This window comes from Magallana gigas, chromosome 5, assembly GCF_963853765.1.
Source record: "Magallana gigas chromosome 5, xbMagGiga1.1, whole genome shotgun sequence".
Lineage (NCBI taxonomy): Eukaryota > Metazoa > Mollusca > Bivalvia > Ostreida > Ostreidae > Magallana > Magallana gigas.
The window spans coordinates 56,706,147-56,845,790 of NC_088857.1; the positions used below are offsets into that span (position 1 = coordinate 56,706,147).

Genomic DNA, 139,644 nt, shown 5'->3' on the forward strand with positions numbered 1-139,644 from the left:
GTTTCCGTAAGAAATAGAGGGAATAATACTTGGTGGATGTAAATATAAAAATGTAACGAACGCATCGGCACAAGGACACTAAATACATAATTACCCAACGAAAATCACGAAGCAGTACTCTGGTTACCATGGTTACTATGTTGAATCACAGATTTCGCAATGAATCAGATACAGACCACATAAAGTTGATGCACAATAGTTATACTTTATCGAATAAAAAAAACTACAAAGTTTAGAGTAATTTTATTCAATGTCTGTTTACATTATATCACAACACTGGTCACGTGATCAAGTATTGTATGTACACGTTTTGTAGTAGATACAGTAGCATTGAGGGTCACGCCGTTATAGCGGCTCCCAGATACCAACAATTCTTGTATTAAGTAGGGGTACAGTGTACAGATATGGCGGTACATTGACAGGTCAGTGGGTCATTTTCTGGAGAACAGTGTAGCAATCACATCTTTAACTAAGTGTGCTTAGATATGTAATACAGTTAGGTTAATCCTAAAGCTAATTTTGAAACTGTCCGAAATACAAGACCTGGTTCAGTTTTCTTATTTTTCCAATCCCTGCTCAACATCTTGGGTTCATGTTGCAAAACGATGGCATTATATAAATAGTGCCTGTTTGGGAGGGTAACAGTTGAAATTGACACCCCGAGAAAACCATTGTCAACCGACGCGAAGCGGAGGTTGACAATGGTTTTCGAGGGGTGTCAATTTCAACTGTTATCCTCCCAAACAGGCACTATTTATTTTGTTATACTGAATGTCTTTTTTAAAATTTTTAAGAAAATTTTACTGCTTTTATATAGGAATAACGTGAATTCTACAGCGAACCGTACGCGCATAATTTTCGCGCATGTAATATTTTTTAATGTTACCCGTTGCCTAGTGCGTTGCTAACGCTGAGGGTAATAGTAAATCTTATTAACTGCGTCTTAACCAATCAGATTTCAGTATTTAACATGAAAGTATAACAATAAGGGTTAATTTTGATATTTTTATGTATAGAATGTTTTGTAATTTTTAAATCTACATTGTAAGCATTTAATAAGAAAAAAGCTCTTCATTTTAATAAATAAATATAATACAAAAGATTTTAATGTAATATCAAATTTAGAAATAGTCTAAAACCACAATTTAGAGCAAAATGAATTGCTCCTCTGTGGTGTTCTCCCCTTAATAATATTAACGATTGCTTGACAGAAAAATAGAAAGTTTAGAAAATGAAACCAATTTCATTAATTACCATATGTAATAAATACATGATTATTCATTATGCAAAAGCACTTAATCTACATTTTACAAAGCATTTTATTATACAGTTATAAATTTTGTTGCACAGCATTTGTAGCCTAAGAATACAAGTTCTCATTAACAAGTAGAAAATGGTGGTGGATTTAACCAATATGACTGACTTTATCATTATGAGCTTATTCCAAAAACACTTTAATCCCTTATCAGTACTAGAATTCAAACATTATACTGAAAAAAATTAAGTGATTAAATGAACACTAAATCTTTGGCTTTTTTATGAACATACACTTAAGATTTCCTCTCCTTTTAAACAGACAATTTGAAGTGTTGTTTTCATACAATGAGCTCAACTCATGAATAAAAGTAAAACAATGAAATCCACGACTGGACAACTGTTAATGGACTCACAGTAGATGTAAAATGTCTGCCTGGAAACAGAGGAATTTATTGACAACTTATAATAAAGAACTTAGAATTGGTTAGTTTTTAAAAATTGCTACTTGGATAAGTTGTGTTTAAGTTTGAATATAAAGCGAATTTAATTGACACTCTGATGTTTCTATTCTAATTTGTTTATTCTCACAGAAAAAATTTCAATAAATGTTGAATAAATTCTAACCAAAGATATTTCTCAGGAATTGTGTGACTTTGAGTAGCCTTACGATGTATAACATAAAATTGATTACTGCGACACATACACATTGTCTAAAAGATACATAGTATCATAAAGAAATGACCATAAAAAACAAATACGGATGATTGGATACACAAAAATGAGGCCAGCTGTTTAAGTGAACTAGGTATTACACTACATTTATAAATACATAAAATAAAATAAAACAAAAAGTATAAAAACTAACAAAATAGCACATAGAACAAGTTATTATAATTGTAAAGAACAATATCACAACTGAACAGAATCCCTCTTGGAGCCAGTGACTTAAAAGATTACAACTTTTCACAGAGGACGTCAGACCTGCGTTTCCACACCTCTCTGTCTTCTAACTCCTCTTCTTGTTTATTTACTTCCTGTTTGTCTAGCTCCTGTTTCTGCGTTTTGACTCCGTCAAGGTCCTCGTACATGTGTCGCCTCAGCACCCGCTCCCTGACCGGATTGGTCTCCCCTTCTTTGACCTCCTCGTACACGTGAAGCCGTTTCTTCCGCTCCATCATGGCCTTCCTCTGTTCCTCCTGCTCCACTTCCTGGACTTTTGATTTGACTTCCTCCACGCTCTCGTAGTTGGGATCCCCCTCCACCTGTCTCTCTGGAATGCAGTCCCTGACCGTTGTGTAGTTGGGATCCAGGGAGACCCCCCCAGTGTCTTGGTCCCCGTCAAAGGCTGGGTTCACCATCCCTGTAGACATGGCCTCCGTAGAACCGGACGAGAACCGTGGACTTGCCGTGGCCCCTGGAGATTTTTGACCCTCTGCGAAGGATGATCGATTACTGCTGTCCGTGTCACCGGGCACACGGGGCTTACCCTCCGTCATCTGGTGTAGGATGTCCAGGGAAGGGGGGGCAGGCGCAGGCAATTGGTCCCCATCTACAGCAAAAGAAACACCGTACTACAGAGTAATGCCTTGATTAGATAATGAAACTTAAATGTTTGAGTGAAATGTATATAATCATTACAAGAGATTTTAAAAATTATGTATGTAGAGAACTAATGAGAATGGAAAATGTAAAAATATTCAAACATATGGTTTCCTTGAATGTTATGTATTAATTGAAAGCATTTTCTGTTTGAGTTGATAGTTAACTTCATAAATCCATCAGAGACAGATGTATTACAACATGTTTGATGATTTTTAAGTTTGTGTGGACCTACTAGGAATTTCCTCATACAGCTCCTGTCTGATTAATTGCTGGCTGTTCTGAGCTCCACCCCTGGAAGTCACTACGCCATCCCCTGATCCTCCCTCCACCTATGAAAAAAATTGACAAAATTAGAGTTGTCTTTCTTGACTTTTATATTTCCAATCTTACCTTCAGTTGGTAGATACTCCAATATACATTGTAATCTATACAAAGGGGTATAGCTACATGCAGTATTATGGATTTTTCACCTATCAAATTAAAATTATAAAGATAGCATTTAATATAAGGATAAAGAAGGTTGAAATCATATTGAAAATAAATATGTAACAAGTTATTTCCCAAATGATGTCATAATGTAGACTTAAGCAAAAAATGTATGTTTTCTGACTGAACTATGACAAAGGAACATCTAGCGCAGCTTGCTCAAGAACCATTGCAAGAATTGGCCCATTTAAGTGATGTCATAGATGATCAACTACTGATAACTAAGATTAAACTCATTACGAATGATATTTTCTGTTTTATAATGTTTTTTAAGATATAATTTTGATATGATACAATTTAAAAATTGGTAAAAAAGGGGGAAGATATCAAACCTTATTAAATGTAGTTCTTTTGGTAATTTTAATAAATAAATATACTTTTCGCAATGTATTCCTTAAATTTCCACTCACCGTTGCATACATATTCTCTCTGTCCGTCACTTCTTCGTACGTGTTCAGTGCTCGCCTGGCATTGATGCTTGCCATGGATTCCCGCGCCGTCAGTTTAAGGTATGGAGGTTCTTTATGCTTCAGGGTTTGTGTCACTAAAATCAAACACAAAAAAATTGGATTAAATACTACCTAAATAGGCTGAAATTTTTTTCTTCATTCTAATATTTTGCTCCTAGAGGAAAGCAGCTACCTTTGTTCCAATAAAAAAATAGGAGATGTTGTAGATAAAGAGAAACAAGGAGACATTGGTGCCATATTGATGCTGTTACCTGCCGTGCTGCCTATGTTATTTGTAGTAGTTGGTGCCACCTCACTGTGAGTTACTTCTGTCCCTCCTGTGGCTCCCGCTCCCATCACAGTTGTGGTGCCATTTGTAGAATGAGACACAGAGGATTGGTGGTTCCCTTCATTGTAATCCTCTTGGTACCGCCGAGGTGGCTCTGGAGGCAATTGATATGAATCGGGATCCGATCTCCTGTTTGTCTGGCTGGCTGAAGGCAGTGGGAGGGGCCTGTTTATGTTCGCCTCAGTGTCTTTATTCTTCATCACTTGAGCATACTCCCCCACCACACTGAATCCACCCTCCCGTAACTCCTGGTTGACCTTGCTCACAGTGGAGTACTGATACGATGTGGGACGACCTTGACTTTGACCTTCACCTTCCTCTGCTGCTCCCTCATCTTCTTCTACACTGTTGTAGGGATCTTCTGGCTCATCCTCTGTAACCTTGTTGTAGGGGTCATCACCTTTGACCCCTGTGTATGGATCATCTTTAACCTTGTTATAAGGGTCATCCCCTTTGACCTTAGCTAAAGATTCAGCACCTTTGACCTTGTTGTAAGGGTCATCATCTTTGACCTTGTTGTATGGGTCATCCACTACCCTATTATATGGATCATCAATATCATCAACAGATGTTTCATTGTCAATAGCATCTTTGACCTTTGAATAGGGGTCATCTTTACCATTCCCCCTGGGAGTTCTTTCTTCTTTCACAGTAGAGTATGGGTCAATGTCTTTAAATGTTCCTCCACTCGAATCATCCTTGTCGTCTTTCACTCGTGAGTACGGATCAAAAGGTTTGGATCTGAAGGATCCTGAGTTAGAATCACTGTCTTTTACTCTGGAATATGGGTCGTACTCTTTTGTTTTCACAAGTGAACCATCACTAACATTCTTATCAGCGTCCACGTTCTTCTTGGGAGTCTCGTCTCCTACTTTCACTTTTGAGTATGGATCAAAGGTTTTCTGTTGTTGTTTCTGAACCTCAGAATCCTCCTCCACCTCCTCTTCATCATTTACACTGGAATATGGATCATACAGTCTCTTTACTGGGGCTGCTGTAACTGGAACGCTAGCCTTAGGCTCTGGCTCAGGCTGCTTATCTTTCACACCTTCATAAATGTTTTCTCTCTCAACTTCAGCGTAGTCATTCTCTGGCTGTTCCTCTGTGGGGGGATCGGGCTTCCTAGCCTGTACATGGAACTGACCATCGTCCCCCAGTTGTATGTGGTCGTAGTTGGAGCGCCGGAGGTTGTTCTTTGGGAAGCCCTGCCGCATCAGATGGTCATAGTCGTCCTGATCCTCCGTCAATATGACCTCTCCCACGGTGTTCCTCTTGTTGCTGGCCTCACCCTTGAATGGATTGGTCTTCCCCCCGATGGTGTTTCTGCTGGCAGTGGGAGGTTGGGGTAACTCTCGGTGATTGGTCCCCGGGGGGTGAGGGGAGGAGCCACCCTTAGGACTGCCCCCACTGTTTCTGCTATAAAACATATATAAAATAGACAGATCTTAACTTCTACAATATTCTTGTGATAAAAGCAATATTGAATTAAAAGCATTTCTAGGTAGAAAAAACTATAAGATCTAATGAATAAAAGAGGAGAACTGACCTGATATTTCCATTAGTTGCTGGGGCTCTGAGGACAGTAAGACTCTCATCAATGTTCACAGCGATGGTATTTGCCTATATATGAAAAATATAACATCATTAGTTCCAAAATATGAAAGGATTTCTTTTTCTCTTCTTTTTTTCTTGCAGAGTAAAACTATCAACATTTTGACAAATCTGCCATAAGCAGGAATTTGCATTTCATTGGTTTATTCCATTGTCAGTAGGTTATGTGAAGATAAGTGTCTTTCAGTGGAAACACCAGTCTTACAGATGCTTCCACTGATATCTAAAGGGTTACACTGGATCAATATTGATGTACAGTACATGAAGATCAAAAAGTGCCACTAAATCAACTATTTACCCAAAAATAATGAGGCATTCATTACTTGTTGGATATTTTAGTACCTTCATACTGAAAATCTTTTTTATTACACGGTAACTTTAAATTATCATTTACAAATAATTCACTGGTTCACCGAGACTAATCTTTGTGTCGGAGATGAACATTAACATTTACAAGAACCATTAGAGAAACTTGTTCACAGTAATAAATACTTATAATCTGAATGCTCTTTTTGCAAAGTTTTCTCACACATCATTGCAATTTGATTTACAGTAATCATTTTTGATCAGTGTAAGAGGTACCACCTTAAGAAAATTTTAGCTGCGTGTAAAAAAATTTTGATTCAACTAAGATAGTCCACTCAAAATCACAGACTAGCTACCAGTAATCCTTACTATAGAACAATATTACTTGAACTTCTTAATTGACAAATCAAACATACTTGTGGCTCTGTACCATTCTTCAGGTGAGTGGTTTCTTCCAAATTTTCTTTCTTTTCTTTGCTAAAAAAATCCCCGAAAAATTCACACATGAAAAGAAGCTTCAAAAAATAAAGTAAAAAAAATAAAACTATATATGCATGTATTTTTGAATATGTTTGTAATAAAATCACACTGAAATCTAAGAGACCGGCATCATCTTACTAGCTAAATATCCCTGATACCTGTATCATTACAAATTACTTTATTTTGAAATTATGTGTATCAAAACAATTTCCTTATTTCTTGCATTGAAACTGCATCTGAATTGACTGAATTGAGTTTTGATTCATATAGTTTCCACATACAAGTTTACAAACTTTTAAAAACAAGAATTAGTATAGATAACTTAAAAAAACATATTCCCAGTGAAATATATCTTTTCTTAACTTACCATTAGATACAGGTAAATATTTATAAAAAAGTAAAAGCCCAATTTAAATTTCCCTTTTTGACATCAAAATCTAGTTTATGAAAGAAACCAGGTTTATGAATTAACTAAGCTGTATATGAGCTTATATTTTAGGTAAGGTAAACACAGTGAAAGATTGTGTTTGAAACTGTCTTTTTCAATAAAATATGAAGTAAATCAATTTCAAATCTTGGGGTTTTTTTTCTACATCTGAAGAATGAAATACAAGCAGAATTCCTACAGTTTCTTTGAAAATGGTATTTAATAAATTTTAAAATAATAATAAATTGAATATAAGTATGTTTATTACTTTTCATGTGTTTCAAATAGAATGTCATTAAAATGTTTTATTTTCTATACCTTAAAAACAATAATATGGGAAAAGTAAACCATTTACTACTTTTCTGATATTGATGTATACTGCAAAATACCTTGTATTTCAACTGAACATTGGTGATAAAAATACTTAAAATAGGTAATTATGTAAAATGAAGCTTTACCTTTTGGCACAGACACAGAGCACAAGTAGATAAAGGGAGAGAATCAGCCCCAGCCCCGAGACTGCCACAACAGGAAGGAAGTGGGGCTGTGAGCTGGTCTCCTCAAGCATTGTACTTCCTCATTCTCCAGCCATTCTACCGACCAGGAAGTTTGTTCTGGCAATGAAAGTTATAAATAGATCACCATTCAAAACCTCCTGGAATACATGTGTACCCATAAACATGATATACACTTTTAAATTCTCTGGAAATTTCTGTTATTGTTATGTGTACATTACATGTATCATTACAATCATAAATGTGACCGAACTTAAATGAGTCAGTAACATTGAAAGGTAGAATGAAACTGAATAATCAAACATAACAACATAGCACAAAAACATATAAACATAAAAGAATAAATAACAAAGCGATATAGCACCCTTCTCACCTGTGTTTCTTACCTATATATATGGATGGGGTCCACTCTCAACAACTTCTACATGTTTTATAAGATATCGAGTTACAACTTCATTCTTTAGTCTGTAGCAGGTTTATCTGAGAAGAGATTAAAACTCCGTCAATGGTTATAAATCATGGGAAGGGAAGAGGAAATCAGTTTAAACCATTATCTTAGATAAAAACTGTGGAATAACAGTGCAGGAAGTCACTGCTAGTGTTTGTGACAAGGCTCTGCTATAAAACTTTGTTAATTGAACAATCTAGAGCATAAATAAATATGGAGGCATAAAACACAAACTTAACGAGGCCGGGTCTAATTTGTTCTGCCCTAGATTTTTGAATGAAATTTTTTATATGAATTTCTACTGATATAATTATTATTTTAAGATTAAAAAATAAGACATTTACCACCCCATTTGTTTAAGGGGTCATCTCAAAGTTTGTTAATTTTTAACATAGGACCCTATGGGATTTTGCTTGAAATGTATCAATTTTGCACATTTTTTTTTACATTTTTTTAAAACTTCTGCCCTAGGGATTTCTTTTTCAACTTATTGCTAAAAGGCATCAAATGGTCAAATAAAAAAAACCTTTTACCTCCTGATTTGTTCCAGGGGTCTTATCAAAGTTGTTTTTTGTATGCCCAATTTCCCAGATCTGTCGGATTATGGCTATTTTTTATTTGACAAAGGCGGAAATGGTGATCTTTATAGTATTATTAAAACATTCAGACATATTTAAGTAATAAATAACATCACATATTAAGGGTCATTAATATAAAATATATGGTTACTGTCTTGAAATATATGAATTAATCTATATTTAGGCGGGTTAAGAAATGTGACAGAGGGCTAGGCTTGCTGAACCTTCTTCACGTTTTCGACCCGAGCCCAAATATAGCTTATACTTCGAGACATTTATGTTTATTCCACAAAATAATTTCAATTTTATGCATCAAACGAGCTATTTTCAACAAATTTCGCTGAATATCTGCAGTTGAAACTATCACGCCATGGCGTCAACAAAGCAAAAAGATGACGTCACAATACAAATGAAACGCTGCGCGAAAGCGTGCGTACTCGTTCTGTACTCGTCTTCGTTAAGGTGGTAAAGACATCTGTTGATATTAATGTGGATAAAAGTACACTATAACCAAATTACTTTCACCGTTTTAGAATTGTAAAATATTTGACCAAAAAATTTGTTAAAAAAATTTAAAGAAAGGGAAATTTTATAAAAGGCCTAGCTGGATTTGAACTTATGACTTACAAATTCATAGCTAATACTCAACCAGTTGTACTAAGCTGTTTGATAATGATTTAAATTTGGTGGTCAACAATTATTTCAGAAATGAATTCAATATTTATTTGTTTTACATGATATAAAATGGTTTGGGGCAGTTCACGCTTTATAAACCGCAATTTATATAAAAAAGCGTATTTTGTTTCAAACCATTTTATATCATACAAAACTTATAAATATTGAATTCATTGCTTATCATTTTTTTTTACTCTTAATTGCATATAAAAATCGTCATTTGACCTTTAATATGATGTTAAATTGTACAAAATTCAAATGTAACATCAGGCGAATTGATACATTTTTGAATTTAGATACATGTAAGATGAAGGCAACATTCTTTATACAATACATGTATTAAATATTTTTTTATCCAATCAGAAGGCGTGTTATAACCAGAATTAAATTATAAAAAAATATACTTGATTTTATTTTTTCAAAAGGAAGTACGTCACGATTTGCAGGTGTACCAATACCACCTGAACGCTTCCTCCCTACAATGTCTATATTTCCCAATGTCTTGATCAAGTTTCTTATAATAAACTCTGAAATATTCATACTTCCCAACCTCTTGTACAAGTTCACTCAAACATTCCCTAAAATATTTATACTAATAAATTTTCTTATTCATAAAAAACATGCAATTTAATATATTGTGAAATAGTTTTTAAATTGTACATTTATAAATGTTGAAAGCTTTTCGGGGCCCCTTGATTGGTAAATAAAATACAAAATTAATGTATCTTGTATACATGTATAGCCCGTCCTGTACAACATTTCCATTAAAACCCTACCGTAACATTATCAATGTTTTCAAGGGTCCTACTGCTAATGTAAAAAACACTTATCGGTAAGTCTTATGTGTATTTTGCGATAGACATACATTTGACATTGGATGAAATATTCTTAATATGTTTTACGGTGCGACCGTTGGGGCGAGCACAGCATGTGATCAAACAATTAATTATAATAAATTAATAAAATAAAATTAACAACGTGAAATTTGAATGCCAAAAAATAAAACATACCTATTTTTCAGTAAATTTTCATTATTCATAGTTTATAAGATTTGTTATAATTTATTTATATGTAGAACAATAATTTAATCTCAGATACAATGTTGTTAAATAATAAAGATTTTAATATATAAATATTCATTGCACTGCATCTCCTCTTTTAAAGTGATTGTGATTATGATTGATTGATTGATTTCCCCCTTTTTTTTGCAGTAGACATTTTTTCTTAAACTTACATATAAAACTTGACTCATCATAGAGCTCCCCCCATGCTAAAATTTTTTTCATTTTTGTCAATTTATACATAGAAAATCGACTTACCATGGATTTGCCCCTCCACTTAAAAAAAAATAATTAATGTTTAATTTTATTTTTAATTTACGCTTAAAAATATTTGCTTATGTTAAAAGAACATGGTGTTGTCCCCCCCCCCCCCCCCCCCCCCCCCGCATGTAATAAATGGAAGTGAAAATAAAGAAACCATTGAACTGCTAAAGAGCTAAAGGATTAGAATTTTCATGATTTATATTTCTTTTTGCTTGCAAAGATTTTTTGGATGAGGCTGCCATCCACCCACCCACCCCCTTTAAAAAAAGGCGCTGCTACGTATAACGTTACGTTTCAGGAAATTACCGTAATTATAGTGAATAAAATATTTGTGAGCATTCATCCAAATTAGTGCAATTTACAACTGTTTCCTGTATCTGAAGAAATGTCCTTATTCGTCAGCTGTTCTTTATCTTAGCCTTTGCAAGATTTTAAGAGGATTTTGGTCATTTCAGCAGATTTACAATAACTTCAATTAGAGTAATTTCCCCTTATCAGTGCTTATTGTGACGTCAAAGCTGACGTTGGTTAAGTGTCGTCTTACTCTTTAAAACTCCCCTGAGAAATAAAAGTATGCGAAGCATACTGTTTTATTTACTTAAAAAGCATGATGTTCTTAAAATTACACATCTTATAAGCTTTTCAAAGGTTTTACTTTGATTCTCGGGAGAACGTGATGTTGGAACGTGAGGTTGGAAACCATTGGTACTATGAATTGTGGGTCAAAATTTACTGACTCCGAAAAAATATATCGGATCAATGTGTAAACGTTTGTGACGTCACACGATTATTTTTGATTGAAAGTGTACTGAGGTGAACTTTAGAGGTAACATTTACTGTATGTCGCTTACATCGTTATTGTTTTGTCTTGCTGATTCTCGTGAGAGTGTGAAGTGATAAAAATTGCCATGATTACAGGGAACTACTGGGACGATTAAAACGATGCATTACTGGTCCGATTTACTGACGCCAAAAAAATCCGTTGAATGAATGTGCAACTAGTCCGAATTTTCTATTCACACACGCCTTGCCGGTAGAGCTCGCTTCGCGCCGGCGCTGCGCGCCGGCGAGCTGCGCTCGCTATTAATTCAATCCATCATGGACCATATAAACTTTAGCTTGTTGGGGTACAATTGTCTAGCGCGCATCATGGAATATGCCAACAGAGCAATTGCTATTCATAACGCCATGTTCACTAAATAACGTTGTTTATTTCTTAAATATTACAACATAATGACAAGATCAACCCAAGGGCAGGTAAATAATGTTTAGTACAAGAATATATCAGGTTTTTTTGGTTGAAATTGTGTTATCAGTGTATAGACTGAATGCAACATGTGGTACCGGTAATTCTATACATAAATGCTTTAGCTTTTAAGCAAACTAACGACAAGTAACAATGTATTGATAAACCATAATAGTCCTCCCCCAACAACAACAAAATAGTATTATTCCTGAAAAAGAATGAAGAAGAATGTATAAATACATTCAAAATTCAATGTTACAGTACACCTTCTTAATCAGATTAACCAAAACAATGAAATCCAAATAGTTCCACAAGAGTCGGACATGCAGGGACTCCAAGTGTCCGACTGAAGCACAACTTGTCTGCTTGATCCAGTTTACTGGTAAGTGTTAAAATTGAAACCAAAAACTAAGGTAACCTCTACATCATGTACATAATGTACATGTATCGTAATTCTATAGAAGAGCTTCTGCATCATTAATTCTCAGTTTAATACAACTCTTAATTTAAATCCTTCAATCAAAATCAGAAACTGACAATTTTTTTTCTTCTTACCTACAGATCAAGTTCATCACGTAATTGGAGCATCTCTCAATTCAATTTATTAGTTTTTCCAATGTATACCACTTTGTAATGGTAATTATGACATAACACTTATAATAAGTTTCCTCTCAATGAAACCAGATAATGCCAATTGATGTGATTTCCTGGTGCCAATACTGTCCATCTCAATACAAGCTTTAATAGTCAATAGAAATCATGAATGGTACTCGTTTCACTTCCTGAACCTTTCCTGCATATACTTGAATATACACTAACAAAAAGAAGAATGAGACACAGAGATGAATTAATACCCCCCCCCCCTCCTTCTACCCTAATTGGAAATTAATGGTATGCTATATAGCTTAAGTATGAAAAAGAATAGCCCCTGTTTATTTTAAAACAAGCAGAAATGGTCTAATAATATGATGCAACTACATATGAATCTTTTAAACGGTTATTTACCTGGGTATGTCTATCTATCACCTGTATCTATTGTCAAGGACTGTCTCACTCCCCTCCACCAGTAGATCTATCCGTAATTATTCCAACTCACAGCTCTGACAACAAAGACAGCAACAACAAATTACAGGTAATCACAGGTAGACTGAAGCATTCCTGTCTCCCGTCAAAGCCCGTGTTTACACACAGATTGCTACTGTTCAGTCCCAGTTCTTCCCCTTCACCTCGCCTCCCCAGCAATGCGCAGGGATAAGAGACCGATTCTGTGTATGACTGCCGCACACATTTAAAACAACTCCACCTTTATCAAATGCTTGCTCTAAAAACGCATTTCAAATTCATATCTGTCCAGATAAAAATGTGCTGTAACACTGATTGTAGCTTATGTAATAAGATGCATATGATAGGGGACTGTTCTACACAGCTTGCTTAAAAATCCTTCACATAGATGTTCCCACTTTATAATACACGAGTCTGGAGCCTGAAGGGTACAATATGACTGTCACCAATCCCACATCACAAAGAGTCAATTACAACCAACCAAACAATATTTCCCTCTCTATAAACATAAACATAAAATCATATCCCGTTTCCTCAATTTGACGATGTTTCTACGTTGAATAGGGGTGCTTACATCACTTGCTCAATTACTTAGCACATCACCGACCCTATACAGAGCTGTACATACATCAATAAAAAATATATTTTATCAATGATTTGGCTGCAGCTGTTCTCATGTAACAAAGTGTTCATTAAAAGGCTCATTTAATCTGACTAACAAACAGACGGACAGTGACATCACACTGTGAGAACACACTGATGGCTGACCATCTGTCAGACCGCGCTTACCTGTGCCTTCCTTTGAGCCGGTGTTTACATACAAATGACTCACTCTGATCACTGAATTAATCTCCTACTGTGCATTTTAATTATAGGTGTCTCCCACCAGCCCATCGGTAAAAGAAATTCATTGGCCGTGAGTCATCACCAAAACTTACTATCAAATCAGGTTTTCTTTTTACTGCTGGCTCCCATCATTCAGATATATTTTATCAAAACGTTTAAATCACTTCAAATCACAGGAAATTCACTCCCTAGAAATAGCACAGTAACTCGACTCCATCAGCCTTCCAACAGTTGATTACATGACTCTTACATATCTACATAAATATCTGCATCAAAGCCTGACTTATCTCAATCATCTCAATCTAATCTCGGACTTACTCTGCACAGAATTAAGATCCAACAGTTCCTGATTCCCAAAGATATGACCCTTGGAAGCTACAGGCCTTCTGCATCACCTCAAGAAATTTTACCCTCAGGAGTCCTGGATATACTAGGAGATTCAGCCCTTACAAACTAGATAAATGGCTCTCAGAAGGTCAAGGTTGTTTGTGGACTCTAGGAAAATCCAACCTCAAAAACTTAAGGTCACTGAAAGATTTGTTCCTCAATAACTTAGCACCGTCTGTGGATATAATGGTAGGTTTGGCCCTCAGAATCTTTAGGTCATCAGTGGATACACTGAGAGATTTGGCCCTTTGAAACTAAGGTTGTCTGTAGATACACTGGAAGATTTGCTCCTCAGAATCTTTAGGTTGTCTGTGGATACACTAGGAGATTTGTTCCTCAGAATCTTTAGGTTGTCTTTGGATGCACTAGGAGATTTGTTCCTCAGAAACTGGTGGGTACACTGGGAGAATTGGCTCCAAAGAGCAAGAGGGGGTCTGTGGATGCACTAGGCAGTGTAGTCATCGAGGAATGTTACTATGTCATGTAGATCTCAGGGAGCTAATGCCCGGCCCATTGACAACCATAAAAACCAGATTTTATGAGACTTAATTAATTGCTTGACATTTGTGGGTCTTGTGCCCCAGGGTATTTATAGCAGCTCATCATAGACTTCAGATAGCACTGATTGCTTGTTGTACGTATGTAAAACTTAATTCATACAATGATAATTAGATTGACTGATAATGTTCAGCACTCTGTGTACACGTATACTTACACATCAAACACCTTCAGTGCGTGTATTGATACTGTTCCTATAGCCCACAGGCTTACAGCTCAATGTTTAATGAATAACTACATGGGATTTGTTTTAAAAAACATGTAATTTCCAGTTTTTAAAAAACCCTCTACATATCTGTATAGACTTTCAAAGCACCATAAAATTAATAATCTCACAAAAATTATCAACAAACCTGAGTCAATATGTTCTTTTTTTCTTTATGAAATATATGCCAATGGATTTATCCTTTCAATCATTTTACAAAATCTAGCATACCCGGTACTTTTTTCATTTACAACATCAATAATGCACAAGGAAAGAAAAAGATATCTGATTGCAGTTTTGTTAACTACTTCCTAACCCCCCTTCCCCTTCTCCAAACCTTACTCTCTAAATAAATACTTGGGCCAGGGTAAGAATAACAAAGGGTGAGGCTTAATATATTTCAAGACTATTAACATGTATTTTGTTGATCCTGCACACAAAATAACAATTTATGCCTCAATCACGCTATTTTTGACAAATTTTGGTGCATATCTGCAGTTGAAACTATGACCCCATGGTGTGAATAAAGCATGAAAGATGATGTCACAATGCATGTTTACGTATGATGGATGCACAAGGCTACATTGGGGCACTGACAGAATATAGCTTTGGTTTATTGGGTTTCCTTTATTTAGTCACTGCAGTGGGTAGTTGCAGGATAAATTGCATTCTCTAAATAAAAATATTTTACACTTTGTTCTCTGCTTAGTTTTTTAACCCCTGGAACTGTAGTTCAGGAGAGAAAATTTGGTGTGAACCGAACCTAGGTCCCATGCTTCAGCAGCCAGATGTTTTACCACGGAGCCCCCTGGGCCAATACACCCTCCACCTACATTCTCTCTGCGGAATAGCAAGTCAGAGACGTGACTGGACCCTCTATCACTCCATCTGACCACGCAAGCATTCGTCTTTGTTTAGGTGTATGAATCTCATCAAACATTTCACTACAATCAAAAGCTTAAACCGGTTTGACATTATCTAATTGCGGGTGGTATACCGCTGGGTACACCCGAGAAGCGTGACCTCACCCGAGCAATGTGAGGGAACAACGACCCTGATTCTACAGACTGGCTGCCAGGATTTTCATGGATAGTATTCTCTATTCAATATATGTAAAATCTGTCGAATTGTAACACAAAGAGCCGCTACAATTTCATAATATGCGTAAACAAACAACGAAACGACTTACCTTTGTTTTTACCGGAAGTGAATTAGGATTGATTACCTAAGAACGACAACCCCCAAAAATTCTAGAAACCCGATCCCGATCCGAAATATATTTAGCAATAGAACTGTAGAAGGGAATGCTGTGTACGGTGTTAACAAACTTTCTTCAATATGGTTCATTTCGTTTAAAATTTGACAGGCACTTAGACAGTTAGATTCAGGTGTGCGGAACAATCCCATGAATTTTCGCCAAGTTCTATGACCCCAATACAACATGATACAATGGTTTTAATTGGCTAGTAGTTCAAAGATTTAATCGACCCCAAAATAAGTAAATGTGGAAATAAATTGATATGGGATGAAAAACATTACTGAATTCAAAGACATCTACAATGACCAGTGAGCATGCATGTTGATTATATAGCAATGCTGCATGTACACAAATGATAGAAGCTTAAAGGCCCTGTCACATGCTGCGTCCCCACGGCGTGTTCACAGCGTTGTAAAATTCATGGAATCGCCGTAGGATCGCAAGGAAAATTCAGAAAAAATGTACAGTTTTATATGAAAATTTTACAAGTGGAGATGTCACGACGTCCGTACGGCGACCGATGCGTTCTTACGGAGTTCCCACGGCGTGTAACTGCGTTTCCACAGAGTTCTATTTGGCGATTGACTGCGCTCTCGCTGAGTCTCTGCCGAGCTCTCATGACGTGCTAGGAGTTTTTACCGCGCGTCCACGGCGTGCTCTGCGCGCTGACTGAGTACACAAGACGTTCTTTACTTCTTGGTAGGTTTAATATTAATTTGTACAATTGCATGGGAAACAAATAGAACCATTTTAACAAAAACTTGGACTTTTGGTTGGACGTAGCTATTTATTGCGACAAAACAAGTTAGAAATGACGCGGTTTTAAGCGAAACATGCACTGATTGCGTAGTCTTAGCTCAAAGCCAGACAAATCTTGTTGATTTCAAAGAGCCATGGCAGAGTGACCAACAATGAAAAAGGCAGGCCTACGTCACATTGCTTTTTACCTCAACTACCCCATGGTCCAAGCTCTTGTTAAAATGGTTCTAAGAATATACAACTAGTAATTAAATTATTAAAAATTGTTTTGTTTTTATGAAAAGGTACATTGTAATTGAAACGTAACTACTTCTAAACATTTTGTGAAGGACTAGGACCAAGCTCTTAGTAGTCAGGTCTAAAAAAGATCCGTTATTAGTTGTGAAAACATCAGAACCAAATGGCATGAATTCCATCTACGTCCATGCATTGATAGGTCTTGGAATATTAGCAAATGCTCTCAATGCTCATCCACAGCGTTTGAACAAGTTGTTTTTCATATGGCTGCGTTCACACAGCGACCCCAAAGAGCTGATGCTGCGTTCATCGCGCTCTCGTGACGTTTCTTCTGCGTTTATACTGCACTCCCACGGTGTTTTTAGTACGCTGTCATCACGAACAATGGCTGTTGTACAATAGCAAGCGATGTAGTAATTATTAAACTGGATGTAGATGAATATGTAATACAGGTATATACCTATATGAGCCACATGGCCTTTGGTCAATAAAGAAATTATCAAACATTTAGGGGTTATGAAATTATAGCCTTACTTAATTTTAATTTCTTCAGAGGATTGTTTCTGTTTGAAACTTTATATAATTTTGACACTTCCCTTCCTCTCCATCAAGACCCTCTTTACTCCAGGAAATTTCACAAAATAATCATTTACACTGTATAGCTTCCTTATACACGTGCTTAAAATTTTCTTCCCTATGTTTATATAAGCAAGGTAGACATCTCAATGGTCTCTTATTTATTACATATAAATTGCTCTCAGAACATCTTCTATATATCTAGCATATTCGCTAGTCATGTGTCCTATTAGTTTTTCTCATCTCATCTGTGAAAAAAAAATTATAAAGTCAAACCTATATAATGAAGTGACATATAGGTTAGGTCAGATAGGGCGGGTGTTTATTCGTTACGATATTATCAGGCACTTAGCATCATTGGAGGGGGGGGGGGGGGGGGCAAGAATCTACACATATAAAATTGAAAATATAGCCGAGTACCACCCCCACCCCAATAAAAAAAAAATACCTATAAGATTATAAGAATATAAAAATGGAGGATAAAATAAAGAAATCAAGAAAATTGAGAGCAAATGAATACTACATACTTTCTCTTCCCCCCCCCCTCCCCTTCAACAGAGTACGGTTTTCCAGAATATGGGATTAGAGAAATGTTTTATTTGATGTTTGTGTGTCAAGACTTTTTGGATGAGGTTACACCCCCACCCCCCACCCCCACTTTCAAAAACGAGGCTACGTCCCTGATTATATAAGATACATGGATGTATATATATACATAATGTACATGTCTCTGTAATTGTTTATGAAACACATGTCACCATAATAAATCATTTATTTACTTGCTTACTTACACTAACAGTGTTCGGTCAACTGAGAAAACCGTTTAATAGAACTTTCTTTCAACATTTAAACGTTTATAGAATGCAATTACTGCACAAACTACACGAGCGTGACTGCGTCTTTACACTGGGGCTTTGTATATAGCAGGTGCCCCCCGCCAGGAAAGACACCCAGCATTGTCCATTGTCTCTTTAAAATTCCAATAAAGAAATTCTGTGATAAAATATAAAACACGCAGAAAGCGGCATGGAATTGGTTTGGTTTGGTGATACTAAGGAACTGTGTATGTTCAACAAATGTATTGACGGATTCCGCCGCTTTCCCTTCGCTATAGTGTATGTATGTTCATTATGTTGATAAGACGGAGCATAGGTCTTTAGACCGTAGTTAATTTTGTGTGGACAAATATAACTAACAAAGGTTTAAACATTGATTGGGAAGGATCGAAACAAACGATGTCGTTGTTTCAGATATTATCTTTGTTTCCATAGACACAATGCCGCTCTGCTGGTCTAACGTTCAACATTAAGGTCCAGAAAGTGCATGTAGCCGAAAAAGTCGCAGACTAGTGTATGCTTGGTTTTCTAGTGTTGAAAGTTCTTGTTGGAGTAATGGTTATTTCAGTTCTGTGAGTTTTTATTTTTACACAGAAACTTACAGGAAGCTGCAAATCTATGGACGGATCTGTGAACTGATTTTGATTGTCTGCAGTCTTTATAACATCGTAGTGCCACATGACTGTATTAGAGATAAGTTTCCGCTGCCGGTCAAAGAACGCAATAAATGATCTAGTTATTATTTGCTTTGTTTGAATGATGAAACATGAGCTTCTTAAGTTGCATGTCCTCAAACACTGTTCCGATAGAACCGACAAAGGAGAGCCTGCACGAGACCTGTATCGCCGTGTTCAATTGTCGTCTGTCCAAGGAATCTGGGAGGCCATGGGTATCTGACGTCATATTTCTACCTCAAGGGACAGTTCTCCTCTTCGACAAATGGAACGAAAAGTTTAAGATCCTAGGCAATGAATTTATGTGCACAAAGTCCATTCCCTTCAAAGACGCTGATGCATTTGCTGTTGTGTCTGATGACGTCATAGCTGTCATGGCGTCGAACACTATTCTGCTGTATTCAATAAAAGGGGGTAAATTATCGGACATAACTATCAAAGAAACGAGTTTTGGAGGCAAAGGAATAGCATTAACTCACTACGATAACTATCTTATATTTTTGAGTGAAAATAGAGATGTTTATAGCAGTATATATATCAAGTTATATAATTATTCTCGTGGAGGATTAACATGTCACAAATCCTTGGAGATTGATATGAAGGCTGAACTGTCCCCTTATATTGCCATCAGTGAAAAAATGAAACAGATCTTCTTGGGAAATCTGGACAACAAATCAGTAATGTGTTTTTCTATAAGTGGCGCTTTACTTTGGGAAATCACCCTTTCGTCTTGGCCCAGAGGGATGGCGTTCGTGGGTGACAAGGTCCTCGTGGCGACCTTTTTTGACCACAAGATCCACTGTCTGAGCGGCCAGGGGGACTACCTCGGGGTTGTGTTCGATTCGTCCTGTGGAATCCGCTATCCTCTAGCGCTGTGCTTTCACAAACCTACTCAGCGCCTACTGGTGCAATGTGACCACTTTGGTGATTTTAAAGTGTATGATATTTCCTCCTTGGAAAGTTTAATAAATGTTGAAAATTGACGTCTTTTATTTTCCAGCGTTGTCCTTCGTTTCATTATCATATTTTCCTAAATAGTTACAGTCAAGATTCACATCTACCCTTTGACAAAGATTGTTTTCGTCAACAAGTGACGGTATACCGTCCTAGGGTAGGCCTACGGAAAGACAAAAGACGACTATTAAATAATGTTCTTGACATAAATAGAGATATGCACAGAATCTGCCGAGATTTTCTTCATGACGAGTTGCCATAAGCCATGTTCAGTATTCCGGGTTGTCACGGCGCTCTGTCTATACGGTTATATGCAGCATCCAGTTGGCCTTTTGAAGGCGCTAACCGTCAGAAATCATCCACAATTGACGATTCAAAGCTTGTCGTGGGCTCTCGATATTTTAATATTTTGGTATAACTCATTATAAAGTGCCGTTTGAAAAACGTTTGATTATTCTTGCCACCAATTCATCGTCCTTCATAAACTAATAAATATAAAGCACTATTAGTTTTTCTCATTTTTAAGTATTGAGTTGTAAACAATTCAATTACAGCATGAAATACAACTAAAGCACCTTTCGTTGATGTAAATGCCGTTCACGAAACAAATTATTTACCTTTGCAAACAAGTAAATTTTATTTGTTCCGTCCTCCGAAAAAAATCATGACTGTCGATTTCTCAATCAATACACATAAGAATGGAACGATTTCCTCCCGTATTTTGACCAATGGGCCGACAGGAAATGAGGCAGTGGGCGAGCGCTCTGCGCCGACCACTCAATATGGCACCTTTGTTCCATAGCGCTATAAATAAATGACCAACACTTTCTGACGACTAAACATAAGACATAGGAAAGGTGGTTGTACTTTGGGTCAAGAGAATGGGCTGCGAACAGGAATCATGTTATGATCTAGCTAACCTGGAGAAAACCAGAAGGTTTGTATGTCGGTGTCTGTGTATTTATTCTCTCTCTCTCTCTCTCTCTCTCTCTCTCTCTCTCTCTCTCTCTCTCTCTCTCTGTGGTAGGGGTGTACGTCAGTAATATGTAGCATTGAGTCAAACTTTTATGTTATCTTTGGTTAACAATTCCTGATTTGATTAATTAGTTTAAGATTTCTGGACTGATTGATCGCTTGTTTGCTGCTAAAATCTGCGTTAGCACTATTTCGACCATTCAGCAGTGGTAAAGGTGAATATCGACCACTTGACTGTGGCGCAGATCAACGAACGAACGGTCATCACTGTACAACGATAACTGGTTAACCTGTTAGTGTAGGTTTTCTTGATGTAGCGTACAATTTATTGAGTGTGGTGTACAATGAATTATGCTGAGTGCGGCGTGCAATTAATTTTGTTGAGTGTGGCGTGCAATGAATTATGTTGAATGTGGCGTACAATTAATTTTGTTGAATGTGGCGTACAATTAATTATGATAAGTGTGTCGTACAATTAATTATGATGAGTGTGGCGTACAGTTGATTGTGTTGAGTGTGACATACGAATACTTATGTTGAGTGTGGCGTATGGTTGATTGTGTTGAGTGTGGGGTACAAATAATTAAGTTGAGTGTGGCGTACAAAAAATTAGTTGAGTGTGGCGTACAAAAAATTAGTTGAGTGTGGCGTACAATTAATTACTAGTATGTACAAGTTTACGTAGTCCTATATTAAGAATTCAGTCTTTGGGAACCGGCCCAAAACTCTACAACAATAAGTTTCGGAGTCCATAAATAACCTAGCATTGATTTATTGAGTTTTATTAACTTTTTTACAACAAAAATTATCACTCCTCATTACCTTTAAGGATTCAAACCAAGATTAAAATTAAATAAATCTGTCACAATTTTCCCGTTAATTCAGTCAAAGGCTCAGAAATCGTTTTCAGTTTGTTATTAATAAAATGATTATAAACGTCTTTTGAGATATAATGCCCAAGTTTAGGATTTCAAGATACTGCAACAAAGAGGTTTGACAGACTACAAACGATTACAAATGATATCACCCCACGATCATACGCCTTACCTCCTTTACATTTTATAAAATTAATAAAGTGGCGATGGATCTCGGCCGGGGATTTAAATTTCAACAGGGTGATCAGCGCTGTATCTCAAACCTACTGAGGCAATGTACAATGGCATTGTCTCAAAAACTGCAACGCTGTTTTTGTTAGAACTTCGTGAAGGGCACAGATAATTATATATTTAGAAGCAGTGAGGAATTCAAAACAACTTTGCCACTCATAATATGTGTTCGGTTGTACAACTCAAAATTTCCATCATCGTATAAGTGTTGAAAGGGCCGGAATAAATCCCAATTCTAACGGTTTGAATCAAAACAGAAGTATGACTGTAAGTAGAAGTGCATCGATTTTAATTCTTTCTTACGATTAAATTGTAAACTTGAGTATGGATGCATGATGATCTAAATACAGGTCCCGTTTTGCTAGTCTATGAATAATGGTCAATCTATTCACAGTTTTCTTCGAATAATAATCGCTTATATTACGCTTTTAGTTATTTTTATTCTAACGATAAACATTAAACTGGATGATTTTCGAAATCGATTGAACAAACAAATATGGCCTAAACATTATCATAATGTCGAGACGTTTTCAGAATTTGTTCACATATTCTTTCAGGCTATTTAACATGTCGAGCGGCGTGAATTTCTCTAGAAACACTGTGAAGAGGATAAAACAAAGTGAACTACAGTTGAATTGTACGATTCACAAAATCAACTCCTCGCTAGCGGAGAGTCTTCATGAAATTGACCATACCGTACGTGTGATAGAGCAGGAACGGACGCAGTCAAAGGGCGAGTTCCAGCCCTACTACCTGAGGCGCAGACACTCCATAGAACACTCCATAGAACACTCCGAGTCCGACTCAGTTCCTTCTCCGAGCAGCAGCGAGCAGCGAGAGAGAGCCAGTAGCTTTGGGAGTAACTCGGTACAAATGAATAGATCGCCATCTATCAGTGCCACAGCCTCCAAAGAGTCGGTGGCGTCCGAGGATAGCGTGGGAAAACGTGACGTTAGTCCACACAGGCGTGTTTCCCGGAAAGGCAAGCATCAAGAGGAGCACCCCAGCAGTAGTCTCTCCCAGTTCTACCATTTCAGCAGAATGAAATCTCGGAGAAACTCGTTACCAATGAGTTTCAGTCTCCAGAATTCCCACGACTTCCACGCTCACGGAAGAGACGCTCCTGGCGAGGATGGCATTCATTGTCGTCTGCGCCGCGTGGAACACGAGCTCGCGCACCGGAAGCCAAAGAGCATACGACAGCTATCTGCTACAAGTATGACATCAATTGATGAAAGAAAAGAAAACGAAAAACAAGAAATGGAGAAGCGGCAGCAGGCGGTAGCAGAATATGTGAATTCTGTGGAGGAATGCACGTATCTCCGCGGAAAGAACAAAGGAATGAAAACTTTATCTGTTGAGGAGATTTTCCATTAATGTGCATCATGTACAAATTACAACCATTAAATTATGTACTTTGTCTTGAAAAATGAATAACAATTTGTTTTTGTATATAATAATGTTTTATAAATTTGTACATATATAATCACTTTGTTCAACAAAATGCATTATTGTTTTATATATTACTATATCATATTTTGTTTACAATCAATAAACCTCACATTTTTTATCTCACATAATCACTGATCTGATTACTGGTTCTCGCAATCAACACTGTATACATGTGTATATATATTTGTACATTCAATGGAATTCACTATCCATTACTATAAATATAGGACCATGCAATTAAATAGTTCTTTTGTTTTAAAATACTAGTATCATTACCAAAATCTTGTCATAACTTACCCACAATTTATAAAACATCAAAACAAACAACTGAACAAAAAAGGTAACCGTAATGGAGTATGTTGCATGAAGAGATGGCTCCATTTTAACATCTTTACTCTGGTCCATGTTTGCGTCCTATAGATCACAGTTAGCTCCCCTGAACACACCCTCCTGGAATGTCATGGCTTCCCTACTCTACAGACTCTGGAGTAAATGTCATTGACTAGTAAATTAAGTAGTCCCTACACGGCCCGCGTTCCTACGCCGCAGTCTGTACCAGGCCAGGGTTGTCCTTGGGTTGGTCCGACTGTAACTGTCTCCCGAGGTATTCCCTGGAAATCAACCAAGTCACACTCAGTAAAGATAGCTTCACTGATCAGATATATAAAACAGATAAGTAATCAGTCTCCTTGTAAAAATGCCATGCCAACAATTCAACTTCCACCACACATGTATAATGCAGGTGGGAGTTACGGGCCTTTACTCACCAGTTGTGAACCATCAGTTTTTGGACAGCTATGAGGGCCTCGAATCGGACATTGGGGTCCTCATGGGACAGGTATTGCATCACCATCTGTTTCCCTCCCAGCTGTTCTATCACACTGAATAAAAAAATGGAATAAATCTGGGATTCATGAATCAAAACTGAGCTGTGAATGTTGGGTAAGAAAGATACATGTTTTACTTTGTTTTTAGCACTACATTCAGCTATAAGAACAAAGTAAAAAACTCGATGCAGTTTACAGTCCCATTCCAGAAACTGATATAAAATACTTGGTTTCACTGAATTGTTATACTTATTGCATGTGCTTTTTGTTTCTAAGCCTTGAATTTAAATATCTGCTGGTAAATCACTACCGGTGTGGGCAATGATTAAATGTTTCAAATGGCTACCTACATGCTGCATACTGTCAAATAACCAGGCCCAAACATTTTGTTAACAAAGCTAGAATTCACATAATTATTGAACTCACACTTTTCCACGGGGATAATGGCGAACATATTCTCCAAGGTCATGGGCTGCCACTGATAGAATCAAGGGGTCTTTGCTACTCTCTAGAAGTCGAACCAACATCCTACAGAGAAGCCGAAAAAGTTACACTTAACAGAGGATTTCAAACTGCTATGTTTATAAATTTGAGACTTTACCTCATTTCATAGATCATGGTATATCATATATCATACAGTTCCTTACTTTAGAAGAGAATAATTATTTTCATTGAGCCTGATTGCGTTTTCCCTCCAGAATTTCTCATTCTTATGAACGGGACTCCACTCGAGCCGACCTGATTTCACCTCAGAAGTGTACTCATCAAACGAACTATCAAAATTGAATAAGATACATGTATATACTAATACTGCAGGATCATTAAAATTAATAGTGACTCAGTTCTTGATTTTCTGGGTCCATCTAATCCCAAAAATTACATCTTCAACAATAGTGTACATGTACCACAGTATTCATTAATTATTCATGCAAATATGAAATTTGACAAAAAATTGTCACCATAAATGATCCCACAGTATTCAGTAATAAATAATAGTAAATGGTATATATCACTGGTAAACAGTGACTGGTAATCAGTTGCAATTATGATAACTGACACTGGCTATTAGTAAAGAATAAAAAAAAATGATGATAATGCACCATTAGAATATTAATGATGCCACTGAACTGATCAATTAAATACAGTTGTTCACTTCTTTATTGCTTACGCCCCCACCTGAGATCTTGGACAGACTCCTGGAGTTTCTCATTGAGGAATTCAAGGTCGTCCACAATGTCAGGGTCGTCAAACTTCCTGGCCTCCAGGAGCTCGAGCTGTTTGAGCACCTTACACTGCACCATGGCAACCGCGTGCTCGTGGATCAAATCTCTCTCCTCCGGCTTCTCCAAAATATTCTACAAAAATAGCAAAGGTCACAAATTCTATTCAAACAGAAGAGGTTATATAACAAATGCAACATAAACAGAAATTCAGGTTAACTAACAATAATTTTGGTCGGGGCGTGATCAAATCCAATAAAGCCCGAAGGGCTTTATGATAGATTTGATCATAGCCCCGACCAAAATTGTTATCTCATGATATTCAAAAAATGAATCCTTATTACTTATTTTTCAGCAGAAGTACAATTATTCAAACTAGAATATTAAGTATGCAAACCCTGCTTACGCCCCAACAATACTTCATTTGAATTTATTAGTATATATATAATAGTACAAAATCAATTCGTTGTGTTATCACAGACAAAGACACTGAAATATGTAGATATTAGGTAAAAATAAGAATAATCTTTGTCGGTACAAACCCTGAAGGTGGCCAGAATAATGCGGGACACTTTCTCCTTCACACATTCACTCAGGATGTCAGACAGCACTGGGATGATCTTATCTCTGGATAAAAACAATGCATAGATGACGGCCTACATACACGTACATGAAAAATATAGATAACATTCTCCACTTATAGGAATGAATATAAATAACATTCTCCACTTAAAGGAATGAATATAGATAACTTTCTCTATTTAAAGGAATGGATATACCGGTAATTAACATTCTTCAATTTTTCCTTACCACATAAGGGCTATATTCAATACTGGTAATATGTTATATTTGAATATCAATTAATACAATGTACCTTTCAATACTAAAAAAATGTATCTGTATATAAAAAGACAATTTATTGATTCTAGCATTAAATAAATAAAATAAGCTGTGGAGTTATAATTGTGATGAGAGATGTGACTCTCACTTGCTCATTCTCTCCGCGATGTGGGTACTGAAGCTGAGGCACCACAGACAGAAGATCAGCTGGTACTGGATCTGGAAGCCGACCTTACTCCCCAACAGAACCGAGACAATCCTACAACAACGGTAACAAAACATAAAAGGTAATAACCACAGACGACCTTACTCCCCAACAGAACCGAGACAATCCTACAACAACGGTAACAAAACATAATAGGTAATAACCACAGACGACCTTACTCCCCAACAGAACCGAGACAATCCTACAACAACGGTAACAAAACATAATAGGTAAAAAACACAGACGACCTTACTCCCCAACAGAACCGAGACAATCCTACAACAACGGTAACAAAACATAAAAGGTAAAAACCACAGAAATCACACTTCTCTATTGGCACAGTCCAAATCTATAACAAAACTAAATTTATTTAAGGTCCAAAAAATTACAATATTAGCTAGATAAACAGCATTGAAATTTATTAAATCTATAATGGAGGAAATTTAACAAAGAAAAAATGTTAGACTCCTGAGACCAGCATGTTTATGACTTCATCTAAACCAATACATTACATGATTTTAATAAAATCTTGTTCTCAGAATTCCCAATATGTTACACAAGTAACTCACGTTGCTATTCCATCAACATCTACAAATACTTGGCGATATTTTTCAATTCGAAGCATCATTTGGAGGCACCGGGCTGCTGTCTGTATGTATTCATTGCCCTATAGAATGTGATAATTTCATTGAATTATTCATTGTGACAGTAGGCCCATCATACATGTCTTAAAAGATAACATTACCATCATAGTATAATATATAAGAAGAATAAATACAAGTTGTAACTTCAATACTCTATTAGTTTCCTTACAGGGAGTCTGAGCTGGTTCTTTAACCAGTCCATGTAGAACCGGAGATCGTCTAATCCCATCAACTCTTTACTCCAGCAGGCAATCTTTGCAATGATTCTACTTGTCTGCCAAAAGTGAGAGACCAACAAAATATTAGGTATCTTTGTTAACTAGTGATTATACTGTACAGTATTTCAGCTTAGATAGAAAGGTTTAAAGAATAAATATGAATGCATCATGAGAACTTGTGCTTGTAATTAGATGTAAAACAATATATATCTTGCCCATGATTTCAAAAGCAGTAATAAAATAAAGCAGCAACTTTTAGTAAATAACCCAATTTAATGTTGTGTTGTTGTTCTACCTTTTGGATGAATGTTACCCAATTGGTCTTGTTGAGGAGATGTATCAATGTGTATCTGACTATGAACTTATTGTTCTGGTTTGGGAGATAAATGTGAACCTGATTGACTATGAACCAATTTTTCCCGTTGAGATGTGTGTGTACCTGATTGACTATGAACCTATCGTTCCGGTTGAGGAGATGTATGAATGGTGTCCACACTGACTCCTTCATCTGTTTCGCATACTCTTTTAGGATCTCTACCCGTGACTTGTCCTCCTAAAAATAAATGCCCCAACTCATTCCTTTATTTGTAACAATGTAGACCATCTAACAAGATTAAAAATCATTAAAGTTTGTTTTTGGCTGTCCAAAGTTAATTTTTGTTTAACATTACCCATGCATATAAGTTAAGAAGAAATCGTCGTTTTAAAATATCAAACAAGCCATATTTTCAATTTTGTCTCTCTACTTTGATTTTTAAGTTTTTGAATCATAATAACTGCATTCTGTAGAAACATAAAATGTTTACGACCTATTAAGGACTACTGTAGAAGCAGAAATATTCATTGAGGATTTACCGTAATTTCGTTATTTTTCGTTGGGAGTATAAATCAACGAAATTAAATCCATGACGAATTTTTATTCCAGGACTGAGGTATCAATGATAACAAAGAGATTACGATATGACGAAATTAAATGACAATGAAATTTTAATTGGTTTGAAAACAACGAAATTTTGACCCAACGAAAAAATATGTGTTTCTACAGTATATATTGGGTACTTTTTATTGCCCTCCTTCTTAGGTTGGTATTTCAAAGGGAATATTACACATAGAATTAGGCAATTAGCTTGGTGCAGCCTTACCTGTAGAACATCATCCAACATGGTCAGGATATACTGCAAGGTCTGGTCCTTGGCAATTTGACTCATCAGATTGAAGAAAGTCCGGGCAAACTAAAACCAGAGAACCCAGACTACAGGCATGACATAAAATACTGGTAATATGACTTTTACTTGGCCAAGACTGACTGTGTTGATTTCCTTGCATTATTAATTAAATGATAATAAAGCAAAAATTTCATTTCAATGCTAAATTGTTTATGCTCATTCAATATTCAATTATGAATATTAAAGTAAAGTTTTTAGTAACAAAGAATAAAGCACAAAAGAGTTATTTTTAGTTGAGGCAAGTGTTTATAGTCAAGAATTGAAACACAAGAATTGAAACACAAGATTTAAGGGGAATATCTCCTCAGTTACCTGTGGTCCAGCCTCCTTCAACATGGCCGACTTTGTCTCACTGTTAGCATTATCAAATTGATAAATAAAATTGTAGTCCTCCTGAGAAATCATCTGCCCCCTGAAAACAACAAAGCAAGAGTTTTTTTTTATTACATCTTCATTATCAGCTGCAGCCAAAGATAAAGGGACAAGTTTATGATATTAATATTGGTAATTAATTTTGATTAACACAGAAAGTTATTTATACACAAACCTTTTTTATGTTTAAATAAATTTTTTAGCCATTCCAATCAAGTTGCAAGTTAGGAAAAAATTAACAATACACTGACATGATGTGGTCTTCGAAGAATACTGGCTAATAAATAGGTCACTTACTGTACATAGCTTTGCCAGTTGACACGATTAGCTCGAACATCATTGGCTCTCTGCTGAAGTAAACTTGTGGCCACCTGAGCCCCTGTAAAGTTACAAGATGACATCAGATACAGCTAATAATAAGAGATTCTGTAAAATAAACTTTTGCTTGAGTACCTTTGGGTTCTACATAACTACGGTTCATTGTTACTGAATCGTCCTTACATCTGTTTCAGTCAATGTAATACACCACTGTCTTACAATGTTCACCTGTTACACACACAGTATCCGTGGGCTCTCAGTCCGCATCATTTTACAGGTTCTCCACATAATCAATACACACAATCATACTAAACTGTCTGACAGACTGTGTCATTTAAATACATGCTCTCCTTAGAGGAATTAATTACTACAATAGCCTGTTGTCTGGTAACATTGCAATTGAAAGCAACTGCTCTCCAGGCTTCAAAAGCTGTTATTTCAAACCAATACTTAGTACCTTTTACAGGCAAATCTAATATACCAATTAATTACCTTCACTTTAATCATCCTATTAGTAAACCAATCAAGTTAACTCTTGTGTTTGTAATTAGTGCAACAACTTCCTCTAACACAAAAGTAGATAGTGAGATCAAAATAGGAGGCAAACTGAAGCATCTGACTGCATGTCAATTCTTTAGAGTAAATGTTGAATAAAAGAACCATAGCTTTGAATACATCTTAGCATTAAAAAAGGGTTTAACATCAGATGTATGAGCATGTGTACTACTGTACAGCACAGACTATACAGCTAAGCAGGCAGTAACTATACTGTAGTACTTTATACAATCATGTTCAGGTAGGAGATTACATTAGACTACTGTGACCTCAGTAACTATACTGTAGTACTTTATACAATCATGTTCAGGTAGGAGATTACATTAGACTACTGTGACTTCAGTAACTATACTGTCGTACTTTATACAATCATGTTCAGGTAGGAGATTACATTAGACTACTGTGACCTCAGTAACTTTACTGTAGTACTTTATACAATCATGTTCAGGTAGGAGATTACATTAGACTACTGTGATCTCAGTAACTATACTGTAGTACTTTATACAATCATGTTCAGGTAGGAGATTACATTAGACTACTGTGACCTCAGTAACTTTACTGTAGTACTTTATACAATCATGTTCAGGTAGGAGATTACATTAGACTACTGTGACCTCAGTAACTATACTGTAGTACTTTATACAATCATGTTCAGGTAGGAGATTACATTAGACTACTGTGACCTCAGTAACTCTACTGTCGTACTTTATACAATCATGTTCAGGTAGGAGATTACATTAGACTACTGTGATCTCAGTAACTATACTGTAGTACTTTATACAATCATGTTCAGGTAGGAGATTACATTAGACTACTGTGACCTCAGTAACTCTACTGTCGTACTTTATACAATCATGTTCAGGTAGGAGATTACATTAGACTACTCTGACCTCAGTAACTATACTGTAGTACTTTATACAATCATGTTCAGGTAGGAGATTACATTAGACTACTGTGACCTCAGTAACTATACTGTAGTACTTTATACAATCATGTTAAGGTAGGAGATTACATTAGACTACTATGACCTCAGTAACTCTACTGTCGTACTTTATACAATCATGTTCAGGTAGGAGATTACATTAGACTACTGTGACCTCAGTAACTATACTGTAGTACTTTATACAATCATGTTAAGGTAGGAGATTACATTAGACTACTATGACCTCAGTAACTCTACTGTCGTACTTTATACAATCATGTTCAGGTAGGAGATTACATTAGACTACTGTGACCTCAGTAACTATACTGTAGTACTTTATACAATCATGTTCAGGTAGGAGATTACATTAGACTACTACGACCTCTGTACCACCTTCTTTCTGTAGCATCTGCTTGTTGAGCATTGTTTGATCCACCTGGCTCTGAGACCGACGGAAGAGCTGTCCGGTCGACATCACCACCTTCCCGGGCTCCGAGAATCGACGCGAAAACAGGGCTGTCTTTTTGGTGTTTCCTTTGTCTTGGCGAGCACTTTTCTGTGAAGAAAAATCAGTCACCATCTCAGCCGCAGTGTCATCTCTCTCATGTTCTTCTATTGCCTCTTGATCTCTCGAGTGATCCGAGCTTTGTTTTCCTGAGACACGTAACCGTCTATATCTCTTCAGGGTTGAGTCAGAAGGTATCTCACTATTCTCTGAATCATTCTTCGAGTCAGCCACAGAGTAAGAGCTTGCTCGCCTCATAACAAATCAACAGTTCTTCGATTTCAGGCTCAATAGCAATAACTGACTAAAGTGGGATTGCAGACTTCCAACTTTTGTGTAACTAAGAGTCAGCATATAATTGTCTAAAAATTCCTGATTTCACAGAAGTATATAAAAGCCACAGTCAGAGATAAGCAAAGAAAAAGCTGATAAATGACAGGTAAATAGGCTCTCTTGGTCAGGTTGTCAATGGGATTGAAACCAAAGGTGGATAGGTAACAAATGTTTTGGCCACGGGAATTCCTTGTCACATTAACTCTGGCCCAGCTGTTTCCCTCTGATTGCTGAAACCTTCCTGGTGAAAACAACCTCTCTCTCACCTGTCATTACACTTATAAGAACAGGTAAAACTACCTTCGGCTGAGACTCCTCTCACCTGACTGACATAACATCATACTTACATCAACATAGTGTACACAGACCTGAAGGAGACTACAGGGGAAGACTGTATAAACTCTGTAGCCACAGGCCATGGCAAGGTACATAACTATTTACATGTATAGTAATGTTACATCTTATATGATAATATATTGATAATTTTATGTGTATTTTTGGAATACTATCATAGGAGAAACAAACCAATGCTTTTTATTTTCAAGGAAATGAAATGGTCAACACTAGGTTTGTAGATATTTTAATACAGAATTTCATTTGTGTCAAAATCTATAGAGTCACTCTATAAATATGTCTAAATTCAATTTCTGTTGTAAGTTTCTATTAGCTGACTTGATTAAAAATTTAAATTTGACAAAATGTATACTAATAACTGTCACTACCATCATAAAAATCAAAACTGGTGTTTGTTTTGAGATGTATAATATGTGTGGTATTTTGAAAGAAAAAAAATTGCAGTTCACACTTCAACAATTAGCTTTTCTTTCATAATCGACTATAGAACAACTACCAGTCAATTCCTATAGCAGGGATGAATGAAGAATTCAAAGTCTATTGGCTTGGTTTTATTTGAGTCGGACAAGTCTGTTGAATATTCAGTTGTCACAAAGCATACAGCTCACATCAAAAGAACATTGGCATGAAAGGAAAATCTCTCTCTCTCTCTCTCTCTCTCTCTCTCTCTCTCTCCTTACTGTAAGTCTGGATGAGAAACAAAACATGAGAATAAACAAACATATGTAGACAGCTACATGTGTAACAAGTAACAAAATGGTCAACAAGAAACCAAGATCATTAAAGTTCTGTGAAATTTATCTACTAGTAGCCTGTTATATTTAGACTTATTACAAGAAAACACTTTAAGAAAATTAGAATGTGCATGTGGAAAAACTGCATTCTTATCATTGTCTAAGTTGTCTTTTTTATAATAATGTGAGTGTACAATAAACATTATAGATGCCTGCAGTTTTGCTTTCAATAGTTACACATGTATCTGGTTGTCATGCACTTTGATTGAGAGGAAAACATGCTAAAATGAGAAACGCTTAAAGAGCGAGCAGGATAGAACCGCACCAACAAAATGATAGACTTGAGTTCTTTAAACTGAACATGATGCTCTGTAATGCATGCAATATCAAACTGCAACAGAAGTTAATGCTTTATCTTAACATACCAATTGGCAAACTCAGGTCTGAAATACAAGACAATTCAGTACATGAATAATGAAATGGTTTTAATTGTGCGAAAAGTCATCTTGGTGTTGGCATGTTCATTTTGCACACAAAAACTTCTAAGACAACTGAAACAAATGTACATATATAATCATGTATCCATAAATAGATAACACATAGTATACAAAAGGTAAGTATGGTACACATTAATCATATTCATTGTTGTTTACTTGTGCTTATTAGGTTTGTTATATTCAAGGAATAAATTTCATTTCAATTAAAAATCAAACTCACAATTTTGATCACATGCTGCTTTTGACTTAAGGTAAATAAGAACTAGCCAAAGGAATTTACAGGAAATGCTAATGTCACATTAGATGAGAGGTCAGCTTTGACATTTAACACGAATTCGCATGAATTGTCTACATGTATCAAACATTTCTCTGAAACTTAATTTTATAGTACTGTTGTGCAAACATTTTTTTTTTCAATCACAGATCAAAATCACTCAGGGGTGGCAGTAAAAGGAAACTCTTTTTGCAATAGGTGTGATAAACAAAGGGTATTGAAATACATGTAATATTGAGCACAGCTAGAGGCAGGCAAAGCCCGCCTTGCAAAGCAATGCTTAATGGTAACACTTACAGTATATTTAATTAAGAAAGGACTATGTGCGGTATGGTTAAATATCTGCCCCCAATTTTAACCAATTTTCAAATAGTATCATATAAAAACCAAATCTTCATAAATCGACGCCTATCACTTTAATCTTGATTTTAGTCACCATTGCTCTATTGCTGTTTATCTATGACGTCACCTAAATGACCTAATTCCTGCAACTTTGCAAAAAAATGAAAATATTGTCATTTTTGCTTTATATTTTGCATTCGGAAGTATAGAGCGCAGGTCTGCTCAAGTACGATTTTAACATATGTTTTTCTTCAGATAATTATACACATTATATTAAAAAATTGTACTTGAGCAAGCCTGCGCTTGATGTTTCCCAGTTGAAAAACGATCAGAAAACACCCATATTTTGCTACAAAACATCAATTTATCAAAATAAGCCAATCTTTATGACGTCATTTCTACATTATGACGTCACTGTGGTGTTAACCTTGTACACCCTTATTTTCAAGATGATTTTAACTATCTTCCACCTTATTTTTAAAGCTCTTTATAAAACTTTAATTTTGGGGGCAAATAATGCATAAAACCCGAAGTCCTTTAGGTAAAATGTAAGTTGAAGCTGGGATACTAACAGCTAAAACAACTTCTTAGCTACTGAGCACCACCATATTAACAGCTCTTTTGTTTTGTTAACACTATCATTAAATGAGTGGCGCTTGTCATTGTATATTGCCCCTAAACTCTTAAAAACTTTCCAAGGTTTTTAAGCTCATGTGATTTGAATGAATATAACTGACTTTGAAAGCCAAATATGTTACAACAGTGTTACAATCAGGATTCACTTATGTATTGACAAATCATTAAATGGGTAAAAAACTTAACATCAAGGATCCAAATCTTAGATATTGAATAAAATAACAAATTTCAATTTATGAACAGATGAAATCTAAAGAAAAGGAACTTTTCTTTGCCGGTTTTACTTTGATTATCATTCACATGTATGATTAAGCAGGTGGAACCAATTGTGTATATGTTTCAAATTAATTTTGTTCTCTCGTTTACAAAAATCAAACTAAATATGCACTAAATATTAGAATGGACTTCAAGACATTTGATGATCCATTTTGTTTGCATAAAATTTCAGTTGTTCTAGTTTTGTGAATCGTACCTGTGCTTATTTAAGTGATACCACCATCGATTAATTTCACTCGGCTTTTTGTTTTGATATAGATGTAAGTGTTGTCAAACACAGCTTAAATAAAATGATGTCAAATTCTGACCACAGGTCTCTGAATTTCTATCAACAATTCGTTAAATGTTTGGGAACAAAGAGCGATATGTACCATAGCCATGTATTTATATATAGATAGGGTACATGTATATATCTCTCGGTTCCCAAACATTTAACGGCTTAATGATATAATTCAGAGGCCTGTGGTCTGACGACAAATTGATTTCTGACATTCCCTACGATTAGTTATTTGTGTTGCAATTTTTTGACTATTACCTTTTTCAATGTCATCGATATTACTGATGACACTTCCTAGATTTGAGATGTTAGCCATCTTTACTCGGCAGTAATCAAATTTTATCCACAAATTCTTCTGTCTCTCGGATAATTTATCATATGACTTGACTCTGAAATGATCTTTATCTTGTTGTTTGTGATTACGCTTTGATAAACGTTTTCCTGATTGCGTACTTTCAGTGAACATCGATCCCGACCATAATAAATATGCCCTCTCCTCCAACTAGGTCGCTATAGTTGGAGCGGATCAAAGATTTAATTATTATTGGTCCCATATGATCGGCATTTGTCTCAGGGAGAATGTTTCAAACATATGATTGCCTTTAAAAATTTTTACAGTGAAATGTAAACTTGTGAGTAAATTATGTCAAAAATATAAAGTATAGTTTATTTCAGTGTTTAACGCGTTCAAATTTTGTCCGATCGAATCATCCCCGACATTTTAAGTAGAATTATATGTATAGGAAAAAGTTTTTTTCCCCATTTCATTTGTAAAAAATTACAAACATACGATTTTCTTTTCATTTTCAACGATGGAAAGTTAGCGTATACGTAAACTTTTTGCCCCATTAAAAGCAAAAACGAAGCTGCACATGACTGGGTAGTTTTAATACTACATGTATTAGCCCTCGTAGTTTAGTCCTATTAACGTGTCGTACCAACATACAGAAGTGTATAGAATAAAAGGACGTTTACGAATCAAATTTAATTTTATTTGTAATAAAAAAAATATATAATATCTTTCCACTCAGAACAACGTTTATTCAATTGTTGCGTTAAAGTCTCTCAAGTCAATGTAAGACGTTGGCTCCGACGTGGATAACGTCGATTTTGAAGAAGCAGCGAATTGAATAAAATATTTACCTCTGGACATTATCTAACAATTCATTTCACTAAAAATTTTTTTTTAATGATAAATGTTTTTAAAATAAAACGTTACACGATAATATGTACATTTTACTTTGCATTTGCGGTTTACTACAGTAATGCACAATACCTATTTTCTTTTGAGAAGTGGACATGCAATACCACATAACCTAGCTATGTATGGATGTAGGCTATGCCTATCCACTTCTTAAAAGAGAATATCATTATACCCTGAGCAGAAAGAGCACAAATTTAAACCCGCGACCGACCTTAGAAGGAAATCACAATTTTGCCAACATCGCTTCAAGCATACCACAGGGACCAAGCCCGTTCTAACATTAATTTCAATGTAACCATAAATAAAGTCTTTATTTATGGTTACATTGAAATTAATGTTAAAACGGGCTTGGCCCCTGTGAAGCATACCGTTTTATTTTCCTTTCAGTCGGAATTGTATTTATAAAGATGCGCGAGGTTTTTCTTCTTTAGAGAACAGAGTCAGTGCTTAGTGGTCTCCTTGCTCCAGTCTCACAATATATTGAGGATACTTTGTTGAATCGAAGGAGCGATACTATATATAGATTGCTCCTTCGCCTTCGCACGTACCCTCGCACTAGCGAAGATGACCCTCGCACTCTCGCCTTCGGAACTTCGCCGTCGCATATCTTCGCATTTTCGCTCCCTTGCCTTCGCAACTTAGCATTTTTGCCTTCGCAACTTCGCACTCTCGCACCATCGGAGCACCATATTTAATACACTTGTTACTAAAGAGTGTTCGTCTTCGGCAAATTTATACATATAAAGACAGGGACGTATATACTAACGGGATTGGCAACTCTCGCAAGTCTCGCCGAATTTCGTTGGTCATTTTTAACTTCATATATCTATGATATTACCTGATGTATCGATATAAAACCTTTAAAAAACTATCTTGAAATTATTCAAGAATTGTTATTTGTACTTTATTAACCTGATCTGGTCATAATTACGACGGAGTTCTCATAACCCCGAGACCCGTTTTTGCCCCATTTCCGAGTATTTCTGTTGGAAGGGGCAGATTCCCCCCCCCCCCCCCCCCCCTCCAAAAAAAACCCATTCTCAAAATTTAACTTTTTAAAACAAATATATTTTTATTATAATACGTTAATATAAGTATAGAAAAATAAGACGATATTTGTACATTAAATGGGGTAATGGGGTTGGGACAGTAGAATTAAACGGAAATAAACCTGAAGATATGTAATAGGATAAAAAGGAAGGGTTGTATTTCAAAGAAATACTCATTTCATACACTCATTTCTCCATGTTTTTTATATTTAAAGAAAATATATACATACAGTTCATTGTATCTGATTTGATACACAAATCACATTTTTGGTACCTCCCCTCCCCTTGTCTTAGAAATAAAACATGCACTCAAATCAGACTCCGAAACCACTGTATGTATTTTATCTGAAGAAAACTACAAGAACAATAGACAAACTCCACCAAATTGTATGAAATATATTTAATTCATAAAAATATTAATATAAAAATATAAGATATATTAAATAGAATTTGTAAACAATTGAACCTCATAGATGCATCAACATATATTTTTATAAGCAAATTAGGGAGAGAACTTTAAGAATCACAAAAATAAGACATGTTCAATTTTGTTCAAGTGTGTTCAACATAAATTGACTTTAACACAGGTATAAATATTAAAACAACATAAATAATCACAAGCTAGCTACCATAGTATAGAGTTGATCATGATGAAATGCTATATTTTGCACAGACTTTCTCAATCTGCCTCCCCCATACCCCACTATATAGTGTAAACATCTGAACTTCCATAATGAATAGATGGACGGATAAGTATAGTACACAGACTATCAGCAGAAGTAGTAATGTACCTTCCTGAGTCAATCAGTAGTTCTGATACACCCCGCTACAGCTCTGGAACGAGCAATAGCATGTCAGAATGTTCAGCTGAATTTAACCAGATTAATATTGAACAGGGGGATAAGGGGCAGTCGGTCTTTACTTTCTGAATCATTTACAAAATTAATCGAACTATGATTGGCTGGAAAGACTTTAGAAGAACCTCAGATGTGTATACTGTGTATAGTTAAATATTAAAACAATGTCATGGAATGTGAAATAAAGCAATACATGTACAACATAAGATCTAGTTTCTACAGTGTACCATAGGCCTCCACTCTAGTTCATTGGCCGTGTTTCTTACTGATATAGTGAGCCACTAAACAAGAGAGCCAGAGTCTCCCTTCTCCACGTTTGTTGCATAGAATGTATCAAAGCTTACACTCACAACAAGTTAAAACACATGAATTAAACAATCTGGCAAGTGGACATATCAGTCAAGAATAATAGCTGAACACAAAGAAAATCTCATGAAAGGGAAACAACTCTATAAGAACCAGACTGTCTGTATCTCTACAAACAACTCCCACGAGGATTGCATTATACATAATAAACAATATTCGTCTACTAAACTAGTATTTCTATGTTTCCACACTAGATAATGCACTGACTATTTAGTGATGCATCTTGATCCCACAAAGATGAAATGCTTAGCACTTCAACAAACAAAGAACAAATAAAAACACAAAGAGTTTGATATCAGCACCAATACAAGTCTGTGAAACTAATGGAGATGGCGGGCATGAGATGGATGTGGCGATGTCTCGTTAAGTTAAGGATGATTATGTAAGTCTTTGGTTGGTTCCTTCACCAGGAAGGATTATGTAGCCTACATCTTTGGTTGGATCCTTCATCAGGAAGCTACGCTTCAGACCCAAAGTCTTCCTGTAAAAGAAAATAAAACCCAGCTAATAAAGTACCAGTACCGATATTGCATAATTATACCAAAATTTATTTATTAACACATTGATTACAAGACTAAATAAACTGAAAACCTAAAATACAAGACTTAATCAAACGATCTTAAAATAGACGCAAAACACTCTTAAAGTAGACAATAATAGAATAAACCGAATATTACCATATAAGGAGCTGTGGGCGTTTGTTCAAAACTAGGTCTATCTATGCGAAACTGTAACAGAAGAAATATATAAATTCATCTAAAAAACCTATTAAATAATACTCACAGAATGTAAAGACAACAGTATAATACAAAGAAGCATCTAACTTAATTTTAGAACACATACTTTTTCTTTGGCAAAATGTTTCCTAAAACCAGGTGTTATATTATGTAAAATCAAAACATGTACCGGTATATATATTTTCACATGAAATAAGAGAAATTTAAGCCTGCTTTGCTGGGTGTTATGTGTTTGATATACTCCAGAATTATGACAAGTTTATTTGAAGCTTAGTTTACCTCCTCCTTGGGATCCAGTGTATTGAACAGAAAGTCCCAGGAAAAGTTGGAGGAGGGAGGGAGGTCTTCTCTACGAGATTCTGAAAAACAGGAATCGAAAAAATCCAGAAATCTTGTCAAACCAAAATCACTCATTTTTAACGAGTAAAAAGATACACACTACAGAGGTTAATATTACTATGAGGTGAAATCACTCACCGAAATAGGAGCTTTCATTGAAGGTGTCTCCTTCAGGTCTATAAAACCTGTTCCCGTAGCTGAAGGGCAGCTCAGGGAATTCCTGCTGTTGTCTCTGGGAGTCAATGATGTCCCTGGGCTGCTGACCAAAGGGGGATGCTCCAAACATTCCCACCCCCAGTCCCCCAAACTCCTGGGGTTTGTGTCCTGAAATCTTGGAGCTGACAGAGCCAAATGCTGCCCGGATATGGTAGCTATAGTAAAAATCATGTCAAAAAATGAATTCTTTTCATTCAAATCCATGGTTTAAATAATCAAGAAAGAATACAGAAAACAGGTTATATAAATACACAAGAGCACCTTTTCATAAGACCACGAAACTATCAAATACTCAACTATATATAATATTTTCCAAATAAAGTTCACAGTATCAACTATCTTATAAATAATATAAACTCCAACGGTTCAGATAAGAAATTAATAGTGTTTGAATAGGCTGAAAAAGAAAAAAAATCAATCAAGTTGCCTAAAAGCATCAATTAATACTCACGGATCTACGGACGAGAACTCTGAGTCTGTGCTGGACCGTCGGGCCCGCCTACGTCGACGACAGAGGAGACACATCAGTAGTAGAACCAGGAGGGAGAGGATCAGCCCCAGGGGTAGACCCAGACCCAGGCCAAGAATCAGGTCAATGTTAGAGGGTACTGTAAACACAAGTTATCTCCCTTATTAATCACTCCGTATTCTAATATTAGAGAATGCTAATGATGATGATGACACTGATAAACAATTCTTTATAAGTCTACCAATATAAGTATATTCAAGTAAAACACAAATATTGAATGAGCCTGACCTTCTGTTTGTGCGGGGGTGGTAACAGTTGTGGCTGGGGCTGCCCTGTAAATGAGAAAAAGGCTTCTAATCATGACATTTAATTACCAATTGGTTTGACACAAAGAGGTTTATTTACACAATTGCAAATCCAGAAAAAGAGGTTTACTATATTATTACCGACATCAAGGAGACATAAAAAGATGTGAAATCCGAGGACAAGCACTTACACACACTGGTATTCATTTGTTGCCTTTACACAGATTTGTTGTGGAGAGCATGTGTAGCATATCACTGCGACTGTAAAATAATGGATCATTGTAAGATAATGGATCATTGTAAAATAATGGATCATTGTAAAATAATGGATTATTGATGGAGCTTCAATGCATAGAAGATGGTGGATCACTGATGGAGGTTTAATGCATAGAAGATGATGGATCACTGATGGAGGTTTAATGCATAGTAGATGATGGCCCATCCCTGATAGAGATTTAATGCATAGAAGATGATGGCCCATCCCTGATAGAGGTTTAATGCATGGAAGATGATGGCCCATCCCTGATAGAGGTTTAATGTATAGAAGATGATGGCCAATCCCTGATAGATGTTTAATGCATGGAAGATGATGGCCCATCCCTGATAGAGGTTTAATGCATAGAAGATGATGGCCCATCCCTGATAGAGTTTTAATGCATGGAAGATGATGGCCCATCCCTGATAGAGATTAAATGCATGGAAAATGATGGCCCATCCCTGATAGAGGTTTAATGCATGGAAGATGATTGCCCACCCCTGATAGAGGTTTTATGAATGGAAGATGATGGCCCATCCCTGATAGAGATTTAATGTATAGAAGATGATGGCCAATCCCTGATAGAGGTTTAATGCAAGGAAAATGATGGCCCATCCCTGATAGAGGTTTAATGCATAGAAGATGATGGCCCATCCCTGATAGAGTTTTAATGCATGGAAGATGATGGCCCATCCCTGATAGAGATTAAATGCATGGAAAATGATGGCCCATCCCTGATAGAGGTTTAATGCATGGAAGATGATTGCCCACCCCTGATAGAGGTTTTATGAATGGAAGATGATGGCCCATCCCTGATAGAGATTTAATGTATAGAAGATGATGGCCAATCCCTGATAGAGGTTTAATGCAAGGAAAATGATGGCCCATCCCTGATAGAGATTTAATGCATGGAAGATGATGGCCCATCCCTGATAGAGGTTTAATGCATAGAAGATGATGGCCAATCCCTGATAGAGGTTTAATGCATGGAAGATGATGGCCCATCCCTGATAGAGGTTTAATGCATGGAAGATGATGGCCCATCCCTGATAGAGATTTAATGCATGGAAGATGATGGCCCATCCCTGATAGAGGTTTAATGCATAGAAGATGATGGCCGATCACTGATAGAGGTTTAATGCATAGAAGATGATGGCCCATCCTTGATAGAGGTGTAATGTATAGAAGATGATGGCCTATTACTGATAGAGATTTAATGCATAGAAGATGATGGCCTATCACTGATAGAGATTTAATGCATAGAAGATGATGGCCCATCCCTTATAGAGATTTAATGCATAGAAGATGGATCACTGATAGAGGTGAAGACCTCGTAAGTTGTTAGAACTTGTGTCCTAACCATTTGCATACATATGTTATATATGTTCAAATCAAATCAGAGGTTTAATGCATAGAAGATAAGATAGAATAATCAAATACATGATGTATATATAATAGCAAAGCGAATTTATAGTAATCCATGTCAGAATTCATAGTCCAAAAAACATCTAGTACACATAAATAGTCAATTAAAACATATATTGCACACAATAATAACAATCGTGCATGTACATCTGATAGGGGTTATTCTATCTTTGTTCATGCACTAGCTTTTTTTAAAGGAAACCAAAAAGGTGTAAAATATTGAAAGCATAATAATCTAAATTTAATTAGAACACATGTATTCATGCAGTCCCTGTTGACTGAGGGTGAGCATGTCTCTGATTCTTATTTAAACACATTTTATTGAGAAATCAAATGGATTGTGTAACAGACAAAGCCTATATAAACTCTCTCAAGAAATGGATTCTCCTTCAGTACATGGGTCTCCGTGTGTTTGTCTGGAGACTTACTGAGGCTGGTGGAATTTCCTATGTAAGTCTGGTTGTTGAGGGCCACACAGCTGGGGTCTAGGTTCAGGCACTTCTTGCTGTCCACCGTCTGATATAGCATCTGCCCGACCGTCCGTCTGACCCCCTCCGTCACACTGGTGTTCAGTGATACGTGGGCAACAATCTGGGTTTTCGAGTTTGATATCTCCCTAGTAGGAATATAGATATTATGTAGTTAATTAACATGTGTACTTTCACATCAAGTGATCGAGTTATATGTGTAAACTCCTCATTTCAAAGAAAAAAATTAAAATTTTATCTCTCACCTAAACTCGCTGACATAGATCTCTTCAATGTTTGTCAGGTTCAGTATTGTACCAAGCTGCAAGAAATCAAATCATTAATTTTACATTTATAACAAGAACCTACAGGAATAAAAGTTATTTGTTTTTTTAAAATAATCAAAGATCAGTTCTTGTGTAACTAAGTTTTGTTTTTTTGTCATTGACAGAATGACCTAAAAAGGAGCCAAAAATAATACTCTTAACATTTTATGAAATATCTATGTCATAACAAAACATCCTCAACCTTTGACCTTGAACTGTATTCTATGCATTCACCAAGGTCACTTTTCCAGATAACAAAAATAAAGTGACCACACTTGAGTATATCTCTAATTTGTTTTCCAAGCTTACATAACTTTTCAGAAGAAGGATTTATAAACCAAGATGGAAGTAGAGATGTCTTACAGAGGATGCGATCTTGTCCGAGTACTCTTTGAATCCGGGGCTACGGGAGTCATTGAGAGCGGGATCAAAGTCCCTCTCCAAGGACAGCTGTACCATCAAAGTCTTGTCCTCATCTACAATCACAATTAAACATTATAAGGAAGAGATACACATTACAATATATAGGTAAAGATTAACAGAAAGCTACAAAATATGTTATTATTCCAAGGGCAAACTGCTTTGATGGCTGGTTTTGATGCCAATTCTTTTTATTATTGATAGTTTTGTACTCACCAAGGGAAGATCTATAAAAACAAGAAAATAAAATATAACAGAGATATAATGGTGCTGCAATGATACAGATTTTAAAATTTACTACCCATATGTAGCAATATAACATTACATTAAATCCTATGGAAATAGTCAGTGGCATTGTGATTATAATAAGTAGATTTCTCTGCATTTTTACAGACTTAAGTGATGAGATGTGACTGTGTGTACATGTACTAACCTGCAGAGGTACTCAGAAGCAGTGTGGAAGTAACAAGATTGTGGACACAGCACACACTGGGCAGGCTCTACACAAAGACATCACAATCAAATGTATGAACAGCATATGAAACAATGTAATACAAATGCTGTATCATGAATGAACTACCAGCATAGGAAAACAATCTAATATAATTATTGGTATCAGGTGCATTAACTTTTTATTTGTAAATGTACGTCGTTCGTCTTTCCCGATCATTCTTTGTGGTTGACTGGTACTCACCTTGACTGGTTCCTACAGTAGGTTCACGCAGGATATTGTACTTGGAAAGTCTGACACTGATTTTGGAGCGTCGGAGGTTTACCAGAGCAGAGCTCACATTGGCTATGTCCTCGGGGGTAACATCTCTGTCCATCACCAGGTAGAACTCCACAGTCGTATTGCCAGACCTAATCACAATGAATGGCATAAAGAATGAATTATCTTTATAATAAAGCAGTGCAGAGGAATTGAGATTCATTAGCTACTTAATTGAGAGCACTCGAAATCTGTCAGATTGTGAACTTACTGTGCAGCATCTTTCCTGAAATAAAAAGAAAACATCATATTAAGTCTCCTCATTGTTATATCTATTAAACATAAAGACAAATTCTCTCAATCATTTAGTAACAATGTTTCACTTAGTTCACATGATGCAGCCAGCTGGAAGAATTTCTCACCTGAATTTTGTAACTACAGGTACAACATTTTCGAAACCAGGTATCTCTCTGAAGGATTTTCTCAACTGTGAAACATAAAGTATAATGATGTAAAATGTAATTATTATAATTTTTAAACAGGCCAGTGCATGTATAAATAAAATCACAAGGAAATTATAAATTGATTATTATGATAGTATAAAATTATGATTAGCAATAAAAAAAAAAGCCCAATACAGTTTCAAAGTCAAATAAAATTTATATTTTGGGGTAGTTAGAGTATCTGATCAGACAGGAATGTTTCATTGCTGGTACACTAACAATTAAGACTGGTACACTAACAAGACTGGTACACTAACAAGACTGGTACACTAACAAGACTGGTACACTAACAAGTCTTTGTGTCTGACACTGAGTTTACTTACAGTCAGGTACACTAACAAGACTGGTACACTAACAAGACTGGTAAACTAACAAGACTGGTACACTAACAAGACTGGTACACTAACAAGACTGGTACACTAACAAGACTGGTACACTAACAAGTCTTTGTGTCTGACACTGAGCTTACTTACAGTCAGGTACACTAACAAGACTGGTACACTAACAAGACTGGTAAACTAACAAGACTGGTACACTAACAAGACTGGTACACTAACAAGACTGGTACACTAACAAGACTGGTACACTTACAAGACTGGTACACTAACAAGACTGGTACACTAACAAGACTGGTACACTAACAAAACTTGTACACTAACAAGACTGGTACACTAACAAGACTTGTACACTAACAAGACTGGTACACTTACAAGACTTGTACACTAACAAGACTGGTACACTAACAAGACTTTGTGTCTGACACTGAGTTTACTTACAGTCAGGTACACTAACAAGACTGGTACACTAACAAGACTGGAACACTAACAAGACTGGTACACTAACAAGACTGGTACACTAACAAGACTGGTACACTAACAAGACTGGTACACTAACAAGACTGGTACACTAACAAGACTGGTACACTTACAAGACTTGTACACTAACAAGACTGGTACACTAACAAGACTGGTACACTAACAAGACTGGTACACTAACAAGACTTGTACACTAACAAGACTGGTACACTAACAAGACTGGTACACTAACAAGACTGGTACACTAACAAGACTGGTACACTAACAAGACTGGTACACTTACAAGACTTGTACACTAACAAGACTGGTACACTAACAAGACTTTGTGTCTGACACTGAGTTTACTTACAGTCAGGTACACTAACAAGACTGGTACACTAACAAGACTGGTACACTAACAAGACTGGTACACTTACAAGACTGGTACACTAACAAGACTGGTACACTAACAAGACTTTGTGTCTGACACTGAGTTTACTTACAGTCAGGTACACTAACAAGACTGGTACACTAACAAGACTGGTAAACTAACAAGACTGGTACACTAACAAGACTGGTACACTAACAAGACTGGTACACTAACAAGACTGGTACACTAACAAGACTGGTACACTAACAAGTCTTTGTGTCTGACACTGAGTTTACTTACAGAGTCCTCAAAGTCTTTCTTGGTGTTCTTGTAGATGGCAGTTGGGGGGTGGAAAAGGTCCTCCAGGAAGGGGTAATCGGTGGTCATGTTGACAGGGATCTTGTTGTCTATGGCTACAAACATCAAACAAGATGTGTAATAGCTTGTGTAATGACCAGGGTATCAGTCATAATATATAATTAAGTAATAGATGGGGAGGCGTGAACAGACCAATACGAGAAGTCAGGTAACCTACCAACACAAGTTTCGTTGTCTTGTGGGTTTAAGCGAGAGTTCGAGCTGCAGTAACATTCAGGGTTTCCATCCTTGATTCTACAGGCATAAGAACAGTTCTTTGCAGCATTACAGGGATCCAAATCTGAAAAAATGTACAAGTCTAATATTTAAACAAATCTATCAAATGATAAGTATTCAAAATCAGTACTGTATTATCATAACATGGAATGCTTTGCTGCTGCATTACAGCAAACAATTTAATTCAGTCATTACTTCTATTACGTCAAGTATATAATTGTTTCTATGAAATTCTGTCATGATCCGATTTATCTTTGCAAGCAGAATGCTATTAGTGGTTATATGACACCTGTGCTTACCTTGGACACAGGTGCGCTGGTCATCGGCCAGGTGGAAGCCCGTGTGACACTGACAGAAGAAGCTGCCCAGGGTGTCCACACAGATCTGTTGGCAGTCGTCACTCTTCAGAGTACACTCGTCCAGATCTGAAGTGGTATTCATGATCGTTAAAATATTTAAAACACAAGTGGAATTCATTGTTAGAATATTTAAAACACAGTAAAAATAACTAATTTAATCTTAATTAAGCCACCTGAAAACTGAAACATGACCACTATCTTTTAAATTAATTTAACAAAACAGCAAAGTTGAATATTTCTAATGCCATCATGGTAATAATAAGCATTGGTCATTATTTTCCACACTATCATCTGATACAAAGCTGGACATAGGGCTCACTATGGCATGTCTTGTTGTCAGCGTCCAGTATGAATCCATCGCTACAGGAGCAGAGGAATCCACCGTCCATGTTGTAACAGCGCTGGGAACAGTCATGCTGGTTTGTCTCACACTCATTGATGTCTACAATTTAATCAAGGACGGTTAATGAAATTTCACAAATCCAGTAAACAAATTTCATCAAATTCAATAAACATGCTCACAAGAAAAGTCTTGGCTGCGATATTTATTGTTATTTTTGCATACAGAGATTCTGTATCCTTTCATTTTATAACTGGGTTTAATGCAAAACATGACAGATGGGAAAAAGATACCGCATCTCAATAGAATGTCCTTATATGTCCAAGTTCTTTTTACACAATTTTGACTGTAATGTTTTGGTATATTACATGCAACATAAAGCATGTATCACATTTTCTTTTCACATACAATACCAGATGAGAGATGGTCATAAATCTAGAGACTACAGCTAACAAAATGAAGTTGTATTAGCCTGTTGTTGTTAATCATGTTAATGCTAAGACCACTGTTTGACAGTAATAAGGTACCTGTGCACTGTGTACTCTGACTGTTGGAGAGTTTGGTATATCCCGGATCACACTGACAGATGTAGGATGGCTCACGGTTCACGCAGTGAGAGTTCTCTCCGCACTTATTGGTGGAGCTGTTGTGACATTCGTCTATGTCTGTCGAGCACTGGGCGCCGGTCCAGCCGGCCTCGCACACACACCCTCCCAGAGAGTCACAGTAAAGTGCCCCCACTCCACAGCCACACTGGTTCTCACAGCCAATGCCCCAACTGTCTGTCTTGTTACAACCTTAAATGAAGTTTTTAGTACTATGCTAAGGTTGCTCAATAAAATTGATCAAAGAGGGTCATGATCGTGTGTCATAAATTCATTGGTCTCTGCTACATTAATACTATAATTATAAATTCTTGCAATATATCATCAAAAACCTACTGAGCTCAACACAATACAATAAATTATATAGCATCTCAAATACCGATATTTCATGGATGTCAACATTCAGGTCACGGGGACCTAGAGAAATACCGGTACTCTGCTTACCTTGACACGTTTTCTTATCTGCCAGCAGAGCGGTTCCTGGGGGACAGGAGCAGTGGAATCCCCCCGCCGTGTTGTTACAGAGGTCAGAACAGCCATGTGCAATGTCAGCACACTCATCTATGTCTGTAAAAATTGTCATAAAAGAAATAAAATTTATGAATTTATTTACCAGTACTCATATAAACCTTACACTTTTATCATATTTATATTCATATACCTTATACACAAGTTTATTGTATACAAATTTTGGACCCTTTATGTTACATTTTCAATTAATTGCAAAAAATCCTAACTTTTGATACATGCTCATGGTCTGGATATGTCTGCTACATATGTTGGAATGTTTGCTTGGGAAACTTTTAGTAAGTTTTTCAATATGTCAAATGTTTTGTCAAATTTATCAAAATGTAAACAATCTTAAAGGCAAACTCAGAAATATACTGTTAATTATACATTTTATTCCTCTTTTTCCACAATGTAATATCCACTCAAATGCTTTGTTCGTATACACAGAAACCATTAATTTAACATAGTAAAAATATCTATTTTAACAGTAAATAGTTGATGCCAATAATCACAGATATTAAGTGTACCTGTGCACTGGTTGGAGGTCTGATTGAGCCGATATCCCTGGAGACAGAAGCAGAAGGGGGAGCCTGAGCTGTTGGTTGTACATCCTCCCAGCTGGGCTTCATCACAGGACAGGCTTGATCCCTCACAGGGGTTGGAGGCTAATCAAGAACAAACAATGGAACAGATTAAACACTGGAGTGACATATTAGTTTAGTAGAAATTACGCTGGATCCCTCACAGGGGTTGGAGGCTAATCAAGTACAAACAATGGAACAAATTAAACACTAGACAAACAATGGAACAAATTAAAAGCTAGACAAACAATGGAACAAATAAAAAGCTAGACAAACAATGGAACAGGTTAAACACTAAACAAACAATGGAACAGGTTAAACACTAAACAAACAATGGAACAGATTAAACACTAGACAAACAATGGAACAGATTAAATACTAGAGTGAGCTATAAGTTAAGTAGAAATTGAGAATTAACAAAATATGTTTGTTGAAGATTAATTACTGTAAGAGGTGGTTGGATGCAGATAATGCAGAGATTCCAAAATATCTGATTCTGAATAAGAGTTAAGAGCTATTGTAAAGGGCTGGTGTGCAGAACCTTACATTTGACACAGGTCCTCCTGTTATCCTGCAGTAAGTAGCCTATGTTACATTTACAGTTGTAGCTACCCTCGGTGTTGACACAGTGATGATTACAATCATCTGTCTGAAGCTCGCACTCATTCACATCTGATGAAAAAAAAATAGACTGGACTGTTAAAAAAATACAACTATTAAGAAAACCCAATATCATACACCATGACTGATGTAAACAGAGCTTATGGCTTGTTGAAACATATATAAATATAACCACAGTTGACTGTAAATAAACATCCTAACAAATTGGACGTTTTCATTCAGCTAAAAATAAAAATATCTAGTTTAACCTCTCACTTACCAGTATGTACATGTAACTACCATGTATTAAATATCCTGTTATACCTCTCACTGATGTACATGTAACTACCATGTAATAAAAATCTTGTTATATCTCTTACTTATGTACACGTAACTACCATGTAATAAAATCTTGTTATACCTCTCACTGATGTTCAGGTAACTACCATGTAATAAAAATCTTGTTATACCTCTCACTGATGTTCAGGTAACTACCATGTAATAAAAATCTTGTTATACCTCTCACTGATGTTCAGGTAACTACCATGTAATAAAAATCTTGTTATACCTCTCACTGATGTTCAGGTAACTTCCATATGTGATAAAATATCCTGTTATACCTTTCACAGATGTTAAGGTAACTACCATGTAATAAAAATCTTGTTATACCTCTCACTAATGTTCAGGTAACTACCATGTATTAAATATCCTGTTATACCTTTCACAGATGTACAGGTAACTACCATGTACTAATCATCCTGTTATACCTCTTACTTATGTACAGGTAACTACCAAGTAATAAAAATCCTGTTATACCTCTCACTGATGTACACGTAACTACCATGTAATAAAAATCCTGTTATACCTCTCACTGATGTACCGGTAACTACCATGTAATAAAAATCTTGTTATACCTCTCACTGATGTTCAGGTAACTACCAATGTGATAAATATCCTGTTATACCTTTCACAGATGTACACGTAACTACCATGTAATAAAAATCTTGTTATTCCTCTCACTTATGTACACGTAACTAGCATGTATCAAAAAACTTGTTATACCTCTCAATGATGTACAGGTAACTACCATGTATTAAAAAACTTGTTATACCTCTCACTGATGTACAGGTAACTACCATGTAATAAATATCCTGTTATACCTCTCACTGATGTACAGGTAACTACCATGTAATAAAAATCTTGTTATACCTCTCAATGATGTTCAGGTAACTTCCAATGTGATAAATATCCTGTTATGCCTTTCTCAGATGTACACGTAACTACCATGTAATAAAAATCTTGTTATATCTCTTACTTATGTACACGTAACTACCATGTATTAAAAATCTTGTTATACCTCTCACTGATGTTCAGGTTACTACCATGTAGTAAATATCCTGTTATACCTCTCACAGATGTACAAATAACTACCATGTAATAAAAATCTTGCTATACCTCTACATTGTCCAGACGCCTCCCTTTGATACCCAGGCAGGCAGTCACATCGATAACTTCCCAGGGTATCGGCACAAACCTCCAGCACTGTACAGTTGTAGAGAGATTCCTTGCACTCGTTAATATCTGAACAAACAGACAAATGTCATCCACTGGGTAAATATGATGTTAAAATTCAAGTGTTGGTCCTATGAACTTTCGTCTTAACACTCTGTTATAACTTTGATTTATATCTGTGGTCTATCACTTTGTTCAAACTAAACTTTACGTAATTGAAAAGAAGAGATAAAAAGGGTTACATTCTATATTACTGAAAACATACTGACATTTACTTCTGAAGGAAGAAATTGTATGACCTACTTTCACAGTTTCCAGTGGTCTGATTCCTCAGGTAGCCCGCCTTACACTGACACACATAGGACCCGGGGGTGTCCACACAGTTCTCCAGACCCCCGCACGGTCCCCCACCCACACACTCGTTAATGTTGACCTCACAGTGGGTCCCTGACCAACCGTCCTTACACTGGCAGCCAAACTTAGAATCACAGGAGATGGAATTCTGGGTACAGTCACATGACTGGTTACAGTTCACGCCCCAATGAACAGTGTCACATTCTGCAAGATCAGAGGATAAAGATAATCATCTTCTTAAATTATTGAAAGATAAAGGCGCATGATTCACAATAAGTACACAATAAAATCTTCTGATGATAATTAAACTCCAAACTATAGTAGGTCTTTTTACAGAAATTAAGTTGTAGAATGATCAAAAAACAAATTCTTTGACAAAAAGTAAAGTTAATCCATAAAATCCCTATGATCAATTTCCATTACCTGTGCAAGATTTCTGGTCATCCATCAGTTGGAAGCCTGTCACACAGCTACATGTATATCCGCCTTCAGTGTTTGTACACAACTGAGGACATTTCTTGCCAGTCACCTCCAGACATTCATCAATATCTGCAGTGAATTGCAATCAGACAATGAAAATATAGATTATGATTTAATAATGCAAATATCTAGAGAAAATCTTATTGCACAACCAGTGACCATCCACCATTCCCTGTTAAGTGTTCAGAAATTAAGATATTCTGTATTTTTGGTGGTTTTTCTTTAAGTTAGATACTTAATATATTCTTCTAAACAGAAATAATAACGGCAGCATATGAAATGAGTCTATGCCTTGAAATATTTTTAGAATTGGTAGGACGACAAAATAGTGCCTTTAAGTGCCTTTAAGCAGTATAGTTCCTATACTTGCGCAGTATATAATTTTATTGTGACATTTTGTATCAGTGGGCTTGACACATGTCAGAAAAGAGGATTTGCAATTTTAAAAGCAAGGGTTAGGGTAAAATAATTAGCACACAAAGGAAATAATTGAAATTGTTTGATGTACACCCTTTACAAAACTGGGAAATTCCCTTCTTTTACTTTCATTTTCAGAGTTTTTCAATACAGATGCATTTTGCTGGAAAATGAATCCAACATCACATTACATAATTTTTAACATGATAGAGACAATCTGATGAGCTTTCATTTCAAGGGATCCCTCAAACATTAGGGCAGGAGCTATGAACCCTAATTTTAACTTGACATTACCATCTATGGAAAATCAGTAAGACTGGACTATACACATATACTATATAGTATACATACCACGGCAAGTTTTCCCGTCCTCTGCTAGTGTGAAGCCATCTTTACAGTAGCAGCGGGGGGAGTTTGACTCCACAACACAGATGTGAGAGCAGCCAAAGTTGGTGCAGCCAACTGGGACAGTGTCTATACGAGAGAAAAGGAACGACTGTAGAATGTAGACTCTAATACTAACTTTTCTACATTGCAATAAACATGTAATCATCTTTAAATAGTGGAGATTTGCATTAATTATCTGTAATGCTGACAAATTAATTTTCAATAAAAATAGTTAAACAAATTTTCAATTAGTTTCCAAACACATAGATATGTGCTAATAGTTTCTACACGCACCTTGCTGACAGGTTTTGTTGTCCTGGCTCAGGATATAGCCCTCTCTACAGGAACACACATATCCTCCCTCTGTGTTGTTACACAGCTGTTCACATTCACTCGTTTGTTCTAAGCATTCGTTCACATCTGAGCAACCAAAACACAAAATTTTAAGGTTACTGATCAGAATTGGAATTATTTTATTTCAGTAAATTAAATTTTTTTGTTTTAGAATATATTTTCAGCCATTTGCTAGAACTTACAAGTCTTCTGTAATTAAAATCTAAGCTGTACCCTACTGATGAGATGATATCAAAAGTTTATTGCTCTCAGGTAGATTTTTGATTCTTTAGTTTCTGTTTGATGTTTTACTCTGTTCTTACCGAGACATTCCAGGTCCTGGTTGGGGTCGGAGCGGTACCCTGACTGACAGCTACAGCTGAAGGAGCCCTCCACATTAGTGCACTGCTGACGGACTCCACACTGGCTACCACTGACACACTCATCCACATCTGTCAAAGTGCAAGTCTATATTTACACCTATTCTACACAAAAATCATTAATCACATTCAACACATGATTTACCACCAGTACTCTCATCCACATCTGTCAAAGAACAAATATTCGAGGTCTACACCATAATCATTAACCAAAGTCAACATTATCTGATCTTTTAAGTGAAAATTTGTCTTTAAAGATTCATAAAACCTTAACTAAAAGAGACATAAATGCAGCTCCTAATAATTTACAGTACCTCCCCACACATTTATTGGTGGAACCTCTCCACACATTTATTGGTGGAACCTCCCCACACAGATATTGGTGGAAGCTACCCACGCACTAATTGATGATACCTACCTACACATTTTTGGCAGTACCTACCCATGCATTTATTGGCGATACCTACGTAAACCCACACACTTATTGGTGGAACCTTTTCACACATTTATCAGTGGAACCTACCCACACACTTCTTTTCGTTGCCCTGTATGTATCCGGGGATACACTTGTCACACTTGTAGGCTACACTTGTGTTATTATGTTCCTCAGGACTGTTATCTGAGCAAACAGAGGGGGACACACAGGGGTCGTCATGGCAACCATCTATGTCCACTGAACAACTTTCACCTTGAATAAAAAACCACAATATATTTGGTTACAAATCAGTCTTTGCTGGGTAATTATATATGATATCGGAAAATAAGTTCTTACAAAGATGAAATTAATTTGGTTTAGGAATCGGTGGCCCCTGAGCCACGTCCTGGTAAAGGTGTAGGTTATTATTCAATATAAAGCTGGGGACTACATGCAGGTGTCAAAGCTAAAGTCCGGGCATTTCAGCAGTTTACAGATCATTGTTTTTTGAGGAAACTGAAATCAGTCTCCTGTAGAAAACATAATTTTTGTGAGACATTATGGACATTATAAGGAGTTTTAGAATCACTGCTGAGAAATGAGATAAATTAAATTAATTCTGATTTAAAACAACAGAATACTGTAAACCAACTTTTATTTAAGTGCTAGAAATTTTTGCGAGATGCGCGAGAGCCTTGTTGTTGCGAATATTTGTTGCAGGGAACCAGTCCATGTCGTTTGACTGTTACAACAAAATGGGTCTGGATAAGGCTAAGTCACAAATATTTGTCGTCATGAACCTGAGTTGATCTCTAGAAAATTGCAAAATAAAGTTGCCACAAATAAAAGTTGGTTTAAAGTAACATTAATATTTTTTATTTCAGGGTTTTATTTTTGGTTTTTTTTGGGGGGGGGGGGGGGGTAATTTTAGTTTTAAAGCATTAGCATACCTTCCCAACCGATGTGACAGATACAGGGTACAGACAGCTGGTTGGGCTGAGAGGTCGGTGTGGGGTGGTCAAAATCACAGTCACCGTGACCAGAACAGCCAGAGCATTTAACGATCACTACAGTCAGGGTGTGGGAGGCTGAACCCTTCATATCCACAGCCCAGAAACTACGGAAAAATAGAATGTATAAAAAAATTAAAGTCAAGTTAATTAAACAGAGTCCCATGTGTACTGCCTCGATATTACAAGAAAAACACAATATTAATACACTGTATATATACTGGTAAGCTGTATATGATAAATCAGCCACATTAATACAGTGCTTTTCATGTTTGCTATCCAAAAACTATAGGAAACATTTAAATGTTAAATAAGAAATTAACATCCCATGAATGCAGAAAATGCGCACTTTGTTATTAATACTTCAGTTTGATGAAGTGTACCTGATTTGCTGGTGCTCCGCTGTAGGGGTATAGATGTAAGATATGTTAGCTGTTCCGGACCCTGTGGAGTTTCCGTCTGGACTAATCACTGTCACAAGGTCTCCATCCGGATCAAAAGCATCCGCTGACAAGTTCAGACTCTGTCCCAAGGTTGCATTGACCTTCAGCTGACCTTTGATCTCAGGGGGGTTGTTTTCTATAACCAATCCAATGCAAAATATTCACAAGCTTGCGCATAAATGAATGTCATTATTCAATGCATAGATCCAGAAAATTTTTCCAAGGGGGGTCTGACTGTCATTTGAGTTTGCCTGGGGGGGGGGGGGGGGGGGGGGTTCCAAGGTATATCATTGGAAATCTTAACATGAGTAATTCAAAGAAATTTGAATTTAGCAGGGGGTTGGGGGGTCTGTACCTCCCTGATGAACGCATGATATTACCCCAACCTTTCTCCCAACATTTATAAACATTCTAACAGAATTTGATAATTAAAAACTTTCAATTATACTAACTAATTTGCGGCAATGTAGGAAATCAAGAAAAGAACTTGTATGACTATATGACTTGTACCTTTTCTGACAAATATAATTATTTCTTATTGTGCAATACCCCAAGTAGACCCTTTACAACCCTGGTATATACAACTCTGTACCTGCTTCTAGCTGCCTTTGGACCTCTATGTCCATCACACGTTTGCTGTTGTCTGCGATGGCCTGGTTTCCGGTGATGAGGAAGTCGAACAGACAGCCTCTCTCCCCCTTACACGTCTTATTGGCCTCAGCTAGCCGCGTAGAGTTAAAGTCCTCCAGGAACATTGGTGTAAAGCTGGTGTTCTGGTACATATTGCAGTCCTCTCCAGCTCGGTAGTAGAATATGGATTCATTACAGTCTATGCGCCCTGCAAAAACAAATATTTACATTTTTTTATTAATCAAAACACCAACTTCTTTCATGTACGTCATTTTTATCTCAGTTTTTTTGTTCTTTAGATTTGAAGTTTAAATTGACATAAAAAATAACCAGCAAAATGTAGAATTTTTGTGAAGATGAACATATGAACATTGTAATATAAATGGTTCAAACGGCAGAGCGCAAGCGTAAAGCATTTCTGATAAATAAAATGAGTTCATGTACTAACAAGATTCTCCAAAGATAGAATATATGTCTCTTTCAGTGGGGGTTTCTGGTAGAACTGAGCCATTTTTCAGGGTCAGGTCATCGGTGGAGTTGCCGTTAACGTTTCCCAAAAGTCCCCCGATAGAAGTGACATTTGACAGAGATGTCGGAAGCAGCACGGTCAAATCCAACATCTCTACATTGAAAGATATTGTCAGGGCAATCTCTGAAATGAAAAATGTTAAATAATTATATATATATATCAATTAAATCACATAATATACAGTGTACGAAATAAACATTCTTGTATGCATGAATTAAACATTCAAGCAAACATATAAATTATAGAAATTTAAAATTAAAAAAAAAAAAATCACTACATTTGGTGGAGGCATTTCTTTTATTACTTAATTAATCATTTCATATGTAATATTTCTTCTAATTTAATTTAAGTTATAGACTAGAAGAAATTTTTTCATTTGTTAATATTGCATAAAACAATGTTTTTTTTAAAATGACTTATTGCAATTCACCAATGATAACGAAGTGACTGCAGTGGTAACTATGCACGCAGATTAAGGTTGGTTTTATACTATAATCTAAATGACTGGGCATGCATGTTTATCCACAAATTAATAATGAACCAAGAAATAACTCTGACAGTAAAATTCAACCAAATCAGACCTGAAGCAAAGAGGATTTGTACTGAATGGTTGCTGAGCTGGGATTTACGAGACAGACGAAGCTGGTTGTGGATTGTACATATGTAGTTCATGTCCTGGTAGAACTCGTTGGTGACATCCAAGCCATTACAGAACACGATCATCCCTGAAAATGTACAAAACAAACTGTGTCTGCATATACATCTTACAGGATGGTCTACAGATTTCTAGGTATACTATTATTTGTCAAAAAATTGGTGTGTGTTGCCAGTCCTTTCTTTTCAACACTAGTTTAACATAAATACTTTACAAAGAGAGAGAGAATGATGTTATAATGATATAGACATTACTTTCTGATAATTCCATCAGTATGAAATCTCACCATTTTTCTGCAGATTGACTTCCACTTGAGCTGTGACATTATCTTCCTTGGCCACGAAGGCACTGAAAATAGAGGCTGGTACTTGGCTCCCAGAAATATTCTGTGCTAATGATGTTCGTGACTGAAGCTCGAAAACTGTTCCTTCGCTTGAGATGTTTCTTATCTCCAGCATGGTGTACTCTCCAATCCCATTGTAAGTATACGAATATCCATCAATCGTGTCAATGTGTGGATCGCCATAGCTAATGCCTAGGTTGAAAATATCAGATTTAATTCAGGAATCATTTCAACAGCTATTACAGTATTCATAGGGATATCAGTTGAAATATTTTTCTCTTTATACAATGAAGATCAGTTGAGTTAGTTAATGTTAATTATTTCTCAGAGTCATAAAGTTGCATAAGGCCAGTGCTTAATTATCCCTGGTTTCCATGGTGCTAAACAGATGAGAGTCTGACTGACTACCCATGGATGGGATACCAGTCCATTGCAGGTTAACTCCCAGCATAAGCCGGTACCCAATTCCAGCTGGGTAGACTGAGACATTGTAGAAATAGTGCCTTGTCTAAGTGCACAATACACAGCATCAAGTGACCACAGCAGAGTTTGAACCAGCAACCTTTAGACCTAATGCCTATGACCACTGAGCCATGTGCTCCACACAAGCAGTTATTGAGCAATTGGTTGAAGTATTGATAAGCATGGTCTGTAAGTCATGAGTTCAAAACCAACTGAGGTTTTTACAGTTTTTAGCCTTTAATAAGAAATATTGAAATGCATTAAATATCGTAGGTAAAAATATGAGCAATTTCAACACTTCAAAACTGTTTCAATGATAAATGTACTCTAATCCACATTACTAGACCAATTAAAGTACCTTTATCTCATAACACCACTGTTGGTAGTGTGGGTAGATGTGTCAGTATTCAGTACATACCACTTTCTGGATATGTCAGTATTCAGTACATACCACTTTCTGGATATGTCAGGATTCAGTACATACCACTTTCTGGATATGTCAGTATTCAGTACATACCACTTTCTGGATGTGTCAGTATTCAGTACATACCACTTTCTGGATATGTCAGTATTCAGTACATACCACTTTCTGGATGTGTCAGGATTCAGTACATACCACTTTCTGGATGTGTCAGTATTCAGTACATACCACTTTCTGGATATGTCAGTATTCAGTACGTACCACTTTCTGGTGGTTTGTATGACAAGCAGTTGTCAGAGGGTCTCTGGTTGAAGAACAAGTCACAGAGTCCGGCCTTCACACAGCACCAAGTGTAGGGGGTCACATCATGACTCAGGGAGAGGGAGGGGTACAACAGAGGGTTGTACAGGTACACATAGCCCGCACCTGACACACCCGTCAAAAGGGGCCCCTCGGGGGAACTTGTGCTGTAGCAGCATTTCTAGAAATAAAATGTCATATACATTAAATTAGCTATAGATAGATTGGTATTAATATTTGTGCCTTAAATAAATCTACTAAAACTACTGTGATTGGAATCGTTCAGTTTTCTAAAGGTATAATATTGTTTAACAACTACAATGGCTGCATGTATGTAGGAAAGCCATGGCATGCTAGTTGATGGTAAAGAGAACCTTACCCGGGTGAACAAGTAATCCCCAGGGGAATGGACTTTGAAGTAACAGCCTGGTTCCTCTGTACTGGCCATGAACCGAGGATCAGCCTGCATCTGACGGACATTACATGGACAAGAAGCTAGAAGGCCGTGAGCCAGTGATGTCATTTCCTGCTCGCCTCGAGCTGATGTTATCCTCCAGTTGTGGCACCTCTCCACGTAATTAATGTCAGAATTGGAACAAGTGTCCAACTTATAAATCCACAGTCCTTTGGTATTCTTAGCTAATAAAAAAGGTTGATATGTTAAAGTTTCAGATGAGTTTTTAAATTGTCAATTGTAGATATTCATTTCAAAACTGAGGCAGTCTGTTATACAGCAAACATGCAACAATGCTGCTAAATTATCACCGTTTTTGCAGTACTAAACGTGACAAATATATTATTTATAAGTTAACTTGGAGGCAGCAGAATTATACCATTGTCGCCTTTGTTGATGACTTCACTGTAGATGGAAGGAGTGAGGGAGCCTGGAAGATTGAAAATACTGCGGGACGATTCTCCACATCGATACCCCATCACAGCTTTCTTCGGGGGCAAGAAATGCATGGCTTTATACAAGAACCCAGTGTAAGTCGTCAGCCCGTCACTGGCCAGCAGAAGTTGAAATGTGGCATTCTGATTATGAATGTAGATGGACATTATAGTAACAATTGATTTTGTTATAGTAATATCAGATTGCGATGTTACCAGTTTACAATTTATAAAAACGCAAACTCCTGACACACAGTAAAATATGTTGTATTTACTTCATCAGATCATAGGCGTCGGAACCGGGGGAGGTTTAGCTTTCTTGTTTTTTTTTTTTTTTTTAAGTCTAGCCCCCCACTTTCAATTTACTTCCGACGCCACTTTTATTGTATTTATAAATTGTTAAAGAAGAGTTATATAACATACCTGAGTCTCGTGAAGTCGAGCTGGCGACTGAACCACATTCTCCCACGTGACCACAAGCACTGTGTTCGGTTCAAATGAATCCGCTACACTGCTTTTTCTGAAGTTTCCCCTCACTAACGATTTGACCTCGGACATAATTAAGGAAACATCCGTAGAGTCAAATTTATTATACAGATGGTACCAGATTTTGGAGTCATTTTTCAGGTCTATGTCTGACCAGAATGGTGCCACTATTTTTTGTGAATTGCCCGATTTTAGCAAGGCGGGCTTTGCACTTTCAAAATTTGAATCCAGTGTTATATATCCATTGGTGTGTATCTGAAATTTACAGAAATAATAAACATTAAGGCTTATATTCCAAGAATACTTATATTGCGTTTAAGTCCCACACAATGTACTATAGACACACGCAATCGCGTTACAAACATGGCAAGTAATCAAGTAATATGGCGGATCCCAATTCATCGGCATGCTTAGGGGGATATGGTATACATGGTATATATACAGATATAGAGTTCATGGTATGTGCACGATTCCTTTCTCGATGATTTCTACCACTGACTCTGTCGTGTACTTTACAAGTAAGAGGTAATTCTGACGTGTATGTGTACACAGTGACTTTGTTTATTAATTTGTTATAGCCACAATATGGCTATGCATAGGCATATGTGGTAATCATATGCATAAACATAGTAAATATGCATAGAGGGATGCGGATAAAACGCACGAATAAACGACACGATAAAACGACAAAATTGTCCCTCCCTCTCCCCCCCCCCCCCCCCCCCCCCTTTTTTGAATTACTGGAATTACAATGCCATTTAAAGATATTGGTAGGTCAAATCACAGCTAGGGACATCTTATCTGCTCTGCTTTCTATGACATACTTATCTGCACTGCTTTCTATGACATACATATATATACATGTATAAATAATACAATATGTATAAATAATATATATGTCATAGAGAACAGAACGGAAAAGATGCCAACGTGGTCAAATGAGAGATTAGTATATATGATATTATAGAACTAAAGTAACTATTACTGCTGTTAAAATCCTATCCAAAAAGCTTTGAAAGGAGGCGCTGGAGGAAGGAGATTTTGGAGCTTAGTGGAATATTTTGCACACACTATATATTATATGTATATCTTACAATTCGAAGTTGCATTTTATATATCAATCTCATTTTTTTAAAATTTAATTTTAGAATGACCTAGCTTCCTAGTTTTGTGAAAGGGATATAGTACTTTTTTAAAGACTTAATATATACATTGTTCGTTTCACAACTGCCCAATTCAGATACATGTATATCTATTTATATTCCTAAAGTTGGTCTTTTTCTTATATCTGATACTCAATTGTGTAAAAAATTGAATTGCTTTGGATGCAGATTAGTTGATATCAATAATTTTTTTTTTCAAATGATTTCTTACTATTGTCTTAACAATTTTAACTTGGATTCATATTGCTTGTGTAATAATTATTTCACACTAATGCAAGGTGTAACAGCAAACCACACAATCTTATACCCTGTGGGGAAAATTCATTTGACAGAAATCACTTTTAAACTTGATAAACTTAATTACAGGTGCAATTATGATTCAGCTCATGAATAACATCTAATAAGGTCACTGTATCCTAACAACTGTACTACTGTGGAATCATTAGAACTTTAGGTGGCTCAATTTTGTGGGTATTTGTGGGAAGCCTGGTCTCTCCATGAATTCACATACTCAAAGAGAGTAAAGATCTATCTCTGTTACTGAAACTGAAAACCGATGCATCCATAAATTACCCCCCCCCCCCCCCCCCCCACACACACACAAATAAGCAAAAAACCAAAAATTCAAGAAAATTGGCCTCAATAAATTAAAATGATTCCACTAAGTAAATTAAGCTCACATAAAAGATGTAATGCTTAGTCTGTACGTACAAATACTCTGTTGGATATCTGGCAGTTACACGTGAATCCCACAGGGTTCTCCACAACAGCGACCAAAGCATCGTCCCCACCCCTGCCCTCTTCATCATTGGCCACACCCCCAAACGGAAGTAGCGCGGTGGACTCTGTAACATTGTAACATGAGAGAGATGAAGACTAAGAGAGATGAAGTGTAAAGATTGTAACTAAACACAGTACAATATTGTTCAGTTATTCAGTGTTGCATAAACTTAAATAAAACGATAGATTGGCCCCTGGTACCCGGCCTTACTGACCTGCTGCAGGGAGAGTGGTCATTAAAGTTGTCAAATCCGCAGTGACTCTGGATCCAGCGGTTGATGTGGTGATTCCTGATGTCAATGTTGTGCCAGGGGTCGATGTGGTGGTGTAACTGGTGGTTACCCCAGGGGTCACTGTAGTGGTGTCGCTGGTGGTGACCCCAGGGGTCAATGTAGTGGTGTCACTTGTAGTGAGCTTGGATGTTGTGGTGTCTGTTTCGGTGGTTTCAGAGTAAGATGTGGTGGTACTGCTTTCAGTGGTTCCTGCATAATGTTATTTTTATGTTTTAGTTGAATCCTAGGGTCAACAAATTAGTACAAAAGGGAAAAAGCAAAAGAATGTGAATATATAAGGAAAGGAAATGTACACTGGTTAAAGAAATGCATGGTTGAGAAGGTATTTTGTATTGTATAAACTTTTCAGTCCTTGGAAAAAATCAACCATGCTCTATGTCTAATTTTTAGGACCCCATATTTCATTAAAAAAAAGAGCATCTTCAGACAACAAGAAGAGATAGTAAGGATAATAATAAAAAAATCCCTCCAATATGAACTAGATTACAACAATGCTAGAAATGGTCTGAACTTAAATATTACATCAAGCATGACCAATGCCATTTTGAAAAAAAAAATTAGAGGGAGGGGGTTGTGTTTTAATCAATTTCTCTATGTAATCATTGCAGCAGGTGAATGTTAAGTAGTTCCGACTTCTACACTCATGATCTATGTAAAATGGTTTTCTGAAAAAGTAAGATGTGCCCAAACCCAAACCTTGTTACTCATTAGAAATTAATAGAAATAAAAGATAACCTGCGATAAACAAAATCAAAATAAACCAAATCAAATAATAAAATAAACTTTTTATTTCTCTAATCTTAATTATACCAGCTGCAGGTCTGCGGCTCTCGGTAAAAAAAAATTTGGATGGATGACATCAGGTCATCCTGTAGCTCCCAGTCTGAAAAAAATTTGAATGGACGACCTGAGGTTGTCCATCCAATTTTTTTTTCAGACCCAGAGCTACAGACCTGCAGCTAATCTTATACCAAGGATGCCATTTAGTATCTTTTCAGTACAGATATTTACTAAAGGGACAAAATATTATATCATACAATTTCGAGTATAGTTTACAACAATACCTCGGATACTGAAATATTTCTTTGAAAAAGAGTTGGGTACGTTAGTTATAGCAAGCTGGTCTTATTAAATGCTTCCAAAATAAAGAGAGAAAATATGATTAACATCAAATCAGCAATGTTCATATATAATTGATATTCATTTGATAAGTTATCTTAAAAAATTCTTTGATTTTCATATATATGTGATTTACTGCACAGATGTTGCAATGCAGTGCCTAAGTGAAACTATTTCATACCAATCTCAATCACAAAGTTAACGATTTCAATCTAGAAAATTAACATTTGCAAATTCAATGAAAGAGGTAAAATTGTAAAAAGACATATTTCATAGCCAGACATATATTTCATGCTGTGAGCAAAATTCTAGACTAACATATGCCCAATAAATTTCAGGTCAAACTGTAAAAATATAAACAATATATGACTTAGGTTTATTAATAATTCTTGTTGGTTTAAATTTATGAACTTTTTATATGAATGAAAAATCCTGCGGACTTTTTCAGCATTCTATAAGTACCTAAGATAACTGTAGTACTAGCTTGGGCAATGGTAGTTATCAGGCCAGCAGTGGTAGTCTCACTAGTGGAAGACTCCGTGCTGCCTACTGTGGTGGTGGTTGCGTCTGGCACAGTAGTTGAAGAAGTGAGTCCAGAGGTGGATGTGGTAGCCTTACTTGTAGTAGTTTCAGCTGTATTTGTTGTGGTATCTGCAGCTGTTATGCTTGTGGCCTCAGTAGCGCTCGTGGTACTTGCTTCAGTTGTGGTACTGCTTTGTTCACCAGTGATTGTCTTGCCAGCAGTGGTAGTCTCGCTAGTGGACGACTCTGTGCTACCTTCTGTGGTGGTTGTTGCATCTGGCACAATAGTTGAAGTGAGTACAGAGGTGGATGTGCTAGCCTCACTTGTAGTACTTTCAGCGGTTGTTGTTGTGGTATCTGTAGCTGTTGTGCTTGTGGCTTCAGTAGCGCTTGAGGAACTTACTTCATTTGCAGTACTACTTTGTGCACCGGTGGTTGTCAGATCAGTAGCGGTTGTCTCGGTAATGGACGACTCCATGCTACCTTCTTTTGTGGTGGTTGCATCTGGCACAGAAGTTGACGAAGTGAGTCCAGAGGTGGATGTGCTAGCCTCACTTGAAGTAGTTTCAGTTGTTGTTATTGTGGCGACTGCAGGTGTTGTGCTTGTGGCTTCACTAGTGCTCGTTGTAGTTGCTTCAGTTGCGGCAGTGCTTTGTACATTGGTAGTGTCCATGCCTGCAGTAGTAGTTTCACTCGTGGATGACTCTTTGCTGTCTGGTGTGAATGTGGTTGCGTCTGGCTCAGAAGTTGAAGAGGTGATTCCAGAGGCGGATGTGCTAGCCTCAATTGTAGTAGTTTCAGCTGTTGTTGTGGCGACTGCTTTTGTTCGGCTAGTGGCCTCAGTTGTGTTCGTGGTACTTGGTTCAGTTGCAGTACTGCTTTGTTCACCAGTGATTGTCTTGCCAGCAGTGGAAGTCTCGCTAGTGGACGTCTCTTTGCTACCTTCTGTGGTGGTGGTTGCGTCTGGCACAGAAGTTGAAGTGAGTACAGAGGTGGATGTGCTAGCCTCACTTGTAGCAATTTCAGCTGTTGTTGTTTTGGAGACTGTAGGTGTTGGGCTTGTGGCCTCAGTAGCGCTCGTTGTAGTTGCTTCAGTTGCGGTAGTACTTTGTACATTGGTAGGGTGCATGCCAGCAGTAGTAGTCTCGCTGGTAGAGGACTCAGTGTTGCCTATTGTGGTGGTGGTAGCGTCTAGCACAGAAGTTGAAGACGTGAGTCCAGTGGTGAATGTGCTAGCCTCACTTGTATTAGTTTCAGCTGTTGTTGTTGTGGCGACTGCAGCTGTTGGGATTGTGGCATCAGTAGTGTTTGTGGTACTTGCTTCAGTTGCAGTACTGCTTTGTTCAGCAGTTGTTGTCTTGCCAGTAATGGTAGTCTCGCTAGTGGACGACTCCGTGCCACCCTCTGTGGTGGTGGATGCGTCTGGCACATTAGTTGAAGTGAGTCCAGAGAACGATGTGCTAGCATCAGTTATTGTAGTTTCAGCGGTTGTTGTTGTGGCTTCTGTATCTGTTGTATTTGTGGTTTCACTAGCGGTCGTAATACTTGCTTCAATCGTAGTACTGCTTTGTGCACCGGTAGTGTTCACGCCAGCAGTGGTAGTCTCACCAGTGAACGACTCTGTGCTGCCTGCTGTGTGGGTGGTTGCACCTGGCTCAGAAGTTGAAGAAGTAAGTCCAGTGGTGAATGTGCTAGCCTCACTTGTAGCAATTTCAGCTGTTGTTGTTGTGGCAACTGCATCTGTTTGGCCTGTGGCCTCAGTAGTGTTCGGGGTACTTGCTTCAGTTGCAGTACTGCTTTGTTCAGCAGTTGTTGTCTTGCCAGCAATGGTAGTCTTGCTAGTGGATGACTCTGTGCTACCCTCTCTGGTGGTGGTTGCGTCTGGCACATTAGTTGAAGTGTGTCCAGAAGTGGATGTGCTAATCTCATTTGTAGTAGTTTCAGTGGTTGTTGTTGTGGCTTCTGTAGCTGTTGTGTTTGTGGTTTCAGTAGCGCTCGTAATACTTGCTTCAGTTGCGGTACTGCTTTTGGCACCGGTAGTATTCAGGCCAGCAGTGGTAGTCTCACTAGTGGACGACTCTATGCTGCTTGCTGTGTTGGTGGTTGCGTCTGGAACAGAAGTTGAAGAGGTGATTCCAGTGGTGAATGTGCTAGCCTCACTTGAAGAACTTTTAGCTGTTGTTGTTTTGGAGACTGTAGGTGTTGGGCTTGTGGCCTCAGTAGTGTTCGTGGTACTTGCTTCAGTTGCAGTACTGCTTTGTTCACCAGTGATTGTCTTGCCAGCAGTGGAAGTCTCGCTAGTGGACGACTTTGTGCTACCTTCTGTGGTGGTGGTTGCGTCTGGCACAGAAGTTGAAGTGAGTACAGAGGTGGATGTGCTAGCCTCACTTGTAGTAGTTTCAGCGGTTGTTGTTGTATCTTCTGTAGCTGTTGTATTTGTGGCTTCAGTAGCGCTCGTAATTCTTGCTTCAATCGTAGTACTGCTTTGTGCACCGGTAGTATTCAGGCCAACAGTGATAGTCTCACCAGTGGACAACTCTGGGCTGCCTGTTCTGTTGGTGGTTGCGTCTGGCACAGAAGTTGAAGACGTGAGTCCAGTGGTGAATGTGATAGCCTCACTTGTAGCAATTTCAGCTGTTGTTGTTTTGGAGACTGTAGGTGTTGGGCTTGTGACCTCAGTAGCGCTCGTTGTAGTTGCTTCAGTTGCGGTAGTACTTTGTACATTGGTAGGGTGTATGCCAGCAGTAGTAGTCTCGCTGGTAGAAGACTCAGTGTTGCCTATTGTGGTGGTGGTAGTGTCTAGCAGATCTAGAGTAGTTGAAGAAGTGAGTGCAGAGGCGGATGTGCTAGCCTCACTTGTATTAGTTTCAGCTGTTGTTGTGTCAACTGCAGCTGTTGGGATTGTGGCCTCAGTAGTGTTTGTGGTACTTGCTTCAGTTGCAGTACTGCTTTGTTCAGCAGTTGTTGTCTTGCCAGTAATGGTAGTCTCGCTAGTGGACGACTCCGTGCTACCCTCTGTGGTGGTGGATACGTCTGGCACATTAGTTGAAAAGAGTCCAGAGACGGATGTGCTAGCATCAGTTATTGTAGTTTCAGCGGTTGTTGTTGTGGCTTCTGTATCTGTTGTATTTGTGGTTTCACTAGCGGTCGTAATACTTGCTTCAGTCGTAGTACTGCTTTGTGCACCGGTAGTGTTCACGCCAGCAGTGGTAGTCTCACCAGTGAACGACTCTGTGCTGCCTGCTGTGTGGGTGGTTGCGCCTGTCACAGAAGTTGAAGAAGTAAGTCCAGTGGTGAATGTGCTAGCCTCACTTGTAGCAATTTCAGCTGTTGTTGTTGTGGCGACTGCATCTGTTTGGCCTGTGGCCTCAGTAGTGTTCGGGGTACTTGCTTCAGTTGCAGTACTGCTTTGTTCAGCAGTTGTTGTCTTGCCAGCAATGGTAGTCTCGCTAATGGATGACTCTCTGCTACCCTCTCTGGTGGTGGTTGCGTCTGGCACATTAGTTGAAGTGAGTCCAGAGGTGGATGTGCTAACCTCATTTGTAGTAGTTTCAGTTGTTGTTGTTGTGGCTTCTGTAGCTGTTGTGTTTGTGGTTTCAGTAGTGCTCGTAATACTTGCTTCAGTTGCGGTACTGCTTTTGGCACCGGTAGTATTCAGGCCAGCAGTGGTAATCTCACTAGTGGACGACTCTGTGCTGCTTGCTGTGTTGGTGATTGCGTCTGGAACAGAAATTGAAGACGTGAGTCCAGTGGTGAATGTGCTAGCCTCACTTGAAGAACTTTTAGCTGTTGTTGTTTTGGAGACTGTAGGTGTTGGGCTTGTGGCCTCAGTAGTGTTCGTGGTACTTGCTTCAGTTGCAGTACTGCTTTGTTCAGCAGTTGTTGTCTTGCCAGCAATGGTAGTCTCGCTAGTGGGCGACTCCGTGCTACCCTCTGTGGTGGTGGTTGCGACTGGCACATTAGTTGAAGTGAATACAGAGGTGGAAGTGGATGTGCTAGCCTCACTTGTAGTAGTTTCAGTGGTTGTTGTTGTGGCTTCTGTAGCTGTTGTATTTGTGGCCTCAGTAGCGTTCGTAATAATTGCTTCAAGCGTAGTACTGCTTTGTGCACCGGTAGTATTCAGGCCAGCAGTGGTAGTCTCACCAGTGGACGACTCTGTGCTGCCTGCTGTGTTGGTGGTTGTGTCTGGCACAGAAGTTGAAGAAGTGAGCCCAGAGGTGAATGTGCTAGCCTCACTTGTAGCAATTTCAGCTGTTGTTGTTTTGGAGACTGTAGGTGTTGTGCTTGTGGGCTCAGTAGTGTTCGTGGTACTTGCTTCAGTTGCAGTACTGCTTTGTTCAGCAGTTGTTGTCTTGCCAGCAATGGTAGTCTCGCTAGTGGACGACTCTGTGCTACCCTCTGTGGTGGTGGTTGTGACTGGCACATTAGTTGAAGTTAGTACAGAAGTGGATGTGCTAGCCTCACTTGTAGTAGTTTCAGCGGTTGTTGTTGTGGCTTCTGTAGCTGTTGTGTTTGTGATTTCAGTAGTACTCATAATACTTGCTTCAGTTGCGGTACTGCTTTGTGCATCGGTAGTATTCAGGCCAGTAGTGGTAATCTCACCAGTGGACGACTCTGTGCTGCCTGCTGTATTGGTGGATGCGTCTGGCACAGAAGTTGAAGAAGTGAGTCCAGTGGTGAATGTGCTAGCCTCACTTGTAGCAATTTCAGCTGTTGTTGTTTTGGAGACTGTAGGTGTTGGGCTTGTGGCCTCAGTAGCGCTCGTTGTAGTTGCTTCAGTTGCGGTAGTGCTTTGTACATTGGTAGGGTGCATGCCAGCAGTAGTAGTCTCGCTGGTAGAGGACTCAGTGTTGCCTATTGTGGTGGTGGTAGCGTTTAGTACAGAAGTTGAAGACGTGAGTCCAGTGGTGAATGTGCTAGCTTCACTTGTAGAACTTTTAGCTGTTGTTGTTTTGGAGACTGTAGGTGTTGTGCTTGTGGCCTCAGTAGTGTTCGTGGTACTTGCTTCAGTTGCAGTACTGCTTTGTTCAGCAGTTGTTGTCTTGCCAGCAATGGTAGTCTCGCTAGTGGGCGACTCTGTGCTACCCTCTGTGGTGGTGGTTGTGACTGGCACATTAGTTGAAGTTAGTACAGAGGTTGATGTGGATGTACTAGCCTCACTTGTAGTAGTTTCAGTGGTTGTTGTTGTGGTTTCTGTAGCTGTTGTTTTTGTGGCCTCAGTAGCGTTCGTAATACTTGCTTCAAGCGTAGTACTGCTTTGTGCACCGGTAGTATTCAGGCCAGCAGTGGTAGTCTCACCAGTGGACGACTTTGTGCTGCCTGCTGTGTTGGTGGTTGTGTCTGGCACAGAAGTTGAAGAAGTGAGCCCAGAGGTGAATGTGCTAGCCTCACTTGTAGCAATTTCAGCTGTTGTTGTTGTGGCGACTGCATCTGTTGGGCTTGTGGGCTCAGTAGTGTTCGTGGTACTTGCTGCAGTTGCAGTACTGCTTTGTTCAGCAGTTGTTGTCTTGCCAGCAATGATAGTCTCGCTAGTGGACGACTCTGTGCTACCCTCTGTGGTGGTGGTTGTGACTGGCACATTAGTTGAAGTTAGTACAGAGGTGGATGTGCTAGCCTCACTTGTAGTAGTTTCAGCGGTTGTTGTTGTGGTTTCTGTAGCTGTTGTGTTTGTGACTTCAGTAGTACTCGTAATACTTGCTTCAGTTGCGGTACTGCTTTGTGCATCGGTAGTATTCAGGCCAGTAGTGGTAATCTCACCAGTGGACGACTCTGTGCTGCCTGCTGTATTGGTGGATGCGTCTAGCACAGAAGTTGAAGAAGTGAGTCCAGTGGTGAATGTGCTAGCCTCACTTGTAGCAATTTCAGCTGTTGTTGTTTTGGAGACTGTAGGTGTTGGGCTTGTGGCCTCAGTAGCGCTCGTTGTAGTTGCTTCAGTTGCGGTAGTGCTTTGTACATTGGTAGGGTGCATGCCAGCAGTAGTAGTCTCGCTGGTAGAGGACTCAGTGTTGCCTATTGTGGTGGTGGTAGCGTCTATCAGAGTAGTTGAAGAAGTAAGTGCAGAGGCGGATGTGCTAGCCTCACTTGTATTAGTTTCAGCTGTTGTTGTTGTGGCGACTGCAGCTGTTGGGCTTGTGGCCTCAGTAGTGTTCGTGGTACTTGCTTCAGTTGCAGTACTGCTTTGTTCAGCAGTTGTTGTCTTGCCAGTAATGGTAATCTCGCTAGTGGGCGACTCCGTGGCACCCTTTGTGGTGGTGGATGCGTCTGGCACATTAGTTGAAGTAAGTCCAGAGACGGATGTGCTAGCCTCAGTTATTGTAGTTTCAGCGGTGGTTGTTGTGGCTTCTGTAGCTGTTGTATTTGTGGTTTCACTAGCGGTCGTAATACTTGCTTCAATCGTAGTACTGCTTTGTGCACTGGTAGTGTTCACGCCAGCAGTGGTAGTCTTACCAGTGAACGACTCTGTGCTGCCTGCTGTGTTGGTGGTTGCACCTGGCACAGAAGTTGAAGAAGTAAGTCCAGTGGTGAATGTGCTAGCCTCACTTGTAGCAATTTCAGCTGTTGTTGTTGTGGCGACTGCATCTGTTTGGGATGTGGCCTCAGTAGTGTTCGTGATACTTGCTTCAGTTGCAGTACTGCTTTGTTCAGCAGTTGTTGTCTTGCCAGCAATGGTAGTATTGCTAGTGGACGACTCGTTGCTACCCTCTGTGGTGGTGGTTGCATCTGGCACATTAGTTGAAGTGAGTCCAGAGGTTGATGTGCTAACCTCTTTTGTAGTAGATTCAGTGGTTATTGTTGTGGCTTCTGTAGCTGTTTTGTTTGTGGTTTCAGTAGTGCTCGTAATACTTGCTTCAAGCGTAGTACTGCTTTGTGCATCGGTAGTATTCAGGCCAGTAGTGGTAATCTCACCAGTGGACGACTCTGTGCTGCCTGCTGTATTGGTGGATGCGTCTGGCACAGAAGTTGAAGAAGTGAGTCCAGTGGTGAATGTGCTAGCCTCACTTGTAGCAATTTCAGCTGTTGTTGTTTTGGAGACTGTAGGTGTTGGGCTTGTGGCCTCAGTGGCGCTCGTTGTAGTTGCTTCAGTTGCGGTAGTGCTTTGTACATTGGTAGGGTGCATGCCAGCAGTAGTAGTCTCGCTGGTAGAGGACTCAGTGTTGCCTATTGTGGTGGTGGTAGCGTTTAGCACAGAAGTTGAAGACGTGAGTCCAGTGGTGAATGTGCTAGCCTCACTTGTAGAACTTTTAGCTGTTGTTGTTTTGGAGACTGTAGGTGTTGTGCTTGTGGCCTCAGTAGTGTTCGTGGTACTTGCTTCAGTTGCAGTACTGCTTTGTTCAGCAGTTGTTGTCTTGCCAGCAATGGTAGTCTCGCTAGTGGGCGACTCCGTGCTACCCTCTGTGGTGGTGGTTGTGACTGGCACATTAGTTGAAGTTAGTACAGAGGTTGATGTGGATATACTAGCCTCACTTGTAGTAGTTTCAGTGGTTGTTGTTGTGGCTTCTGTAGCTGTTGTTTTTGTGGCCTCAGTAGCGTTCGTAATACTTGCTTCAAGCGTGGTACTGCTTTGTGCACCGGTAGTATTCAGGCCAGCAGTGGTAGTCTCACCAGTGGACGACTTTGTGCTGCCTGCTGTGTTGGTGGTTGTGTCTGGCACAGAAGTTGAAGAAGTGAGCCCAGAGGTGAATGTGCTAGCCTCACTTGTAGCAATTTCAGCTGTTGTTGTTGTGGCGACTGCATCTGTTGGGCTTGTGGGCTCAGTAGTGTTCGTGGTACTTGCTTCAGTTGCAGTACTGCTTTGTTCAACAGTTGTTGTCTTGCCAGCAATGGTAGTCTCGCTAGTGGACGACTCCGTGCTACCCTCTGTGGTGGTGGTTGTGACTGGCACATTAGTTGAAGTTAGTACAGAGGTGGATGTGCTAGCCTCACTTGTAGTAGTTTCAGCGGTTGTTGTTGTGGTTTCTGTAGCTGTTGTGTTTGTGACTTCAGTAGTACTCGTAATACTTGCTTCAGTTGCGGTACTGCTTTGTGCATCGGTAGTATTCAGGCCAGTAGTGGTAATCTCACCAGTGGACGACTCTGTGCTGCCTGCTGTATTGGTGGATGCGTCTAGCACAGAAGTTGAAGAAGTGAGTCCAGTGGTGAATGTGCTAGCCTCACTTGTAGCAATTTCAGCTGTTGTTGTTTTGGAGACTGTAGGTGTTGGGCTTGTGGCCTCAGTAGCGCTCGTTATAGTTGCTTCAGTTGCGGTAGTGCTTTGTACATTGGTAGGGTGCATGCCAGCAGTAGTAGTCTCGCTGGTAGAGGACTCAGTGTTGCCTATTGTGGTGGTGGTAGCGTCTATCAGAGTAGTTGAAGAAGTGAGTGCAGAGGCGGATGTGCTAGTCTCACTTGTATTAGTTTCAGCTGTTGTTGTTGTGGCGACTGCAGCTGTTGGGCTTGTGGCCTCAGTAGTGTTCGTGGTACTTGCTTCAGTTGCAGTACTGCTTTGTTCAGCAGTTGTTGTCTTGCCAGTAATGGTAGTCTCGCTAGTGGACGACTCTGTGGCACCCTTTGTGGTGGTGGATGCGTCTGGCACATTAGTTGAAGTGAGTCCAGAGACGGATGTGCTAGCCTCAGTTCTTGCAGTTTCAGCGGTGGTTGTTGTGGCTTCTGTAGCTGTTGTATCTGTGGTTTCACTAGCGGTCGTAATACTTGCTTCAATCGTAGTACTGCTTTGTGCACTGGTAGTGTTCACGCCAGCAGTGGTAGTCTTACCAGTGAACGACTCTGTGCTGCCTGCTGTGTTGGTGGTTGCACCTGGCACAGAAGTTGAAGAAGTAACTCCAGTGGTGAATGTGCTAGCCTCACTTGTAGCAATTTCAGCTGTTGTTGTTGTGGCGACTGCATCTGTTTGGGCTGTGGCCTCAGTAGTGTTCGTGATACTTGCTTCAGTTGCAGTACTGCTGTGTTCAGCAGTTGTTGTCTTGCCATCAATGGTAGTATTGCTAGTGGACGACTCGTTGCTACCCTCTGTGGTGGTGGTTGCATCTGGCACATTAGTTGAAGTGAGTCCAGAGGTTGATGTGCTAACCTCTTTTGTAGTAGATTCAGTGGTTGTTGTTGTGGCTTCTGTAGCTGTTTTGTTTGTGGTTTCAGTAGTGCTCGTAATACTTGCTTCAAGCGTACTACTGCTTTGTGCACCGGTAGTATTCAGGCCAGCAGTGGTAGTCTCACCAGTGGACGACTCTGTGCTGCCTGCTGTGTTGGTGGTTGCGTCTGGCACAGAAGTTGAAGACGTGAGTCCAGTGGTGAATGTGCTAGCCTCACTGGTAGCAATTTCAGCTGTTGTTGTTTTGGAGACTGTAGGTGTTGGGCTTGTGGCCTCAGTAGCGCTCGTAATACTTGCTTCAAGCGTAGTACTGCTTTGTGCACCGGTAGTATTCAGGCCAGCAGTGGTAGTCTCGCTGGTAGAGGACTCAGTGTTGCCTATTGTGGTGATGGTAGCGTCTAGCACAGAAGTTGAAGACGTGAGTCCAGTGGTGAATGTGCTAGCCTCACTTGTAGAACTTTTAGCTGTTGTTGTTTTGGAGACTGTAGGTTTTGTGCTTGTGGCCTCAGTAGTGTTCATGGTACTTGCTTCAGTTGCAGTACTGCTTTGTTCAGCAGTTGTTGTCTTGCCAGCAATGGTAGTCTCGCTAGTGGGCGACTCCGTGCTACCCTCTGTGGTGGTGGTTGCGACTGGCACATTAGTTGAAGTTAGTACAGAGGTTGATGTGGATGTACTAGCCTCACTTGTAGTAGTTTCAGTGGTTGTTGTTGTGGCCTCTGTAGCTGTTGTTTTTGTGGCCTCAGTAGCGTTCGTATTACTTGCTTCAAGCGTAGTACTGCTTTGTGCACCGGTAGTATTCAGGCCAGCAGTGGTAGTCTCACCAGTGGACAACTCTGTGCTGCCTGCTGTGTGGGTGGTTGTGTCTGGCCAAGAAGTTGAAGAAGTGAGTCCAGAGGTGAATGTGCTAGCCTCACTTGTAGCAATTTCAGCTGTTGTTGTTGTGGCAACTGCATCTGTTTGGGCTGTGGCCTCAGTAGTGTTCGTGATACTTGCTTCAGTTGCAGTACTGCTTTGTTCAGCAGTTGTTGTCTTGCCAGCAATGGTAGTATTGCTAGTGGACGACTCGTTGCTACCCTCTGTGGTGGTGGTTGCATCTGGTACATTAGTTGAAGTGAGTCCAGAGGTTGATGTGCTAACCTCTTTTGTAGTAGATTCAGTGGTTGTTGTTGTGGCTTCTGTAGCTGTTTTGTTTGTGGTTTCAGTAGTGCTCGTAATACTTGCTTCAAGCGTAGTACTGCTTTGTGCACCGGTAGTATTCAGGCCAGCAGTGGTAGTCTCACCAGTGGACAACTCTGTGCTGCCTGCTGTGTTGGTGGTTGCGTCTGGCACAGAAGTTGAAGACGTGAGTCCAGTGGTGAATGTGCTAGCCTCACTGGTAGCAATTTCAGCTGTTGTTGTTTTGGAGACTGTAGGTTTTGTGCTTGTGGCCTCAGTAGTGTTCATGGTACTTGCTTCAGTTGCAGTACTGCTTTGTTCAGCAGTTGTTGTCTTGCCAGCAATGGTAGTCTCGCTAGTGGGCGACTCCGTGCTACCCTCTGTGGTGGTGGTTGCGACTGGCACATTAGTTGAAGTTAGTACAGAGGTTGATGTGGATGTACTAGCCTCACTTGTAGTAGTTTCAGTGGTTGTTGTTGTGGCCTCTGTAGCTGTTGTTTTTGTGGCCTCAGTAGCGTTCGTATTACTTGCTTCAAGCGTAGTACTGCTTTGTGCACCGGTAGTATTCAGGCCAGCAGTGGTAGTCTCACCAGTGGACAACTCTGTGCTGCCTGCTGTGTGGGTGGTTGTGTCTGGCCAAGAAGTTGAAGAAGTGAGTCCAGAGGTGAATGTGCTAGCCTCACTTGTAGCAATTTCAGCTGTTGTTGTTGTGGCAACTGCATCTGTTTGGGCTGTGGCCTCAGTAGTGTTCGTGATACTTGCTTCAGTTGCAGTACTGCTTTGTTCAGCAGTTGTTGTCTTGCCAGCAATGGTAGTATTGCTAGTGGACGACTCGTTGCTACCCTCTGTGGTGGTGGTTGCATCTGGTACATTAGTTGAAGTGAGTCCAGAGGTTGATGTGCTAACCTCTTTTGTAGTAGATTCAGTGGTTGTTGTTGTGGCTTCTGTAGCTGTTTTGTTTGTGGTTTCAGTAGTGCTCGTAATACTTGCTTCAAGCGTAGTACTGCTTTGTGCACCGGTAGTATTCAGGCCAGCAGTGGTAGTCTCACCAGTGGACAACTCTGTGCTGCCTGCTGTGTTGGTGGTTGCGTCTGGCACAGAAGTTGAAGACGTGAGTCCAGTGGTGAATGTGCTAGCCTCACTGGTAGCAATTTCAGCTGTTGTTGTTTTGGAGACTGTAGGTGTTGGGCTTGTGGCCTCAGTAGCGCTCGTAATACTTGCTTCAAGCGTAGTACTGCTTTGTGCACCGGTAGTATTCAGGCCAGCAGTGGTAGTCTCGCTGGTAGAGGACTCAGTGTTGCCTATTGTGGTGATGGTAGCGTCTAGCACAGAAGTTGAAGACGTGAGTCCAGTGGTGAATGTGCTAGCCTCACTTGTAGAACTTTTAGCTGTTGTTGTTTTGGAGACTGTAGGTTTTGTGCTTGTGGGCTCAGTAGTGTTCGTGGTACTTGCTTCAGTTGCAGTACTGCTTTGTTCAGCAGTTGTTGTCTTCCCAGCAATGGTAGTCTTGCTAGTGGACGACTCTGTGCTACCCTCTGTGGTGGTGGTTTCGTCTGGCACATTAGTTGAAGTGAGTCCAGAGGTGGATGTGCTAGCCTCATTTGTAGTAGTTTGAGTGGTTGTTGTTGTGGCTTCTGTAGCTGTTGTGTTTGTGGTTTCAGTACTGCTCGTGGTACTTGCTTCAGTTGCGGTACTGCTTTGTGCACCAGTAGTATTCAGGCTAGCAGTGGTAATCTCACCAACGGACGACTCTGTGCTGCCTGCTGTGTTGGTGGTTGCGTCTGGCACAGAAGTTGAAGAAGTGAGTCCAGTGGTGAATGTGCTAGCCTCACTTGTAGCAATTTCAGCTGTTGTTGTTTTGGAGACTGTAGGTGTTGGGCTTGTGGCCTCAGTAGCGCTCGTTGTAGTTGCTTCAATTGTAGTAGTGCTTTGTACATTGGTAGGGTGCATGCCAGCAGTAGTAGTCTCACTGGTTGAGGAATCAGTGTTGCCTATTGTGGTGGTGGTAGCATCTAGCAGAGTAGTTGAAGAAGTGAGTGCAGAGGCGGATGTACTAGCCTCACTTGTATTAGTTTCAGCTGTTGGTGTTGTGGCGACTGCATCTGTTGGGCTTGTGGCCTCAGTAGTGTTCGTGGTACTTGCTTCAGTTGCAGTACTGCTTTGTTCAGCAGTTGTTGTCTTGCCAGCAATGGTAGTCTCGCTAGTGGAAGACTCCGTGCTACCCTCTGTGGTGGTGGATGCGACTGGCGGATTAGTTGAAGTGAGTGCAGAGACGGATGTGCTAGCCTCAGTTATTGTAGTTTCAGCGGTTGTTGTTGTGGCTTCTGTAGCTGTTGTATTTGTGGTTTCACTAGCGGTCGTAATACTTGCTTCAATCGTAGTACTGCTTTGTGCACCGATAGTGTTCACGCCAGCAGTGGAAGTCTCACCAGTGGACGACTCTGTGCCGCCTGCTGTGTTGGTGGTTGCGCCTGGCACCGAAGTTGAGGAAGTAAGTCCAGTGGTGAATGTGCTAGCCTCACTTGTAACAATTTCAGATGTTGTTGTTGTGGCGACTGCATCTGTTGGGCTTGTGGCCTCAGTAGTGTTCGTGGTACTTGCTTCAGTTGCAGTACTGCTGTGTTCAGCAGTTGTTGTCTTGCCATCAATGATAGTCTCGCTAGTGGACGACTCTGTGCTACCCTCTGTGGTGGTGGTTGCGTCTGGCACATTAGTTGAAGTGAGTCCAGAGGTGGATGTGCTAACCTCATTTTTAGAAGTTTCAGCGGTTGTTGTTGTGGCTTCTGTAGCTGTTGTGTTTGTGGTTTCAGTAGTGCTCGTAATACTTGCTTCAGTTGCGGTACTGCTTTGTGCAGCGGTAGTATTTAGGCCAGCAGTGATAGTCTCACTAGTGGACGACTCTGTGCTGCCTGCTGTGTTGATGGTTTCGTCTAGCACAGAAGTTGAAGAAGTGAGTCCAGTGGTGAATGTGCTAGCCTCACTTGTAGAAATTATAGTTGTTATTATTTTGGTGACTGTAGGTGTTGGGCTTGTGGCCTCAGCAGTGTTTGTGGTACTTGCTTCAGTTGCAGTTCTACTTTGTTCAGCAGTTGTTGTCTTGCCAGCAATGGTAGTCTCGCTAGTTGGCGACTCCGTTCTACCCTCTGTGGTGGTGGTTGCGACTGGCACATTAGTTGAAGTGAATACAGAGGTAGATGTGTATGTGCTAGCCTCACTTGTAGTAGTTTCAGTGGTTGTTGTTGTTGCTTCTGTAGCTGTTGTATTTGTGGCCTCAGTAGCAATCGTAATACTTGCTTCAGTTGCGGTACTGCTTTGTGCACCGGTAGTATTCAGGCCAGTAGTGGTAATCTCACTAGTGGACGACTCTGTGCTGCCTGCTGTATTGGTGGTTGCGTCTGTCACAGAAGTTGAAGAAGTGAGTCCAGTGGTGAATGTGCTAGCCTCACTTGTAGCAATTTCAGCTGTTGTTGTTTTGGAGACTGTAGGTGTTAGGCTTGTGACCTCAGTGGTGTTCGTGGTACTTGCTTCAGCTGCAGTACTGCTTTGTTCAGCAGTTGTTGTCTTGCCATCAATGGTAGTCTCGCTAGTGGACGACTCTGTGCTACCGTCTGTGGTGGTGGATGCGTCTGGCACATTTGTTGAAGTGAGTCCAGATGTGGATGTGCTAAATTCATTTTTAGAAGTTTCAGTGGTTGTTGTTGTGGCTTCTGTAGCTGTTGTTTTTGTTGTTTCAGTAGTGCTCGTAATACTTGCTTCAGTTGCGGTACTGCTTTGTGCAGCGGTAGTATTTAGGCCAGCAGTGGTAGTCTCACTAGTGGACGACTCTGTGCTGCCTGCTGTGTTGATGGTTGCGTCTGGCACAGAAGTTGAAGAAATGAGTCCAGAGGTGAATGTGCTAGCCTCACTTGTAGCAATTTCAGCTGTTGTTGTTGTGGCGACTGCATCTGTTGGGCTTGTGGCCTCAGTAGTGTTTGTGGTACTTGCTTCAGTTGCAGTACTGCTTTGTTCAGCAGTTGTTGTCTTGCTATCAATGGTAGTCTTGCTAGTGGACAACTCTGTGCTACCCTCTCTGGTGGTGGTTGCGTCTGGCACATTAGTTGAAGTGGGTGTAGAGGTGGATGTGGTAACCTCATTTGTAGTAGTTTCAGTGGTTGTTGTTATGGCTTCTGTAGCTGTTGTGTTTGTGGTTTCAGTAGTGCTCGTAATATTTGCTTCAAGCGTAGTACTACTCTGTGCACCGGTAGTATTCAGACCAGCAGTGGTAGTCTCGCTAGTGGACGACTCCGTGCTGCCTACTGCGTTGGTGGAGGCGTCTGGCACAGTAGTTGAAGAAGTGAGTCCAGTGGTGGATGTGCTAGCCTCATTTGTTGTACGTTCAGCTGTTGTTGTTGTGGTATCTGCAGCTGTTGTGCTTGTGGCCTCAGTAGCGCTCGTGGAACTTGCTTCAGTTGTGGTACTGCTTTGTGCACCGGTGGTTGTCAGGCCAGCAGTGGTAGTCTCGCTAGTGGAAGACTCCGTGCTGCCTACTGTGGTGATGGTTGCGTCTGGCACAGTAGTTGAAGAAGTGATTTCAGAGGTGGATGCTGTATCGTTTTTTGTTGTTTCGGCTGTTATATGAATGTTTATATAACTTTCTGAATTATCAATATTTAAGGCATGCAAGTAATTGCATTTTTGCATATACTTGGTTAAAGTTGATAAAAAATATGATAAATTTTGCTTTAAAATAATAATTTGCATGTTTAGTTAATGATTAATATGTTAAAGTTTGATAGCAATTGTTGATATCGTTTGTTCAAACCAAATTAAATTTCTATTATATTACTTGGAACGAATTATATTACATTGAATTTATAAGAGATGGCTTGATACTGTGTAAGTTTTTTGCACTCGTAAACATTTGATGTTTTCATGTCAATTTGTATATAAATATCAAACATTTTGCCAAATAAATAGTAGATGGCAATGCATTCATGTCATGAATATTTTAACAAATCAGCAAGCATGTTCACGAAGCTAGCATAGGACTATGGTGTGTCCTAAATACATCTTAGGGTATGTCTTAGTCTTAAGTCTGTTTCTCGAAGCTCTCCTAAATTTAGGAAACGCCATAACTTTTTCCTAACTTTAAGACATCACTTACCTTGTCCTTGGGGGATATAGTGACTGCTGTGAAGATTTTCCTTAAGACCGGTAGAATAAAACAATACTTTCTACAGTTCTAGCATTCCGACAAACCTTAAATTCCTAATCCGGAAAGGGGGGGGGGGGTTCATTCATTCTATCAAACAAAATTAAGTGGAGAGGGACCTGACAAATTACATATTTTTTCGCAAATATTGTCTTTAGCATATTAAAATTATTTTTGACCTATTTTGAACATCTTCATTGTATACTGAGTTACATTAATTGTTTTGATTACTTTTAAGTATTCAAATGTCAATGTCAAATGTTATTAGACAAGTAGGTTAAAGGATTGACAACTCGATGATTTCTCGAAGTTCACCAGTGTAGGATACACATTTCTACACTATAAATGCATTCAACAAATTTAAGATGACACATAATCAAACATCATAGAAGCTTAGAAGTTTAATTGCACATGGAAGATAGGCGTGTACCAACTATTCAACTAATTTCACTTTCTGCTAATAAACTCTGAAATATCAGTGTCTTTAAAAGAGTTACAAATAAATGCTATGAATTTCTTTAAAACAAAACTTACGTCTGGAGCTTGTAGAGATGTATGCATCCGTCGTTGTCAAAGTATTTGAGATTGTAGTTATACTTTCTGTAGAGCTAGCCAAGCTGCGGTCCGTAGAAATAACAGTGGTAAAAACTAAAATCAAAAGACGATAATTCTGTAACGCACGTTGATAAGAACATCTTTAAATTAAAGCAGGTTTACATATACAAAATTGAAGTCTATGAATATCTTTTTTTGGATTCACTTTTATATTTACTTCATAGAGAATTTGCTGTATTGAATTGAACTTTTTTATATTCCGTTATTACAGAAAAAAATATACATGAACTGATTTCAAATTGAATTACATACATGTATATTATGAATAGTTATAATAAGTTATCCAAAATCGAACGGCAACTTAATTACCCTAGTATATCTGACCAGTGTCATGCCGATACGTGACTCATTACAATGATATTCCATTCATGATTAACATTATTCCCGCATCATGACAAAAATTACAGATAAAATCACGTTTTTTTAGCAAGAAAATAGAAATCAGCAGAAAACGAAGCGATCAAATTTTAAACGACCCTTTTTCTATTAAATCAGTTTTGTTCCAAAAAAACAAAAGACCAACGCTAGGGACGTGATAGAGCAGATCTAATATTGAGAGTATCCACGTTAACGGATCAATTTTTATTGTTAGGGATGTTTAAGCAAGATAGAATGAAACTTGAAAAATTATTTTTTTTTCCGAATAAAATAGGAATTAATGTGTTCATAACATACATCCAGATAACATGAACGCAATGCAGACCTTTATCAGAAAACCTTGTTATAAATGAGTAACATGGTTTTATGATTGTTCATTTATTTGAAATTGCCAGACCACTTTTGCATTTCCAGCAGACGTAATTATACATGTGATTTCTACTTAACAGTTTTCGATATGGTTTAATAGTTCTAGATAGATAACAATTATTTTCTTGTCTTTTAGTGAACGAGATTTTCGCATGAATTTTATATGACAAATAAGCAGAAACTATGTCCAATAACTACCTTTTCTTTGTTTGCAGGAATAATTCAATAAAACATTAGATTCTTAGACTATTTTTATGTTGGCTAAAGTTTAAACTTGTTTTACACTTCATTTAGCACTCTATGTCGGTAAGAGTAAACTTCAAACAAGATTGATTGGAATCTAGGTGATAATTTTTTGGTATATATTAGATCATTCTAAAACGACGTGCTCTTGTGCTGACAAAACCTAGGCAGCATGCCGTCGCACTACACGACTTCGACAATCCGCCATCACCGTAAAATAACATCGCACAACATGCCATGGTGCTGACACAACTTCGGAAAAGATGCCGTTGCGATAACGACACTTCAACAAAAATGTTGGTGCTAAAACAACTTTATATATTGAATTGTCTTGACAACACGTCTTTGCGCTAGCGCGACCTCGATACCATGCCATAGCAGAAACAAAACTTTACACAACACACCGTCGCTGGGTCAAATTTTTCAAAACAAGCTGTAGCGCAAGCACGACTTCGACATCACGCTATGGTACTGAGACAACTTCGCTTAACGCCGTTGAACTAATCCAATTTCAGACTGTCGTCTGTAGACGTTTATGAGTGGTGGGCCTTTGCAGAAATAATTTTAAACACCAAATTTAAAACGTAAAATTTTTTTAAACATCATAAAAACGGCCTTAAACTTCCCTAATGTTATAAAAGCATCTAAATCAGTTTCCGAGCTTAACCGATACAGCAATCTATTATGAATTCATTTCACATATAATTCTATGCAAAAGTATAATATACACATACACTCTGCTGTTGTATTTTTTGCAACTGTTTTACTTGTGGCCTCAGTAGCGCTTGTGGTACTTGTGTCAGTTAAGGTACTGCTTTGTGCACCGGTGGTTGTCAGGTCAGCAGTGGTAGTCTCGCTAGTGGAAGACTCCGTGCTGCCTACTGTGGTGGTGGTTAGGTCTAGCACAGAAGTTGAAGAAGTGAGTCCATAGGTGGATGTGCTAGCCTCACTTGTAGTAGTTTCAGCTGTATTTGTTGTGGTATCTGCAGCTGTTGTGCTTGTGGCCTCAGTAGCGCTCGTGGTACTTGCTTCAGTTGTGGTACTGCTTTGTGCACCGGTGGTTGTCAGGCCAGCAGTGGTAGTCTCGCTAGTGGACGACTCCGTGCTGCCTACTGTGGTGGTGGTTGCGTCTGGCACAGTAGTTGAAGAAGTGAAACCAGAGGTGGATGTGCTAGCCTCACTTGTAGTACTTTCAGCTGTTGTTGTTGTGGTATCTGCAGCTGTTGTGATTGTGGCCTCAGTAGCGCTCGTGTTACTTGCTTCAGTTGTGGTACTGCTTTGTGCACCGGTGGTTGTCAGGCCAGCAGTGGTAGTCTCGCTAGTGGAAGACTCCGTGCTGCCTACTGTGGTGGTGGTTGCGTCTGGCACATTAGTTGAAGAAGTGAGTCCAGAGGTGGATGTGCTAGCCTCACTTGTAGTACTTTCAGCTGTTGTTGTTGTGGTATCTGCAGCTGTTGTGCTTGTGATTTCAGTAGCGCTCGTGGTACTTGCTTCAGTTTTGGTACTGCTTTGTGCACCGGTGGTTGTCAGGCCAGCAGTGGTAGTCTCGCTATTGGAAGACTCCGTGCTGCCTACTGTGGTGGTGGTTGCGTCTGGCACAGTAGTTGAAGAAGTGAGTCCAGAGGTGGATGTGCTAGCCTCACTTGTAGTACTTTCAGCTGTTGTTGTTGTGGTATCTGCAGCTGTTGTGCTTGTGGCCTCAGTAGCGCTCGTGGTACTTGCTTCAGTTGTGGTACTGCTTTGTGCACCGGTGGTTGTCAGGCCAGTAGTGGTAGTCTCGCTAGTGGAAGACTCCGTGCTGCCTACTGTGGTGGTGGTTGCGTCTGGCACAGTAGTTGAAGAAGTGAGTCCAGAGGTGGATGTGCTAGCCTCACTTGTAGTACTTTCAGCTGTTGTTGTTGTGGTATCTGCAGCTGTTGTGCTTGTGGCCTCAGTAGCGCTCGTGGTACTTGCTTCAGTTGTGGTACTGCTTTGTGCACCGGTGGTTGTCAGGCCAGTAGTGGTAGTCTCGCTAGTGGAAGACTCCGTGCTGCCTACTGTGGTGGTGGTTGCGTCTGGCACAGTAGTTGAAGAAGTGAGTCCAGAGGTGGATGTGCTAGCCTCACTTGTACTACTTTCAGCTGTTGTTGTTGTGGTATCTGCAGCTGTTGTGCCTGTGGCCTCAGTAGCGCTCGTGGTACTTGCTTCAGTTGTGGTACTGCTTTGTGCAGCGATGGTTGTCAGGCCAGCAGTGGTAGTCTCGCTAGTGGAAGACTCCGTGCTGCCTTCTGTGGTGGTGGTTGCGTCTGGCACAGTAGTTGAAGAAGTGAGTCCAGAGGTGGATGTGCTAGCCTCACTTGTAGTACTTTCAGCTGTTGTTGTTGTGGTATCTGCAGCTGTTGTGCTTGTGGCCTCAGTAGCACTCGTGGTACTTGCTTCAGTTGTGGTACTGCTTTGTGCACCGGTGGTTGTCAGGCCAGTAGTGGTAGTCTCGCTAGTGGAAGACTCCGTGCTGCCTACTGTGGTGGTGGTTGCGTCTGGCACAGTATTTGAAGAAGTGAGTCCATAGGTGGATGTGCTAGCCTCACTTGTAGTAGTTTCAGCTGTATTTGTTGTGGTATCTGCAGCTGTTGTGCTTGTGGCCTCAGTAGCGCTCGTGGTACTTGCTTCAGTTGTGGTACTGCTTTGTGCACCGGTGGTTGTCAGGCCAGCAGTGGTAGTCTCGCTAGTGGACGACTCCGTGCTGCCTACTGTGGTGGTGGTTGCGTCTGGCACAGTAGTTGAAGAAGTGAGTCCAGAGGTGGATGTGCTAGCCTCACTTGTAGTAGTTTCAGCTGTTGTTGTTGTGGTATCTGCAGCTGTTGTGATTGTGGCCTCAGTAGCGCTCGTGTTACTTGCTTCAGTTGTGGTACTGCTTTGTGCACCGGTGGTTGTCAGGCCAGCAGTGGTAGTCTCGCTAGTGGAAGACTCCGTGCTGCCTACTGTGGTGGTGGTTGCGTCTGGCACATTAGTTGAAGAAGTGAGTCCAGAGGTGGATGTGCTAGCCTCACTTGTAGTAGTTTCAGCTGTTGTTGTTGTGGTATCTGCAGCTGTTGTGCTTGTGATTTCAGTAGCGCTCGTGGTACTTGCTTCAGTTGTGGTACTGCTTTGTGCACCGGTGGTTGTCAGGCCAGCAGTGGTAGTCTCGCTAGTGGAAGACTCCGTGCTGCCTACTGTGGTGGTGGTTGCGTCTGGCACAGTAGTTGAAGAAGTGAGTCCAGAGGTGGATGTGCTAGCCTCACTTGTAGTACTTTCAGCTGTTGTTGTTGTGGTATCTGCAGCTGTTGTGCTTGTGGCCTCAGTAGCGCTCGTGGTACTTGCTTCAGTTGTGGTACTGCTTTGTGCACCGGTGGTTGTCAGGCCAGTAGTGGTAGTCTCGCTAGTGGAAGACTCCGTGCTGCCTACTGTGGTGGTGGTTGCGTCTGGCACAGTAGTTGAAGAAGTGAGTCCAGAGGTGGATGTGCTAGCCTCACTTGTAGTACTTTCAGCTGTTGTTGTTGTGGTATCTGCAGCTGTTGTGCCTGTGGCCTCAGTAGCGCTCGTGGTACTTGCTTCAGTTGTGGTACTGCTTTGTGCAGCGATGGTTGTAAGGCCAGCAGTGGTAGTCTCGCTAGTGGAAGACTCCGTGCTGCCTACTGTGGTGGTGGTTGCGTCTGGCACAGTAGTTGAAGAAGTGAGTCCAGAGGTGGATGTGCTAGCCTCACTTGTAGTACTTTCAGCTGTTGTTGTTGTGGTATCTGCAGCTGTTGTGCTTGTGGTCTCAGTAGCGCTCGTGGTACTTGCTTCAGTTGTGGTACTGGTTTTTGCACCGGTGGTTGTCAGGCCAGCAGTGGTAGTCTCGCTATTGGAAGACTCCGTGCTGCCTACTGTGGTGGTGGTTGCGTCTGGCACAGTAGTTGAAGAAGTGAGTCCAGAGGTGGATGTGCTAGCCTCACTTGTAGTAGTTTCAGCTGTTGTTGTTGTGGTATCTGCAGCTGTTGTGATTGTGGCCTCAGTAGCGCTCGTGTTACTTGCTTCAGTTGTGGTACTGCTTTGTGCACCGGTGGTTGTCAGGCCAGCAGTGGTAGTCTCGCTAGTGGAAGACTCCGTGCTGCCTACTGTGGTGGTGGTTGCGTCTGGCACATTAGTTGAAGAAGTGAGTCCAGAGGTGGATGTGCTAGCCTCACTTGTAGTACTTTCAGCTGTTGTTGTTGTGGTATCTGCAGCTGTTGTGCTTGTGATTTCAGTAGCGCTCGTGGTACTTTCTTCAGTTGTGGTACTGCTTTGTGCACCGGTGGTTGTCAGGCCAGCAGTGGTAGTCTCGCTATTGGAAGACTCCGTGCTGCCTACTGTGGTGGTGGTTGCGTCTGGCACAGTAGTTGAAGAAGTGAGTCCAGAGGTGGATGTGCTAGCCTCACTTGTAGTACTTTCAGCTGTTGTTGTTGTGGTATCTGCAGCTGTTGTGCTTGTGGCCTCAGTAGCGCTCGTGGTACTTGCTTCAGTTGTGGTACTGCTTTGTGCACCGGTGGTTGTCAGGCCAGTAGTGGTAGTCTCGCTAGTGGAAGACTCCGTGCTGCCTACTGTGGTGGTGGTTGCGTCTGGCACAGTAGTTGAAGAAGTGAGTCCAGAGGTGGATGTGCTAGCCTCACTTGTAGTAGTTTCAGCTGTTGTTGTTGTGGTAACTGCAGCTGTTGTGCTTGTGGTTTCAGTAGCGCTCGTGGTACTTGCTTCAGTTGTGGTACTGCTTTGTGCACCGGTGGTTGTCAGGCCAGCAGTGGTAGTCTCGCTATTGGAAGACTCCGTGCTGCCTACTGTGGTGGTGGTTGCGTCTGGCACAGTTGTTGAAGAAGTGAGTCCAGAGGTGGATGTGCTAGCCTCACTTGTAGTACTTTCAGCTGTTGTTGTTGTGGTATCTGCAGCTGTTGTGCCTGTGGCCTCAGTAGCGCTCGTGGTACTTGCTTCAGTTGTGGTACTGCTTTGTGCACCGGTGGTTGTCAGGCCAGTAGTGGTAGTCTCGCTAGTGGAAGACTCCGTGCTGCCTACTGTGGTGGTGGTTGCGTCTGGCACATTAGTTGAAGAAGTGAGTCCAGAGGTGGATGTGCTAGCCTCACTTGTAGTACTTTCAGCTGTTGTTGTTGTGGTATCTGCAGCTGTTGTGCCTGTGGCCTCAGTAGCGCTCGTGGTACTTGCTTCAGTTGTGGTACTGCTTTGTGCAGCGATGGTTGTCAGGCCAGCAGTGGTAGTCTCGCTAGTGGAAGACTCCGTGCTGCCTACTGTGGTGGTGGTTGCGTCTGGCACAGTAGTTGAAGAAGTGAGTCCAGAGGTGGATGTGCTAGCCTCACTTGTAGTACTTTCAGCTGTTGTTGTTGTGGTATCTGCAGCTGTTGTGCTTGTGGTTTCAGTAGCGCTCGTGGTACTTGCTTCAGTTGTGGTACTGCTTTGTGCACCGGTGGTTGTCAGGCCAGCAGTGGTAGTCTCGCTATTGGAAGACTCCGTGCTGCCTACTGTGGTAGTGGTTGCGTCTGGCACAGTAGTTGAAGAAGTGAGTCCAGAGGTGGATGTGCTAGCCTCACTTGTAGTACTTTCAGCTGTTGTTGTTGTGGTATCTGCAGCTGTTGTGCTTGTGGCCTCAGTAGCGCTCGTGGTACTTGCTTCAGTTGTGGTACTGCTTTGTGCACCGGTGGTTGTCAGGCCAGCAGTGGTAGTCTCGCTAGTGGAAGACTCCGTGCTGCCTACTGTGGTGGTGGTTGCGTCTGGCACATTAGTTGAAGAAGTGAGTCCAGAGGTGGATGTGCTAGCCTCACTTGTAGTAGTTTCAGCTGTTGTTGTTGTGGTATCTGCAGCTGTTGTGCTTGTGGTTTCAGTAGCGCTCGTGGTACTTGCTTCAGTTGTGGTACTGCTTTGTGCACCGGTGGTTGTCAGGCCAGCAGTGGTAGTCTCGCTAGTGGAAGACTCCGTGCTGCCTACTGTGGTGGTGGTTGCGTCTGGCACAGTTGTTGAAGAAGTGAGTCCAGAGGTGGATGTGCTAGCCTCACTTGTAGTACTTTCAGCTGTTGTTGTTGTGGTATCTGCAGCTGTTGTGCCTGTGGCCTCAGTAGCGCTCGTGGTACTTGCTTCAGTTGTGGTACTGCTTTGTGCACCGGTGGTTGTCAGGCCAGTAGTGGTAGTCTCGCTAGTGGAAGACTCCGTGCTGCCTACTGTGGTGGTGGTTGCGTCTGGCACATTAGTTGAAGAAGTGAGTCCAGAGGTGGATGTGCTAGCCTCACTTGTAGTACTTTCAGCTGTTGTTGTTGTGGTATCTGCAGCTGTTGTGCCTGTGGCCTCAGTAGCGCTCGTGGTACTTGCTTCAGTTGTGGTACTGCTTTGTGCAGCGATGGTTGTCAGGCTAGCAGTGGTAGTCTCGCTAGTGGAAGACTCCGTGCTGCCTACTGTGGTGGTGGTTGCGTCTGGCACAGTAGTTGAAGAAGTGAGTCCAGAGGTGGATGTGCTAGCCTCACTTGTAGTACTTTCAGCTGTTGTTGTTGTGGTATCTGCAGCTGTTGTGCTTGTGGTTTCAGTAGCGCTCGTGGTACTTGCTTCAGTTGTGGTACTGCTTTGTGCACCGGTGGTTGTCAGGCCAGCAGTGGTAGTCTCGCTATTGGAAGACTCCGTGCTGCCTACTGTTGTGGTGGTTGCGTCTGGCACAGTAGTTGAAGAAGTGAGTCCAGAGGTGGATGTGCTAGCCTCACTTGTAGTACTTTCAGCTGTTGTTGTTGTGGTATCTGCAGCTGTTGTGCTTGTGGCCTCAGTAGCGCTCGTGGTACTTGCTTCAGTTGTGGTACTGCTTTGTGCACCGGTGGTTGTCAGGCCAGCAGTGGTAGTCTCGCTAGTGGAAGACTCCGTGCTGCCTACTGTGGTGGTGGTTGCGTCTGGCACAGTAGTTGAAGAAGTGAGTCCAGAGGTGGATGTGCTAGCCTCACTTGTAGTACTTTCAGCTGTTGTTGTTGTGGTATCTGCAGCTGTTGTGCTTGTGGCCTCATTAGCGCTCGTGGTACTTGCTTCAGTTGTGGTACTGCTTTGTGCACCGGTGGTTGTCAGGCCAGTAGTGGTAGTCTCGCTAGTGGAAGACTCCGTGCTGCCTACTGTGGTGGTGGTTGCGTCTGGCACAGTTGTTGAAGAAGTGAGTCCAGAGGTGGATGTGCTAGCCTCACTTGTAGTACTTTCATCTGTTGTTGTTGTGGTATCTGCAGCTGTTGTGCCTGTGGCCTCAGTAGCGCTCGTGGTACTTGCTTCAGTTGTGGTACTGCTTTGTGCACCGGTGGTTGTCAGGCCAGTAGTGGTAGTCTCGCTAGTGGAAGACTCCGTGCTGCCTACTGTGGTGGTGGTTGCGTCTGGCACATTAGTTGAAGAAGTGAGTCCAGAGGTGGATGTGCTAGCCTCACTTGTAGTACTTTCAGCTGTTGTTGTTGTGGTATCTGCAGCTGTTGTGCTTGTGGCCTCAGTAGCGCTCGTGGTACTTGCTTCAGTTGTGGTACTGCTTTGTGCAGCGATGGTTGTCAGGCCAGCAGTGGTAGTCTCGCTAGTGGAAGACTCCGTGCTGCCTACTGTGGTGGTGGTTGCGTCTGGCACAGTAGTTGAAGAAGTGAGTCCAGAGGTGGATGTGCTAGCCTCACTTGTAGTAGTTTCAGCTGCTGTTGTTGTGGTATCTGCAGCTGTTGTGCTTGTGGCCTCAGTAGCGCTCGTGGTACTTGCTTCAGTTGTGGTACTGCTTTGTGCACCGGTGGTTGTCAGGCCAGTAGTGGTAGTCTCGCTAGTGGAAGACTCCGTGCTGCCTACTGTGGTGGTGGTTGCGTCTGGCACATTAGTTGAAGAAGTGAGTCCAGAGGTGGATGTGCTAGCCTCACTTGTAGTACTTTCAGCTGTTGTTGTTGTGGTATCTGCAGCTGTTGTGCTTGTGGCCTCAGTAGCGCTCGTGGTACTTGCTTCAGTTGTGGTACTGCTTTGTGCAGCGATGGTTGTCAGGCCAGCAGTGGTAGTCTCGCTAGTGGAAGACTCCGTGCTGCCTACTGTGGTGGTGGTTGCGTCTGGCACAGTAGTTGAAGAAGTGAGTCCAGAGGTGGATGTGCTAGCCTCACTTGTAGTACTTTCAGCTGCTGTTGTTGTGGTATCTGCAGCTGTTGTGCTTGTGGCCTCAGTAGCGCTCGTGGTACTTGCTTCAGTTGTGGTACTGCTTTGTGCACCGGTGGTTGTCAGGCCAGCAGTGGTAGTCTCGCTAGTGGAAGACTCCGTGCTGCCTACTGTGGTGGTGGTTGCGTCTGGCACAGTAGTTGAAGAAGTGAGTCCAGAGGTGGATGTGCTAGCCTCACTTGTAGTAGTTTCAGCTGTTGTTGTTGTGGTATCTGCAGCTGTTGTGCTTGTGGCCTTAATAGCGCTCGTGGTACTTGCTTCAGTTGTAGTACTGCTTTGTGCACCGGTGGTTGTCAGGCCAGCAGTGGTAGTCTCGCTATTGGAAGACTCCGTACTGCCTACTGTGGTGGTGGTTGCGTCTGGCACAGTAGTTGAAGAAGTGAGTCCAGAGGTGGATGTGCTAGCCTCACTTGTAGTAGTTTCAGCTGTTGTTGTTGTGGTATCTGCAGCTGTTGTGCTTGTGGCCTCAGTAGCGCTCGTGGTACTTGCTTCAGTTGTGGTTCTGCTTTGTGCACCGGTGGTTGTCAGGCCAGCAGTGGTAGTCTCGCTAGTGGAAGACTCCGTGCTGCCTACTTTGGTGGTGGTTGCGTCTGGCACAGTAGTTGAAGAAGTGAGTCCAGAGGTGGATGTGCTAGCCTCACTTGTAGTAGTTTCAGCTGTTGTTGTTGTGGTATCTGCAGCTGTTGTGCTTGTGGCCTCAGTAGCGCTCGTGGTACTTGCTTCAGTTGTGGTACTGCTTTGTGCAGCGATGGTTGTCAGGCCAGCAGTGGTAGTCTCGGTAGTGGAAGACTCCGTGCTGCCTACTGTGGTGGTGGTTGCGTCTGGCACAGTAGTTGAAGAAGTGAGTCCAGAGGTGGATGTGCTAGCCTCACTTGTAGTAGTTTCAGCTGTTGTTGTGGTATCTGCAGCTGTTGTGCTTGTGGCCTCAGTAGCGCTCGTGGTACTTGCTTCAGTTGTGGTACTGCTTTGTGCACCGGTGGTTGTCAGGCCAGCAGTGGTAGTCTCGCTAGTGGAAGACTCCGTGCTGCCTACTGTGGTGGTGGTTGCGTCTGGCACAGAAGTTGAAGAAGTGAGTCCAGAGGTGGATGTGCTAGCCTCACTTGTAGTAGTTTCAGCTGTTGTTGTTGTGGTATCTGCAGCTGTTGTGCTTGTGGCCTCAGTAGCGCTCGTGGTACTTGCTTCAGTTGTGGTACTGCTTTGTGCACCGGTGGTTGTCAGGCCAGCAGTGGTAGTCTCGCTATTGGAAGACTCCGTGCTGCCTACTGTGGTGGTGGTTGCGTCTGGCACAGTAGTTGAAGAAGTGAGTCCAGAGGTGGATGTGCTAGCCTCACTTGTAGTAGTTTCAGCTGTTGTTGTTGTGGTATCTGCAGCTGTTGTGCTTGTGGCCTCAGTAGCGCTCGTGGTACTTGCTTCAGTTGTGGTACTGCTTTGTGCAGCGATGGTTGTCAGGCCAGCAGTGGTAGTCTCGCTAGTGGAAGACTCCGTGCTGCCTACTGTGGTGGTGGTTGCGTCTGGCACAGTAGTTGAAGAAGTGAGTCCAGAGGTGGATGTGCTAGCCTCACTTGTAGTAGTTTCAGCTGTTGTTGTGGTATCTGCAGCTGTTGTGCTTGTGGCCTCATTAGCGCTCGTGGTACTTGCTTCAGTTGTGGTACTGCTTTGTGCACCGGTGGTTGTCAGGCCAGCAGTGGTAGTCTCGCTAGTGGAAGACTCCGTGCTGCCTACTGTGGTGGTGGTTGCGTCTGGCACAGAAGTTGAAGAAGTGAGTCCAGAGGTGGATGTGCTAGCCTCACTTGTAGTACTTTCAGCTGTTGTTGTTGTGGTATCTGCAGCTGTTGTGCTTGTGGCCTCAGTAGCGCTCGTCCTACTTGCTTCTGTTGTGGTACTGCTTTGTGCACCGGTGGTTGTCAGGCCAGCAGTGGTAGTCTCGCTATTGGAAGACTCCGTGCTGCCTACTGTGGTGGTGGTTGCGTCTGGCACAGTTGTTGAAGAAGTGAGTCCAGAGGTGGATGTGCTAGCCTCACTTGTAGTACTTTCAGCTGTTGTTGTTGTGGTATCTGCAGCTGTTGTGCTTGTGGCCTCAGTAGCGCTCGTCCTACTTGCTTCTGTTGTGGTACTGCTTTGTGCACCGGTGGTTGTCAGGCCAGCAGTGGTAGTCTCGCTATTGGAAGACTCCGTGCTGCCTACTGTGGTGGTGGTTGCGTCTGGCACAGTTGTTGAAGAAGTGAGTCCAGAGGTGGATGTGCTAGCCTCACTTGTAGTACTTTCAGCTGTTGTTGTTGTGGTATCTGCAGCTGTTGTGCTTGTGGCCTCAGTAGCGCTCGTGGTACTTGCTTCAGTTGTGGTACTGCTTTGTGCAGCGATGGTTGTCAGGCCAGCAGTGGTAGTCTCGCTAGTGGAAGACTCCGTGCTGCCTACTGTGGTGGTGGTTGCGTCTGGCACATTAGTTGAAGAAGTGAGTCCAGAGGTGGATGTGCTAGCCTCACTTGTAGTAGTTTCAGCTGTTGTTGTTGTGGTATCTGCAGCTGTTGTGCTTGTGGCCTCAGTAGCGCTCGTGGTACTTGCTTCAGTTGTGGTACTGCTTTGTGCACCGGTGGTTGTCAGGCCAGCAGTGGTAGTCTCGCTAGTGGAAGACTCCGTGCTGCCTAATGTGGTGGTGGTTGCGTCTGGCACAGTAGTTGAAGAAGTGAGTCCAGAGGTGGATGTGCTAGCCTCACTTGTAGTACTTTCAGCTGTTGTTGTTGTGGTATCTGCAGCTGTTGTGCTTGTGGCCTCAGTAGCGCTCCTGGTACTTGCTTCAGTTGTGGTACTGCTTTGTGCACCGGTGGTTGTCAAGCCAGCAGTGGTAGTCTCGCTAGTGGAAGACTCCGTGCTGCCTACTGTGGTGGTGGTTGCGTCTGGCACAGTAGTTGAAGAAGTGAGTCCAGAGGTGGATGTGCTAGCCTCACTTGTAGTACTTTCAGCTGTTGTTGTTGTGGTATCTGCAGCTGTTGTGCTTGTGGCCTCAGTAGCGCTCGTCCTACTTGCTTCTGTTGTGGTACTGCTTTGTGCACCGGTGGTTGTCAGGCCAGCAGTGGTAGTCTCGCTATTGGAAGACTCCGTGCTGCCTACTGTGGTGGTGGTTGCGTCTGGCACAGTTGTTGAAGTGAGTCCAGAGGTGGATGTGCTAGCCTCACTTGTAGTACTTTCAGCTGTTGTTGTTGTGGTATCTGCAGCTGTTGTGCTTGTGGCCTCAGTAGCGCTCGTGGTACTTGCTTCAGTTGTGGTACTGCTTTGTGCAGCGATGGTTGTCAGGCCAGCAGTGGTAGTCTCGCTATTGGAAGACTCCGTGCTGCCTACTGTGGTGGTGGTTGCGTCTGGCACAGTTGTTGAAGTGAGTCCAGAGGTGGATGTGCTAGCCTCACTTGTAGTACTTTCAGCTGTTGTTGTTGTGGTATCTGCAGCTGTTGTGCTTGTGGCCTCAGTAGCGCTCGTGGTACTTGCTTCAGTTGTGGTACTGCTTTGTGCAGCGATGGTTGTCAGGCCAGCAGTGGTAGTCTCGCTAGTGGAAGACTCCGTGCTGCCTACTGTGGTGGTGGTTGCGTCTGGCACATTAGTTGAAGAAGTGAGTCCAGAGGTGGATGTGCTAGCCTCACTTGTAGTACTTTCAGCTGTTGTTGTTGTGGTATCTGCAGCTGTTGTGCTTGTGGTTTCAGTAGCGCTCGTGGTACTTGCTTCAGTTGTGGTACTGCTTTGTGTACCGGTGGTTGTCAGGCCAGCAGTGGTAGTCTCGCTATTGGAAGACTCCGTGCTGCCTACTGTGGTGGTGGTTGCGTCTGGCACAGAAGTTGAAGAAGTGAGTCCAGAGGTGGATGTGCTAGCCTCACTTGTAGTAGTTTCAGCTGTTGTTGTTGTGGTATCTGCAGCTGTTGTGCTTGTGGCCTCAGTAGCGCTCGTGGTACTTGCTTCAGTTGTGGTACTGCTTTGTGCACCGGTGGTTGTCAGGCCAGCAGTGGTAGTCTCGCTAGTGGAAGACTCCGTGCTGCCTACTGTGGTGGTGGTTGCGTCTGGCACAGTAGTTGAAGAAGTGAGTCCAGAGGTGGATGTGCTAGCCTCACTTGTAGTAGTTTCAGCTGTTGTTGTGGTATCTGCAGCTGTTGTGCTTGTGGCCTCATTAGCGCTCGTGGTACTTGCTTCAGTTGTGGTACTGCTTTGTGCACCGGTGGTTGTCAGGCCAGCAGTGGTAGTCTCGCTAGTGGAAGACTCCGTGCTGCCTACTGTGGTGGTGGTTGCGTCTGGCACAGAAGTTGAAGAAGTGAGTCCAGAGGTGGATGTGCTAGCCTCACTTGTAGTACTTTCAGCTGTTGTTGTTGTGGTATCTGCAGCTGTTGTGCTTGTGGCCTCAGTAGCGCTCGTCCTACTTGCTTCTGTTGTGGTACTGCTTTGTGCACCGGTGGTTGTCAGGCCAGCAGTGGTAGTCTCGCTATTGGAAGACTCCGTGCTGCCTACTGTGGTGGTGGTTGCGTCTGGCACAGTTGTTGAAGAAGTGAGTCCAGAGGTGGATGTGCTAGCCTCACTTGTAGTACTTTCAGCTGTTGTTGTTGTGGTATCTGCAGCTGTTGTGCTTGTGGCCTCAGTAGCGCTCGTGGTACTTGCTTCAGTTGTGGTACTGCTTTGTGCAGCGATGGTTGTCAGGCCAGCAGTGGTAGTCTCGCTAGTGGAAGACTCCGTGCTGCCTACTGTGGTGGTGGTTGCGTCTGGCACATTAGTTGAAGAAGTGAGTCCAGAGGTGGATGTGCTAGCCTCACTTGTAGTACTTTCAGCTGTTGTTGTTGTGGTATCTGCAGCTGTTGTGCCTGTGGCCTCAGTAGCGCTCGTGGTACTTGCTTCAGTTGTGGTACTGCTTTGTGCACCGGTGGTTGTCAGGCCAGCAGTGGTAGTCTCGCTAGTGGAAGACTCCGTGCTGCCTAATGTGGTGGTGGTTGCGTCTGGCACAGTAGTTGAAGAAGTGAGTCCAGAGGTGGATGTGCTAGCCTCACTTGTAGTACTTTCAGCTGTTGTTGTTGTGGTATCTGCAGCTGTTGTGCTTGTGGCCTCAGTAGCGCTCGTGGTACTTGCTTCAGTTGTGGTACTGCTTTGTGCACCGGTGGTTGTCAAGCCAGCAGTGGTAGTCTCGCTAGTGGAAGACTCCGTGCTGCCTACTGTTGTGGTGGTTGCGTCTGGCACAGTAGTTGAAGAAGTGAGTCCAGAGGTGGATGTGCTAGCCTCACTTGTAGTACTTTCAGCTGTTGTTGTTGTGGTATCTGCAGCTGTTGTGCTTGTGGCCTCAGTAGCGCTCGTCCTACTTGCTTCTGTTGTGGTACTGCTTTGTGCACCGGTGGTTGTCAGGCCAGCAGTGGTAGTCTCGCTATTGGAAGACTCCGTGCTGCCTACTGTGGTGGTGGTTGCGTCTGGCACAGTTGTTGAAGAAGTGAGTCCAGAGGTGGATGTGCTAGCCTCACTTGTAGTACTTTCAGCTGTTGTTGTTGTGGTATCTGCAGCTGTTGTGCTTGTGGCCTCAGTAGCGCTCGTGGTACTTGCTTCAGTTGTGGTACTGCTTTGTGCAGCGATGGTTGTCAGGCCAGCAGTGGTAGTCTCGCTAGTGGAAGACTCCGTGCTGCCTACTGTGGTGGTGGTTGCGTCTGGCACATTAGTTGAAGAAGTGAGTCCAGAGGTGGATGTGCTAGCCTCACTTGTAGTACTTTCAGCTGTTGTTGTTGTGGTATCTGCAGCTGTTGTGCTTGTGGTTTCAGTAGCGCTCGTGGTACTTGCTTCAGTTGTGGTACTGCTTTGTGTACCGGTGGTTGTCAGGCCAGCAGTGGTAGTCTCGCTATTGGAAGACTCCGTGCTGCCTACTGTGGTGGTGGTTGCGTCTGGCACAGTAGTTGAAGAAGTGAGTCCAGAGGTGGATGTGCTAGCCTCACTTGTAGTAGTTTCAGCTGTTGTTGTTGTGGTATCTGCAGCTGTTGTGCTTGTGGCCTCAGTAGCGCTCGTGGTACTTGCTTCAGTTGTGGTACTGCTTTGTGCACCGGTGGTTGTCAGGCCAGCAGTGGTAGTCTCGCTAGTGGAAGACTCCGTGCTGCCTACTGTGGTGGTGGTTGCGTCTGGCACAGTAGTTGAAGAAGTGAGTCCAGAGGTGGATGTGCTAGCCTCACTTGTAGTACTTTCAGCTGTTGTTGTTGTGGTATCTGCAGCTGTTGTGCTTGTGGCCTCAGTAGCGCTCGTGGTACTTGCTTCAGTTGTGGTACTGCTTTGTGCACCGGTGGTTGTCAGGCCAGCAGTGGTAGTCTCGCTAGTGGAAGACTCCGTGCTGCCTACTGTGGTGGTGGTTGCGTCTGGCACAGTAGTTGAAGAAGTGAGTCCAGAGGTGGATGTGCTAGCCTCACTTGTAGTAGTTTCAGCTGTTGTTGTTGTGGTATCTGCAGCTGTTGTGCTTGTGGCCTCAGTAGCGCTCGTGGTACTTGCTTCAGTTGTAGTACTGCTTTGTGCACCGGTGGTTGTCAGGCTAGCAGTGGTAGTCTCGCTTTTGGAAGACTCCGTACTGCCTACTGTGGTGGTGGTTGCGTCTGGCACAGTAGTTGAAGAAGTGAGTCCAGAGGTGGATGTGCTAGCCTCACTTGTAGTACTTTCAGCTGTTGTTGTTGTGGTATCTGCAGCTGTTGTGCTTGTGGCCTCAGTAGCGCTCGTGGTACTTGCTTCAGTTGTGGTACTGCTTTGTGCACCGGTGGTTGTCAGGCCAACAGTGGTAGTCTCGCTAGTGGAAGACTCCGTGCTGCCTACTGTGGTGGTGGTTGCGTCAGGCACAGTAGTTGAAGAAGTGAGTCCAGAGGTGGATGTGCTAGCTTCACTTGTAGTAGTTTCAGCTGTTGTTGTTGTGGTATCTGCAGCTGTTGTGCTTGTGGCCTCAGTAGCGCTCGTGGTACTTGCTTCAGTTGTGGTACTGCTTTGTGCACCGGTGGTTGTCAGGCCAGCAGTGGTAGTCTCGCTAGTGGAAGACTCCGTGCTGCCTACTGTGGTGGTGGTTGCGTCTGGCACAGAAGTTGAAGAAGTGAGTCCAGAGGTGGATGTGCTAGCCTCACTTGTAATAGTTTCAGCTGTTGTTGTTGTGGTATCTGCAGCTGTTGTGCTTGTGGCCTCAGTAGCGCTCGTGGTACTTGCTTCAGTTGTGGTACTGCTTTGTGCACCGGTGGTTGTCAGGCCAGCAGTGGTAGTCTCGCTAGTGGAAGACTCCGTGCTGCCTACTGTGGTGGTGGTTGCGTCTGGCACAGTAGTTGAAGAAGTGAGTCCAGAGGTGGATGTGCTAGCCTCATTTGTAGTAGTTTCAGCTGTTGTTGTTGTGGTATCTGCAGCTGTTGTGCTTGTGGCCTCAGTAGCGCTCGTGGTACTTGCTTCAGTTGTGGTACTGCTTTGTGCACCGGTGGTTGTCAGGCCAGCAGTGGTAGTCTCGCTAGTGGAAGACTCCGTGCTGCCTACTGTGGTGGTGGTTGCGTCTGGCACAGTAGTTGAAGAAGTGAGTCCAGAGGTGGATGTGCTAGCCTCAATTGTAGTAGTTTCAGCTGTTGTTGTTGTGGTATCTGCAGCTGTTGTGCTTGTGGCCTCAGTAGCGCTCGTGGTACTTGCTTCAGTTGTGGTTCTGCTTTGTGCACCGGTGGTTGTCAGGCCAGCAGTGGTAGTCTCGCTAGTGGAAGACTCCGTGCTGCCTACTGTGGTGGTGGTTGCGTCTGGCACAGAAGTTGAAGAAGTGAGTCCAGAGGTGGATGTGCTAGCCTCACTTGTAGTAGTTTCAGCTGTTGTTGTTGTGGTATCTGCAGCTGTTGTGCTTGTGGCCTCAGTAGCGCTCGTGGTACTTGCTTCAGTTGTGGTACTGCTTTGTGCACCGGTGGTTGTCAGGCCAGCAGTGGTAGTCTCGCTAGTGGAAGACTCCGTGCTGCCTACTGTGGTGGTGGTTGCGTCTGGCACAGTAGTTGAAGAAGTGAGTCCAGAGGTGGATGTGCTAGCCTCACTTGTAGTAGTTTCAGCTGTTGTTGTTGTGGTATCTGCAGCTGTTGTGCTTGTGGCCTCAGTAGCGCTCGTGGTACTTGCTTCAGTTGTGGTACTGCTTTGTGCACCGGTGGTTGTCAGGCCAGCAGTGGTAGTCTCGCTAGTGGAAGACTCCGTGCTGCCTACTGTGGTGGTGGTTGCGTCTGGCACAGTAGTTGAAGAAGTGAGTCCAGAGGTGGATGTGCTAGCCTCACTTGTAGTAGTTTCAGCTGTTGTTGTTGTGGTATCTGCAGCTGTTGTGCTTGTGGCCTCATTGGCGCTCGTGGTACTTGCTTCAGTTGTGGTACTGCTTTGTGCACCGGTGGTTGTCAGGCCAGCAGTGGTAGTCTCGCTAGTGGAAGACTCCGTGCTGCCTACTGTGGTGGTGGTTGCGTCTGGCACAGTAGTTGAAGAAGTGAGTCCAGAGGTGGATGTGCTAGCCTCACTTGTAGTAGTTTCAGCTGTTGTTGTTGTGGTATCTGCAGCTGTTGTGCTTGTGGCCTCAGTAGCGCTCGTCCTACTTGCTTCTGTTGTGGTACTGCTTTGTGCACCGGTGGTTGTCAGGCCAGCAGTGGTAGTCTCGCTAGTGGAATACTCCGTGCTGCCTACTGTGGTGGTGGTTGCGTCTGGCACAGTAGTTGAAGAAGTGAGTCCAGAGGTGGATGTGCTAGCCTCACTTGTAGTAGTTTCAGCTGTTGTTGTTGTGGTATCTGCAGCTGTTGTGCTTGTGGCCTCAGTAGCGCTCGTCCTACTTGCTTCTGTTGTGGTACTGCTTTGTGCACCGGTGGTTGTCAGGCCAGCAGTGGTAGTCTCGCTAGTGGAAGACTCCGTGCTGCCTACTGTGGTGGTGGTTGCGTCTGGCACAGTAGTTGAAGAAGTGAGTCCAGAGGTGGATGTGCTAGCCTCACTTGTAGTAGTTTCAGCTGTTGTTGTTGTGGTATCTGCAGCTGTTGTGCTTGTGGCCTCAGTAGCGCTCGTGGTACTTGCTTCAGTTGTAGTACTGCTTTGTGCACCGGTGGTTGTCAGGCTAGCAGTGGTAGTCTCGCTTTTGGAAGACTCCGTACTGCCTACTGTGGTGGTGGTTGCGTCTGGCACAGTAGTTGAAGAAGTGAGTCCAGAGGTGGATGTGCTAGCCTCACTTGTAGTAGTTTCAGCTGTTGTTGTTCTGGTATTTGCAGCTGTTGTGCTTGTGGCCTCATTAGCGCTCGTGGTACTTGCTTCAGTTGTGGTACTGCTTTGTGCACCGGTGGTTGTCAGGCCAGAAGTGGTAGTCTCGCTAGTGGAAGACTCCGTGCTGCCTACTGTGGTGGTGGTTGCGTCTGGCACAGTAGTTGAAGAAGTGAGTCCAGAGGTGGATGTGCTAGCCTCACTTGTAGTAGTTTCAGCTGTTGTTGTTGTGGTATCTGCAGCTGTTGTGCTTGTGGCCTCAGTAGCGCTCGTGGTACTTGCTTCTGTTGTGGTACTGCTTTGTGCACCGGTGGTTGTCAGGCCAGCAGTGGTAGTCTCGCTAGTGGAATACTCCGTGCTGCCTACTGTGGTGGTGGTTGCGTCTGGCACAGTAGTTGAAGAAGTGAGTCCAGAGGTGGATGTGCTAGCCTCACTTGTAGTAGTTTCAGCTGTTGTTGTTGTGGTATCTGCAGCTGTTGTGCTTGTGGCCTCAGTAGCGCTCGTCCTACTTGCTTCAGTTGTGGTACTGCTTTGTGCACCGGTGGTTGTCAGGCCAGCAGTGGTAGTCTCGCTAGTGGAAGACTCCGTGCTGCCTACTGTGGTGGTGGTTGCGTCTGGCACAGTAGTTGAAGAAGTGAGTCCAGAGGTGGATGTGCTAGCCTCACTTGTAGTAGTTTCAGCTGTTGTTGTTGTGGTATCTGCAGCTGTTGTGCTTGTGGCCTCAGTAGCGCTCGTCCTACTTGCTTCTGTTGTGGTACTGCTTTGTGCACCGGTGGTTGTCAGGCCAGCAGTGGTAGTCTCGCTAGTGGAAGACTCCGTGCTGCCTACTGTGGTAGTGGTTGCGTCTGGCACAGTAGTTGAAGAAGTGAGTCCAGAGGTGGATGTGCTAGCCTCACTTGTAGTAGTTTCAGCTGTTGTTGTTGTGGTATCTGCAGCTGTTGTGCTTGTGGCCTCAGTAGCGCTCGTGGTACTTGCTTCAGTTGTGGTACTGCTTTGTGCACCGGTGGTTGTCAGGCCAGCAGTGGTAGTCTCGCTAGTGGAAGACTCCGTGCTGCCTACTGTGGTGGTGGTTGCGTCTGGCACAGTAGTTGAAGAAGTGAGTCCAGAGGTGGATGTGCTAGCCTCACTTGTAGTAGTTTCAGCTGTTGTTGTTGTGGTATCTGCAGCTGTTGTGCTTGTGGCCTCAGTAGCGCTCGTGGTACTTGCTTCTGTTGTGGTACTGCTTTGTGCACCGGTGGTTGTCAGGCCAGCAGTGGTAGTCTCGCTAGTGGAAGACTCCGTGCTGCCTACTGTGGTGGTGGTTGCGTCTGGCACAGTAGTTGAAGAAGTGAGTCCAGAGGTGGATGTGCTAGCCTCACTTGTAGTAGTTTCAGCTGTTGTTGTTGTGGTATCTGCAGCTGTTGTGCTTGTGGCCTCAGTAGCGCTCGTCCTACTTGCTTCTGTTGTGGTACTGCTTTGTGCACCGGTGGTTGTCAGGCCAGCAGTGGTAGTCTCGCTAGTGGAAGACTCCGTGCTGCTTACTGTGGTGTTGGTTGCGTCTGGCACAGTAGTTGAAGAAGTGAGTCCAGAGGTGGATGTGCTAGCCTCACTTGTAGTAGTTTCAGCTGTATTTGTATTGGTATCTGCAGCTGTTGTGCTTGTGGCCTCAGTAGCGCTCGTGGTACTTGCTTCAGTTGTGGTACTGCTTTGTGCACCGGTGGTTGTCAGGCCAGCAGTGGTAGTCTCGCTAGTGGAAGACTCCGTGCTGCCTACTGTGGTGGTGGTTGCGTCTGGCACAGTAGTTGAAGAAGTGAGTCCAGAGGTGGATGTGCTAGCCTCACTTGTAGTAGTTTCAGCTGTTGTTGTTGTGGTATCTGCAGCTGTTGTGCTTGTGGCCTCAGTAGCGCTCGTCCTACTTGCTTCTGTTGTGGTACTGCTTTGTGCACCGGTGGTTGTCAGGCCAGCAGTGGTAGTCTCGCTAGTGGAAGACTCCGTGCTGCCTACTGTGGTGGTGGTTGCGTCTGGCACAGTAGTTGAAGAAGTGAGTCCAGAGGTGGATGTGCTAGCCTCACTTGTAGTAGTTTCAGCTGTTGTTGTTGTGGTATCTGCAGCTGTTGTGCTTGTGGCCTCAGTAGCGCTCGTCCTACTTGCTTCTGTTGTGGTACTGCTTTGTGCACCGGTGGTTGTCAGGCCAGCAGTGGTAGTCTCGCTAGTGGAAGACTCCGTGCTGCCTACTGTGGTGTTGGTTGCGTCTGGCACAGTAGTTGAAGAAGTGAGTCCAGAGGTGGATGTGCTAGCCTCACTTGTAGTAGTTTCAGCTGTATTTGTTGTGGTATCTGCAGCTGTTGTGCTTGTGGCCTCAGTAGCGCTCGTGGTACTTGCTTCAGTTGTGGTACTGCTTTGTGCACCGGTGGTTGTCAGGCCAGCAGTGGTAGTCTCGCTAGTGGAAGACTCCGTGCTGCCTACTGTGGTGGTGATTGCGTCTGGCACAGTAGTTGAAGAAGTGAGTCTAGAGGTGGATGTGCTAGCCTCACTTGTAGTAGTTTCAGCTGTTGTTGTTGTGGTATCTGCAACTGTTGTGCTTGTGGCCTCAGTAGCGCTCGTGGTACTTGCGTCAGTTGTGGTACTGCTTTGTGCACCGGTGGTTGTCAGGCCAGCAGTGGTAGTCTCGCTAGTGGAAGACTCCGTGCTGCCTACTGTGGTGGTGGTTGCGTCTGGCACAGTAGTTGAAGAAGTGAGTCCAGAGGTGGATGTGCTAGCCTCACTTGTAGTAGTTTCAGCTGTTGTTGTTGTGGTATCTGCAGCTGTTGTGCTTGTGGCCTCAGTAGCGCTCGTGGTACTTGCTTCTGTTGTGGTACTGCTTTGTGCACCGGTGGTTGTCAGGCCAGCAGTGGTAGTCTCGCTAGTGGAAGACTCCGTGATGCCTACTGTGGTGGTGGTTGCGTCTGGCACAGTAGTTGAAGAAGTGAGTCCAGAGGTGGATGTGCTAGCCTCACTTGTAGTAGTTTCAGCTGTTGTTGTTGTGGTATCTGCAGCTGTTGTGCTTGTGGCCTCAGTAGCGCTCGTCCTACTTGCTTCTGTTGTGGTACTGCTTTGTGCACCGGTGGTTGTCAGGCCAGCAGTGGTAGTCTCGCTAGTGGAAGACTCCGTGCTGCCTACTGTGGTGTTGGTTGCGTCTGGCACAGTAGTTGAAGAAGTGAGTCCAGAGGTGGATGTGCTAGCCTCACTTGTAGTAGTTTCAGCTGTATTTGTATTGGTATCTGCAGCTGTTGTGCTTGTGGCCTCAGTAGCGCTCGTGGTACTTGCTTCAGTTGTGGTACTGCTTTGTGCACCGGTGGTTGTCAGGCCAGCAGTGGTAGTCTCGCTAGTGGAAGACTCCGTGCTGCCTACTGTGGTGGTGGTTGCGTCTGGCACAGTAGTTGAAGAAGTGAGTCCAGAGGTGGATGTGCTAGCCTCACTTGTAGTAGTTTCAGCTGTTGTTGTTGTGGTATCTGCAGCTGTTGTGCTTGTGGCCTCAGTAGCGCTCGTCCTACTTGCTTCTGTTGTGGTACTGCTTTGTGCACCGGTGGTTGTCAGGCCAGCAGTGGTAGTCTCGCTAGTGGAAGACTCCGTGCTGCCTACTGTGGTGGTGGTTGCGTCTGGCACAGTAGTTGAAGAAGTGAGTCCAGAGGTGGATGTGCTAGCCTCACTTGTAGTAGTTTCAGCTGTTGTTGTTGTGGTATCTGCAGCTGTTGTGCTTGTGGCCTCAGTAGCGCTCGTCCTACTTGCTTCTGTTGTGGTACTGCTTTGTGCACCGGTGGTTGTCAGGCCAGCAGTGGTAGTCTCGCTAGTGGAAGACTCCGTGCTGCCTACTGTGGTGTTGGTTGCGTCTGGCACAGTAGTTGAAGAAGTGAGTCCAGAGGTGGATGTGCTAGCCTCACTTGTAGTAGTTTCAGCTGCATTTGTTGTGGTATCTGCAGCTGTTGTGCTTGTGGCCTCAGTAGCGCTCGTGGTACTTGCTTCAGTTGTGGTACTGCTTTGTGCACCGGTGGTTGTCAGGCCAGCAGTGGTAGTCTCGCTAGTGGAAGACTCCGTGCTGCCTACTGTGGTGGTGATTGCGTCTGGCACAGTAGTTGAAGAAGTGAGTCTAGAGGTGGATGTGCTAGCCTCACTTGTAGTAGTTTCAGCTGTTGTTGTTGTGGTATCTGCAACTGTTGTGCTTGTGGCCTCAGTAGCGCTCGTGGTACTTGCGTCAGTTGTGGTACTGCTTTGTGCACCGGTGGTTGTCAGGCCAGCAGTGGTAGTCTCGCTAGTGGAAGACTCCGTGCTGCCTACTGTGGTGGTGGTTGCGTCTGGCACAGTAGTTGAAGAAGTGAGTCCAGAGGTGGATGTGCTAGCCTCACTTGTAGTAGTTTCAGCTGTTGTTGTTGTGGTATCTGCAGCTGTTGTGCTTGTGGCCTCAGTAGCGCTCGTGGTACTTGCTTCAGTTGTGGTACTGCTTTGTGCACCGGTGGTTGTCAGGCCAGCAGTGGTAGTCTCGCTAGTGTACGACTCCGTGCTGCCTACTGTGGTGGTGGTTGCGTCTGTCACAGAAGTTGAAGAAGTGAGTCCAGAGGTAGGCGTGCTATCCTCACTTGCAGTAGTTTCAGCTGTTGTTGTTGTGGCGACTGCATCTGTTATGCTTGTGGCCTCAGTAGCGTTCGTGGTTCTTGCTTCAGTTGCAGTACTGCTTTGTGCACCGGTTGTTGTCAGACCAGCAATGGTAGTTTCTTTTGTAGATGACTCCGTGCTGCTTACTGTGGTGGTGGTTGCGTCTGGCACAGTAGTTGAAGAAGTGATTTCAGAGGTTGATTCTGTATCGTTATTTGTTGATTCGGCTGTTGTATGAATGTTTATATAACTTTCTGAATTATCAATATTTATGGCATGCAAGTAATTGCATTTTTGCATATACTTCGGTAAAATTGATAAAAAAATGATAAATTTTGCTTTAAAATAAAAATTTGCATGTTTAGTTAATGATTAATTTGTTAAAGTTTGATAGCCATTGTTGATATCGTTTGTTCAAACCAAATTAAATTTCTATTATATTACTTGGAACGAATTATATTACATTAAATTCATAAGAGATGACTTGATACTGTGTAAGTTTTTTGCACTTGTAAACATTTGATGTTTTCATGTCAATTTGTATATGAATATCAAACTCGTTGCCAAATAAATAGAAGATGGCAATGTATTCATGTCATGAATATTTCAACAAATCAGCAAGCATGTTCACGAAGCTAGCATAGGACTATGGTGTGTCCTAAATACATCTTAGGGTATGTCTTAGTCTTGAGTCTGTTTCTCGAAGCTATCCTAAATTTAGGAAACGCCATAACTTTTTCCTAACTTTAAGACATCACTTACCTTGTCCTTGGGGGATATAGTGACTGCTGTTAAGATTTTTCTTAAGACCGGTAGAATAAAACAATACTTTCTACAGTTCCAGCATTCCGACAAACCTTAAATTTCTAATCCGGAAAGGGGGGGGGGGGCATTCATTCTATCATGTATTTTCATTTGAACAATATTAAGTGGAGAGGGACCTGACAAATTAATTTTTTTTTTCGGAAATATTGTCTTTAGCATATTAAAATTATTTTTGACTTATTTTGAACATCTTCATTGTATACTGAGTTACATTGTTTTGATTACTTTTGGAAAGTATTCAAATGTCAATGTCAAATGTTTTTAGACAAGTAGGTTAAAGGATTGACAACTCGATGATTTCTCGAAGTTAACCAGTGTAGGATACACATTTCTACACTATAAATACATTCAAAAAATTTAAGATGACACATAATAAAACATCATAGAAGCTTAGAAGTTTAATTGCACATGGAAGATAGGCGTGTACCAACTATTCAACTAATTTCACTTTCTGCTAATAAACTCTGAAATATCAGTGTCTTTAAAAGAGTAACAAATAAATGCTATGAATTTCTTTAAAAAAACCTTACGTCTTGAGCTTGTAGAGATGTATGGATCCGTCGTTGTCAAAGTATTGGAGATTGTAGTTATACTTTCTGTAGAGCTAGACAAGCTGCGGTCCGTAGAAATAACAGTGGTAAAAACTAAAATCAAAAGACGATAATTCTATAACGCACGTTGATAAGAACATCTTTAAATTAAAGCAGGTTTACATATACAAAATTGAAGTCTATGAATATCTTTTTTTGGATTCACTTTTATATTTACTTCATAGAGAATTTGCTGTATTGAATTGAACTTTTTTATATTCCGTTATTACAGAAAAAAATATACATGAACTGATTTCAATTTGAATTACATACATGTATATTATGAATAGTTATAATAAGTTATCCAAAATCGAACGGCAACGTATCAACCCTAGTATATCTGACCAGTGTCATGCCGATACGTGACTCGTTACAATGATATTCCATTCATGATTCATGACATTATTCCCGCATCATGACAAAAATTACATATAAAATCACGTTTTTTTAGCAAGAAAATAGAAATCAGCAGAAAACGAAGCGATCAAATTTTAAACGACCCTTTTTCTATCAAATCAGTTTTGTTCCAAAAAAACAAAAGACCGACGCTAGGGACGTGATAGAGCAGATCTAATATTGAGAGTATCCACGTTAACGGATCAATTTTTATTGTTAGGGATCTTTAAGCAAGATAGAATGAAACTTGAAAAATTATTTTTTTTTTCGAATAAAATAGGAATTAATGTGTTCATAACATACATCCAGATAACATGAACGCAATGCAGACCTTTATCAGAAAACCTTGTTATAAATGAGTAACATGGTTTTATGATTGTTCATTTATTTGAAATTGCCAGACCACTTTTGCATTTCCAGCAGACGTAATTATACATGTAATTTCTACTTAACAGTTTTCGATATGGTTTAATAGTTCTAGATAGATAACAATTTTTTTCTTGTCTTTTAGTGAACGAGATTTTCGCATGAATTTTATATGACAAATAAGCAGAAACTATGTCCAATAACTACCTTTTCTTTGTTTGCAGGAATAATTCAATAAAACATTAGATTCTTAGACTATTTTTATGTTGGCTAAAGTTTAAACTTGTTTTACACTTCATTTAGCACTCTATGTCGGTAAGAGTAAACTTCAAACAAGATTGATTGGAATCTAGGTGATAATTTTTTGGTGTATATTAGATCATTCTAAAACGACGTGCTCTTGTGCTGACAAAACCTAGGCAGCATGCCGTCGCACTACACGACTTCGACAATCCGCCATCACCGTAAAATAACATCGCACAACATGCCATGGTGCTGACACAACTTCGAAAAAGATGCCGTTGCGATAACGACACTTCAACAAAAATGTTGGTGCTAAAACAACTTTATATATTGTATTGTCTTGACAACACGTCTTTGCGCTAGCGTGACCTCGATACCATGCCATGGCAGAAACAAAACTTTACGCAACACACCGTCGCTGGGTCAAATTTTTCAAAACAAGCTGTAGCGCAAGCACGACTTCGACATCACGCTATGGTACTGAGACAACTTCGCTTAACGCCGTTGAACTAATCCAATTTCAGACTGTCGTCTGTAGACGTTTATGAGTGGTGGGCCTTTGCAGAAGTAATTTTAAACACCAAATTTAAAACGTAAAATTTTTTTAAACATCATAAAAACGGCCTTAAACTTCCCTAATGTTATAAAAGCATCTAAATCAGTTTCCGAGCATAACCGATACAGCAATCTATTATGAATTCATTTCACATATAATTCTATGCAAAAGTATAATATACACATACACTCTGCTGTTGTATTTTTTGCAACTGTTTTACTTGTGGCCTCAGTAGCCCGTGTGGTACTTGTGTCAGTTGAGGTACTGCTTTGTGCACCGGTGGTTGTCAGGTCAGCAGTGGTAGTCTCGCTAGTGGAAGACTCTGTGCTGCCTACTGTGGTGGTGGTTGCGTCTGGCACAGTAGTTGAAGAAGTGAGTCCATAGGTGGATGTGCTAGCCTCATTTGCAGTAGTTTCAGCTGTTGTTGTTGTGGTATCTGCAGCTGTTGTGCTCGTGGCCTCAGTAGCGCTCGTGGTACTTGCTTCAGTTGTGGTACTGCTTTGTGCACCGGTGGTTGTCAGGCCAGCAGTGGTAGTCTCGCTAGTGGAAGACTCCGTGCTGCCTACTGTGGTGGTGGTTGCGTCTGGCACAGTAGTTGAAGAAGTGAGTCCAGAGGTGGATGTGCTAGCCTCACTTGTAGTAGTTTCAGCTGTTGTTGTTGTGGTATCTGCAGCTGTTGTGCTTGTGGCCTCAGTAGCGCTCGTGGTACTTGCTTCAGTTGTGGTACTGCTTTGTGCACCGGTGGTTGTCAGGCCAGCAGTGGTAGTCTCGCTAGTGGAAGACTCCGTGCTGCCTACTGTGGTGGTGGTTGCGTCTGGCACAGTAGTTGAAGAAGTGAGTCCAGAGGTGGATGTGCTAGCCTCACTTGTAGTACTTTCAGCTGTTGTTGTTGTGGTATCTGGAGCTGTTGTGCTTGTGGCCTCAGTAGCGCTCGTGGTACTTGCTTCAGTTGTGGTACTGCTTTGTGCACCGGTGGTTGTCAGGCCAGCAGTGGTAGTCTCGCTAGTGGAAGACTCCGTGCTGCCTACTGTGGTGGTGGTTGCGTCTGGCACAGTAGTTGAAGAAGTGAGTCCAGAGGTGGATGTGCTAGCCTCACTTGTAGTAGTTTCAGCTGTTGTTGTTGTGGTATCTGCAGCTGTTGTGCTCGTGGCCTCAGTAGCGCTCGTGGTACTTGCTTCAGTTGTGGTACTGCTTTGTGCACCGGTGGTTGTCAGGCCAGCAGTGGTAGTCTCGCTAGTGGAAGACTCCGTGCTGCCTACTGTGGTGGTGGTTGCGTCTGGCACAGTAGTTGAAGAAGTGAGTCCAGAGGTGGATGTGCTAGCCTCACTTGTAGTACTTTCAGCTGTTGTTGTTGTGGTATCTGCAGCTGTTGTGCTTGTGGCCTCAGTAGCGCTCGTGGTACTTGCTTCAGTTGTGGTACTGCTTTGTGCACCGGTGGTTGTCAGGCCAGCAGTGGTAGTCTCGCTAGTAGAAGACTCCGTGCTGCCTACTGTGGTGGTGGTTGCGTCTGGCACAGTAGTTGAAGAAGTGAGTCCAGAGGTGGATGTGCTAGCCTCACTTGTAGTACTTTCAGCTGTTGTTGTTGTGGTATCTGCAGCTGTTGTGCTTGTGGCCTCAGTAGCGCTCGTGGTACTTGCTTCAGTTGTGGTACTGCTTTGTGCACCGGTGGTTGTCAGGCCAGCAGTGGTAGTCTCGCTAGTGGAAGACTCCGTGCTGCCTACTGTGGTGGTGGTTGCGTCTGGCACAGTAGTTGAAGAAGTGAGTCCAGAGGTGGATGTGCTAGCCTCATTGGTAGTACTTTCAGCTGTTGTTGTTGTGGTATCTGCAGCTGTTGTGCTTGTGGCCTCAGTAGCGCTCGTGGTACTTGCTTCAGTTGTGGTACTGCTTTGTGCACCGGTGGTTGTCAGGCCAGCAGTGGTAGTCTCGCCAGTGGAAGACTCCGTGCTGCCTACTGTGGTGGTGGTTGCGTCTGGCACAGTAGTTGAAGAAGTGAGTCCAGAGGTGGATGTGCTAGCCTCACTTGTAGTACTTTCAGCTGTTGTTGTTGTGGTATCTGCAGCTGTTGTGCTTGTGGCCTCAGTAGCGCTCGTGGTACTTGCTTCAGTTGTGGTACTGCTTTGTGCACCGGTGGTTGTCAGGCCAGCAGTGGTAGTCTCGCTAGTGGAAGACTCCGTGCTGCCTACTGTGGTGGTGGTTGCGTCTGGCACAGTAGTTGAAGAAGTGAGTCCAGAGGTGGATGTGCTAGCCTCACTTGTAGTACTTTCAGCTGTTGTTGTTGTGGTATCTGGAGCTGTTGTGCTTGTGGCCTCAGTAGCGCTCGTGGTACTTGCTTCAGTTGTGGTACTGCTTTGTGCACCGGTGGTTGTCAGGCCAGCAGTGGTAGTTTCGCTAGTGGAAGACTCCGTGCTGCCTACTGTGGTGGTGGTTGCGTCTGGCCCAGTAGTTGAAGAAGTGAGTCCAGAGGTGGATGTGCTAGCCTCACTTGTAGTACTTTCAGCTGTTGTTGTTGTGGTATCTGCAGCTGTTGTGCTTGTGGCCTCAGTAGCGCTCGTCCTACTTGCTTCTGTTGTGGTACTGCTTTGTGCACCGGTGGTTGTCAGGCCAGCAGTGGTAGTCTCGCTAGTGGAAGACTCCGTGCTGCCTACTGTGGTGGTGGTTGCGTCTGGCACAGTAGTTGAAGAAGTGAGTCCAGAGGTGGATGTGCTAGCCTCACTTGTAGTACTTTCAGCTGTTGTTGTTGTGGTATCTGCAGCTGTTGTGCTTGTGGCCTCAGTAGCGCTCGTGGTACTTGCTTCAGTTGTGGTACTGCTTTGTGCACCGGTGGTTGTCAGGCCAGCAGTGGTAGTCTCGCTAGTGGAAGACTCCGTGCTGCCTACTGTGGTGGTGGTTGCGTCTGGCACAGTAGTTGAAGAAGTGAGTCCAGAGGTGGATGTGCTAGCCTCACTTGCAGTAGTTTCAGCTGTTGTTGTTGTGGTATCTGCAGCTGTTGTGCTTGTGGCCTCAGTAGCGCTCGTGGTACTTGCTTCAGTTGTGGTACTGCTTTGTGCACCGGTGGTTGTCAGGCCAGCAGTGGTAGTCTCGCTAGTGGAAGACTCCGTGCTGCCTACTGTGGTGGTGGTTGTGTCTGGCACAGTAGTTGAAGAAGTGAGTCCAGAGGTGGATGTGCTAGCCTCACTTGTAGTACTTTGAGCTGTTGTTGTTGAGGTATCTGCAGCTGTTGTGCTTGTGGCTTCAGTAGCGCTCGTGGTACTTGCTTCAGTTGTGGTACTGCTTTGTGCACCGGTGGTTGTCAGGCCAGCAGTGGTAGTCTCGCTAGTGGAAGACTCCGTGCTGCCTACTGTGGTGGTGGTTGCGTCTGGCACAGTAGTTGCAGAAGTGAGTCCAGAGGTGGATGTGCTATCCTCACTTGTAGTAGTTTCAGCTGTTGTTGTTGTGGTATCTGCAGCTGTTGTGCTTGTGGCCTCAGTAGCGCTCGTGGTACTTGCTTCAGTTGTGGTACTGCTTTGTGCACCGGTGGTTGTCAGGCCAGCAGTGGTAGTCTCGCTAGTGGAAGACTCCGTGCTGCCTACTGTGGTGGTGGTTGCGTCTGGCACAGTAGTTGAAGAAGTGAGTCCAGAGGTGGATGTGCTAGCCTCACTTGTAGTACTTTCAGCTGTTGTTGTTGTGGTATCTGCAGCTGTTGTGCTTGTGGCCTCAGTAGCGCTCGTGGTACTTGCTTCAGTTGTGGTACTGCTTTGTGCACCGGTGGTTGTCAGGCCAGCAGTGGTAGTCTCGCCAGTGGAAGACTCCGTGCTGCCTACTGTGGTGGTGGTTGCGTCTGGCACAGTAGTTGAAGAAGTGAGTCCAGAGGTGGATGTGCTAGCCTCACTTGTAGTACTTTCAGCTGTTGTTGTTGTGGTATCTGCAGCTGTTGTGCTTGTGGCCTCAGTAGCGCTCGTGGTACTTGCTTCAGTTGTGGTACTGCTTTGTGCACCGGTGGTTGTCAGGCCAGCAGTGGTAGTCTCGCTAGTGGAAGACTCCGTGCTGCCTACTGTGGTGGTGGTTGCGTCTGGCCCAGTAGTTGAAGAAGTGAGTCCAGAGGTGGATGTGCTAGCCTCACTTGTAGTACTTTCAGCTGTTGTTGTTGTGGTATCTGGAGCTGTTGTGCTTGTGGCCTCAGTAGCGCTCGTGGTACTTGCTTCAGTTGTGGTACTGCTTTGTGCACCGGTGGTTGTCAGGCCAGCAGTGGTAGTCTCGCTAGTGGAAGACTCCGTGCTGCCTACTGTGGTGGTGGTTGTGTCTGGCACAGTAGTTGAAGAAGTGAGTGCAGAGGTGGATGTGCTAGCCTCACTTGTAATACTTTCAGCTGTTGTTGTTGTGGTATCTGCAGCTGTTGTGCTTGTGGCCTCAGTAGCGCTCGTGGTACTTGCTTCAGTTGTGGTACTGCTTTGTGCACCGGTGGTTGTCAGGCCAGCAGTGGTAGTCTCGCTAGTGGAAGACTCCGTGCTGCCTACTGTGGTGGTGGTTGTGTCTGGCACAGTAGTTGAAGAAGTGAGTCCAGAGGTGGATGTGCTAGCCTCACTTGTAGTACTTTCAGCTGTTGTTGTTGTGGTATCTGGAGCTGTTGTGCTTGTGGCCTCAGTAGCGCTCGTGGTACTTGCTTCAGTTGTGGTACTGCTTTGTGCACCGGTGGTTGTCAGGCCAGCAGTGGTAGTCTCGCTAGTGGAAGACTCCGTGCTGCCTATTGTGGTGGTGGTTGCGTCTGGCACAGTAGTTGAAGAAGTGAGTCCAGAGGTGGATGTGCTAGCCTCATTTGTAGTACTTTCAGCTGTTGTTGTTGTGGTATCTGCAGCTGTTGTGCTTGTGGCCTCAGTAGCGCTCGTGGTACTTGCTTCAGTTGTGGTACTGCTTTGTGCACCGGTGGTTGTCAGGCCAGCAGTGGTAGTCTCGCTAGTGGAAGACTCCGTGCTGCCTACTGTGGTGGTGGTTGCGTCTGGCACAGTAGTTGAAGAAGTGAGTCCAGAGGTGGATGTGCTAGCCTCACTTGTAGTACTTTCAGCTGTTGTTGTTGTGGTATCTGGAGCTGTTGTGCTTGTGGCCTCAGTAGCGCTCGTGGTACTTGCTTCAGTTGGGGTACTGCTTTGTGCACCGGTGGTTGTCAGGCCAGCAGTGGTAGTCTCGCTAGTGGAAGACTCCGTGCTGCCTACTGTGGTGGTGGTTGCGTCTGGCACAGTAGTTGAAGAAGTGAGTCCAGAGGTGGATGTGCTAGCCTCACTTGTAGTACTTTCAGCTGTTGTTGTTGTGGTATCTGCAGCTGTTGTGCTTGTGGCCTCAGTAGCGCTCGTGGTACTTGCTTCAGTTGTGGTACTGCTTTGTGCACCGGTGGTTGTCAGGCCAGCAGTGGTAATCTCGCTAGTGGAAGACTCCGTGCTGCCTACTGTGGTGGTGGTTGCGTCTGGCACAGTAGTTGAAGAAGTGAGTCCAGAGGTGGATGTGCTAGCCTCACTTGTAGTACTTTCAGCTGTTGTTGTTGTGGTATCTGCAGCTGTTGTGCTCGTGGCCTCAGTAGCGCTCGTGGTACTTGCTTCAGTTGTGGTACTGCTTTGTGCACCGGTGGTTGTCAGGCCAGCAGTGGTAGTCTCGCTAGTGGAAGACTCCGTGCTGCCTACTGTGGTGGTGGTTGTGTCTGGCACAGTAGTTGAAGAAGTGAGTCCAGAGGTGGATGTGCTTGCCTCACTTGTAGTACTTTCAGCTGTTGTTGTTGTGGTATCTGGAGCTGTTGTGCTTGTGGCCTCAGTAGCGCTCGTGGTACTTGCTTCAGTTGTGGTACTGCTTTGTGCACCGGTGGTTGTCAGGCCAGCAGTGGTAGTCTCGCTAGTGGAAGACTCCGTGCTGCCTACTGTGGTGGTGGTTGCGTCTGGCACAGTAGTTGAAGAAGTGAGTCCAGAGGTGGATGTGCTAGCCTCACTTGTAGTACTTTCAGCTGTTGTTGTTGTGGTATCTGCAGCTGTTGTGCTCGTGGCCTCAGTAGCGCTCGTGGTACTTGCTTCAGTTGTGGTACTGCTTTGTGCACCGGTGGTTGTCAGGCCAGCAGTGGTAGTCTCGCTAGTGGAAGACTCCGTGCTGCCTACTGTGGTGGTGGTTGCGTCTGGCACAGTAGTTGAAGAAGTGAGTCCAGAGGTGGATGTGCTAGCCTCACTTGTAGTACTTTCAGCTGTTGTTGTTGTGGTATCTGCAGCTGTTGTGCTTGTGGCCTCAGTAGCGCTCGTGGTACTTGCTTCAGTTGTGGTACTGCTTTGTGCACCGGTGGTTGTCAGGCCAGCAGTGGTAGTCTCGCTAGTAGAAGACTCCGTGCTGCCTACTGTGGTGGTGGTTGCGTCTGGCACAGTAGTTGAAGAAGTGAGTGCAGAGGTGGATGTGCTAGCCTCACTTGTAGTACTTTCAGCTGTTGTTGTTGTGGTATCTGCAGCTGTTGTGCTTGTGGCCTCAGTAGCGCTCGTGGTACTTGCTTCAGTTGTGGTACTGCTTTGTGCACCGGTGGTTGTCAGGCCAGCAGTGGTAGTCTCGCTAGTGGAAGACTCCGTGCTGCCTACTGTGGTGGTGGTTGCGTCTGGCACAGTAGTTGAAGAAGTGAGTCCAGAGGTGGATGTGCTAGCCTCACTTGTAGTAGTTTCAGCTGTTGTTGTTGTGGTATCTGCAGCTGTTGTGCTTGTGGCCTCAGTAGCGCTCGTGGTACTTGCTTCAGTTGTGGTACTGCTTTGTGCACCGGTGGTTGTCAGGCCAGCAGTGGTAGTCTCGCTAGTGGAAGACTCCGTGCTGCCTACTGTGGTGGTGGTTGTGTCTGGCACAGTAGTTGAAGAAGTGAGTCCAGAGGTGGATGTGCTAGCCTCACTTGTAGTACTTTGAGCTGTTGTTGTTGAGGTATCTGCAGCTGTTGTGCTTGTGGCTTCAGGAGCGCTCGTGGTACTTGCTTCAGTTGTGGTACTGCTTTGTGCACCGGTGGTTGTCAGGCCAGCAGTGGTAGTCTCGCTAGTGGAAGACTCCGTGCTGCCTACTGTGGTGGTGGTTGCGTCTGGCACAGTAGTTGAAGAAGTGAGTCCAGAGGTGGATGTGCTAGCCTCACTTGTAGTACTTTCAGCTGTTGTTGTTGTGGTATCTGCAGCTGTTGTGCTTGTGGCCTCAGTAGCGCTCGTGGTACTTGCTTCAGTTGTGGTACTGCTTTGTGCACCGGTGGTTGTCAGGCCAGCAGTGGTAGTCTCGCTAGTGGAAGACTCCGTGCTGCCTACTGTGGTGGTGGTTGCGTCTGGCACAGTAGTTGAAGAAGTGAGTCCAGAGGTGGATGTGCTAGCCTCACTTGTAGTACTTTCAGCTGTTGTTGTTGTGGTATCTGCAGCTGTTGTGCTTGTGGCCTCAGTAGCGCTCGTGGTACTTGCTTCAGTTGTGGTACTGCTTTGTGCACCGGTGGTTGTCAGGCCAGCAGTGGTAGTCTCGCTAGTAGAAGACTCCGTGCTGCCTACTGTGGTGGTGGTTGCGTCTGGCACAGTAGTTGAAGAAGTGAGTCCAGAGGTGGATGTGCTAGCCTCACTTGTAGTAGTTTCAGCTGTTGTTGTTGTGGTATCTGCAGCTGTTGTGCTTGTGGCCTCAGTAGCGCTCGTGGTACTTGCTTCAGTTGTGGTACTGCTTTGTGCACCGGTGGTTGTCAGGCCAGCAGTGGTAGTCTCGCTAGTGGAAGACTCCGTGCTGCCTACTGTGGTGGTGGTTGTGTCTGGCACAGTAGTTGAAGAAGTGAGTCCAGAGGTGGATGTGCTAGCCTCACTTGTAGTACTTTGAGCTGTTGTTGTTGAGGTATCTGCAGCTGTTGTGCTTGTGGCTTCAGGAGCGCTCGTGGTACTTGCTTCAGTTGTGGTACTGCTTTGTGCACCGGTGGTTGTCAGGCCAGCAGTGGTAGTCTCGCTAGTGGAAGACTCCGTGCTGCCTACTGTGGTGGTGGTTGCGTCTGGCACAGTAGTTGAAGAAGTGAGTCCAGAGGTGGATGTGCTATCCTCACTTGTAGTAGTTTCAGCTGTTGTTGTTGTGGTATCTGCAGCTGTTGTGCTTGTGGCCTCAGTAGCGCTCGTGGTACTTGCTTCAGTTGTGGTACTGCTTTGTGCACCGGTGGTTGTCAGGCCAGCAGTGGTAGTCTCGCTAGTGGAAGACTCCGTGCTGCCTACTGTGGTGGTGGTTGCGTCTGGCACAGTAGTTGAAGAAGTGAGTCCAGAGGTGGATGTGCTAGCCTCACTTGTAGTACTTTCAGCTGTTGTTGTTGTGGTATCTGCAGCTGTTGTGCTTGTGGCCTCAGTAGCGCTCGTGGTACTTGCTTCAGTTGTGGTACTGCTTTGTGCACCGGTGGTTGTCAGGCCAGCAGTGGTAGTCTCGCTAGTGGAAGACTCCGTGCTGCCTACTGTGGTGGTGGTTGCGTCTGGCACAGTAGTTGAAGAAGTGAGTCCAGAGGTGGATGTGCTAGCCTCACTTGTAGTACTTTCAGCTGTTGTTGTTGTGGTATCTGCAGCTGTTGTGCTTGTGGCCTCAGTAGCGCTCGTGGTACTTGCTTCAGTTGTGGTACTGCTTTGTGCACCGGTGGTTGTCAGGCCAGCAGTGGTAGTCTCGCTAGTGGAAGACTCCGTGCTGCCTACTGTGGTGGTGGTTGTGTCTGGCACAGTAGTTGAAGAAGTGAGTGCAGAGGTGGATGTGCTAGCCTCACTTGTAATACTTTCAGCTGTTGTTGTTGTGGTATCTGCAGCTGTTGTGCTTGTGGCCTCAGTAGCGCTCGTGGTACTTGCTTCAGTTGTGGTACTGCTTTGTGCACCGGTGGTTGTCAGGCCAGCAGTGGTAGTCTCGCTAGTGGAAGACTCCGTGCTGCCTACTGTGGTGGTGGTTGCGTCTGGCACAGTAGTTGAAGAAGTGAGTCCAGAGGTGGATGTGCTAGCCTCACTTGTAGTACTTTCAGCTGTTGTTGTTGTGGTATCTGCAGCTGTTGTGCTTGTGGCCTCAGTAGCGCTCGTGGTACTTGCTTCAGTTGTGGTACTGCTTTGTGCACCGGTGGTTGTCAGGCCAGCAGTGGTAGTCTCGCCAGTGGAAGACTCCGTGCTGCCTACTGTGGTGGTGGTTGCGTCTGGCACAGTAGTTGAAGAAGTGAGTCCAGAGGTGGATGTGCTAGCCTCACTTGTAGTACTTTCAGCTGTTGTTGTTGTGGTATCTGCAGCTGTTGTGCTTGTGGCCTCAGTAGCGCTCGTGGTACTTGCTTCAGTTGTGGTACTGCTTTGTGCACCGGTGGTTGTCAGGCCAGCAGTGGTAGTCTCGCTAGTGGAAGACTCCGTGCTGCCTACTGTGGTGGTGGTTGCGTCTGGCCCAGTAGTTGAAGAAGTGAGTCCAGAGGTGGATGTGCTAGCCTCACTTGTAGTACTTTCAGCTGTTGTTGTTGTGGTATCTGGAGCTGTTGTGCTTGTGGCCTCAGTAGCGCTCGTGGTACTTGCTTCAGTTGTGGTACTGCTTTGTGCACCGGTGGTTGTCAGGCCAGCAGTGGTAGTCTCGCTAGTGGAAGACTCCGTGCTGCCTACTGTGGTGGTGGTTGTGTCTGGCACAGTAGTTGAAGAAGTGAGTGCAGAGGTGGATGTGCTAGCCTCACTTGTAATACTTTCAGCTGTTGTTGTTGTGGTATCTGCAGCTGTTGTGCTTGTGGCCTCAGTAGCGCTCGTGGTACTTGCTTCAGTTGTGGTACTGCTTTGTGCACCGGTGGTTGTCAGGCCAGCAGTGGTAGTCTCGCTAGTGGAAGACTCCGTGCTGCCTACTGTGGTGGTGGTTGTGTCTGGCACAGTAGTTGAAGAAGTGAGTCCAGAGGTGGATGTGCTAGCCTCACTTGTAGTACTTTCAGCTGTTGTTGTTGTGGTATCTGGAGCTGTTGTGCTTGTGGCCTCAGTAGCGCTCGTGGTACTTGCTTCAGTTGTGGTACTGCTTTGTGCACCGGTGGTTGTCAGGCCAGCAGTGGTAGTCTCGCTAGTGGAAGACTCCGTGCTGCCTACTGTGGTGGTGGTTGCGTCTGGCACAGTAGTTGAAGAAGTGAGTCCAGAGGTGGATGTGCTAGCCTCATTTGTAGTACTTTCAGCTGTTGTTGTTGTGGTATCTGCAGCTGTTGTGCTTGTGGCCTCAGTAGCGCTCGTGGTACTTGCTTCAGTTGTGGTACTGCTTTGTGCACCGGTGGTTGTCAGGCCAGCAGTGGTAGTCTCGCTAGTGGAAGACTCCGTGCTGCCTATTGTGGTGGTGGTTGCGTCTGGCACAGTAGTTGAAGAAGTGAGTCCAGAGGTGGATGTGCTAGCCTCATTTGTAGTACTTTCAGCTGTTGTTGTTGTGGTATCTGGAGCTGTTGTGCTTGTGGCCTCAGTAGCGCTCGTGGTACTTGCTTCAGTTGTGGTACTGCTTTGTGCACCGGTGGTTGTCAGGCCAGCAGTGGTAGTCTCGCTAGTGGAAGACTCCGTGCTGCCTACTGTGGTGGTGGTTGCGTCTGGCACAGTAGTTGAAGAAGTGAGTCCAGAGGTGGATGTGCTAGCCTCACTTGTAGTACTTTCAGCTGTTGTTGTTGTGGTATCTGGAGCTGTTGTGCTTGTGGCCTCAGTAGCGCTCGTGGTACTTGCTTCAGTTGGGGTACTGCTTTGTGCACCGGTGGTTGTCAGGCCAGCAGTGGTAATCTCGCTAGTGGAAGACTCCGTGCTGCCTACTGTGGTGGTGGTTGCGTCTGGCACAGTAGTTGAAGAAGTGAGTCCAGAGGTGGATGTGCTAGCCTCACTTGTAGTACTTTCAGCTGTTGTTGTTGTGGTATCTGCAGCTGTTGTGCTCGTGGCCTCAGTAGCGCTCGTGGTACTTGCTTCAGTTGTGGTACTGCTTTGTGCACCGGTGGTTGTCAGGCCAGCAGTGGTAGTCTCGCTAGTGGAAGACTCCGTGCTGCCTACTGTGGTGGTGGTTGTGTCTGGCACAGTAGTTGAAGAAGTGAGTCCAGAGGTGGATGTGCTAGCCTCACTTGTAGTACTTTCAGCTGTTGTTGTTGTGGTATCTGGAGCTGTTGTGCTTGTGGCCTCAGTAGCGCTCGTGGTACTTGCTTCAGTTGGGGTACTGCTTTGTGCACCGGTGGTTGTCAGGCCAGCAGTGGTAGTCTCGCTAGTGGAAGACTCCGTGCTGCCTACTGTGGTGGTGGTTGCGTCTGGCACAGTAGTTGAAGAAGTGAGTCCAGAGGTGGATGTGCTAGCCTCACTTGTAGTACTTTCAGCTGTTGTTGTTGTGGTATCTGCAGCTGTTGTGCTTGTGGCCTCAGTAGCGCTCGTGGTACTTGCTTCAGTTGTGGTACTGCTTTGTGCACCGGTGGTTGTCAGGCCAGCAGTGGTAATCTCGCTAGTGGAAGACTCCGTGCTGCCTACTGTGGTGGTGGTTGCGTCTGGCACAGTAGTTGAAGAAGTGAGTCCAGAGGTGGATGTGCTAGCCTCACTTGTAGTACTTTCAGCTGTTGTTGTTGTGGTATCTGCAGCTGTTGTGCTCGTGGCCTCAGTAGCGCTCGTGGTACTTGCTTCAGTTGTGGTACTGCTTTGTGCACCGGTGGTTGTCAGGCCAGCAGTGGTAGTCTCGCTAGTGGAAGACTCCGTGCTGCCTACTGTGGTGGTGGTTGTGTCTGGCACAGTAGTTGAAGAAGTGAGTCCAGAGGTGGATGTGCTTGCCTCACTTGTAGTACTTTCAGCTGTTGTTGTTGTGGTATCTGGAGCTGTTGTGCTTGTGGCCTCAGTAGCGCTCGTGGTACTTGCTTCAGTTGTGGTACTGCTTTGTGCACCGGTGGTTGTCAGGCCAGCAGTGGTAGTCTCGCTAGTGGAAGACTCCGTGCTGCCTAATGTGGTGGTGGTTGCGTCTGGCACAGTAGTTGAAGAAGTGAGTCCAGAGGTGGATGTGCTAGCCTCACTTGTAGTACTTTCAGCTGTTGTTGTTGTGGTATCTGCAGCTGTTGTGCTCGTGGCCTCAGTAGCGCTCGTGGTACTTGCTTCAGTTGTGGTACTGCTTTGTGCACCGGTGGTTGTCAGGCCAGCAGTGGTAGTCTCGCTAGTGGAAGACTCCGTGCTGCCTACTGTGGTGGTGGTTGCGTCTGGCACAGTAGTTGAAGAAGTGAGTCCAGAGGTGGATGTGCTAGCCTCACTTGTAGTAGTTTCAGCTGTTGTTGTTGTGGTATCTGCAGCTGTTGTGCTTGTGGCCTCAGTAGCGCTCGTGGTACTTGCTTCAGTTGTGGTACTGCTTTGTGCACCGGTGGTTGTCAGGCCAGCAGTGGTAGTCTCGCTAGTGGAAGACTCCGTGCTGCCTACTGTGGTGGTGGTTGCGTCTGGCACAGTAGTTGAAGAAGTGAGTCCAGAGGTGGATGTGCTAGCCTCACTTGTAGTACTTTCAGCTGTTGTTGTTGTGGTATCTGCAGCTGTTGTGCTTGTGGCCTCAGTAGCGCTCGTGGTACTTGCTTCAGTTGTGGTACTGCTTTGTGCACCGGTGGTTGTCAGGCCAGCAGTGGTAGTCTCGCTAGTGGAAGACTCCGTGCTGCCTACTGTGGTGGTGGTTGCGTCTGGCACAGTAGTTGAAGAAGTGAGTCCAGAGGTGGATGTGCTAGCCTCACTTGTAGTAGTTTCAGCTGTTGTTGTTGTGGTATCTGCAGCTGTTGTGCTTGTGGCCTCAGTAGCGCTCGTGGTACTTGCTTCAGTTGTGGTACTGCTTTGTGCACCGGTGGTTGTCAGGCCAGCAGTGGTAGTCTCGCTAGTGGAAGACTCCGTGCTGCCTACTGTGGTGGTGGTTGCGTCTGGCACAGTAGTTGAAGAAGTGAGTCCAGAGGTGGATGTGCTAGCCTCACTTGTAGTACTTTCAGCTGTTGTTGTTGTGGTATCTGCAGCTGTTGTGCTCGTGGCCTCAGTAGCGCTCGTGGTACTTGCTTCAGTTGTGGTACTGCTTTGTGCACCGGTGGTTGTCAGGCCAGCAGTGGTAGTCTCGCTAGTGGAAGACTCCGTGCTGCCTACTGTGGTGGTGGTTGCGTCTGGCACAGTAGTTGAAGAAGTGAGTCCAGAGGTGGATGTGCTAGCCTCACTTGTAGTACTTTCAGCTGTTGTTGTTGTGGTATCTGCAGCTGTTGTGCTTGTGGCCTCAGTAGCGCTCGTGGTACTTGCTTCAGTTGTGGTACTGCTTTGTGCACCGGTGGTTGTCAGGCCAGCAGTGGTAGTCTCGCTAGTGGAAGACTCCGTGCTGCCTACTGTGGTGGTGGTTGCGTCTGGCACAGTAGTTGAAGAAGTGAGTCCAGAGGTGGATGTGCTAGCCTCACTTGTAGTAGTTTCAGCTGTTGTTGTTGTGGTATCTGCAGCTGTTGTGCTCGTGGCCTCAGTAGCGCTCGTGGTACTTGCTTCAGTTGTGGTACTGCTTTGTGCACCGGTGGTTGTCAGGCCAGCAGTGGTAGTCTCGCTAGTGGAAGACTCCGTGCTGCCTACTGTGGTGGTGGTTGCGTCTGGCACAGTAGTTGAAGAAGTGAGTCCAGAGGTGGATGTGCTAGCCTCACTTGTAGTACTTTCAGCTGTTGTTGTTGTGGTATCTGCAGCTGTTGTGCTTGTGGCCTCAGTAGCGCTCGTGGTACTTGCTTCAGTTGTGGTACTGCTTTGTGCACCGGTGGTTGTCAGGCCAGCAGTGGTAGTCTCGCTAGTGGAAGACTCCGTGCTGCCTACTGTGGTGGTGGTTGCGTCTGGCACAGTAGTTGAAGAAGTGAGTCCAGAGGTGGATGTGCTAGCCTCACTTGTAGTACTTTCAGCTGTTGTTGTTGTGGTATCTGCAGCTGTTGTGCTTGTGGCCTCAGTAGCGCTCGTGGTACTTGCTTCAGTTGTGGTACTGCTTTGTGCACCGGTGGTTGTCAGGCCAGCAGTGGTAGTCTCGCTAGTGGAAGACTCCGTGCTGCCTACTGTGGTGGTGGTTGCGTCTGGCACAGTAGTTGAAGAAGTGAGTCCAGAGGTGGATGTGCTAGCCTCACTTGTAGTACTTTCAGCTGTTGTTGTTGTGGTATCTGCAGCTGTTGTGCTTGTGGCCTCAGTAGCGCTCGTGGTACTTGCTTCAGTTGTGGTACTGCTTTGTGCACCGGTGGTTGTCAGGCCAGCAGTGGTAGTCTCGCTAGTGGAAGACTCCGTGCTGCCTACTGTGGTGGTGGTTGCGTCTGGCACAGTAGTTGAAGAAGTGAGTCCAGAGGTGGATGTGCTAGCCTCACTTGTAGTACTTTCAGCTGTTGTTGTTGTGGTATCTGCAGCTGTTGTGCTCGTGGCCTCAGTAACGCTCGTGGTACTTGCTTCAGTTGTGGTACTGCTTTGTGCACCGGTGGTTGTCAGGCCAGCAGTGGTAGTCTCGCTAGTGGAAGACTCCGTGCTGCCTACTGTGGTGGTGGTTGCGTCTGGCACAGTAGTTGAAGAAGTGAGTCCAGAGGTGGATGTGCTAGCCTCACTTGTAGTACTTTCAACTGTTGTTGTTGTGGTATCTGCAGCTGTTGTGCTTGTGGCCTCAGTAGCGCTCGTGGTACTTGCTTCAGTTGTGGTACTGCTTTGTGCTCCGGTGGTTGTCAGGCCAGCACTGGTAGTCTCGCTAGTGGAAGACTCCGTGCTGCCTACTGTGGTGGTGGTTGCGTCTGGCACAGTAGTTGAAGAAGTGAATCCAGAGGTGGATGTGCTAGCCTCTCTTGTAGTACTTTCAGCTGTTGTTGTTGTGGTATCTGCAGCTGTTGTGCTTATGGCCTCAGTAGCGCTCGTGGTACTTGCTTCAGTTGTGGTACTGCTTTGTGCACCGGTGGTTGTCAGGCCAGCAGTGGTAGTCTCGCTAGTGGAAGACTCCGTGCTGCCTACTGTGGTGGTGGTTGCGTCTGGCACAGTAGTTGAAGAAGTGAGTCCAGAGGTGGATGTGCTAGCCTCACTTGTAGTACTTTCAGCTGTTGTTGTTGTGGTATCTGCAGCTGTTGTGCTTGCGGCCTCAGTAGCGCTCGTGGTACTTGCTTCAGTTGTGGTACTGCTTTGTGCTCCGGTGGTTGTCAGGCCAGCACTGGTAGTCACGCTATTGGAAGACTCCGTGCTGCCTACTGTGGTGGTGGTTGCGTCTGGCACAGTAGTTGAAGAAGTGAATCCAGAGGTGGATGTGCTAGCCTCTCTTGTAGTACTTTCAGCTGTTGTTGTTGTGGTATCTGCAGCTGTTGTGCTTATGGCCTCAGTAGCGCTCGTGGTACTTGCTTCAGTTGTGGTACTGCTTTGTGCACCGGTGGTTGTCAGGCCAGCAGTGGTAGTCTCGCTAGTGGAAGACTCCGTGCTGCCTACTGTGGTGGTGGTTGCGTCTGGCACAGTAGTTGAAGAAGTGAGTCCAGAGGTGGATGTGCTAGCCTCACTTGTAGTACTTTCAGCTGTTGTTGTTGTGGTATCTGCAGCTGTTGTGCTTGTGGCCTCAGTAGCGCTCGTGGTACTTGCTTCAGTTGTGGTACTGCTTTGTGCACCGGTGGTTGTCAGGCCAGCAGTGGTAGTCTCGCTAGTGGAAGACTCCGTGCTGCCTACTGTGGTGGTGGTTGCGTCTGGCACAGTAGTTGAAGAAGTGAGTCCAGAGGTGGATGTGCTAGCCTCACTTGTAGTATTTTGAGCTGTTGTTGTTGTGGTATCTGCAGCTGTTGTGCTTGTGGCCTCAGTAGCGCTCGTGGTACTTGCTTCTGTTGTGGTACTGCTTTGTGCACCGGTGGTTGTCAGGCCAGCAGTGGTAGTCTCGCTAGTGGAAGACTCCGTGCTGCCTACTGTGGTGGTGGTTGCGTCTGGCACAGTAGTTGAAGAAGTGAGTCCAGAGGTGGATGTGCTAGCCTCACTTGTAGTATTTTGAGCTGTTGTTGTTGTGGTATCTGCAGCTGTTGTGCTTGTGGCCTCAGTAGCGCTCGTGGTACTTGCTTCTGTTGTGGTACTGCTTTGTGCACCGGTGGTTGTCAGGCCAGCAGTGGTAGTCTCGCTAGTGGAAGACTCCGTGCTGCCTACTGTGGTGGTGGTTGCGTCTGGCACAGTAGTTGAAGAAGTGAGTCCAGAGGTGGATGTGCTAGCCTCACTTGTAGTAGTTTCAGCTGTTGTTGTTGTGGTATCTGCAGCTGTTGTGCTTGTGGCCTCAGTAGCGCTCGTGGTACTTGCTTCAGTTGTGGTACTGCTTTGTGCACCGGTGGTTGTCAGGCCAGCAGTGGTAGTCTCGCTAGTGGAAGACTCCGTGCTGCCTACTGTGGTGGTGGTTGCGTCTGGCACAGTAGTTGAAGAAGTGAGTCCAGAGGTGGATGTGCTAGCCTCACTTGTAGTACTTTCAGCTGTTGTTGTTGTGGTATCTGCAGCTGTTGTGCTTGTGGCCTCAGTAGCGCTCGTGGTACTTGCTTCAGTTGTGGTACTGCTTTGTGCACCGGTGGTTGTCACGCCAGCAGTGGTAGTCTCGCTAGTGGAAGACTCCGTGCTGCCTACTGTGGTGGTGGTTGCGTCTGGCACAGTAGTTGAAGAAGTGAGTCCAGAGGTGGATGTGCTAGCCTCACTTGTAGTACTTTCAGCTGTTGTTGTTGTGGTATCTGCAGCTGTTGTGCTTGTGGCCTCAGTAGCGCTCGTGGTACTTGCTTCAGTTGTGGTACTGCTTTGTGCACCGGTGGTTGTCAGGCCAGCAGTGGTAGTCTCGCTAGTGGAAGACTCCGTGCTGCCTACTGTGGTGGTGGTTGCGTCTGGCACAGTAGTTGAAGAAGTGAGTCCAGAGGTGGATGTGCTAGCCTCACTTGTAGTACTTTCAGCTGTTGTTGTTGTGGTATCTGCAGCTGTTGTGCTCGTGGCCTCAGTAGCGCTCGTGGTACTTGCTTCAGTTGTGGTACTGCTTTGTGCACCGGTGGTTGTCAGGCCAGCAGTGGTAGTCTCGCTAGTGGAAGACTCCGTGCTGCCTACTGTGGTGGTGGTTGTGTCTGGCACAGTAGTTGAAGAAGTGAGTCCAGAGGTGGATGTGCTAGCCTCACTTGTAGTACTTTCAGCTGTTGTTGTTGTGGTATCTGCAGCTGTTGTGCTTGTGGCCTCAGTAGCGCTCGTGGTACTTGCTTCAGTTGTGGTACTGCTTTGTGCACCGGTGGTTGTCAGGCCAGCAGTGGTAGTCTCGCTAGTGGAAGACTCCGTGCTGCCTACTGTGGTGGTGGTTGCGTCTGGCACAGTAGTTGAAGAAGTGAGTCCAGAGGTGGATGTGCTAGCCTCACTTGTAGTACTTTCAGCTGTTGTTGTTGTGGTATCTGCAGCTGTTGTGCTCGTGGCCTCAGTAGCGCTCGTGGTACTTGCTTCAGTTGTGGTACTGCTTTGTGCACCGGTGGTTGTCAGGCCAGCAGTGGTAGTCTCGCTAGTGGAAGACTCCGTGCTGCCTACTGTGGTGGTGGTTGCGTCTGGCACAGTAGTTGAAGAAGTGAGTCCAGAGGTGGATGTGCTAGCCTCACTTGTAGTACTTTCAGCTGTTGTTGTTGTGGTATCTGCAGCTGTTGTGCTTGTGGCCTCAGTAGCGCTCGTGGTACTTGCTTCAGTTGTGGTACTGCTTTGTGCACCGGTGGTTGTCAGGCCAGCAGTGGTAGACTCGCTATTGGAAGACTCCGTGCTGCCTACTGTGGTGGTGGTTGCGTCTGGCACAGTAGTTGAAGAAGTGAGTCCAGAGGTGGATGTGCTAGCCTCACTTGTAGTACTTTCAGCTGTTGTTGTTGTGGTATCTGCAGCTGTTGTTCTTGTGGCCTCAGTAGCGCTAGTGGTACTTGCTTCAGTTGTGGTACTGCTTTGTGCACCGGTGGTTGTCAGGCCAGCAGTGGTAGTCTCGCTAGTGGAAGACTCCGTGCTGCCTACTGTGGTGGTGGTTGCGTCTGGCACAGTAGTTGAAGAAGTGAGTCCAGAGGTGGATGTGCTAGCCTCACTTGTAGTACTTTCAGCTGTTGTTGTTGTGGTATCTGCAGCTGTTGTGCTTGTGGCCTCAGTAGCGCTCGTGGTACTTGCTTCAGTTGTGGTACTGCTTTGTGCACCGGTGGTTGTCAGGCCAGCAGTGGTAGTCTCGCTAGTGGAAGACTCCGTGCTGCCTACTGTGGTGGTGGTTGCGTCTGGCACAGTTGTTGAAGAAGTGAGTCCAGAGGTGGATGTGCTAGCCTCACTTGTAGTACTTTCAGCTGTTGTTGTTGTGGTATCTGCAGCTGTTGTGCTTGTGGCCTCAGTAGCGCTCGTGGTACTTGCTTCAGTTGTGGTACTGCTTTGTGCACCGGTGGTTGTCAGGCCAGCAGTGGTAGTCTCGCTAGTGGAAGACTCCGTGCTGCCTACTGTGGTGGTGGTTGCGTCTGGCACTGTAGTTGAAGAAGTGAGTCCAGAGGTGGATGTGCTAGCCTCACTTGTAGTACTTTCAGCTGTTGTTGTTGTGGTATCTGCAGCTGTTGTGCTTGTGGCCTCAGTAGCGCTCGTGGTACTTGCTTCAGTTGTGGTACTGCTTTGTGCACCGGTGGTTGTCAGGCCAGCAGTGGTAGTCTCGCTAGTGGAAGACTCCGTGCTGCCTACTGTGGTGGTGGTTGCGTCTGGCACTGTAGTTGAAGAAGTGAGTCCAGAGGTGGATGTGCTAGCCTCACTTGTAGTACTTTCAGCTGTTGTTGTTGTGGTATCTGCAGCTGTTGTGCTTGTGGCCTCAGTAGCGCTCGTGGTACTTGCTTCAGTTGTGGTACTGCTTTGTGCACCGGTGGTTGTCAGGCCAGCAGTGGTAGTCTCGCTAGTGGAAGACTCCGTGCTGCCTACTGTGGTGGTGGTTGCGTCTGGCACAGTAGTTGAAGAAGTGAGTCCAGAGGTGGATGTGCTAGCCTCACTTGTAGTACTTTCAGCTGTTGTTGTTGTGGTATCTGCAGCTGTTGTGCTTGTGGCCTCAGTAGCGCTCGTGGTACTTGCTTCAGTTGTGGTACTGCTTTGTGCACCAGTGGTTGTCAGGCCAGCAGTGGTTGTCTCGCTAGTGGAAGACTCCGTGCTGCCTACTGTGGTGGTGGTTGCGTCTGGCACAGTAGTTGAAGAAGTGAGTCCAGAGGTGGATGTGCTAGCCTCACTTGTAGTACTTTCAGCTGTTGTTGTTGTGGTATCTGCAGCTGTTGTGCTTGTGGCCTCAGTAGCGCTCGTGGTACTTGCTTCAGTTGTGGTACTGCTTTGTGCACCGGTGGTTGTCAGGCCAGCAGTGGTAGTCTCGCTAGTGGAAGACTCCGTGCTGCCTACTGTGGTGGTGGTTGCGTCTGGCACAGTAGTTGAAGAAGTGAGTCCAGAGGTGGATGTGCTAGCCTCACTTGTAGTACTTTCAGCTGTTGTTGTTGTGGTATCTGCAGCTGGGTTGCTTGTGGCCTCAGTAGCGCTCGTGGTACTTGCTTCAGTTGTGGTACTGCTTTGTGCACCGGTGGTTGTCAGGCCAGCAGTGGTAGTCTCGGTAGTGGAAGACTCCGTGCTGCCTACTGTGGTGGTGGTTGCGTCTGGCACAGTAGTTGAAGAAGTGAGTCCAGAGGTGGATGTGCTAGCCTCACTTGTAGTACTTTCAGCTGTTGTTGTTGTGGTATCTGCAGCTGTTGTGCTTGTGGCCTCAGTAGCGCTCGTGGTACTTGCTTCAGTTGTGGTACTGCTTTGTGCACCGGTGGTTGTCAGGCCAGCAGTGGTAGTCTCGCTAGTGGAAGACTCCGTGCTGCCTACTGTGGTGGTGGTTGCGTCTGGCACAGTAGTTGAAGAAGTGAGTCCAGAGGTGGATGTGCTAGCCTCACTTGTAGTACTTTCAGCTGTTGTTGTTGTGGTATCTGCAGCTGTTGTGCTTGTGGCCTCAGTAGCGCTCGTGGTACTTGCTTCAGTTGTGGTACTGCTTTGTGCACCGGTGGTTGTCAGGCCAGCAGTGGTAGTCTCGCTAGTGGAAGACTCCGTGCTGCCTACTGTGGTGGTGGTTGCGTCTGGCACAGTAGTTGAAGAAGTGAGCCCAGAGATGGATGTGCTCGCCTCACTTGTAGTACTTTCAGCTGTTGTTGTTGTGGTATCTGCAGCTGTTGTGCTTGTGGCCTCAGTAGCGCTCGTGGTACTTGCTTCAGTTGTGGTACTGCTTTGTGCACCGGTGGTTGTCAGGCCAGCAGTAGTAGTCTCGCTAGTGGAAGACTCCGTGCTGCCTACTGTGGTGGTGGTTGCGTCTGGCACAGTAGTTGAAGAAGTGAGTCCAGAGTTTGATGTGCTAGCCTCACTTGTAGTAGTTTCAGCTGTTGTTGTTGTGGTATCTGCAGCTGTTGTGCTTGTGGCCTCAGTAGCGCTCGTGGTACTTGCTTCAGTTGTGGTACTGCTTTGTGCACCGGTGGTTGTCAGGCCAGCAGTGGTAGTCTCGCTAGTGGAAGACTCCGTGCTGCCTACTGTGGTGGTGGTTGCGTCTGGCACAGTAGTTGAAGAAGTGAGTCCAGAGGTGGATGTGCTAGCCTCACTTGTAGTACTTTCAGCTGTTGTTGTTGTGGTATCTGCAGCTGGGTTGCTTGTGGCCTCAGTAGCGCTCGTGGTACTTGCTTCAGTTGTGGTACTGCTTTGTGCACCGGTGGTTGTCAGGCCAGCAGTGGTAGTCTCGCTAGTGGAAGACTCCGTGCTGCCTACTGTGGTGGTGGTTGCGTCTGGCACAGTAGTTGAAGAAGTGAGTCCAGAGGTGGATGTGCTAGCCTCACTTGTAGTACTTTCAGCTGTTGTTGTTGTGGTATCTGCAGCTGTTGTGCTTGTGGCCTCAGTAGCGCTCGTGGTACTTGCTTCAGTTGTGGTACTGCTTTGTGCACCGGTGGTTGTCAGGCCAGCAGTGGTAGTCTCGCTAGTGGAAGACTCCGTGCTGCCTACTGTGGTGGTGGTTGCGTCTGGCACAGTAGTTGAAGAAGTGAGTCCAGAGGTGGATGTGCTAGCCTCACTTGTAGTACTTTCAGCTGTTGTTGTTGTGGTATCTGCAGCTGTTGTGCTTGTGGCCTCAGTAGCGCTCGTGGTACTTGCTTCAGTTGTGGTACTGCTTTGTGCACCGGTGGTTGTCAGGCCAGCAGTGGTAGTCTCGCTAGTGGAAGACTCCGTGCTGCCTACTGTGGTGGTGGTTGCGTCTGGCACAGTAGTTGAAGAAGTGAGCCCAGAGATGGATGTGCTCGCCTCACTTGTAGTACTTTCAGCTGTTGTTGTTGTGGTATCTGCAGCTGTTGTGCTTGTGGCCTCAGTAGCGCTCGTGGTACTTGCTTCAGTTGTGGTACTGCTTTGTGCACCGGTGGTTGTCAGGCCAGCAGTAGTAGTCTCGCTAGTGGAAGACTCCGTGCTGCCTACTGTGGTGGTGGTTGCGTCTGGCACAGTAGTTGAAGAAGTGAGTCCAGAGTTTGATGTGCTAGCCTCACTTGTAGTAGTTTCAGCTGTTGTTGTTGTGGTATCTGCAGCTGTTGTGCTTGTGGCCTCAGTAGCGCTCGTGGTACTTGCTTCAGTTGTGGTACTGCTTTGTGCACCGGTGGTTGTCAGGCCAGCAGTGGTAGTCTCGCTAGTGGAAGACTCCGTGCTGCCTACTGTGGTGGTGGTTGCGTCTGGCACAGTAGTTGAAGAAGTGAGTCCAGAGGTGGATGTGCTAGCCTCACTTGTAGTACTTTCAGCTGTTGTTGTTGTGGTATCTGGAGCTGTTGTGCTTGTGGCCTCAGTAGCGCTCGTGGTACTTGCTTCAGTTGTGGTACTGCTTTGTGCACCGGTGGTTGTCAGGCCAGCAGTGGTAGACTCGCTAGTGGAAGACTCCGTGCTGCCTACTGTGGTGGTGGTTGCGTCTGGCACAGTAGTTGAAGAAGTGAGTCCAGAGGTGGATGTGCTAGCCTCACTTGTAGTACTTTCAGCTGTTGTTGTTGTGGTATCTGCAGCTGTTGTGCTTGTGGCCTCAGTAGCGCTCGTGGTACTTGCTTCAGTTGTGGTACTGCTTTGTGCACCGGTGGTTGTCAGGCCAGCAGTGGTAGTCTCGCTAGTGGAAGACTCCGTGCTGCCTACTGTGGTGGTGGTTGCGTCTGGCACAGTAGTTGAAGAAGTGAGTCCAGAGGTGGATGTGCTAGCCTCACTTGTAGTACTTTCAGCTGTTGTTGTTGTGGTATCTGGAGCTGTTGTGCTTGTGGCCTCAGTAGCGCTCGTGGTACTTGCTTCAGTTGTGGTACTGCTTTGTGCACCGGTGGTTGTCAGGCCAGCAGTGGTAGTCTCGCTAGTGGAAGACTCCGTGCTGCCTACTGTGGTGGTGGTTGCGTCTGGCACAGTAGTTGAAGAAGTGAGTCCAGAGGTGGATGTGCTAGCCTCACTTGTAGTACTTTCAGCTGTTGTTGTTGTGGTATCTGCAGTTGTTGTGCTTGTGGCCTCAGTAGCGCTCGTGGTACTTGCTTCAGTTGTGGTACTGCTTTGTGCACCGGTGGTTGTCAGGCCAGCAGTGGTAGTCTCGCTAGTGGAAGACTCCGTGCTGCCTACTGTGGTGGTGGTTGCGTCTGGCACAGTAGTTGTAGAAGTGTGTCCAGAGGTGGATGTGCTAGCCTCACTTGTAGTACTTTCAGCTGTTGTTGTTGTGGTATCTGCAGCTGTTGTGCTTGTGGCCTCAGTAGCGCTCGTGGTACTTGCTTCAGTTGTGGTACTGCTTTGTGCACCGGTGGTTGTCAGGCCAGCAGTGGTAGTCTCGCTAGTGGAAGACTCCATGCTGCCTACTGTGGTGGTGGTTGCGTCTGGCACAGTAGTTGAAGAAGTGAGTCCAGAGGTGGATGTGCTAGCCTCACTTGTAGTAGTTTCAGCTGTTGTTGTTGTGGTATCTGCAGCTGTTGTGCTTGTGGCCTCAGTAGCGCTCGTGGTACTTGCTTCAGTTGTGGTACTGCTTTGTGCACCGGTGGTTGTCAGGCCAGCAGTGGTAGTCTCGCTAGTGGAAGACTCCGTGCTGCCTACTGTGGTGGTGGTTGCGTCTGGCACAGTAGTTGAAGAAGTGAGCCCAGATATGGATGTGCTAGCCTCACGTGTAGTACTTTCAGCTGTTGTTGTTGTGGTATCTGCAGCTGTTGTGCTTGTGGCCTCAGTAGCGCTCGTGGTACTTGCTTCAGTTGTGGTACTGCTTTGTGCACCGGTGGTTGTCAGGCCAGCACTGGTAGTCTCGCTAGTGGAAGACTCCGTGCTGCCTACTGTGGTGGTGGTTGCGTCTGGCACAGTAGTTGAAGAAGTGAGTCCAGAGGTGGATGTGCTAGCCTCACTTGTAGTACTTTCAGCTGTTGTTGTTGTGGTATCTGCAGCTGTTGTGCTTGTGGCCTCAGTAGCGCTCGTGGTACTTGCTTCAGTTGTGGTACTGCTTTGTGCACCGGTGGTTGTCAGGCCAGCAGTGGTAGTCTCGCTAGTGGAAGACTCCGTGCTGCCTACTGTGGTGGTGGTTGCGTCTGGCACAGTAGTTGAAGAAGTGAGTCCAGAGGTGGATGTGCTAGCCTCACTTGTAGTACTTTCAGCTGTTGTTGTTGTGGTATCTGCAGCTGTTGTGCTTGTGGCCTCAGTAGCGCTCGTGGTACTTGCTTCAGTTGTGGTACTGCTTTGTGCACCGGTGGTTGTCAGGCCAGCAGTGGTAGTCTCGCTAGTGGAAGACTCCGTGCTGCCTACTGTGGTGGTGGTTGCGTCTGGCACAGTAGTTGAAGAAGTGAGTCCAGAGGTGGATGTGCTAGCCTCACTTGTAGTACTTTCAGCTGTTGTTGTTGTGGTATCTGGAGCTGTTGTGCTTGTGACCTCAGTAGCGCTCGTGGTACTTGCTTCAGTTGTGGTACTGCTTTGTGCACCGGTGGTTGTCAGGCCAGCAGTGGTAGACTCGCTAGTGGAAGACTCCGTGCTGCCTACTGTGGTGGTGGTTGCGTCTGGCACAGTTGTTGAAGAAGTGAGTCCAGAGGTGGATGTGCTAGCCTCACTTGTAGTACTTTCAGCTGTTGTTGTTGTGGTATCTGCAGCTGTTGTGCTTGTGGCCTCAGTAGCGCTCGTGGTACTTGCTTCAGTTGTGGTACTGCTTTGTGCACCGGTGGTTGTCAGGCCAGCAGTGGTAGACTCGCTAGTGGAAGACTCCGTGCTGCCTACTGTGGTGGTGGTTGCGTCTGGCACAGTTGTTGAAGAAGTGAGTCCAGAGTTTGATGTGCTAGCCTCACTTGTAGTACTTTCAGCTGTTGTTGTTGTGGTATCTGCAGCTGTTGTGCTTGTGGCCTCAGTAGCGCTCGTGGTACTTGCTTCAGTTGTGGTACTGCTTTGTGCACCGGTGGTTGTCAGGCCAGCAGTGGTAGTCTCGCTAGTGGAAGACTCCGTGCTGCCTACTGTGGTGGTGGTTGCGTCTGGCACAGTAGTTGAAGAAGTGAGTCCAGAGGTGGATGTGCTAGCCTCACTTGTAGTACTTTCAGCTGTTGTTGTTGTGGTATCTGCAGCTGTTGTGCTTGTGGCCTCAGTAGCGCTCGTGGTACTTGCTTCAGTTGTGGTACTGCTTTGTGCACCGGTGGTTGTCAGGCCAGCAGTGGTAGTCTCGCTAGTGGAAGACTCCGTGCTGCCTACTGTGGTGGTGGTTGCGTCTGGCACAGTAGTTGAAGAAGTGAGTCCAGAGGTGGATGTGCTAGCCTCACTTGTAGTACTTTCAGCTGTTGTTGTTGTGGTATCTGGAGCTGTTGTGCTTGTGGCCTCAGTAGCGCTCGTGGTACTTGCTTCAGTTGTGGTACTGCTTTGTGCACCGGTGGTTGTCAGGCCAGCAGTGGTAGTCTCGCTAGTGGAAGACTCCGTGCTGCCTACTGTGGTGGTGGTTGCGTCTGGCACAGTAGTTGAAGAAGTGAGCCCAGAGTTTGATGTGCTAGCCTCACTTGTAGTACTTTCAGCTGTTGTTGTTGTGGTATCTGCAGCTGTTGTGCTTGTGGCCTCAGTAGCGCTCGTGGTACTTGCTTCAGTTGTGGTACTGCTTTGTGCACCGGTGGTTGTCAGGCCAGCAGTGGTAGTCTCGCTAGTGGAAGACTCCGTGCTGCCTACTGTGGTGGTGGTTGCGTCTGGCACAGTAGTTGAAGAAGTGACCCCAGAGATGGATGTGCTAGCCTCACGTGTAGTACTTTCAGCTGTTGTTGTTGTGGTATCTGCAGCTGTTGTGCTTGTGGCCTCAGTAGCGCTCGTGGTACTTGCTTCAGTTGTGGTACTGCTTTGTGCACCGGTGGTTGTCAGGCCAGCACTGGTAGTCTCGCTAGTGGATGACTCCGTGCTGCCTACTGTGGTGGTGGTTGCGTCTGGCACAGTAGTTGAAGAAGTGAGTCCAGAGGTGGATGTGCTAGCCTCACTTGTAGTACTTTCAGCTGTTGTTGTTGTGGTATCTGCAGCTGTTGTGCTTGTGGCCTCAGTAGCGCTCGTGGTACTTGCTTCAGTTGTGGTACTGCTTTGTGCACCGGTGGTTGTCAGGCCAGCAGTGGTAGTCTCGCTAGTGGAATACTCCGTGCTGCCTACTGTGGTGGTGGTTGCGTCTGGCACAGTAGTTGAAGAAGTGAGTCCAGAGGTGGATGTGCTAGCCTCACTTGTAGTACTTTCAGCTGTTGTTGTTGTGGTATCTGCAGCTGTTGTGCTTGTGGCCTCAGTAGCGCTCGTGGTACTTGCTTCAGTTGTGGTACTGCTTTGTGCACCGGTGGTTGTCAGGCCAGCAGTGGTAGTCTCGCTAGTGGAAGACTCCGTGCTGCCTACTGTGGTGGTGGTTGCGTCTGGCACAGTAGTTGAAGAAGTGAGTCCAGAGGTGGATGTGCTAGCCTCACTTGTAGTACTTTCAGCTGTTGTTGTTGTGGTATCTGCAGCTGTTGTGCTTGTGGCCTCAGTAGCGCTCGTGGTACTTGCTTCAGTTGTGGTACTGCTTTGTGCACCGGTGGTTGTCAGGCCAGCAGTGGTAGACTCGCTAGTGGAAGACTCCGTGCTGCCTACTGTGGTGGTGGTTGCGTCTGGCACAGTAGTTGAAGAAGTGAGTCCAGAGGTGGATGTGCTAGCCTCACTTGTAGTACTTTCAGCTGTTGTTGTTGTGGTATCTGCAGCTGTTGTGCTTGTGGCCTCAGTAGCGCTCGTGGTACTTGCTTCAGTTGTGGTACTGCTTTGTGCACCGGTGGTTGTCAGGCCAGCAGTGGTAGACTCGCTAGTGGAAGACTCCGTGCTGCCTACTGTGGTGGTGGTTGCGTCTGGCACAGTTGTTGAAGAAGTGAGTCCAGAGTTTGATGTGCTAGCCTCACTTGTAGTACTTTCAGCTGTTGTTGTTGTGGTATCTGCAGCTGTTGTGCTTGTGGCCTCAGTAGCGCTCGTGGTACTTGCTTCAGTTGTGGTACTGCTTTGTGCACCGGTGGTTGTCAGGCCAGCAGTGGTAGTCTCGCTAGTGGAAGACTCCGTGCTGCCTACTGTGGTGGTGGTTGCGTCTGGCACAGTAGTTGAAGAAGTGAGTCCAGAGGTGGATGTGCTAGCCTCACTTGTAGTACTTTCAGCTGTTGTTGTTGTGGTATCTGCAGCTGTTGTGCTTGTGGCCTCAGTAGCGCTCGTGGTACTTGCTTCAGTTGTGGTACTGCTTTGTGCACCGGTGGTTGTCAGGCCAGCAGTGGTAGTCTCGCTAGTGGAAGACTCCGTGCTGCCTACTGTGGTGGTGGTTGCGTCTGGCACAGTAGTTGAAGAAGTGAGTCCAGAGGTGGATGTGCTAGCCTCACTTGTAGTAGTTTCAGCTGTTGTTGTTGTGGTATCTGCAGCTGTTGTGCTTGTGGCCTCAGTAGCGCTCGTGGTACTTGCTTCAGTTGTGGTACTGCTTTGTGCACCGGTGGTTGTCAGGCCAGCAGTGGTAGTCTCGCTAGTGGAAGACTCCGTGCTGCCTACTGTGGTGGTGGTTGCGTCTGGCACAGTAGTTGAAGAAGTGAGTCCAGAGGTGGATGTGCTAGCCTCACTTGTAGTACTTTCAGCTGTTGTTGTTGTGGTATCTGCAGCTGTTGTGCTTGTGGCCTCAGTAGCGCTCGTGGTACTTGCTTCAGTTGTGGTACTGCTTTGTGCACCGGTGGTTGTCAGGCCAGCAGTGGTAGTCTCGCTAGTGGAAGACTCCGTGCTGCCTACTGTGGTGGTGGTTGCGTCTGGCACAGTAGTTGAAGAAGTGAGTCCAGAGGTGGATGTGCTAGCCTCACTTGTAGTACTTTCAGCTGTTGTTGTTGTGGTATCTGCAGCTGTTGTGCTTGTGGCCTCAGTAGCGCTCGTGGTACTTGCTTCAGTTGTGGTACTGCTTTGTGCACCGGTGGTTGTCAGGCCAGCAGTGGTAGTCTCGCTAGTGGAAGACTCCGTGCTGCCTACTGTGGTGGTGGTTGCGTCTGGCACAGTAGTTGAAGAAGTGAGTCCAGAGGTGGATGTGCTAGCCTCACTTGTAGTACTTTCAGCTGTTGTTGTTGTGGTATCTGCAGCTGTTGTGCTTGTGACCTCAGTAGCGCTCGTGGTACTTGCTTCAGTTGTGGTACTGCTTTGTGCACCGGTGGTTGTCAGGCCAGCAGTGGTAGACTCGCTAGTGGAAGACTCCGTGCTGCCTACTGTGGTGGTGGTTGCGTCTGGCACAGTAGTTGAAGAAGTGAGTCCAGAGGTGGATGTGCTAGCCTCACTTGTAGTAGTTTCAGCTGTTGTTGTTGTGGTATCTGCAGCTGTTGTGCTTGTGGCCTCAGTAGCGCTCGTGGTACTTGCTTCAGTTGTGGTACTGCTTTGTGCACCGGTGGTTGTCAGGCCAGCAGTGGTAGACTCGCTAGTGGAAGACTCCGTGCTGCCTACTGTGGTGGTGGTTGCGTCTGGCACAGTTGTTGAAGAAGTGAGTCCAGAGTTTGATGTGCTAGCCTCACTTGTAGTACTTTCAGCTGTTGTTGTTGTGGTATCTGCAGCTGTTGTGCTTGTGGCCTCAGTAGCGCTCGTGGTACTTGCTTCAGTTGTGGTACTGCTTTGTGCACCGGTGGTTGTCAGGCCAGCAGTGGTAGTCTCGCTAGTGGAAGACTCCGTGCTGCCTACTGTGGTGGTGGTTGCGTCTGGCACAGTAGTTGAAGAAGTGAGTCCAGAGGTGGATGTGCTAGCCTCACTTGTAGTACTTTCAGCTGTTGTTGTTGTGGTATCTGCAGCTGTTGTGCTTGTGGCCTCAGTAGCGCTCGTGGTACTTGCTTCAGTTGTGGTACTGCTTTGTGCACCGGTGGTTGTCAGGCCAGCAGTGGTAGTCTCGCTAGTGGAAGACTCCGTGCTGCCTACTGTGGTGGTGGTTGCGTCTGGCACAGTAGTTGAAGAAGTGAGTCCAGAGGTGGATGTGCTAGCCTCACTTGTAGTACTTTCAGCTGTTGTTGTTGTGGTATCTGGAGCTGTTGTGCTTGTGGCCTCAGTAGCGCTCGTGGTACTTGCTTCAGTTGTGGTACTGCTTTGTGCACCGGTGGTTGTCAGGCCAGCAGTGGTAGACTCGCTAGTGGAAGACTCCGTGCTGCCTACTGTGGTGGTGGTTGCGTCTGGCACAGTAGTTGAAGAAGTGAGTCCAGAGGTGGATGTGCTAGCCTCACTTGTAGTAGTTTCAGCTGTTGTTGTTGTGGTATCTGCAGCTGTTGTGCTTGTGGCCTCAGTAGCGCTCGTGGTACTTGCTTCAGTTGTGGTACTGCTTTGTGCACCGGTGGTTGTCAGGCCAGCAGTGGTAGTCTCGCTAGTGGAAGACTCCGTGCTGCCTACTGTGGTGGTGGTTGCGTCTGGCACAGTAGTTGAAGAAGTGAGTCCAGAGGTGGATGTGCTAGCCTCACTTGTAGTACTTTCAGCTGTTGTTGTTGTGGTATCTGCAGCTGTTGTGCTTGTGGCCTCAGTAGCGCTCGTGGTACTTGCTTCAGTTGTGGTACTGCTTTGTGCACCTGTGGTTGTCAGGCCAGCAGTGGTAGTCTCGCTAGTGGAAGACTCCGTGCTGCCTACTGTGGTGGTGGTTGCGTCTGGCACAGTAGTTGAAGAAGTGAGTCCAGAGGTGGATGTGCTAGCCTCACTTGTAGTACTTTCAGCTGTTGTTGTTGTGGTATCTGCAGCTGTTGTGCTTGTGGCCTCAGTAGCGCTCGTGGTACTTGCTTCAGTTGTGGTACTGCTTTGTGCACCGGTGGTTGTCAGGCCAGCAGTGGTAGTCTCGCTAGTGGAAGACTCCGTGCTGCCTACTGTGGTGGTGGTTGCGTCTGGCACAGTAGTTGAAGAAGTGAGTCCAGAGGTGGATGTGCTAGCCTCACTTGTAGTACTTTCAGCTGTTGTTGTTGTGGTATCTGCAGCTGTTGTGCTTGTGGCCTCAGTAGCGCTCGTGGTACTTGCTTCAGTTGTGGTACTGCTTTGTGCACCGGTGGTTGTCAGGCCAGCAGTGGTAGTCTCGCTAGTGGAAGACTCCGTGCTGCCTACTGTGGTGGTGGTTGCGTCTGGCACAGTAGTTGAAGAAGTGAGCCCAGAGATGGATGTGCTAGCCTCACGTGTAGTACTTTCAGCTGTTGTTGTTGTGGTATCTGCAGCTGTTGTGCTTGTGGCCTCAGTAGCGCTCGTGGTACTTGCTTCAGTTGTGGTACTGCTTTGTGCACCGGTGGTTGTCAGGCCAGCAGTGGTAGTCTCGCTAGTGGAAGACTCCGTGCTGCCTACTGTGGTGGTGGTTGCGTCTGGCACAGTAGTTGAAGAAGTGAGCCCAGAGATGGATGTGCTAGCCTCACGTGTAGTACTTTCAGCTGTTGTTGTTGTGGTATCTGCAGCTGTTGTGCTTGTGGCCTCAGTAGCGCTCGTGGTACTTGCTTCAGTTGTGGTACTGCTTTGTGCACCGGTGGTTGTCAGGCCAGCACTGGTAGTCTCGCTAGTGGATGACTCCGTGCTGCCTACTGTGGTGGTGGTTGCGTCTGGCACAGTAGTTGAAGAAGTGAGTCCAGAGGTGGATGTGCTAGCCTCACTTGTAGTAGTTTCAGCTGTTGTTGTTGTGGTATCTGCAGCTGTTGTGCTTGTGGCCTCAGTAGCGCTCGTGGTACTTGCTTCAGTTGTGGTACTGCTTTGTGCACCGGTGGTTGTCAGGCCAGCAGTGGTAGTCTCGCTAGTGGAATACTCCGTGCTGCCTACTGTGGTGGTGGTTGCGTCTGGCACAGTAGTTGAAGAAGTGAGTCCAGAGGTGGATGTGCTAGCCTCACTTGTAGTACTTTCAGCTGTTGTTGTTGTGGTATCTGCAGCTGTTGTGCTTGTGGCCTCAGTAGCGCTCGTGGTACTTGCTTCAGTTGTGGTACTGCTTTGTGCACCGGTGGTTGTCAGGCCAGCAGTGGTAGTCTCGCTAGTGGAAGACTCCGTGCTGCCTACTGTGGTGGTGGTTGCGTCTGGCACAGTAGTTGAAGAAGTGAGTCCAGAGGTGGATGTGCTAGCCTCACTTGTAGTACTTTCAGCTGTTGTTGTTGTGGTATCTGCAGCTGTTGTGCTTGTGACCTCAGTAGCGCTCGTGGTACTTGCTTCAGTTGTGGTACTGCTTTGTGCACCGGTGGTTGTCAGGCCAGCAGTGGTAGACTCGCTAGTGGAAGACTCCGTGCTGCCTACTGTGGTGGTGGTTGCGTCTGGCACAGTTGTTGAAGAAGTGAGTCCAGAGTTTGATGTGCTAGCCTCACTTGTAGTAGTTTCAGCTGTTGTTGTTGTGGTATCTGCAGCTGTTGTGCTTGTGGCCTCAGTAGCGCTCGTGGTACTTGCTTCAGTTGTGGTACTGCTTTGTGCACCGGTGGTTGTCAGGCCAGCAGTGGTAGTCTCGCTAGTGGAAGACTCCGTGCTGCCTACTGTGGTGGTGGTTGCGTCTGGCACAGTAGTTGAAGAAGTGAGTCCAGAGGTGGATGTGCTAGCCTCACTTGTAGTACTTTCAGCTGTTGTTGTTGTGGTATCTGCAGCTGTTGTGCTTGTGGCCTCAGTAGCGCTCGTGGTACTTGCTTCAGTTGTGGTACTGCTTTGTGCACCGGTGGTTGTCAGGCCAGCAGTGGTAGTCTCGCTAGTGGAAGACTCCGTGCTGCCTACTGTGGTGGTGGTTGCGTCTGGCACAGTAGTTGAAGAAGTGAGTCCAGAGGTGGATGTGCTAGCCTCACTTGTAGTACTTTCAGCTGTTGTTGTTGTGGTATCTGGAGCTGTTGTGCTTGTGGCCTCAGTAGCGCTCGTGGTACTTGCTTCAGTTGTGGTACTGCTTTGTGCACCGGTGGTTGTCAGGCCAGCAGTGGTAGACTCGCTAGTGGAAGACTCCGTGCTGCCTACTGTGGTGGTGGTTGCGTCTGGCACAGTAGTTGAAGAAGTGAGTCCAGAGGTGGATGTGCTAGCCTCACTTGTAGTACTTTCAGCTGTTGTTGTTGTGGTATCTGCAGCTGTTGTGCTTGTGGCCTCAGTAGCGCTCGTGGTACTTGCTTCAGTTGTGGTACTGCTTTGTGCACCGGTGGTTGTCAGGCCAGCAGTGGTAGTCTCGCTAGTGGAAGACTCCGTGCTGCCTACTGTGGTGGTGGTTGCGTCTGGCACAGTAGTTGAAGAAGTGAGTCCAGAGGTGGATGTGCTAGCCTCACTTGTAGTACTTTCAGCTGTTGTTGTTGTGGTATCTGCAGCTGTTGTGCTTGTGGCCTCAGTAGCGCTCGTGGTACTTGCTTCAGTTGTGGTACTGCTTTGTGCACCGGTGGTTGTCAGGCCAGCAGTGGTAGTCTCGCTAGTGGAAGACTCCGTGCTGCCTACTGTGGTGGTGGTTGCGTCTGGCACACTAGCTGAAGAAGTGAGTCCAGAGGTGGATGTGCTAGCCTCACTTGTAGTACTTTCAGCTGTTGTTGTTGTGGTATCTGCAGCTGTTGTGCTTGTGGCCTCAGTAGCGCTCGTGGTACTTGCTTCAGTTGTGGTACTGCTTTGTGCACCGGTGGTTGTCAGGCCAGCAGTGGTAGTCTCGCTAGTGGAAGACTCCGTGCTGCCTACTGTGGTGGTGGTTGCGTCTGGCACAGTAGTTGAAGAAGTGAGTCCAGAGGTGGATGTGCTAGCCTCACTTGTAGTAGTTTCAGCTGTTGTTGTTGTGGTATCTGCAGCTGTTGTGCTTGTGGCCTCAGTAGCGCTCGTGGTACTTGCTTCAGTTGTGGTACTGCTTTGTGCACCGGTGGTTGTCAGGCCAGCAGTGGTAGTCTCGCTAGTGGAAGACTCCGTGCTGCCTACTGTGGTGGTGGTTGCGTCTGGCACAGTAGTTGAAGAAGTGAGTCCAGAGGTGGATGTGCTAGCCTCACTTGTAGTACTTTCAGCTGTTGTTGTTGTGGTATCTGCAGCTGTTGTGCTTGTGGCCTCAGTAGCGCTCGTGGTACTTGCTTCAGTTGTGGTACTGCTTTGTGCACCGGTGGTTGTCAGGCCAGCAGTGGTAGACTCGCTAGTGGAAGACTCCGTGCTGCCTACTGTGGTGGTGGTTGCGTCTGGCACAGTAGTTGAAGAAGTGAGTCCAGAGGTGGATGTGCTAGCCTCACTTGTAGTAGTTTCAGCTGTTGTTGTTGTGGTATCTGCAGCTGTTGTGCTTGTGGCCTCAGTAGCGCTCGTGGTACTTGCTTCAGTTGTGGTACTGCTTTGTGCACCGGTGGTTGTCAGGCCAGCAGTGGTAGTCTCGCTAGTGGAAGACTCCGTGCTGCCTACTGTGGTGGTGGTTGCGTCTGGCACAGTAGTTGAAGAAGTGAGTCCAGAGGTGGATGTGCTAGCCTCACTTGTAGTACTTTCAGCTGTTGTTGTTGTGGTATCTGCAGCTGTTGTGCTTGTGGCCTCAGTAGCGCTCGTGGTACTTGCTTCAGTTGTGGTACTGCTTTGTGCACCTGTGGTTGTCAGGCCAGCAGTGGTAGTCTCGCTAGTGGAAGACTCCGTGCTGCCTACTGTGGTGGTGGTTGCGTCTGGCACAGTAGTTGAAGAAGTGAGTCCAGAGGTGGATGTGCTAGCCTCACTTGTAGTACTTTCAGCTGTTGTTGTTGTGGTATCTGCAGCTGTTGTGCTTGTGGCCTCAGTAGCGCTCGTGGTACTTGCTTCAGTTGTGGTACTGCTTTGTGCACCGGTGGTTGTCAGGCCAGCAGTGGTAGTCTCGCTAGTGGAAGACTCCGTGCTGCCTACTGTGGTGGTGGTTGCGTCTGGCACAGTAGTTGAAGAAGTGAGTCCAGAGGTGGATGTGCTAGCCTCACTTGTAGTAGTTTCAGCTGTTGTTGTTGTGGTATCTGCAGCTGTTGTGCTTGTGGCCTCAGTAGCGCTCGTGGTACTTGCTTCAGTTGTGGTACTGCTTTGTGCACCGGTGGTTGTCAGGCCAGCAGTGGTAGTCTCGCTAGTGGAAGACTCCGTGCTGCCTACTGTGGTGGTGGTTGCGTCTGGCACACTAGCTGAAGAAGTGAGTCCAGAGGTGGATGTGCTAGCCTCACTTGTAGTACTTTCAGCTGTTGTTGTTGTGGTATCTGCAGCTGTTGTGCTTGTGGCCTCAGTAGCGCTCGTGGTACTTGCTTCAGTTGTGGTACTGCTTTGTGCACCGGTGGTTGTCAGGCCAGCAGTGGTAGTCTCGCTAGTGGATGACTCCGTGCTGCCTACTGTGGTGGTGGTTGCGTCTGGCACAGTAGCTGAAGAAGTGAGTCCAGAGGTGGATGTGCTAGCCTCACTTGTAGTACTTTCAGCTGTTGTTGTTGTGGTATCTGCAGCTGTTGTGCTTGTGGCC

General features: G+C 44.0%; 5 protein-coding genes across 16 annotated transcripts; 1 reads left to right on the plus strand and 4 right to left on the minus strand.

Moving 5' to 3' along the window:
• Nucleotides 1-1,015: 1,015 nt before the first annotated feature.
• Nucleotides 1,016-16,049, minus strand: LOC105318344 (uncharacterized). 7 transcript variants are annotated; one of them, XM_011415398.4, is made up of 9 exons: nucleotides 16,002-16,049; nucleotides 7,869-7,962; nucleotides 7,426-7,581; nucleotides 6,477-6,537; nucleotides 5,690-5,763; nucleotides 4,067-5,559; nucleotides 3,756-3,889; nucleotides 3,092-3,188; nucleotides 1,016-2,806 (listed from the first exon to the last, which is right to left on the minus strand). In XM_011415398.4, the coding sequence occupies exons 3-9, from the start codon at nucleotides 7,533-7,535 to the stop codon at nucleotides 2,211-2,213; spliced, it is 2,565 nt and encodes an 854-aa protein (XP_011413700.3). In that variant the 5' UTR covers nucleotides 7,536-7,581; nucleotides 7,869-7,962; nucleotides 16,002-16,049; the 3' UTR covers nucleotides 1,016-2,210. The 7 variants fall into 7 exon arrangements, with proteins under 7 accessions (XP_011413700.3, XP_065939864.1, XP_065939863.1 ...); XM_066083792.1 differs by lacking the exon at nucleotides 16,002-16,049 and adding an exon at nucleotides 13,981-14,539 and having other exon boundaries at nucleotides 7,856-7,962; XM_066083791.1 differs by lacking the exon at nucleotides 16,002-16,049 and adding an exon at nucleotides 13,981-14,538.
• A 4,486-nt stretch (nucleotides 16,050-20,535) lies between these two features.
• LOC105318341 (uncharacterized) lies at nucleotides 20,536-24,116 on the plus strand. 2 transcript variants are annotated; one of them, XM_011415392.4, is made up of 2 exons: nucleotides 20,536-21,043; nucleotides 22,745-24,116. In XM_011415392.4, the coding sequence occupies exons 1-2, from the start codon at nucleotides 20,988-20,990 to the stop codon at nucleotides 23,562-23,564; spliced, it is 876 nt and encodes a 291-aa protein (XP_011413694.2). In that variant the 5' UTR covers nucleotides 20,536-20,987; the 3' UTR covers nucleotides 23,565-24,116. The 2 variants fall into 2 exon arrangements, with proteins under 2 accessions (XP_011413694.2, XP_011413695.2); XM_011415393.4 differs by lacking the exon at nucleotides 20,536-21,043 and adding an exon at nucleotides 21,787-22,454.
• On the minus strand, nucleotides 23,771-35,633 carry LOC105318342 (V-type proton ATPase subunit H). Of its 4 annotated transcripts, XM_011415395.4 has the most exons (15): nucleotides 35,473-35,622; nucleotides 33,338-33,355; nucleotides 29,489-29,570; nucleotides 29,132-29,231; nucleotides 28,736-28,825; nucleotides 28,033-28,146; nucleotides 27,545-27,649; nucleotides 27,301-27,398; nucleotides 26,675-26,785; nucleotides 26,229-26,313; nucleotides 25,643-25,821; nucleotides 25,114-25,239; nucleotides 24,893-24,994; nucleotides 24,407-24,520; nucleotides 23,771-24,250 (listed from the first exon to the last, which is right to left on the minus strand). In XM_011415395.4, the coding sequence occupies exons 1-15, from the start codon at nucleotides 35,528-35,530 to the stop codon at nucleotides 24,178-24,180; spliced, it is 1,455 nt and encodes a 484-aa protein (XP_011413697.2). In that variant the 5' UTR covers nucleotides 35,531-35,622; the 3' UTR covers nucleotides 23,771-24,177. The 4 variants fall into 4 exon arrangements, with proteins under 4 accessions (XP_011413697.2, XP_011413698.2, XP_011413696.3 ...); XM_011415396.4 differs by lacking the exon at nucleotides 33,338-33,355 and having other exon boundaries at nucleotides 35,473-35,633; XM_011415394.4 differs by lacking the exons at nucleotides 33,338-33,355; nucleotides 35,473-35,622 and adding an exon at nucleotides 31,380-32,125.
• Nucleotides 35,634-37,850: 2,217 nt separating this feature from the next.
• On the minus strand, nucleotides 37,851-43,740 carry LOC136275271 (uncharacterized). Of its 2 annotated transcripts, XM_066083795.1 has the most exons (11): nucleotides 43,594-43,740; nucleotides 43,171-43,226; nucleotides 42,866-43,053; nucleotides 40,948-41,017; nucleotides 40,740-40,783; nucleotides 40,434-40,590; nucleotides 39,905-40,137; nucleotides 39,707-39,786; nucleotides 39,368-39,418; nucleotides 39,133-39,171; nucleotides 37,851-39,089 (listed from the first exon to the last, which is right to left on the minus strand). In XM_066083795.1, the coding sequence occupies exons 1-10, from the start codon at nucleotides 43,687-43,689 to the stop codon at nucleotides 39,148-39,150; spliced, it is 999 nt and encodes a 332-aa protein (XP_065939867.1). In that variant the 5' UTR covers nucleotides 43,690-43,740; the 3' UTR covers nucleotides 37,851-39,089; nucleotides 39,133-39,147. The 2 variants fall into 2 exon arrangements, with proteins under 2 accessions (XP_065939867.1, XP_065939866.1); XM_066083794.1 differs by having other exon boundaries at nucleotides 37,851-39,171; nucleotides 43,594-43,739.
• Nucleotides 43,741-43,765: 25 nt separating this feature from the next.
• On the minus strand, nucleotides 43,766-105,072 carry LOC105318362 (pneumococcal serine-rich repeat protein). Its single transcript, XM_066085293.1, has 35 exons — nucleotides 105,060-105,072; nucleotides 87,270-87,740; nucleotides 63,878-78,619; nucleotides 62,219-62,485; nucleotides 61,935-62,068; nucleotides 59,998-60,315; nucleotides 59,520-59,718; nucleotides 59,066-59,325; nucleotides 58,648-58,867; nucleotides 57,447-57,695; nucleotides 57,087-57,230; nucleotides 56,425-56,628; nucleotides 55,939-56,184; nucleotides 55,287-55,482; nucleotides 54,844-55,010; nucleotides 54,002-54,166; nucleotides 53,422-53,550; nucleotides 53,060-53,185; nucleotides 52,730-52,852; nucleotides 51,905-52,030; nucleotides 51,431-51,685; nucleotides 51,071-51,196; nucleotides 49,562-49,687; nucleotides 48,962-49,099; nucleotides 48,369-48,491; nucleotides 47,847-48,116; nucleotides 47,299-47,421; nucleotides 46,920-47,045; nucleotides 46,562-46,684; nucleotides 46,327-46,439; nucleotides 44,782-44,846; nucleotides 44,631-44,645; nucleotides 44,345-44,511; nucleotides 44,084-44,150; nucleotides 43,766-43,877 (listed from the first exon to the last, which is right to left on the minus strand). Exons 1-35 carry the CDS (start codon nucleotides 105,070-105,072, stop codon nucleotides 43,766-43,768), a joined length of 20,448 nt encoding a protein of 6,815 aa, XP_065941365.1.
• Between the last annotated feature and the right edge of the window lie 34,572 nt (nucleotides 105,073-139,644).

What these genes read in the sequence shown, in the direction of transcription:
- LOC105318342 (XM_011415394.4), bottom strand. Translation starts at nt 31,749, where the DNA reads ATGAGGCGAGCAAGCTCTTACTCTGTGGCTGACTCGAAGAATGATTCA. An exon ending in TGTTGGATGATGTTCTACAG is followed by an intron (nt 28,147 to 28,735) that starts GTAAGGCTGCAC and finishes ATTTATTTTTAG; the next exon opens with GAGGACAAGTCACGGGTAGA. An exon ending in CATTATCCCCGTGGAAAAGT is followed by an intron (nt 24,521 to 24,892) that starts GTGAGTTCAATA and finishes TTTTTTATTCAG; the next exon opens with TGTGATAGAACAGCTGGGAG.
- LOC105318362 (XM_066085293.1), bottom strand. An exon ending in GCGGAGCACCAGCAAATCAG is followed by an intron (nt 55,011 to 55,286) that starts GTACACTTCATC and finishes ATTTTTCCGTAG; the next exon opens with TTTCTGGGCTGTGGATATGA. An exon ending in CAACGAAAAGAAGTGTGTGG is followed by an intron (nt 53,551 to 54,001) that starts GTAGGTTCCACT and finishes GCACTTTGACAG; the next exon opens with ATGTGGATGAGTGTGTCAGT.
- LOC136275271 (XM_066083795.1), bottom strand. Translation starts at nt 43,689, where the DNA reads ATGGTACAGCTGTCCTTGGAGAGGGACTTTGATCCCGCTCTCAATGAC. An exon ending in CACCCCCGCACAAACAGAAG is followed by an intron (nt 40,591 to 40,739) that starts GTCAGGCTCATT and finishes TTGTGTTTACAG; the next exon opens with TACCCTCTAACATTGACCTG. An exon ending in CAATGAAAGCTCCTATTTCG is followed by an intron (nt 39,787 to 39,904) that starts GTGAGTGATTTC and finishes CCTGTTTTTCAG; the next exon opens with AATCTCGTAGAGAAGACCTC.
- LOC105318341 (XM_011415392.4), top strand. Translation starts at nt 20,988, where the DNA reads ATGGGCTGCGAACAGGAATCATGTTATGATCTAGCTAACCTGGAGAAA. An exon ending in AACCTGGAGAAAACCAGAAG is followed by an intron (nt 21,044 to 22,744) that starts GTTTGTATGTCG and finishes ATATTCTTTCAG; the next exon opens with GCTATTTAACATGTCGAGCG.
- LOC105318344 (XM_011415398.4), bottom strand. Translation starts at nt 7,535, where the DNA reads ATGCTTGAGGAGACCAGCTCACAGCCCCACTTCCTTCCTGTTGTGGCA. An exon ending in AGAATGGTACAGAGCCACAA is followed by an intron (nt 5,764 to 6,476) that starts GTATGTTTGATT and finishes TTTCATATATAG; the next exon opens with GCAAATACCATCGCTGTGAA. An exon ending in TAACATAGGCAGCACGGCAG is followed by an intron (nt 3,890 to 4,066) that starts GTAACAGCATCA and finishes GTTTGATTTTAG; the next exon opens with TGACACAAACCCTGAAGCAT.